The sequence below is a fragment of the Globicephala melas genome, chromosome 4 (genome assembly GCF_963455315.2).
Source record: "Globicephala melas chromosome 4, mGloMel1.2, whole genome shotgun sequence".
NCBI classification, from domain to species: Eukaryota; Metazoa; Chordata; class Mammalia; order Artiodactyla; family Delphinidae; genus Globicephala; species Globicephala melas.
Window position 1 is genome coordinate 85796482 of NC_083317.1, and position 144179 is coordinate 85940660.

General features: G+C 36.6%; 2 protein-coding genes and 1 long non-coding RNA gene across 9 annotated transcripts; 1 reads left to right on the plus strand and 2 right to left on the minus strand.

Moving 5' to 3' along the window:
* Positions 1-7338: 7338 nt before the first annotated feature.
* LOC132597200 (uncharacterized) lies at positions 7339-14804 on the minus strand. Its single transcript, XR_009563613.2, has 3 exons — positions 14697-14804; positions 9731-9987; positions 7339-7676 (listed from the first exon to the last, which is right to left on the minus strand). It is a non-coding gene; the product is annotated as an uncharacterized lncRNA (long non-coding RNA).
* A 29-nt stretch (positions 14805-14833) lies between these two features.
* Positions 14834-25713, plus strand: DNAJC19 (DnaJ heat shock protein family (Hsp40) member C19). 3 transcript variants are annotated; one of them, XM_030862836.2, is made up of 6 exons: positions 14834-14985; positions 15756-15807; positions 15883-15956; positions 17190-17269; positions 17981-18051; positions 19329-25713. In XM_030862836.2, the coding sequence occupies exons 1-6, from the start codon at positions 14884-14886 to the stop codon at positions 19397-19399; spliced, it is 450 nt and encodes a 149-aa protein (XP_030718696.2). In that variant the 5' UTR covers positions 14834-14883; the 3' UTR covers positions 19400-25713. The 3 variants fall into 3 exon arrangements, with proteins under 3 accessions (XP_030718696.2, XP_060154365.1, XP_030718705.1); XM_030862845.2 differs by lacking the exon at positions 14834-14985 and adding an exon at positions 14992-15190; XM_060298382.1 differs by lacking the exon at positions 15756-15807 and having other exon boundaries at positions 14862-14985.
* A 178-nt stretch (positions 25714-25891) lies between these two features.
* FXR1 (FMR1 autosomal homolog 1) lies at positions 25892-84509 on the minus strand. 5 transcript variants are annotated; one of them, XM_030862853.2, is made up of 18 exons: positions 84448-84509; positions 67375-67427; positions 65846-65939; positions 55880-55951; positions 55314-55462; positions 54991-55084; positions 54428-54544; positions 52944-53114; positions 51280-51358; positions 47537-47646; positions 42649-42735; positions 41410-41467; positions 41260-41322; positions 35143-35346; positions 33530-33730; positions 32758-32838; positions 29014-29105; positions 25892-28266 (listed from the first exon to the last, which is right to left on the minus strand). In XM_030862853.2, exons 1-18 carry the CDS (start codon positions 84496-84498, stop codon positions 28096-28098), a joined length of 1947 nt encoding a protein of 648 aa, XP_030718713.1. In that variant the 5' UTR covers positions 84499-84509; the 3' UTR covers positions 25892-28095. The 5 variants fall into 5 exon arrangements, with proteins under 5 accessions (XP_030718713.1, XP_030718716.1, XP_030718706.1 ...); XM_030862856.2 differs by lacking the exon at positions 32758-32838; XM_030862846.2 differs by having other exon boundaries at positions 41260-41467.
* Between the last annotated feature and the right edge of the window lie 59670 nt (positions 84510-144179).

The window sequence follows — 144179 nt, forward strand, 5'->3', positions numbered from 1 at the left end:
TGAAAAATTAGACTGAGATCTTACTTCTCACCAGAATACAATGGGAGCCAGAGACAATGAAATGATCTATCTAATGTGGTGAAAGAAATTAGCTATTAATCTACAATTGTATATATAGTGAATATATCCTTTAATAAACAAAATAAAATAAAGATATTTCCAAGCAAACAAAAACTGCAGGTCACTAATAGACCCGCAATTAAGGAAATACTAAAAATATTTCTTCAGGTGGAAGGAATATGATCACAGACAGAGGCATGGTAATGAAGAAAAGAAAGAAGAAGAATAAATAGCAATAGGAAGGTAAATATCTGAGTAAATCTCAACGAATATTGACTGTATAAAATAAAAATAAAGTTTCTGGTATTTAAAATACATGTATAATTGAAATGCATAACAACAAAAACACAAAAGCAGAAAAGGGAAAAGTCTTTTAGGAAATAGCAAAAGTATTAATTTGTATTAGATTTTAATAAGTCGAAGATTCATGCTGTACTATCAGAGTTGACACTAGAAGAATTGTAAAAGAGTGTGTAACCAACAAGTAATGGAGGAGCAGAAATGGAATTTTAAAAACAAAACACTTGACTAATATAAAAGAAGACAAGAAAAAAGGACGATAATATAGAATAGGAGCGTCAAGTAGAAAACAAATGATATACCATTAATTATATTAAATATAAGTAGGCTAAATAGAAAAAGACTAAAATTATCAGATTGGAATTTTTTAAATCTTCAATTATATGCTGCTTACAAGACTACATTAAAGAAATAGGAATGACAGAAATAGGCGAGGGAGATTAAGAGGTATAAACTTCCAGTTAATGAGTTATGAGTATGAAATGTACAGTGTGGGGAATTTAGTCAATAATAATATAATATCTTTGTATGGTGACATGGTAAGTAGACCTATTGTGGTGATCATTTTGTAAGGTACAGACATATCAAATCACTATGTTGTGCACCAGGAGCTAACATAGTGTTGCATATCAATTATACTTCAAAAACAAACAAACAAACAAATTCATAGAAAAAGAGATCAGATTTGAGATTCCTGAGGTGGAGTTGGGGAGATGGGGAATTGGATGAAGGCAGTCAAAAAGGTACAAACTTCCAGTTATAAGATAAATAAGTACTAGGGATATGTTATACAACATGATAAATATAATGAACACTGCTGTACATTATATATGAAAGCTGTTAAGAGAGTAAATCCTAAGAGTTCTCATCACAATGAAAAAAAATTTGCCTTTCTTTTATTTTTTATCTATATGAGATGATGGATGCTCACTAAACTTATTGTGGTAATCATTTCATGATGTACGTAAATCAAATCATTACACTGTATACCTTAAACTTATACAGTGCTGTATGTAAATTATAGCTCAATAAAACTGGAAGAAAGAAAAAATAGGGTTGCAAGTGAAATTATATGAAAAGATACAGCATGCAAAGGGTAACCAAAAGAAAATTGGTATAGCCACACTAAAATTAGAAAATAAAACTTTAAAGCAAGAAATATTACTGGAGATAAAAAATATATTTCATAAGGATAAAAGTTCAATCCAACAGGAAGATATAATAATTCCGAATTTCTATGCATGCTAACATAGCCTCCAAACACATAAAGCAGAAATCAAAAAAACTAAAAGCTGAAATGGAAAAATCTCCAACTACAGTAGAATATTTTAATCTACCTCTTTTAGAATGTGCTAGAACAAACAGACAATAAATAAGATATAGAAGATTTGAACATTATTAGCTAACAAGTTAATGATATATGTTGAACAATGGCAGAATACATATCTTTTTCAAATACACATGAAATATTTATTAAAAGTGACCATATTCTGGTCCATAAAGCAAGTCTCAGGAAATTTCAAACAAATCAACAATATAGAATATTTTCTGACCCACTGCAATTAAGCAAGAAGTCAAATTTTAAAGTAACTTTAAGACCCCGTAAGTTTGAAAATGAATAAATCCACTCTATACAACCAATGTATCAAAGAAGACAAAATCTCAATATAAATTAGGAAAATTGGAATTGAATGAAAATAAAAATACTACATATCAAAATTTGTGGAATATAGCTAAAGCGCTGCTTAGAGGGGAATTTATAGTCTTAAATGCATGCATTAGAAAAGAGGAAAGGCTTAAAAGTAATAACTTAAGCAAACATCACAAGAAGTTAGAATATGAAGAGCAAAATAAACTCAAATAAAAGAAAGGAAATACCAAAAATATGAGTAGAAATTAATAAAATCAAAACCAAAAATATAATAATGAAGATAAAGCTAAATTTGGATTCTCTACAAAACTATTTAAATTGATAAATGTCTAACAAGACTGATCAAGAAATAAGAAAGACAGCATAGCCATCCCAAGAAGACATCATTATGGATAATTCAGATAAGAGAATATTTTAAATAACTTTATGCCATAAAATTCGGAAATTTAGATTAAAGGGGAAAATTCCTAAAAAATACATAACTTACCAAGGAGAAACAGAAAATGTCAACATTTCTATAACTATAAAAGGAATTAAATCTATAATTAAAACCTTCCCAAAAAGAAAACCTCAATTCAGAAGTATTTACTGGTGACTTCTACCAAACATTTTAGGAAGAAATTATATCAATTTTTCACATTCTTCTAGAGAATTTTAAAATATAATAAATAAAGAACACTGCATATATTCGTTTCCTATGGCTGCTGTAACAGATTACCACAAACTGGCCTGAAACAACAGAAATTTATTCTCTCACAGTTCTGGAGGCCAGAATTTTAACATCAGTTTCACTGGATCAAGGTGTCAGCAGGGCCACACTCCCTCTGGAGCTTCTAGGAGAGAATTCCTTCTTTGCCTATTCCAGCTTCTGGAGGCTGTTGATATTCCTTGGCTTGTCCAATCTCTGTCTCCCTCTTACACTGCCTTCTCCTCCTCTGTGTGTAATCTCCCTCTGCCTCTCTCTTGTGGGGATAATCTCTTCACAAGATCCTTAACTTTATCATATCTGCAAAGACTCTTTTTCCAAATAAGGTATTAATGGATTCCAGGGACTAGGTCATGAATGTCATTTGGGGAGCCATTCTTCTAGCCTACCACCCACCCCAATTCATTTTATGAGGCCAGCTGAACTTTGACATCAATACCTGAAATGACAGTACAAGAAAGGCAAATTATAGGCCAATATCTTCAGTAAACGTATGTGCAAACCTTAAATAAAATATTAGCAAACCCCATCCAGCAATACATAAAAAGAATAAATATACCATGATCCAGCTGAGGAATGCAAAACTGTCCTAACTTTAAGAAATCAGTTTAATTCTCCACATGAACACTGACCAAAGAAAAAGGGAGAAAAAAATAGGGAGAAACACAGCTCTTTACATCCTCAACCAGAAAGAGGAGTTGTTAGATGTCATTTTAATCTACAATATTTTCCCTGAACAAACTAAATGAAAGGAGCCATAATGCCTTCACCACTTCCACCAGCACCTCTCTCAAATAGGACACCTTTTGGTCTGTGGATGCTTGCAGGTATCCCCCCTACCAGCTACCTGTAATTACCCAGAGAGCCATAACAACTTTCCTGGAAGCCCAGAACTGATTTGATGATTGAAGAATACCTTCTTTAGGTAGGGAGCAGGAGAAAGGCAGATTATATCTAGGTAACGTCTAGCACTTTGTTTTATCATGAAGACGGGGCATGTGAAAATTTTCTCACTGGTCTCTGACTTTGATAACTTCAAATTGTCGGCTCATTGAAATCAAATAAAGTCAATGTATGATCTAGTCCAGAGATGGGTAGTAGACCCAGTTTTAGCAGTCCCTAAAATATTATAGTGCAGTAGTTCTCAACCCAAAGCATATCCCAGCCACCAGGGGACTTTGACAAACTACACAAGCCTTAGCTCCACCCTTGGAGATTTACAGGTATAGGGAGCCACTATTGTGATGGAAATGTATCACATTCTTCAGGTGTATTGTTTACGTATTATAGTGGGGAAAACAGAGTAGAACCATTGGAATAACGATGTAACAAACACAAAAATAGAAATGTATGAAACATAAATACACTCCTTTCCCCCTGATATTTTTGGACTTTATCACACAAACCAAATTAATGTACATGTATTCATTTTCTATTGTTGTATAGTAAATTACCACAAATGTATCGGCTTACAATGACATTTATTTTCTCACTAGGTCAGAAGTCTAGGCACACTGTATCTAAATTCTCTGCTCAGGGTCTTACAAGGCTGAAATCAAGGTGTCAGCTAGGGCTGCCATCTCATCTGAGGGTTGGAGGTGTCTTCCAAGCTCACTGAAATTGTTGGCAGAATTCAGTTCTTGCAGTCATAGCTGTTACTGTTAACAGCTCGTAGAGATTGATCTCAGCTCTTAGAGGCCACCTTCAGGTCCTAGCCATAAGGCCTCTTAAAACATGATAGCTTACTTCCTCAAAGCAAGCAGGAGAATCTCACTCCAGTCTGTTACAACGGTCTTACATAAAGTGAAATTACAGAAGTGAACTATCACATCACCTTTGCCACTTTGATGTAATCAATCAAGGGGGCCATGTTCCCACCATATTCACAGGTCCAGCCCACACCCAAGGGTACAGGATCATACAGGGGGTGTACACCAGTGGCTGGGAATCCTGGCTGCTATCTTAGCTTCTGACCTACCACAGTGTGCACTGCAGAAAGGGAAAGAATATAAAAGAATGGGAAAACCTTGGATGGGCAGAGAGTAACTGGAGAAGAGAATCAGAGTGATTGAGGAGTGGTGGCAAGAGGAGAAAGAGCTGGGCAGACAGGCTTGGGGGAGAATCGGGAGAGTTAAGAGTTTTGTCTGGCAATGGACTTTACGTGAGGCAGACAGAAAGATACAATAAGGAAGGAGGACTTCAAGGAAATTCTTCTGACTACTAAGAACTTACTCCCTTTTTTGATATTTTCTTTAGAGACTGCCATAAAATATCTTAATTTCTTTCAGCTAATTGTATGTGTAGTTGTTTTTCTTTCTTCTTTTTATTTTTTGCTTCACTGTCATTCACTTCAGTGCAAATCTGTGCTCAGAATGAAACTCAATGTGATCCAACAATATTTTGATTACATTGTAAAGATGAGGCTTAGGATTCAAACAGACCTGAAATCAAATCTCCACGCCTTCATTTACTAAGTCCGTTATTTTTATAAACCTCCACCAATTATTAAGCACAATATGCCTGTTCTAAATGATGTTGCTTAATTTAGTTTGTGATCAAGATATTGCCTCCAGTTGACTGATTTATCTCCTGTTATCTGGTTAAGTGACAGCTGTGATCACCAGTTTATCCAGATTGACAACAAAATAAATAAATGCAGTGAATTACTTCATTAAATTCCTTAAGTGGTGGTACATATTAAATAAGAATATCTATAACTATCTAAGGTGTACAATAAATATCAGCTTCTACTATTATAGTTTTGTTTTGTTTTGTTTTCGGTATGCGGGCCTCTCACTGTTGCGGCCTCTCCCGTTGCGGAGCACAGGCTCCGGACGCGCAGGCCCAGCGGCCATGGCTCACGGGCCCAGCCGCTCCGCGGCATGTGGGATCTTCCTGGACCGGGGCACAAATCCGTGTCCCCTGCATCGTCAGGAGGACTCTCAACCACTGCGTCACCAGGAGAGCCCTACTATTATAGTTTTAAAATTTCCTACACCCTGGCAAACCAACTGGCAAAATGTATTATTATTATGTAAATGACATGTAAAACTAGGAGAGTGAAATTGAGACATATCAGGAGGAGAGCTGATATTAAGCTCATGCTTCTCAGCCTAGACTGTAAAGCACCACAGCAGCTGAAGTTTCTGTCTAGCCACTGACGTTTTCTCAGAGATTTGCATGTAATAAGTGTTGAATGAATACAACATTTAATAAATGAAAACAATATTCTGTGTCTAATTACCAGTTCCATTTATGGTGCTCATAGCCTTATTAAGGGGTCCAGGATCAGGATAAAGGTGGAAGACCTACCTATCAGAAAATTAAGGGCTTGGAAGAGTTGGGAAATAAATTATGTTCTTGCTGGAAGATATTATAAGTAATTTATGCATTCATTTAAAAATATCCTTTGAGCACTTTCTGTGTTCAGATACCATAATAGATGTTGTAGGGGTTAAATAAAGTATACAAGATTTAATTTCTACTCTCAAGGATCTTCAGTCCAATAGAGAAAATACTTGTATACCAATAATTTATATACAAGGCTAGATGTGATAAGTGGCACGTATAACACAAAACAAAATTGTATAGGACTTCAGAGAAAGAAGAGATCACCTTAGACCATGGATTGGCTAACTGTGGTCCATGAGCCAGATTCATTGTGGCCTGTTTTTGAATGGACCATGAGCTAAGGATAGTCTTTACATTTTGATAAAACAAAGAAGAATGTAGAGGCTGCATGTGGCAAAGCCTAAAATTTTACTGTTACTTTACATAAAAAGTTTGTGGACACCTGTTCCAGACAAATGAACAAAGAAGGCTTCATAGAAGTCACATTTGATCTAGACCTTCAACTGATGGACAGAGCTGGGGTTGGGGAAGGGCACTTGGAATGAAGGGAATTACTTTTACTCAAGCCCAGGGGCAGTGGACTTCAGGACACATCTGAGAATAATGGTGACAGATCATATTTGGCATGACTAGGAGTTTTATGAAGGGAGAAGTGGAGGAGTCTGGAAGGGTTGTCTGTGGTAGGTGGGCTAAGGAAATGGACTATGCAGTAACTGAGGACATCACAGTTGCCAGAAAGAATTTCATGCAGTTTTTGCAGTGGCCTCTCTTCAAGGATTCTAATGATGAGAATGAAGATGATTTTTCATAGTGGAGCACTATAGTAGTGTAATTTTTATGACAATTAGCCAGAGATGAATCCCATGCTTCACTCCAGCCACCAAAAAACTCATGACAGCAATGCAGATTCTCTTAACTTCAGCCTAGGTCAGACTGAAACTCCCAACCAGCTGCTTAAAGACAACTTGCTTTATTATTTCCCATCTCCTCCACCAGCTAGCTCCCTGAAAATGTGATTTAAAATGGGATTTCAGACAGACTTTCTAGTGTAGCTTTGTTTCACATGACACTATGTTATTAATTCATGACACTATATTATTAATAATATTCACCAACAAGTCTCAGACCCACTATTTCACCCTCATTTAGTGGCAATCTCCAGCAATCAAATAATTGCACTTGTCTGTCTAGCCCAGGCACAAGACACACTTACACAGACTGTTCTGTTGGTCAGTTCCATTTGCTGACAGCTCAGCAGGGAGGGATCGATTTATTCAATGCATAAAGCTGCTGCATACAAGTGGAACTCGGGCTAGGGGAGGGGGGAAATGACTGAGAAAGCAATGGAAAAAGACGTGCAATGTGGAATGAAATGGCAGTTGGTTGGGAAATCTCCATTTGGGAAAAGACACATCTAGTCCACCCCAATTTCCAACTTTCCGCTGAAATCCTGAATGCCTGTTTTCCTCCCTCACAGGTTGAGAAGATAGCAGAGCCTTTATCCAGAAATACACGCCTTCTGGGTGCTGTCACTCTGGTCAGACACATTGCAATTCTCTGATTGGCCCTCCACTCACATGCTCTGGACTTTTATAAGGACAACAGTTCCTGTAATTAGAAAGGAAAGTAGGAAGTCAGACTAAAACAGACGCAGCAAGGAAAAAATAAAACAAGTTGAAGAAAAAGGAAAGAAAATCACAGGAGAAATAGTTATAAATTATTTTACAATAGCCACAAGGCAGGGTGGGATCACCTGACTTGGATGCAGATAAGGCCGACAGGAGGACAGGGTGGCTGAACCTCAGGCTTCCCTTCTGACTTTCCAGCATCCCCTCCACTTCCCCACTGCCCTAGGCCCTCATATTCCTACCCAGGCCTGTCCTCCATCCCACTTGCTCTAAATATCTCCTTTCTTCCTTCCATTCTGCACCAAAATTAGAGCATTCCTTTTATTAGCTATAATAGCAAAAGGATCTCTTAAAACACTTCATTGAAACAGTCTGTTGATCATAGCTCAGTATGATAATTTACTAAGAATATTCACTTCCAAACAGGGAAAAATAGGATGAATTCCCATTGGTAGATTGTCAGGTCATGGTAGGATCACTGAAGGTAAGGAGGAAAAGAAGAAGATAAAAAGGGGTGGAATGAAGGAGAAGGGAAGGGAACTAAATATGTACTGAGTGACATTTAGTTTTACATATAGCATTGTGTGAGCAGATGCCTACAAGAGATTCTATGGCCTAAGTGGCTGCTAGTCAGGAACGTAGACTCCATTGACCCAGATGTGAGCAAATTCCTTAAGGGTGGTAAGGAAATATAGAGAAAGGCAATTCTATGACCCTCTCATGACCCAAACATTATATACATCTGGAAAGTGGACAATAAAGGTGAGCAATTACTAGACTCTGTCAGGGCTTTAGAAAAGCCAGTCAACCATTTTGAGGCTCAGTTTCCTCACTTATAAAACAAAGCTATTGAGGGTGAAAGGGTCTCTACATTTCCTTCTCATTCTTAAATTATATAATTCAATGAATTTTGTCTAATTTTTCCCTCTGTAAGTTCATTCCTATAGCAGATAAACATGCTTTTATTTCTTCCATCTTAAAAAAAAAGCAAAAAAACTCTCCTTATACTGCTTCTCTGTCTGATTTCTCTAATTTCTTATTTCTCTAATTCCCTTTTCAGCAAAATTCCTTGAAAGAGATGTCTTATAATCCATATCTCCACTCTTTCTCTTCCCATCCTCTCATGAATCCACTCCAATCAGACTTTTGTCCCAATTGTGTTGCAGAAACTTTTCTCATAAGTATCACCAAAGATCTCTAGTAGCCAATGCTCAGTTGTTCTTTTATTTTACTATTAGCAGTATTTTATACAATTCCTCCATTGAACATTTTCTTCATTTGGCTTCCAGGACACCACAGTCACCTAGTTTCTGGCAACGCTTTTTCAATCTAAGTTTCTGGCTTTTCATCATCTCCCCAAATTCCAAATATGAACGGTACAAAAGCACAGCCCTTATTCCTCTTCTTCTCTCTCCACTCATACAATGGATGATTTCATCTGTTCCATGGCCTTGAAGACTATCTATGGGCTGATGACTCTCAGACCTCTGTCCTGACACCAGACTTGAATATCCAAATGCCTATTTGAAACTCCTTAGACATCTAGTTGCTATTTCAAACTCAACACAACAAAAGCTCCCACCACCAGCTTGTTCTTTCTGAAGTCTCTCCAGTCCTATTAAGTGGCAACTCCAGACTTCAGCTACTCAAGCCTACTGCTTGGGAGTCACTCTTGAATCCTTTCTCTCTCACACACATACTATATCTCATCCATCAACAAATTCTCTCAGCTCTTCCTTCAAAATATAAGCAGGAGTCCAGACACTTCTTTCCACTTCCACAGCTACCATCATCTCCTACTTGATTGCAGTAGCCTCTTATAACAGTCACCATCCACGTTGGAAACAGATGGCATCCCCCAATAGAGTAACTGAAGAAATTTTAATTAAGGACCCTTTATGAAGGTGTGGACAGGACTAAGGGAAATTAGCAAATGATGGTCAAGTGTCCAGTGTCTAGCATGGCTTTGGAGGCCAATGGAGTCATTACTATCCTTAGACATACATGAAAAAAAAAAAGAGTGGGAGTAATTACCTGAAGATACACAACAGGAACTGCATTCTTCAGTGGAAAAACTCAGCCAGCCTTTGGCAACCATCAGAAAGGAAAATGGAGAAATGAAGACCATGAACTCACTGTCCTCCTGCCTTCCAATCTTCTGATCACAGGCATAACTGAACCCCAAGCCAGAAGACAAGGGGGCCCATTGATGCAGTCCATTAAGGTCATCCTCCTAGCCTCCTGTGCTCCTCTGGGACACAGAGCAGAATGGAAAACAGTAGAGAAGGGATCTGGAGGGGAAAACAAATGTATTTGGCAAAATATCCTCATCTGCAAAACAAATAAATATTACTGTCGTGGAGTGAAGTGAAATAATCAACATAAAGCATTTAGCACAATGCCTGGCACATAGTTTTTAGGGGGAAAAAAACCTTTTATATGCCTGGCATCATATTTCCAAAGGTGGATTTTTATGGAGTGATGTTTTCCAAACTTCAGATCATGACCAATTAGTGGGCTGTGAACTTAATGGTTTCCCACCATTTTTTTTAAGAATTAGAAAAGACCAGCATGCATCTCATGAAGCAAGTGCAAGTATTGTCTCAAAAACATTAATTTCCTTTAAATTCACATTAAATTCAATGCATGTGTGTGTGTGTGTGTGTGCGTGTGTACGTGCGCACACGCATTTAACTGTGTATTTGTTTCCTAGGGTCAGAAGGTAAAATATATTGGGTTGGCCAAAAAGTTCCTTCAGTTTTTAAGTAAAAATAAAAGACACATTTTTCATTTTCACCAAGAACTTTATTGAACAACGTATTCACCCTTTTGTTCCACTACTTCTGCCATTTTTCAGGCAACTTCATAATTTCATCTTCCCAAAACTTTTTATCTTTTTGAGCAAAGGAATGTTCCAGGTGCCTTTTACCGTCTTTCAGGGAATTGAAATCTTTTCCATTAGGAGAATTTTGTAAAGACTAAAATAAATGGAAATCCGAAGGTGCAATGTCTGGCGAATACGGTGGATGCATCAGAACTTCCCAGCCGAACTGTAACAGTTTTTGCCTGGTCATCAAAGAAACATGTGGTTTTGAGTTATCCTGATGGAAGATTATGCATTTTCTGTTGACTAATTCTGGACGCTTTTCATCGAGTGTTGCTTTCCGTTGGTCTAATTGGAGCAGTACTTGTTGGAATTAATCATTTGGTTTTCCAGAAGGAGCTCATAATAGAGGACTCCCTTCCAATCCCACCATATACACAACATCACCTTTTTTGGTTGAAGACTGGCCTTTGGTGTGGTTGGTGGTGGTTCATTTCACTTGCCCCACAATCTCTTCTGTTCCACACTATTGTACAGTATCCACTTTTCATCACCCATCACAATTTGTTTTAAAAACGGAACATTTTCTTTATGTTTAAGTAGAGAATCGCATGTGGAAATACAGTCAAGAAGGTCTCGCCCCTCCACCCCGGCTTAACTTATGTGGAACCCAAACATCAAAGCAATGAACATAACCAAGCTGGTGTAAATGATTTTCAACTCTTGATTTGGATATTTTGAGTATGTTGGCTATCTCCCCCATGGTATAACATTGATTGCTCTCAATTAATGTTTCGATTTGATCGCTATCAACTTCAGCTGGTCTACCCGAATGTGGAGCATTGTCCAGCGAGAAATCTCCAGCACAAAATGTCACAAACCACTTTTGACACATTCGATCAGTCATAGCACCTTCTCCATACACTGCACAAATCCTTCTTTGTGTTTCAGTTGTTTTTACCTTTCTTGAAATAATAAAGCATAATATGCCAAAAGTGTTGCTTTATTCTTCCATCTTCAATATTGAAATGGCTACAGAAAAATTCACCGATTTTGGGCTTCCCTGGTGGCGCAGTGGTTGAGAGTCTGCCTGCCGATGCAGGGGACACGGGTTCGTGCCCCAGTCCGGGAGGATCCCACATGCCGCGGAGCGGCTGGGCCCATGGGCCATGGGCACTGAGCCTGCGGGTCCGGAGCCTGTGCTCGGCAACAGGAGAGGCCACAACAGTGAGAGGCCCGCATACCGCAAAAAAAAAAAAAAAAAAAAAATTCACCAATTTTGATAAGTTTTTTTTTACAATGCATACTGATATGACAGCTGTCACAATACAATCTAAAAAAAATTGTTTCAAATGAAGCTAAAGACAACTAAGCAGGGCCTCCCTGGTGGAGCAGTGGTTAAGAATCCGTCTGCCAAAGCAGGGGACACAGGTTCGAGCCCTGGTCCAGGAAGATCCCACATGCCACGGAGCAACTAAGCCTGTGCACTACAACTATTGAGCCTGTGCTCTAGAGCCTGCGAGCCACAACTGCTAAGCCTGCATGCCACAACTACTGAAGCCTGAGCACCTAGAGCCCGTGCTCCACAACAAGAGAAGCCACGGCAAGGAGAAGCCCACACACCACAATGAGGAGTAGCCCCACTCGCCACAACTAGTGAAAGCCCAAGCGCAGCAACAAAACCCAATGCAGCCAAAAATAAATATATAAATAAATAAAATTTTTTAAAAAAGAAAGACAACGAAGCACTACTAGAGCCATTTTACAGGAAAAAAATGAACGAACCTTTTGGCCAACCCAATATTTCTTACTAAGAATTATGTTCAGAAAATGTTTGAAAGCCACAATCCAAGAGTACTTCTAGCTACTTCCTCTCATCTCTCACTTATTCCTCCCCAAGAAGTGATTTGCCTGGTTGACAAATGTGGGAGGAGAAATTGAGCATACGTGCTTGAGTCTTTTCTCATTCTCTTGTCCCTGCTAGTCTCCTCTTCTGCCTTCTCTTATTCTCTATGGTAGATGAAATAATAGCCCCCAAAGATACCGAGTCCTAAAACCTGGAACCCATGAATATTACCTTATATGACAAAGTCTTTGCAGCTATGATTAAGTTAAGGATCTTGAAATGGGGATATTATCCTGGATTATAAGGGTGGGCCCTAAATGCAATTATATGTATCCTTTAAGAGGGAGGCAGTGGAGATTCTACACACAGAGGAGAAAGGCAACGTGAAAACAGAGTAGAAAGGGATTTCAAGACACTGGCCCTCCTTGACTATTGAAGTTATGCTGTCACAAGTCAAGGTATGCTAGCAGACACCATAAGCTAGAAGAAATAAGGAGTGATTACTTATCCATTCATCAGTCAGTAGACATTTTTTTTTAAGATTTTAATTTTTTTACTTATTTTTGGCTGCATTGGGTCTTCGTTGCTGCGCGCGGGCTTTTTTTAGTTGTGGCAAGTGGGGGCTACACTTCGTTGGGGTGCACGGGCTTTTTCTTGCAGTGGCTTCTCCTTGCAGTGGTTTCTCTTGTGGAGCACAGGCTCTAGGTGTGCGGGCTTCAGTAGTTGTGATGCACGGGCTTAGTTGCTCTGAGGCATGTGGGACCTTCCCGGACCAGGGATCAAACCCGTGTCCCCTGCATTGGCAGGTGGATTCTTATCCACTGTGCCACCAGGGAAGTCCCAGTTAATAGATATTTTTAAAAATTGCTTTTAAGTGTTCTTTCCATGCCCTTAGTTGGTAGGGAAGGGATTACTAGGCTTGCCACCATGAGTGAAGTGTCATGAGAATTGGGAAGGCCTTTGCACACCAATATGCACTCTGACTTCCCTCATAATAATAACAGCTACACTGAGTGATAATTATGTATAGAACACACAATGTACATCTCTATCCTTACAAAAATTTAGCAAGGTAGCCAGCATTACCCTTCTTTTACAAATGAGAAAACTCAGAGTCAGGAATAGTTATTCCTTTTGGACAAGTTTGTCCAAACTCACACAACTAGTAAGTGACAGAGACAGGTTGTGCATTTAGCTTGATTTGCTTCCAAAAACAGAGCCATCTCCACTTCAAGTGTCTCCCTGTGTTGTCCACCACTGGTTTCCTGAGGCTAGGTTTGTGTTCCTCAAGCAAGCTGCATATCATAGTTTGTATATATCAAAACTATACATACGGGAAGTTTTGAATGTAGCAGTCTAGTTTTTTCTGGCCATTTTGGTCCCAAGGTCTTATGTCCCACTTGATTATTTCTTTTGTAGTTGTTGGGCTAAAAACTAGATAAAAGGGGGCAAAAGAGGAAGATGTACACTTAACACTAGGGTCTTAGTGCTGGATCGTTTGTTGACAATAAATTTCATTACAAAAATCTCATGGCTATCTTGGAGATCCAAACGCAGAATCTTTTTTTACATGAGGAAAAGAAAGCCAACAAATTCACATATTTGTCTAATAACCAACGACCTCATCAAAGCAGAATATCATTGCAATGTAAACAGACTCCTAATACTTTGTAAGTTCGAAGTGGGAATTAACTCCAAATTTATTTTGATCATCCAAACATCACATTGTAAAATTTCCATTACTTGTCTCCATTATTTTTCTCTTCTCCTTTTATGTAGGGATATATGAAACTGATACTCTGTAAAGGCAAAACCAAACCCTACTTTTTACTTTGAGAAGGGGAGAAATTTTAAATAGCATTTTTCAGTTGTGGTGATTTTGAGATCCCATGATCAGAGTATTAACTGTCCTTTAAGTAGTAATTCCATTCCACAAAACCAAACCCCAAACATTCACACAAGTTCCTGTCAAGTCACATATTTAAACAAATTATTCTAAATAAATGAATGCTACAGAACCCCCGAAACAATGTGGTTTGCTCCTTTGATTTTCTGGAACATCTTTTTGCTATACTGTGCCGCTACATACTTATTTGGCTTCATGGTGGACTTGTTACGGCATGTTTAAGAATATTCATTACTCTTGGCAGTTATAAACAAAATAAATGCCAAATGGAGATGCTAAGATGCAGACAAAAAAAAAAAAAAAAAAAACGTTCAGAGTGTAGCTACACAGTATTTGCTCATGCCCTTCGATATCAATACCGTTCTCCGAAAGAATTTCCAAATACTCTAGGCCCAGGCGCAAAGGATAAAACAAGAAGCCCCACCTTTGAGCCCAGTACGGAGGTGATCCGCCCACCCACCAACCAATCCGAAGTCGTGTTCTCCACCTGCCCACGGCTTGAGCGACCTTTTCATTCCCGTCCGCTGTCCCCTTTTACGACAGTTTTCCGGCCTAGTTTACGGCCGCCACTGCCGTATTTCCTGGGGCGCCAGTGTCTGGGCGGTTTGCACATGCTGGTGGTGACCGCGTCGCTTTGTGGTAGAGGCGTAGAGCTGGTGGGGTGGGATGTACCGCGCTCCCGGTGGAAGCAGAGGAGCCGAGCGGGAACCATGGTGAGTTCCGCCTTCCGGCCTCTTGGGCGATCTCAGGCCCAGGCCTTAATCTCTGCTCAAGGTCTGGGAGGAGAGGAGCCGCAGATGTCTCCCTAATGCGACTCAGAGCTGGGGGTGTAGCGCCCCGGCGAGTCACCCTCTGGGACACAGAGCTGTTGCCTCACCCCTCTCGGGCCTTTGTGCCTGCCGTCCATGGGGCTCGGAGGTTAGTGGAAACGCATTTGATTATACCTGCTGGTCCCCTAACACATCCTCGCAGCCCTTTCTCTACATCGCTCTGTCTTTCCCCTTTTCTCTTGCTGACACACCTCTTCTCGATTCCTGAACATATTTGGCCGAAGGTGCTATGAGAAGCTAGTCTCTTAGTTAAGCCTACGTTTAACGGTGAATCAGAATTTACAGGAATCCTCTGTAAACAGTTCTCCCTTCTCTGGCAGAAACTTTATTTCCGTTGCTCTTGATTGAATTTTAATGTGACTTCACTTGCCCGGAGGTGAAAGAAGTTTTCAAGGGGAGGGGAATTATCTTTTTCACTGTTGTATAAGTAAATAAGCAAATCGACTTGCTTTTTTTTTCCTTAGTGAAAAATCCCATACCTTTTAAATGCATTGGATATAAAATTTGCAGGATCATTGGGCAGAAAATTTTCATCTTAAAAGTTATTTCTCCCGTTGAAATAAAACTTGTAATAAGTTGGAATGGGAGAATGGGCATGATAGGGAAGGGTGAGAATGGGAGAAATGAATATTTACTCTGCTTCCCTTTACCAGGCCAGTACAGTGGTAGCAGTTGGACTGACCATTGCTGCTGCAGGATTTGCAGGTTTGTTTATGGTTTGGGGGTAGAACTGAAGTAGAGGAGGTTGCGGACTTTTTATTTTATTGCTTTTGTTTTTAGGCCGTTACGCTTTGCAAGCCATGAAGCATATGGAGCCTCAAGTAAAACAAGTTTTTCAAAGTCTACCAAAATCTGTAAGGCTTCTTATTCACCATTTTTGCTAATTCTTTACTGTCTGTGTATGAAGCCTAGAGCCAGACATCCATGAAGTTCTAAGTGATTGCTTTGGACCCCTTCTTTTGCTTCCCGCAAAGAAGGTTTAGAAGTGCTGAGCTTTGTAATGGTGCTACCCTAAAGAATCAAATGTTACGTGTGACAGATTTGGGGAAGAGGTGTTAACAGTTTTAGTATCATGAAAGTTAATATCACTTTAGTGTTCATACACCATTACCTTCAGCATCATTTGCTCTGCATCACAAACACAGAGGGATCTAGGGGTCTGAAGTGATCCATTTTTACTGTGTGGCTCTGGCACTCCCTAACAGAGATTACTTGGGTAACACTTCAGTTAATTGGGCTCTAGAGTATGACTGAATGTGATCATACATTCTGTGGTCAAAATTCAGAATGAATATGATTTTGACAACCTGTAGAGTATTGCTTTTTATTGTTACGATTGAATGTGACAGAGTAGTAGAGTAATGGTAGGTTTTACCAGTATAATTTCTGACATACCAAGGTCAGTGGATCTAATAGCCTGATTTTCTCAATATATATCTTAAAGTCTTGTTTTAGTAGTTGCCTTGAACCTCAAAATGTCCTTGAACCACTTGTCTCAAAAGATCTCTGAATCCTCTAAAGCACTTGTTCTAAAACATGTAGTCATATTCTGAGATCAAATTTTTATCTAGAACATGGCTAGCTTGGAATACTCTTCCCTTCACTCCCAGAAGAACTGGCTTTAAGGCACTGTTATTTTGTCTTGTATCTGCAAGACAGTTTAGATGGTCCGGGGGTTGGGGGGGGGAATGGATGTTTAATGATCAATAAAATATTTGTTGCTATTTATAGTTAAAATACCATAGGGGGCTTCCCTGGTGGCGCAGTGGTTGAGAGTCCGCCTGCCGATGCAGGGGACGCGGGTTCGTGCCCTGGTCCGGGAAGATCCCACATGCCGCGGAGCGGCTGGGCCCGTGAGCCATGGCCACTGAGCCTGCGCGTCCGGAGCCTGTGCTCCACAACGGGAGAGGCCACAGCAGTGAGAGGCCCACGTACAGGGAAAAAAAAAAAAAATACCATAGGAATTGCACTTCGTTTTCTGTAGTGTCTTAGTTTTTCCGCTGGTTCTATGAACATTTATAGACATTTTTTAGCAGCTTTCAGTTTATTTTGATAATCTTTTCTTACAAATGTATTTCCACTTTCAGGCCTTCAGTGGTGGCTATTACAGAGGTGGGTTTGAACCCAAAATGACAAAACGGGAAGCAGCATTAATACTAGGTGTAAGGTAAAATAATTTCTCACATTTTTAGTATTTTTCTTCCAAATTTAGAGCTATAAGCAAGTGTAAGAAAGACCTTCTCTCTTTTATTAGGAGAGTTATTCTACTGTGTACATTTTTTTTTAATTTTTATTATTTTTTTGGCTGCACTGTGTGGCATGCGGGATATTAGGTCCCTGACCAGGGATCTAATCCACACCCCCTGCAGTAGAAGCATGGAGTTTTAACCACTGGACTGCCAGGGACGTTCCATCTATTACATTTTTAAGATCTAAACATTCCCTACAAAAGTCCAATGAGAAGGTCTAATGACACATGAGTACTTTTTAACTCATTGAAGGTAGATTTTTCAACAGATAATCACAGTGCTCAATATTGTTCTCTATAACGGAGTAACAGATTTTTCTGTGATGAAATTCTGCCTTCATTTCCAAATACTTAAACATACTTTTCGATAAAAGGATTGTTATAATGGTTAAAAGTTCAACTAAATTTTTAAGAATGCCTTATTTTTCTAAGGAGCTCTGTTTAGTTCTGTGATTCAGAATATTAATCTTCCTAGTGTGTTAGAGGTTCCCAAATAGCTTTTCATACTGTTGTGTTGACTTACTCCAGTTTCAGTTTTTTTTCAGTTTCACAATTTTTAATCGACCTTTATATAGTTTTTTAATGTGACCCAGATCTACTCTGAAGTATACCTTTTCCTTTTTAAATTAGCCCTACTGCCAATAAGGGAAAAATAAGAGATGCTCATCGACGAATTATGCTTTTAAATCACCCAGACAAGGGTAAGTATCATTAAACTATTGTTAACACATTTTGTTGGAGTAACTGTTATTAGTGGGATAATTCTGTATCTAATTCTTGGCTATTATAAGGGAAATGCCTAGATCTGTTTGTGAGCACTGTCTCCCAGGCTGGATCCATTTGTTTAGGTATCTTAAAAGAGTAAGTTCTGAGTGAAAAATTTATAGACTAATGAGCAGATCTAGTAACTACTATAATTTGGAAGTAGTGATAAGCATTAACTGTGTTTTGAGATCTGCAGTTGTGATGTGACTTACAGTAGTGAGTCTCAAATACTGCTACTACTACTGTTTGGGGTGGGGGGTGTCTACATTCTTACCTAAGGAAAATGTTGAATTTCAGTTAATGAAACTAATAAAACTTTTAACTTTTTTCCTATACATTTAGACCTTTTAACTAGTGGTTACCTAGTTAGAAACCTATAGGATGTATTAGTTTCTGATACACTTCTAAGCAGCCTAGGCTGAGTTGAAAGATCAAATGGAATACCAAAATGTAGACCACAAAATCCACATTCCAGTGTTTAAGTCCTTTTACTTTACAGGAGAAGCCTCTCTTTAAGAAAGAGTGTTTTGAGTTTAAACAGGGTTGTAATTGTTTGGTATCTGACTGCATAACCTTTTACAAAACTTAGCTTATACTAACTGGAAGGCTCTTGATTCTGTAGGTCTAGGGTGGAGCCCATAAATTTGCATCCTAACTAAGCTTTTTACTGATTGCTGGTGCTTGCTGGTCTGAGGGCCACACTTTTTTGAGAATCACTCAAATCACTGCTGCAGTTCAGTAGGAAAGGAGATGTAGGTGACATCGTGAAGGGACTGTTGGTAACAGGAAAAGGATATAAAGCAAAGTGGGGTCTTCCCAACTAAGCTCAGCACCTCTGAAAATTTCATGGTTTTAAAATAACACAGTACAATAAATTGGTGTTTATGACTTGTGATCGTCATGAAAAGGTAACTTACACTATTTCAAAGTCACATAAGTATGAGAATTTTTTAAAATTTTATTTCTATCAGTTTAAGCTTTTTCAGAAGGTGCCATTTTTTGTGGAAATCTCCCTCCCATTGGTCAAATATATTAACCATGTTTTTGGTCATCCAGTTCCAGCGTCATAGTTATTTTAAAAAGTCAAAATTTCATTTCTGCTCATTTCACCTCTTAGATAAGCATAGGAATTCTTGAAGCAAGAGAATAGCTTTTCACCAAGCAGAAATTGGAGAGTCCATATTATAACTATTCCTTTTTTTTCTTCCTGTAGGAGGATCTCCTTATATAGCAGCCAAAATCAATGAAGCTAAAGATTTACTAGAAGGTCAAGCTAAAAAATGAAGTAAATGTATGATGAATTTTAAGTTCCTATTCATTTATGTATATGAGTACCAGCTTTTTATAATAAAATGCCTCAAAGCTACACATTTTAAAAATTAACATAAGCTAAATGAAAGCCTTGGTATAAATTTGAGGATTTAAAATCGGATTATAGAATATTTGTAGGTTAATACTCCATGATTATGGATAAGTGCATGCCATTTGAAGTGTTACTCATTTGTCAAGTAATTTGGTACCTATGTCAAGACAAAGTGAACAAGATAGTCTCTCTCTGAAGGAATCCCCAATCTGATGGGAGATTGATAAACTGATAATTAAAATACAATGTGAAAATAATTAAAATACAATGTGATAAATATGATGGAATTAGCACAGGTTGTTGTAGTAGGGGCTCATCTCATTAAGACAGGTGGCTGTTCAAGGTACAGAGGACTCCCCCAGCCACTTAGAACCTTGAACTTAAAAGTGAATTTAGGGCTTCCCTGGTGGCGCAGTGGTCGAGAGTCCATCTGCCGATGCAGGGAACACGGGTCCGTGCCCCGGTCCAGGAAGATCCCACATGCCGCGGAGTGGCTGGGCCCGTGAGCCATGGCCGCTGAGCCTGCGCATCCGGAGCCTGTGCTTCGCAACGGGAGAGGCCAGAACAGTGAGAGGCCCGAGTACCGCAAAAAAAAAAAAAAAAAAAAAAAAGTGAATTTAGCCACAACTTAACCTGAGAAATTGATCTAGGTATGTATTTATCACTTTGTCAGTGATAAATCTGAATTGTTTCCGATTTCATACAGTAAAAACTGTTAACAGTATGATAAAGATTTGAGAATACAAGTCCTGTTTTTAATCAAGAAAGTATGTATATTTTATTTAGCTAACCCCTTAAAGAGACTGACCATTTATAAACTACTTTAATTGGTTATTTTTTTACATAATCAAGTTTCACATCTGTTAAAACACAATTAGTGAAACGGAAAAGCTCTCAGTTATCAAAATATAACGGAGGACTCGATAATTCATACACTGATATATTTAAATGACATTTCAGGGTAAATAGCTATTGGTCTAACAAAAAATATCTAAGGATAACCAGAGGACCTACCTAAAACATGTGAGGTTAAGATAGCTATTTCGTGGTCAGCCAGAATACTTAATTTTCAGTTCTAAGATGATAAATACTACTACCTACAATCTAAACTTTCTTAAATCTTCCTAAAGTTAATTGTTAATGGGGAACACAAAGACTTTCAAGGTCAAAATAATGGAGGTGGTCATATTTAGCACTGGAATGTGTTTAGGGACATTTCAAAATGGAGGTGTATCTGCTTTTATTTTCCATCCCATTTCCTCATTCAAAATCTGATCAAGTTCATTTGCCATGATTTAGAGTATGACGAAGCACTTGGCTATTTCCAGGGACAAGGGGGTATGAAGGTACGGCTGATCCATGTTATTCAAAGTAGTTGTGTTGTATAAAGACACTGAGAATACTCAATTAGTGAATCCTGAACCACTGTTCATAGGGGTTTCCTGCGAGCCTCTGGTCACAATATTTTTGTTAACCAGTGAATATATAACCTTGTTTACAAGTGTTTCTGTTTAAGACATCTTATTTAATATATATTGTTGATTTATTAACATTAAATTCACAGCCAATAACATCATAACTCATGCCAATCCATCACAGCCTTCTTGCATTTAGGAACCTTAGGCAGCAGCACTTCACTACACTTGGGGGCCATCTTAAACAGTGAAATCACCAATAAAAAGGACAAAAATGCAAAAAACTTGGCATTAAATGGACCATGAAAAGGATGCTTATTTACAGTAGGAAAACTGAAACAAGGCAGAGCATAACTTTGTAGGTACCGGGTGACTCATTTTCACACTTTGCATGTCCACAACCAACCAGGAAATCGCCGTGATTGTTGACTTTGGAGGTATGAACTTGAAAATAAGGAATCCGCTAATAATGAGGATCAATTGTATTTTGGCTTACTAGCCTTTTATTTCAGTCCTTTGGACTAGTCAAAAAAAAATGTTTATGAACAAGAGCTTTAATTAAGGAAAAGAGATATTATCAACTAAAAAGCAAATTTTTCAGACGAATAGAAGATATGCCCAAAGGCAATCAAGCATTAACTTTAAAAAGGAAAACTTCATGTTGAAGGTACACTTTTGAGTGTTTAATGCAAACACAGCATACCTGTTTCTAAGATACCACTTTACAATAATACTAAGGAGCACAGCAGACCACATTTTTCTTTCATAGTAATGTTTTATTTTCTCTAGGCTTACCTTTTTCAAGTAGAAGAATCCATATTTCACTGAAAGCCGTTAGGCAAACCTACCATTTTTCTTGGGTAAAAAAGTCATCTTTTTTATGAGGGCTCTAGATCATGGTAATTGATGCAAGTATGATGATCTGTAAGAGAGCCTTCATCTTTTAATGGTATTTTCTTACAAAATGCTTGTGTATTATTAACATTTATTGACTGTTTACAATGTGCTAGCGTTGAGCTTAGCATTTCCCCCTTACCCAGTAGTAGTTACTATTAAAGTACATTTTACAAGTAATGAAATTGAAGTTCAGTGAGGTTAAGATACTTGCCCAAAGCAACATGCTGGCTGAGAAAACTGATCTTTCTCAAACCCTAAGTTCTACGCTGTTAACCTCCACACTGTGGTACCTTTCACAAATCTGATAACCCAGGGATGTTTTCCTTGGTGGTACTGAAATGTGTGTCTCGTACTTGTCATTACACTTCTACCTTGGGCCCTTTTTATCCACGGGTCCTTTCAGATATAGACTTCTTTAAAAGGGAGGAAGATAATGGTTGAATATAGGACTAGGAATAGGAGGTACAGGTTTCAAGTGAAACTTCTGCTATAATAGCCAGGCAACTTTGAGCAAGGTATCTATGCACTTAGGGCTCTGCTTCCTCATCTGTTAAGAGGGGGAAAAAAAAATAACAGCCAACTTAAATTGTTAAGATTTCTCCACTTTATGGATAGGAAATTGAAAAACTAGAGCAAATGCTTTCTGAAGTTGCACAGCTACTGAAACTATAAGCCCTGAATATCTTCTCCAATTTACTAGCTTCATTTATAATTTGGTTCTCTATATATTAGTCCTTAATACATGCCTATTCACAGCCTTAATGTTTAGAACTGGCATACCAGAGCTTTAGTTTCCTTACTTAGCCTCTTTCCTTTTGCCTTCACTGGGCCTCTAGGTTGACAACAGATGAGTCCTATGCTACTTAATAAACTTTATAAACCTGCTTTGCTGGTGATGAAAGTAGGCTGTAATGGGTGGTCCTGAAGTCGAATCTTTTCCCACCCTTATTTTTAAGCAAATTCTCTTGCCTTCAGCTGTTTTACAAATGATGGGAATATCTATAGAAGCATTTAACAAGTCATACAGACCCAAACCATTCAAGAAATAATTGAGAACATGTATGAAAATGGAACACAAGCCCATTTTCTGATTCTAGAAGCTTGGTTATATAGTTTTCTCTGCTATCCTTAATTTCCTGTGCTCTAAATCACAACAAACAGAAGCAAGAAGGGTAAAAGGCAGCTAGATGTAAAATGAGAAGTGGAAGAAACTGGATAACTAGTATCTTAACGCAGGATAAAAACCTAAACATGTTGGACCATGCCACACTAAAAAGCTATGTAGTATTCGGCACACTGAAAATTTATTTTCTACCTTAAAAGAAAACCTTGTATCAGAAGTAATTTAAATTAATCCAGGCAGAATGCTTCATTTAAGAGTTAACCAAGCTTAAGTTTAAACACTTCAGGCTAAAATAATGAGTTCTACTGTTTCAGTGAGAATTTATAAGGCACCTTTCTGTTGTTAACAACCTATAAAAGTTGTTTTGCATTTCAGAAGTGTGTGATGGGGTCATTATTTTGTTCAGCATAAATGATCCCCCAAACGTTAATTACAATGAAAATTTAGAAGTTGGCTCTAAAACTTAAAAGGCCAGAATATGGTAGAAAGAAATCTATAAATCTGAGGTAAAGTAAAAAGCACTTACTTAGAATGCTAGAATAGGTTTTTGGTTAAAGAACCCTGGACTGAGAGTAACCCTGAGTACCAGGAAACTTAAATGACTTAAGCTCTGCTTTTTGTTGCTGGCACTGCTGTTCAGTGTTGTGTATCTGCTTAGAGCCAACTGTTGCTTTAGCAACAGGATATAGAAAGAGCTATCCAGTGTTAACCTGTTATTCCTGACCCAATGACAAGGTCGTAGTCCAGTGTTAGGGTATAATCTGGAACAAGTTAACACTTGCTGTGACCTTAGTGCTGTTTCAGTTAATGGAATTTCAAGTAAAGTATTTACGTATTTTTCTTTACAACCTGAAAACAGCAAGGTGAAAAATGAAGTTCAAAGAGGTTGAGGTATGAGCTCCAGGGAACAATTAAGCATAGATTAGTTCATCTAGAAAAACTATGGGAAAATTTCTGTAATGAAAATAGTCTCTAACCTAGAAAATGAGTAGCTACATTTGACAATCCATCAAGTAAAAAGGGTACGAAACATTCAGAAAATATCCCTGTGGTTTCACCCTAATTTGAGAAACTGCTAACTAGTATACTTAATAGTGGGACTTTGAAATTGAGAATGTTAGTGAAAAATAATTCTGCCCTTCTTTTTTCTTTAGATTGCATACAATATAGCTGGAAATGTCTGGGACAGATATAAATAGAAAACAAACACCATTTTAATTCAGCATACTCCTTAAGAGTACATGGTTAAGTATCACACAGGGTCTAACATATGATTACACTCTAGTTATATTATATTGGAAAGGCCTTTATGGGATCACCTAGTCTAGGCCTCTCTAGTTGGATGAAACGGAATATAGAAAAAGTTTGTACAACTAAGATAGTAACTCCCAATTCTGTGCTTCAGTACCCTGAAACAGTAATATAGAAGATACAGATGAATCTGAATCTAAAGTGACCCACTGATAAACCATTTTAAAAAACAAAATTAGTATTTTCATTATATACACCTCCCTCATCCAATAATTAGGGCTTTTCTGGACGATTAGACCCTTGCTTGGATTTCTGGAGTAAATGATTATACCTTAAAACGTATTATTAGGTTGTCTCTTCTGTGGGTCAAAACTGGTCAGCTCCCAGCAATTTCCTGTGGTTCAACATAACTGACGTTTTCAACCAGCAGTTGAGTGCAGTTTCAAATTACCACCACTTGCCAAAAGTTTTACTATAGCAGATTGCAATTATTGCTTTATTGCAACAGTTCCCTGAAATAAAACCCAAATGCTGTCATAGGTTAATCATGGGTTATAAGTGAATATTATCCATTCAAGCATCCTAGTAAAAAACTAAAATTTTAAAATAAGGGACCTGCAAATTCACCATATCAGATATCCTTATAAAGGGTACAGGGGATCCAAGTTGTAAATAGCAAAGATAGGGAGACTGAGGCTTTACAATGAACACCCTACTTGTTGCCTTTTGGAATTTTGCCAAACCCATAGATCCAATTCAAGTTCCTTGAAGCCTTAGAAAATCTAAATATAAAAGTAATTTTCCTTTATTCATTTCCAGTAACCGCCAATCATCTGCTTACGGCATAAGCTCATTGTAGGCACAGCCTATAAGAATATTAACTAGTTGGTTTCAACCTGAAAAGAGTCGATCTGTTTGCAGAGGACACAAATGGTAGGTACTATTTCCCAATCTACCAGCAACATTCAGTTAACATACCAACTTTGCAGAGACCCTTCTGAGGTTAAACACTAGACTCATAGCAAACAGTAGCTACAAAAATACTTCCAAAGGTGATGGATCCCAGCCACAGAAGAACGGCTGACATGAATGGAGATCCAGGACAAATAGTAAAACACCAGCTTAGTGTTTTCCTGTTCTTTGGTTATTTTGCTTGTCTGTATATACCTGGACTTGCTTTTTAAAGAATATTTACTTAAGCTACTACCTCCCTCAGCCTTGTCCTAAGCAACGTCTCAGTTTTCATGAACTCACTGGTTTGATACGCTGTTACCTCCACATTAAAATAGTTACTTAAAATTAATACTTTAATGTATCCCTATTATAATTTTAACAGTGGTGACTGACCTGTCAACAGAAACCCATACCATTTTGTGAAAGTTTTAGGCCTGTGGAAGGCTTAAGAGTGATGCCAAACCCAAGAATCCTAGGCTTCCCAAGTCTTCAGGAAAAGACCATTTTTACCCCCATGTAATCTCAGTTCTTAATTCATGATTTAGTTCAGATATCATACACGATTTCATATATGTATGCTGAAACAATACTTAAGCTGCACAAAACCTTTGGGGGGGCGGGGCTGGGGGGCTGGCAAGTTTTCCCATAGCAACATTCCATGTAACTTGTAGCCAAAAAAGATGCACTCCTCTCAAACTAAGTTTGGAAGGCTACCTCTATCAGGAATAGTTACCTTTGGGAGTGGGCTTTTCAGTTCTGAATCTGAGCATGTGCTATTAAAAAAAAAAAAGATAAAAGGCCTATCATGATTCTGCAGCACATATTTCTAAAGGACATTGGGATTAGTCATTTGTAAATCATGAAATCTTAATACTTATTTCCTAGAATCAGGTTATTAGTTCTAAAAAAACTCCCTGGGCTAAACCCACTTAAGATGATTTTGTGTTTCTTCCGTTCCCACTGAAACAGTCTTTACAGGAGGATTTTACTGAATATTCTACCTGGAAGAAAATGAAAAATCGTATTTTCTTTATATCATATTTACCGATTTGGGGATTAATGAAAATTCTTCTCATACCTTATAATTAATTTGTAACTCTACTACTGAAGAGAAGAATAAAAAGGCCAACAATTTTACATGTTTCTGACTTTGGTGGATTAAAAAAAAGACATTTGTGGGTAATTTTATTAAGATATGAAATTACTTGATATTATTTATTCAATGTTCAAGGACTGCACTATTCACACTACACCTTAAAATTTTCAGTTATCAGGGTTTTAGGAAAAAGCATGTAATATCATCACAACTTTAACCTCAACAGTAATAAATTTCAGGGCTAGGGTTTTACATACACTGACCTGGCAAATATTTTTAACTATAACCTGAATTGTCCTTCAGCCATAAATTCACATCACTTAGCTTTTTTATGCACGTAAATTAACATAAATTATGCACATAAAATACTTTTCAGATGCCAAGTGAAAGAGCTTTCTTCTTGCTCAGTAGTCTTTATATAATATTGTAGAGCAACTCCCATAAACCCACAACTACTTGATATCACCTTGCAACACACTTCGTTTAAGTTTGTATCTTCCTAAAATTAAGACATCTGGCTAAAATATTTACCAAAAATCCATTCATTAGTATAAGAACCTTTAAAATTATTTCCTTAAGAACCAAAAATCAAATTCGTGACATTCCTTATTTAAAAACTGCTCATTATACTTCTTTATAAAAATAACTTTAATAAAGAATCAAAGGCAAAAGTAAAATTCTGGATTTTACCCCAATGCCTTCCAAAAGTTGCCTATGATTAGAATTTTGTTACAAAGACTTTCCTAATATCAAATCTCTGATCAATTCCCTAAACCATTCTATTCTAACACACTAAATTTTTTTAAGTACTAAGATTTCAGAGGATTCATTACAAAATGATAAATTGACCAGCTAATATTTTACTACTTATGAGCAAGTATAAATGCATCTTAAAAAGCAATCAGAATACTACTCTAGGCCTTTAAGTAGGTCCAACTACTTTTCAACAGTTGGTATAAAAAGTAGAAAGTTAAAAATCAGCAAATGGAAGATCAAAGTTTATTTACTACCTGCATACAAAAACATATTGCACATCAAACAACCAAAATCAAAAAAAAAAAAAAAAGGAAAAAAAAAGAAAAAGGGGGAAAAAAGAAAAGGAAAAGATACTCTACTGAAGACTAACATGTAGTTTATACAGAATAAACCTTCTGGAAATTGATCTTTTCAGTAGTTCAGGTTATGTCTGAATGGACATGACTAATTCAGCTTAGTGTTTTAACTAAAGCTATGTTTGATTTTTTAAATACTGTACACTTTAATAAATAAACCAAACAAAGCCTCAATGTAGAACAGTCACTGCCAATATCACCCAGTGTCCCTGCAGATGAGAATTTAACAAATGTATTCCAGTGGCCTGCAGATTTTCCTCTACATACAGCATTTTAAAAACACATTAAAACAGACCAGTTTCCAGACTAAACTAATGACGAAATTACAATTCAGTGCAAAATATCTTAGACTGCATTTCACTCTAGTTTTCCTCAGGTGAAGAAGTGGTTGCATATTATTAAAAATGTAACAAAAGCAGCTAATGCTTTCATAAAGAATATTCCCTTAGGGATCCCACCCCCCACCCACCTCCCCCCATCTCTGCCATATTTTGAAAACAAAATAACATTTCCTATAGCCAGCAACTTTTTTTAATGTTACATATACTATTCTCAAGGCACATCTGATGATATATTTTATAACACAGTAGGTGTCAAAGTATGTTTAACATATGATTTCTTCAGGATCCCTCCCCTTTCTGAATTCCAAATGGAGGAACTGAAAGTGCGATGTAAAGACTGGCGATCCATATTCTATCTTTGGCAAGCTTGTACAAGCACTATTGTAAAATGTAATGTAAAAGAACTGTAAACTAGGAACTTCTTCAGTTTATGAAACACCATTCAGGACTGCTGCTTCTTGAGTATTTTCTTCTTTTAAGGTATTAATCTTTTCTTCTCCTGGAGTACGCTGTAGCTTAGAAATTTCATCGCCAGAAGCACTAGTTGGGCCATTTATTGCCTTTTCTGAAGGACCATGCTCTTCAATCACATCTTTTGCCTGCCAAAGGGAGACAACTTTTTCAACTTCTTTATAAATGAAATCTATAGCTGAGGAGGACAATAGCTACATAAACATTAATTAGCTAATAAATAATTTTAGTTTTCACATACCACAATGGATCAAAGAATTAAAACATTCTTAAAATTCAAAACAAATACCAATGTACTCCACCTCTCTGGGCTTTTCAACTCTTTATCTCTAGTATCTAGCGGTGCATAAACCACAGGAAGAATCTGTACCTGTTTACTGAAAACTTGCACCTAATTTCATTTTAACCACTGGAAAGCTCACCATATAAAAGATATAAACATTAATACCCTAAGTAACGCAAATAACCACCTACTTACTCACCTTTTTTTTGGAACTCACATTTACATATCAAATCCCTTAAAATATTTAAAAGAATTGAAACTTAAAGGTCTTTATCCACCACTGAGAAGAGGTATATTCAGCCTATTGTTCCCCAAATTAAGGCAACAGTCTCTATGCCCAGTATCTTTGGGCAGACTGAATTTTACGAATGCTATTTAGAGTTCTAAATGAAAAGTATTTCAGGCTCAAGCATGCATATCTTCAGTTACCTGGGGCCAAAAACAAAATCAAGAGTAGTCTTTAACTAAAATATTACTGGTCTAATTGGGGAAACAAGTGATCATACAAGTAAGTTAAGAAGTGAAAATAAAACTAAACCATACCGAAAACAAAAACAAAAACACCAAAACCTACAGGTTAAATTCTCCTTACCATTTCTTTCTTGTTTTTAGCCAAAGTTTCCCTTGGGAGGTTTCTTTGTCTGCTCTGAGACTCAGCTCTAGAAATATAATCTGCAACTGTGACTGTTGAAGATGAGAAAAAAATTACAGGTGTTGAAAAAGTACTTCTAAAGTTTATTTATGGATAAAGAGTAATTTTACTTTTAAAATAAATTAATGGTGGGTTACCCAATTCAAAATTTTCTTAAGCTGGGTACCACCTCCAACCAAAAACTAACCCTGAAAAATGTGCCTGTGGTTTAGTGCTGACTACAGAAGATTTCAAGCTGGAGAGGCAAGGAAGCCTAGATTAAAGTCCTCTTCAACAAGAGTCCAGCCATTTGCTTCTGGTTAGTCTACAGTTGTGGGGTAAGTCTGACATAGAAATCCACAACCAAGAACAGAGAATGCAGCATTGTAAGCCCAGTGTTTGCACTTATCAGTGGGGGAAAAAATGGGGCAAACTGGGTCAAATCGTGGTGTAGCATGCTTCAATTTGAAATTTTCATCAAAGATGTAAAAGATTTACTCAGAAATTAGTTGTTCTGTTTTTTTTTTTTTTTAACATTTTCTTTAAAAGCACAGTAAGATATCCAAGTGTATTTTATGGTTCCTTTTTCACATTTCACACTAGAAACCATTCTGAGTAATCTAAAAAAACTGCAAGCAAACTAAAGATGACAGAACACCAACCTAAAAATGTGGCCATTGATCATGGTGGGAAAAGGTCCACCATTAATTCAGTAACCACTCCCTTTCCCCATCTTGCCAATCTTTCAAGCGACTGACTGAAAGGTGTTTGTGTTTACAATGGCAGTAGGGATACAGGGAAAAGACTAACGCAAAGGCGAAAAGACTAACCCACACTAACACCCTACTGCCAACCCAACTGCAACAAACTACCTCTGGTCTGCTAGTACACTGGACTGGCCTCACACTGCAGAACTTTCTCTTCAAGGACCTGCAACTTAGAATTCACTGATTTGAAGAAATATCAAAATAATCACCCTCTTCCTTTCAAAGTATTTACTTTCCCTCAGAAACTGATGAAGGAAAATCCCTGATTATGTGGAATACGGTGTACTTTAAATTATGGAAGCAGGTAAATTACGAAAGAATTAAAACTCGGGTAAATTTAAAATTTAAAGTCACTATGTACAGGAAGAGCTAGTCCATCAGGTTCAAATTATATGAAAATAAATCATTTTAATATAATAAAAAGCTGGATTGTATTTACAATTCATTTTTCTTAATCATGAATTAACATGCTAACACCTTTCTTTATAAGATCCAAGAACTTTCTAGAACTTTCAAGAACTTTCTAAAATTATACTGTTTACCAAGAAAGAATTCTGACATAGATAGAACTATTAAAATGAATCTTTTTAAATCCCAAGGAAACAACTTAATTCAGAACTAATACACATCTTTAGAAACACCGCTAAATAAAGATGTTTCATGTCTAAAACTGTCTCTTTCCCTCCAAATTATAAGAAACTCAATGTACTCATTTTGGAGCTTTATAAATGGTCATTTAAATTCACTGTAAATAAATTTATAAATACATTTAATAATAGTTTCCAAAATTGGGGAGAGGGATACTATCAAATCCACTTCATCATTATATCTACATACACAGAAGCAAAAGCATCCTATTCTAATTTGGAGAGCACCTTAATGAATTCATTCTGTTTCCATGGTTGAGCCCTCAGTGACACCTGGAAGAACTCAGCTACCTGGAAACCCTGATGCATAGACATGCATACTGCTAAATTTGAACACGTGACAATTCTTAGAACTCTTCATCCACTATGTACAGAGAATAGTATACTTTGATACAGTTTATCAATTAATAGGCACTTAGCTGGAAAGGTAAAAATTTATCAGTGCCCCTCCCCTACCAAAGGGAGGTAAAACTAAAAATAACCTGTTAATTCAAAGAAAAACCTGTTTATAGCCAGTCTTTAAAATAAAAGCCACTTAAAAGTTCAAAACAGATTAATAAGTATTTACAATATCTAGAAAAAAACTGAGGCAATTTGTGCAGCATAAATTGGGACTCTAGAATTTAAGGGCTCCAAAGTTAATCCACTGGACACCAGTATACTGTCATTCTTTTCTTAGTAAAGAACACTCACTGCTTAATTTATACTAAGGGCAACAAGAAATTCTGAGCAAATATTTATTTCAGAGAATGTTGACATTAACTTTGGATAGAAGCTGCCTTCGTAGAACTCCTTCCAGGGGCAAAGGAGAAAATGATGTGCTTTTTCCACCTATTGTGTGTGTGTGTGTGTGTGTGTGCGCGTGTGTGTGTTGGTTTGGGGGGCAGGGGGCACGCTGAGAAAGGCAATGAGTTCTAAAGAGGAAATTAGTACTTCCAAAGAACAGAGTAAAATAGGAATAAATGCAGTAAAGAACACAAATCATTGCTTAATTATTTAAAACTCTAAATTACTCAAGTTTCAATTAATACCATGCAGAAATCTCTTCCTCTTCTTTATCAAAGGTTTTACGTTATTCCCTTTATGTCCTTTGACTTAGTAATGAACCACCATCCACCTAGTTAATAAATTATGTTGTAATTTATTCTATCTCAAGCCCAACCTACTAACAGCTTAAATTTCCTTATTTGTAAAGTACAGCCAAAAAGTGTACACACTGCTATGCCAGCTTCAAAAAACAAAATAAATACAATCTCTTCATCTAAAAGTATTTCTAACACTAAAGAGAGAGAAAAGAAGAGAAAACAGTAACATTTCCTGGAACCTATTTTGACAATATTTAATTCCTTTTAAATTTACAACTATCTTTAAAACATCAACTTTTTTTCCCCCAAGAATGGAAACTAATACCCTTAACCAGTTTTCTCAAATGTCTCCACAACCACTAAACTTAAAATTCTAAATAAAGATACTGGAATTTACATTCTTTATTTGGGGAAAACACAAGAATTTGCTTTGGAAAGAATGCAAAATTGATTAGTTTAAAAGGGGTTTATTTCTGGTGCACACAGTTTCTTCATTGTAAATATACATGTGATTCTCCATACAAAGGAAATGGAATTATGTTCAAGATAGTATAGACACAGCAAACAAGTTTCTTTGAAGTTACTAAAAATTATATCTACTTAAATTAACATTCTAAAACTAAGTAAGTACTATTAATTTGAATAGTTAGTAGGTGTAAGGGAAAAGGCATCACACTACAATAAACAAAAACATAACATGCATTCCTCTTACTAGGAAAAAGACACTTTCAAGTATTTTTTTCATTTATACTTTTTTTTTAAACTGTGGGTATGAGAAACCCCACAAAAATGAGGTGCTGAACCCAGTTATAGCAAGCAGGCACCATGCAAAAGCTGCCCAGTTTTGCCAATCAACCTCAATCACAATCTACAACATAGTTCCTGGGATGGCAGGCCCCAACTCAAGAATGCAGAATCTGCCAAGTGGACAAAATAACGGTATTCTCAACAGTATTTCCATGTAAAAAAATTGAGACACAACATTAGTTCAATTAGACGGGTTTACTACACATTTACGGTGTGAAGGAAGAATGCATTTTCTTAAGAGTAGTAGTCGTATTAGTTGAGTAAACAATTTATGCAATGCACATCTTGAATGTATATGCACAGGTGTACATGTAAGTATAATATATTTAGAAAGCAGACACATGACATTTTTTTTTCATGCTTGTAACCTGGTGTTGGCAACAGGTCCACGCAAGTTACCTGGCTGTCTATCTTCTGCCTGACCCCTGAAACGACGCCTGCGGCTACGATTGCGTCGCTGGGGTTTTTTTTCACTATCATCTGTAATTGCAAAGTTCACCATGAACTATTCTGACAAAAACAAAGCAAAAAACAAAGCAAAAAAAATAAAAAAACAAAAAACTTCTTTCCTTCAAAGATTTAAAGAAGGGAAAAGAACCTTTTAATTAAACAGGAAAAATAAAACAATACACATTACTCACAGGAAAAATACTTTTGTAGTTTAAAACATTCCTACTACATTAAATATGAAATTATCATCCAGAAATTAAGAGGGTTTTAACTCTTGATTAAACAAACTCTAAGACTTAATTACCATCATTCAGGAATAAAGTTTTCCTTTTTTTTACCAAAGTTAATGACATTTTAGCCCTCTGGAAATCAATTCCTACTCAGTATACACACCTTCATTAGTGTCATTTATAACATTTAAAGAGGCAAACTGAAAGCCCAATTTTGGTTTAGAACAGTAAGAGTATTAAGTGCCTTGCAGTTTGAATATTTGTATTGAAGGGCACTTTAATAAACCCTCCCAGTTTCAAATTATTTGGCTATACAAATCTGAGAACTAGACATTTAAGACAGACACAAAGCCATCTACCTCGTCTGAAGTAAACACTAGGAAAAATTCAACTTGTGAATTGCATATGTTTGGGATTTTTTTTTTAAAAAAGCTTCATACATTAACAATATTATACAATAATATATATCTTTTCCCTAAGTGCTTACATACCTAGCCCATTTTCATTAACTGAAGCTGTATCAGATTCAGTCATCCCATCCATCAGAACAGCATCTTCATCAGTCCTTCGTCTACGAGACCGCCTACGACGGTTAGTACTGTGATGAGATTCGCTGGCATCAGTGTCTGCAGTCTGATCTGATTCTGTATTATCAAGTAAGCTGTATGGATTGCTGTCTGGATCTTTGAGCACTATATGCATGTCAGAGGCAAGAAATATTTGTTTAAGAGAGCTGCAGTTATTAGGAATACTCCGACCTATATTGAACTATATCAATTAATGATAAGAAACTTCAATTTTCCCCAGGTAAAAATATACCCTCTCTGTCTTCAGATAAAATGTTTTCTGTATCACTATTTTACCTGAAAAACAACAAATATAAAAACCTTTAAATGGCAATGAAATATTAAAACAGAAGAAGGGCAGACAACTTGGCTTTCTACCATTTCTCTTTGACTTGTTTTGATAACGTATTAGGAACTAGTATATTATTACATGCTACTTTTTACATTCACATTCCTAGCTAATCCTGCCCAGAGGCTAGAGAAATAAAAATGAAAACAAATATTCAGCTAAAATGAATCACTTCCACGAAACAGCTTTTTGTCTCCATAACTGAGTTCAATGTGGTTGCTGCTTCTTTGTGCCAATGTTAATGAACTATTTCCAAATAATACTCAACACCTGCACTCCATGACATAATAGAAATCTCTTACTATGAACTGAAGCAAGCAAAACAAGTCTACACAAAAAAGCATACTAAAAAATTTGAAATTCTAACTGGTTATAGGAAAATGTGGAAATGAATGTTGAGTAGTACTCCCATCTCCAGAAAGAAAGAGTGAAGGTGGAGTAAGGTGGGGTGAGGGTGGGAAAGGAAAGGTTTTAAGATATAATTTATAAGAAAAAAAAATACCCATCTTACCTATGTGCATTTATTGCTTCCACCAATCAAATTATAGAAGAAATTCACCTAATCACGATTTTTCCTTTCTAAGTTTCCTTTGGTAACAGCTAGCAAGCTAGCATCTTTGCAAAAGACACTAAGTTTATCCATTAATCATAAACACTAGGTAAAGTACATTTACTTTGTAATTCAGCATACTATAATTTTATAAACCTTGATAAGAGTGAACAATATACTAAAATATAAAAAACTATTTCCCTGGAAGTCTGTAAACTGAACTTTAGGACTTGAAGAATATCACTAGAACTAGAGAGTACTTTAAAGTCCCGTAAAAGGTGTGATTTGATCCAGCCTTTTTTAAAAATTTATTAAGAGTGGTTTTATTAAAAGTTGCCATACAATAATATGCTATGGATCTAGTCCATGGATCCCTGACAATTCTCAATTCTCCCCCCAGCCCATTATACTAAGCAAGAACATTCTGAATATTCTAGCTAAACTTTCACTGAGAAACACTCTATAGTGCTTTTCCTTATGTTGCTATGTGTATGTGTGTATATATATATATTCTACTATTTTCCTTAGACAGTTAAAAGAGAAACTTCCAGAAATGAGTGGCCCTGGTAAATGAATTAACGTATATGAAATTATACTGTTTACCAAGAAAGGATTCTGACATAGTATATAAAAGACTACCAGAACTGATGGAAGATTTGCCACCACGTGGTCCACCACGACCTCGACCCCCTGAAACACTTCTGCCTCTTCCTCCTGGGCGTCTCCTGCTGTCACGCTGATGCCGGCTCTCTCGGTCATCTTCTCCCGCCAATGACCAATCACTTAGCTCGTCTTTACGCTCAGATTCAGTTTCAGATGGGTTAGACAGCTCAGAGTTTGTACCTTGGGAAAGAAGAAAACATAAGCCAACTATATTTCTATTAAAGAAAAAAGTGAAATTTTTCAACATTATTTCCTGCTAATCACTGTTTAACCCTACTGATTGGCTGCTCCAAAGAAAGAGAAATAAAAATGTTAATGAATTTGAAATTTATTAACTAAGAAATAATTGAATGTTAATATTGTATACTAGTAATAAAGTATTTACCTAGTCAGATAGATTAAAAATTTAACTGTCTGGATGCGCAGAAACATGGCCAATAGAATTTTGCAAAGAACATACAAAACGTTACACATATACAATATGAAAATGCACTTAATATAGGGAAATATTTTTTAAATTTTGCCCATTTTTAGGTTTTTAACAAATTGTTAGTATTGGGTTGGCCAAACAGTTCATTTGGTTTTAAGTAAAAATAAAAGACACATTTTTCATTTTCACCAAGAATTTTATTGCACAATGCATTCACTAAGCAAACGAACTGTTTGGCAACCCAATATAATAAGAAATAACCACTATCCAATATTTAAAAGCAAATTTAATCATATTTAGAAGAATGAGTACTTTATCTGCATACTGTATTCTACCATTATTTCACTGATTCTAGGCAGCACCTTTTTTTCACATTTAACATCTCTGAAATAAGAATATTTCTTATAATTGATGGTCTCATGAACTGGGAGTGTATTTTTAGTAGCTCTACATAAAATTATGTTTTTCGCACAATAATGTCTTAAGTTTGAAGAATACAGCGTTTGAAATCACTGAACAAATTTTAGGTTACTCTAAGAAAAGACAGCTTCAACCTGACAATCAATGGAGTTGAAGCCATTATCAGTGAAACAAAACTTCAGCATGACTTTAAAAGTTTATGGACTTTTTCTAACATCCCAATGGCCAAATTCAATAGTGACCTTTTAAAAATGTAAACACTGCAAAGATTCTATGAAAGCTTACATCATTATTATTATAACACAATTAATGTGTCAGATTTATATGACCCAATCACTATCATACTCATTCCCACTTCTATTCTTTGTTAGTTCTGGGATGGCATTTTTTCATCCTTTCCTCTTAGCATAGAGGTATCCTATGCTTTTCAAAAGTTCATTTTACACCTTTTTTTTTTCCCCTGGCTGCATTGGGTCTTTGTTGCTGTGCACGGGCTTTCTCTGGTTGCAGCGAGCAGGGGCTACTCTTCATTGCAGTGCGTGGACTTCTCATTACAGTGGCTTCTCCTGTTGTGGAGCACGGGCTCTAGGCACGCGGGCTTCAGCAGTTGTGGCACGTGAGCTCTAGAGCGCAGGCTCAGTAGTTGTGGCGCACGGGCTTCTTTGCTCCGCGGCATGTGGGATGTCTCTGGACCAGGGCTCAAACCCATGTCCCCTGCATTGGCAGGCGGATTCTTAACCACTGCGCCACCAGGGAAGCCCATTTTACACCGTTTTGCTTTTACAAAAGACCTCCACAAATACCTGTTTTCGCTAACCAAAAGAAATCAAAGAGGATTTCTGCTTTAGGAAAAAAAGGCACGAAGAGAAAATAGCCTTCGGCATTTGCTTTGCAGCAAGCCATTATAGAGGCAGCAAGCACCCCAAACAGTGACAGCAGCACACCCCAGCTCCTTCCTCAGGAACTAAACTCAGCATCAAGCCAACATAGTTTTGAACTGTGTCGGTGAGCATCTGTGCTTTATCTCACGTTATTTTGTGCATCTATTAGCAAGATGTGTCCTAAGGTAATTGCTTCTTCACTTTATGCCATTTCAGCTTACAAAAGGTTTCACAGGAAAACTCTACTTTCTGATAGTGTGGGAAACCTATACATGCAAATCTATCTCCTTAAGGGCCCAGTTCAATGTCTGTAGCTTCCAACCAATATAACTAAAAACAGACCTCTCCCCTTATTTCCTTAATGTGTATCTATCATGAAGTATTGTCATGTGTTGTTTTCTATTTTCTCCAGTGTGGATTTACTTCCCACTTGGTCTACAATATAATAAAGGGGAGAGCTCTGTCTTATATCTCTAAATGCCCCCAGAAGCCTAGCAACATGCATATCAATTTTCTCTTGAGATGTGAATTTGCTGCATGATTTTGAAGTTCCTATGCTGAACTCCCAAATAAGAAAGATAAACTAGAAATACACTATATTAACTCCATAGTCATTTAATGATAAAAGCAAAACACAAGAGCTCTTCAGATACACAAAATGCTACATACTAAAGTACAGGGATTAAAACGTAAAGTTTAAAAACAAGCCTACCAACTTGCTTTCTCCTTTAAAGATAAGTCTTCTATCATCTTTTTTTCTCCATATGCCATTAAATATAGATATAGCTAGTCATTATATAAGAATGGATACGTCAGACATACATTTTAAGAAAAATATAGCACGCTTCTAGTAGTGACGTTCGAATCTTTGTTAAGAAATGAGTCTCATAGTAGAGAATGAATTAAAACACTTATTTTTCCAAATGACAAAAAAGAACTTTGTTAACTGATGTCATGGTCTGGTGGAATAAGGGTAGTTTATCATTTCATGAGTAGCTAAAAAAACAAAACAAAACAATCAAAAAAAAACCTTGGAATGTATCAGAACTTTGGGATTTATTTACAAAGCTATATATCCTGCCTGAAAACATTACCAAAATTTGAAGTTAGATGAGTATCTCATTTTTTAACAGAAGTTCCTTTCAAATTACCTTTAGAAATACAGTGTAGTATTTAACTCAGTATCATAAGCAAAAAAATTTTCTTAGGTTTAACCTAAATCTAATACTCAAGATACTCAAAGAGGGTGTCTAAATCATAAATAGATTTCAGTAAAGACAGCTATTAAGGTCAAGAACAAAAAAAGCTAATGAACTGGCTAGTGTTCCACTTCCTTCATATTAAACATTTCTGAGATGGCATAAGGAACTCTGCAGATGTAATTAAGGTTAAGGATATTGAGGTGGGAGGATTATCCTAGATCATCCAGGTAAGGCCAAATTAATCACATGGATCTTTAAAAAGTAGAGAACCATTCTCAACTACAGAGAACCACAGATGGCAGCATAAGGACTCTCTGTAATTACTGGCTTTATCAGATGGAGGAAGCGGTCAATAAGCCAAGGAACAGAGATTGTCTCTATAAGCTGGAAGTGTCAAAGGAACAAATTTTTCCCTAGAGCCTCCAAAAGGAAATACAGACATGCCAACACTTAGATTTTAGCCCAATGACACTCATGTCAGATTTCTGACCTACAGAACTATGAGATAATAGTATTGTAAAAGCCTCTGAAATTATGATTTGTTGCATAATCAACAGAAAAATACTCTGTTAAAATCATTGCAATCATTCCAATCTCAATTCTGTAAAATATAATTTCATGAATCCAAAAAGTCAGGGTGGGGGGAGGCTTTATAAATGATCCATGAAACCAGTTCAATTTGTAATGGCTCCAACAAATAAAAAGACCTGTTTTTAACAGAATTTTAACTCATATTTTCCCCTAAAACTTCTAAAATCACCTTATGAAGATGGTTCACATCCTTTTAAACTATAGATTTTTTTTTTTTTGTGGTAAGCGGGCCTCTCACTGTTGTGGCCTCTCCCGTTGTGGAGCACAGGCTCCGGACGCACAGGCTCAGCGGTCATGGCTCATGGGCCTAGCCGCTCCGTGGCATGTGGGATCTTCCCGGACCGGGGCACGAACCCATGTCCCCTGCATCTGCAGGCGGACTCTTAACCACTGCGCCACCAGGGAAGCCCCTGTTCACATCCTTTTAAATGAACACATATGCTGAACTTAATATTAACAGCTAAAGCCCCACATTTTATCAAATCCAACATTAAGTCATATTTTGTGTGCCATTTAAAGAAAATGCTGCCAATTAAAGTTGTAAGACATCATCCATTGTAACATATATAACTTCAGAAATGTTAAATTCTTATACAGCTTATATATATATATATATATATTCACCACCTAAAAAACCTTCTGCTATTAACTGAACAAGAACATCTACAACCAAATTCAAATAATTTTTATTTCTCTGGAGCCTACTTTAAGTTCAACAGCTATTTCAAGAAATACAATGTTACTAGTTGGCAAAGATTCAGAGGTAAGAGTGCCATCTACTGAACAATCTGCATAGCTTTCTTCAATCCAAATGATATTCCTCCACCATTCTCATTTATTTCTGTCAACAAAAGCATTTTGTCAAAGAGTGACCTCTCATCAATAAGTGGACTTCCCAGAGGCTTATAAAATTGTTCAATGAATTCATCAACCAAAAAACCAAATCTGATTATTTGTACTAGTAATTTGTACCTCTAAAATCATTCAATATGTACTTAATTTCTATTTAACTACTGATTGTCTTTTGTATTAAATGTGCTTTCAGGATTTTAATAGTTCTCAATTCTCAGTCCTTCACATACTGAACACAGTAACTGGAATTCTTCTTTTCAGGCTTCAATACAGGGTTAACCTTAAAATAATGAAAAAAGGGGAAGGGAAACTTGACCATCCAACTCTACAGCAAATGAAAAACAGTACAAATCTAATATAACTCTGGCATCATCAGATGATCCTTTGGTTAAACATGAAATGTGGAAGTGGAATCTGCACACTGTAAAGCTTTCATGTATTTGTTTTCCCTAAATGCCTTCTATTCTGGAAAAGGTTTATGAAACTTTTTCCCAAAGCAGTTAGGATGAGCATAGGGGAGTAGAGAAGAGAGAAGAGAAGAGAGAAGGAAAGAGAGAAGGGAAGAAAAAAATCAGGTCACTGCTAAGATCCAAGTCCAAATGCAGAAAAATGGAACAACTCCAAAGCTGAAGACAAACTGAGAAATTTAGGATTAGAGAATTGCTGACAATCACCATCCACTGGTTCCTTCCTATATAGGTTAAGCCCCATCCTCTCAGTGAAACACATTTTAAAAAATGTTCATTTATAAAATGTTAACTAGGTTCTAACTTTTAAAGCTCTCATATTATTGAAATGCTGTATTTCACAAAATAATTCCAGATGTGAGATATTAATATTCAAAACTGCCAAATGAACCAATATAGTATATTTTAAAAACCAGTACAGATTTGCTATATGTAATCATGGCACAGTGATTAGCATATTTTTTCATTTTTACTTTTCCTAGAGGGTAGGCAAAAGATAAATCCTAGTAATATCACCACCATCACTAGGTTTTTATTGGAAAATGTATATAATTGTACAGGGAAAATACCTGAGAAAACAAGTTACATATATATTTATTCTAAATATTTAGAACAAACATGATCATGAGCTATAAACTTAACAAAAACATGTTTCATTTCATTACACACAAACTTTTTACTTGAACACTATAAACCTTTTACTGTCATTAATATAAAGCATGCTGTCACTATCAAAACATGTACCTCGGAACTATCTCCTGCCCTCAAAGCCAAGATAAAGTGATGAACTAAACAATAATAAGCAGGACTTCCCCGGTGGCACAGTGGTTAAGAATCCGCCTGTCAATGCAGGGACACGGGTACGAACCCTGGTCTGGGAAGACCCCACATGCCACGGAGCAACTAATCCCACGCACCAAAACTACTGAGCCTGCTGCGCTCTAGAGCCCACAAGCCACAAGTACTGAGCCCGTGCGCCACAACTACTGAAGCCCACACGCCTAGAGCCCATGCTCCGCAACAAGAGAAGCCACCACAATGAGAAGCCTGCGCACCACAATGAAAAGCAGCCCCCGCTCGCTGCAACTAGAAAAAAGCCCACGCACAGCAATGAAGACCCAACGCAGCCATATAAATAAATAAATAAAATGAAATAAAAAATAAATCCTAAAAACAACCCAAAAACAATAATAAGCAAAATGTATTGGACCACCGAAACCACTACCAAAAAAAAAAAATTTTTTTTTTACCATAACCGGAGGTGTAATTAGGGCCCCGACGACCTCTGCCTCTTCCACTATAAGACCTAGAACCTTGTACAGAAGAGACGGTACTTTCATCAGTGGCATATCCTTTCTCTTTTTCAGGCCCTCTGGTGGAAGAAGGTCTGAAACCCATACCAATCTGTCGTAGCTGTTCATCAATCTGCAGGCGTTCCATTCTTAGCTGTTCTACTTCCTATAACCAAAACAAAAAAGGATAAATCTTACATGTGTTTTTTTGTCTTCTTAAAGCCCAGAGCTTGAGCTATATTCCAGTCCTACAAATGAAAGAAGGTTGTGATCTTGGGCAGTTATTCAGCAAAGTATAACTGTATTCCTAGTGAACACAATTTACAAGGTCATTTGCTAATTCAATTCACCAAGCATTTACAAATGCCTTAGCATCATGTGCCAACCATGCTAAGTGCTACAGGTATGCAAAATAAAAAGACAATGACTCTTCTCCTTCAAGGGAATGTTTACACACAAGCATTAGAATAACCTAGGGGATGTTCAACAGACAAGTGCTGAAATAACCTAGTTAAACAGCTAATAATTACATAAAATTACCAGATCTAGCCTTCCAGGAGTAAAAACTCTGCTAAATGAGGTAAGGTACCATTTATGACAGGTACTATTAATAACCTACTTTCCTATCAAAATAATGACACTTGAGTTGTGACCTAGATGAACTGGCAGACTTGGTCATTCAGAGAATGAGGTCATTACAGGATGTGAACGTAAAGTGTCTAGAGAAAGCTCTTGGCTAAAAGGCAGAGTATTGGAAAGATGAGTTTTAAAAAAAGGAATGACATTATCAGGGGTGCTTTCAAAATATTAACACAGCAGCCAACGATATGAGTGACTAAAAGGAAAACATAACTAGAGACAGAGCAGTTGAGATACTATAAACAAGAAAAAAACAGCAGGAATAAGAAGAGTAGAAAATGACAATTCCAACTTATAGGGAATTTCTTTTCTAAAACCTTTTCTCTTTATTCATCAACCCAGACAGACTATATTAAAAACAATGGTTAAGGATTATCAACTGATATCTATGGGGGTAGTACACATGATTCAGAGAATATCAGTTACCAAGAAAGCCCACCTTCATTCCTGGTTCTGTGTCCTATCTGCATCAAACACAAGAGTGACCATGTCTTAAACAGTACGGAAAGAAATGTAAAAGTACAGAGGGAAAGAGAAAAAATGTACACGAGGCCAATCATTTTACTACAGCAAAGGACTTTTAATATTCTCACGCAGAAAGAAAGGGCAAATATGAAGCTGAATTAACAAAAATATTTAAAGACTTAAAATTTATTACAAATATAAAGTTAAACGTGTGGAGCAACATGATATGAACACTATACAAACCTTTAGATAAGCAATATGATACTCTAAAAGAACTTGCACATTTCCAATGCTTTCTTTAGTGCCAACAAATACAAATGGAACCATCCCCTGTAAGAAAACACAACATCCTCAGTATTTAATATTTATGTTTTCTAATTTCTAATTCAATCTAATCTTTTAAGTATATAAACCAACTTTTAAAGAAATTTACCATCAAACTGGCATGAATTTTCAGACTAGATATATCACTTTAGTAGTGCTTTCCTTAAAAACGTAATAAAACCCATTAGCCAGGTTATCCCTATATTATGTGCTCAGATAGCAAAACTTTCAACATGTGTGTAATGGAAGGAGTACTTCGTGATCATTAATAGAAGCATCATCTACAGACTCTCAATATTTACACAATGTAAAGAAATTACTGATATGGGCAAGTAGTCACCAGTTATTAAAACAAATGAAAGGATTAACCCAGACCTGGTTTACTTAGCTGAATTTCAAAAGAGGAAGGTTTAAAAAAGTGAGGAGGAGAGTAAGATAATTTTTTTTTCCTTTATAGAAGTAAACTTCCAGCTTCCTACTGGCTAAGGGCAATGAACAGATCCTAAGTAAACACCCAATCACAGTGTCTTTCCTCATTTTCTTAATTTTACAGAATAGTTCCTAACAGTTATCTAAACAAACTGGCTTAACTTTGGATTCTAAATATGGAATTAAGTGTGGCTTAACTTTTTATTCTATGTAAGAAACTACTATGTGACTTATTTTCAAAATATTTTTTTTTTTTTTTTTTTTTTGTGGTACGCGGGCCCCTCACTGTTGTGGCCTCTCCCGTTGCGGAGCACAGGCTCCGGACGCGCAGGCTCAGCTGCCATGGCTCACGGGGCCCAGCCGCTCCGCAGTGTGTGGGATCTTCCCGGACCGGGGCACGAACCCGTGTTCCCTGCATCGGCAGGCGGACTCCCAACCACTGCGCCACCAGGGAAGCCCCAAAATAATTTTTTTAAAATTTAATTGAATTTTAGTATGGGAGATCAAAAAGAAGAAATGGACCAGGGCAGGTGCTAAGGCTACAGTACAGAGCACAGCTATCATGGAGCTTAAAGCGAGTGACTATAAGGAAGTAATTACAACTAGGAAGGCATGAAACAAGGGACTCTAACTTAAGCTTATTAGGAAGTGAGAAAGTCTTGACAGTGTCCTCAAAAATTCACATGCAGAAAACAGAGGATATAAAGTGAATAAAAGACACAGGGGAGGGGAAAAAAAGAGATCTTAAAAGTTTTAATCACATACTGTATTTCTGGGACTATATTATTTACGTTCATTATTTAATGTTCGTTAAAAATTCACTTTAAGAAATATCCCAATTCTACAGCTGAGAAAACTATTTGCTCCCAGCCAATTTCATATCCAGTTACTTAATTCTAAACAACATCCACGTGTTAACTGCCAGAACCTATGCTAAGGAATAGGATAAATAAAGTCCCTGTTCTAAAGGTAATCACAATCTCAGAAAAGATAATAAACCTTCCTGTAATAATCTCATTGTACAGCATTAATGATATGAACTTTAAAAGCACAGGAATATTAGGTAGAATGTGAATTATGCCATCCCAGATGTGGAAATTTAGGGGAATTCATAAGAGTATTATTGTCATTTAAAGCCAATATTAAAAATAAATAGAATTTTACAAGTAGATAAAAACGGTAAAGTCTTTCCGAACAGCTGATCTGCAAGGATTAAGAGAAATAGAATGCCTTGACCCCCAACTGGAGATAGTAACCAATAGTTACCTCCAAAGAAAAGGAGCAGTAAAAAGGCATCCTTAACTGCACGTATTTTACCGACTATTTTAATAGGTATTATAACCCATTAAAACAAAAAAACTGGAGTAAAGAGTAAATGATTATTACTGAATATATGAGTTTACATCTAAGTTATTTCAGTGAAATTTCTAGATTTAAAAATAGTTTTTAAACTGATTATTTATAGTTAACAGGTGACACTGAGATAAACTAGCACTCAGAAAAAAATAACGCTGATCCTGCTCCTGATAACATTACACCAAAAAAAAAAAAAAAAACTGGAGGGAAAAAACTAGAAATGCACTTCTGAACAATCTATGACCTGCCAAACATGACACAAAACTGCAGAAGTCAGAAGGCAAAAATATTTGCCACATACATAAAGAGACTAACTTACTCAAAATGCAAAAGCTTACACACTTCAGTAATAAAAAATGACAAAAAATATGCAAAGGACAATCTGTTTATAGAAAATGTCTTTCAAGCAAATGGAAAGGTAATATGTACATCTTCTGGAATGGCACTAATTAAACTGTGATAAAACTCAGTATTGGCAAATATGTGGAATACAGACATTTTCTATACTGGTGGAGGAATGTGTGGGAAAACTAACAAGATCTAAAAATTTAAATGCCATATAGCCTTTGATCTAACAAATGCACTTCCAGGAATTTACTCTTCAGTCACAAGGGATCTTTGCTGCAACATTATTTTTAAGAGCAGAAGACACAAAAAGGCAACCTGACAAGTCTAAAATCTATTAGACATGATGGAAAGAGAAAGACATGGACAGGACATAAATATAATTTATTTTTTACACCATACCTTTCTGTGCTATTCTAACCTTTACATAAACCGTGTTTCTTTTACAATTAAAAACTCAAATCTAATCTTAAAAAACCTTAATTAACTGACTTTAAATATTTACCAGGTGCCTACTCTATACAGTTCATTATGCTAGGGAAGAAGGGAGAATATGAGAATTCAGATTTGATTTCTTGACTTCAAGGAGCTCCATAACCTGGCTTAGAGACATAAGATAAACCAGAAAACAAAATAAAAGACTTAAAGAAAATCATTAAATACACAATTATATAGACAATAAAAGCTATGGTATACAGGTGGAAAGGTCATATTGGGCTAGAGGTGAGTCACCGAAGACTTCAGAGTAAACAAGTTATAAACTGAGTCTCCAGGGGATTTAGACAGCTTTCTTTTCTTTCTTTCTTTTTGGCCACGACACACAGCTTGCGAGATCTTAGTTCCCCAATGAGGGATAGAACCCAGGCCCACAGCAGTGAAAGTGCAGAGTCCTAAACACTGGACCGCCAGGGAATGCCCCTAGACAGCTTAAATTGTGAAATGGTGGCCCCAAATAAGCCAATATCAACCTTCAGATTTGTTTTCACATGCAATGTTTGGAAAATTGAAAAATTTTGTGTACTGTTTAGGTTTCCAGCTTTTCTTTAAAATATTGGAAGAAACAGCAACACATAATACATGCATTCCTACACAGCAACCAGATTAAACGTGAGCAGCATGTTTCTTTTATAGAAAGGCACAGTGTGCCCTCCCTTTCCTATCTTGTACATCCCAACTTGCTTCATAATTTACATAATGTGCTTGGTATCTTTTAGCATTTAAATTTCTTAACTCTGGCACAGAAATGGAGGTAACAATGACCAAAACTACAAACAAAGGAAAGTACAATAACTTCTTAATTTATGAAGGAGGGCCTAGAAGAATTAGCTTGCAACAAGATAGTAAATACTAGAAAGCAACTGGGAATAAGTCAAGCTAAGGGAAGACTAGATATTAGTATCAAGCTAAGAAATTAATAATTGAGTCATTAATGACCCTGCCCAGTAAACACCTTGATCTTCAGATCAATTTTAGGCAGTGGTTGTATGCCAAATGGATCACCATTATTTTATATAGTAAGTATAAATGGGGACAGTGCCTTATAACAGTATGACACCCTCAATTTTAATCCTCATCTTAAATTCAATAAAAAATGGGGTTTCCCCCCCATTTGGTGCATGGTGTTTGCTTAAGAATAAGTTAAAATTACTTGAGGTTCACAGCAGTTTTTGAAGCAGTGTAGGATGAAATCAATCCACAAGTACTCATTTGTATAATAGTAAGACATTTCTTTTCTCTCATTTGTTTTTAAGTGTGTATTTTACCTCCACATTCTAACTAATTAAAAGGAATAAAGAAAATGGTATCTTTCATAGGCATCTTTACAACATCAAATACCAGCTGTGAGGCTATTTATCTGAGCCAAAATCTACAACTTTCTCTGTGTGTGTGTGTGTCTCTCTATTTATTTATTTATTTAAAAAAAAACTTACTCTGCCCGATAGGCAAACAAACTCTCTAGTTATCGTGCAAAACTGAGGAAGGTGTGAATGTACTGCTTTCTGGGAGATAATATGGGGGAAAATCCTTGCCTTATGTTCAGACATGCAACTTATACAGAGTTGACCACTGGAGCCACAAAGGTGAGAGATGCTTACAGTGGTGGATGAGAAGGAAAAATACAGCACTGTGGACAAGACATCAACATGTAAGAAAAAGACTGAAAAAGAAATTTCAGAAAGTTGGTATCAGAATTACTAGCAACATAAAGCTTAAAGATTTCAATTAAAAAATGGTTAGGGCTTACAAATTCTAAAAAAAAAGTCAAGGAAGTGTTACATATCAAGAATTCCTTCACAGCCGACTGTTTTGTTTAGAATATCAAATTCTTTACACTCTAAGTACAAAAAAAAAGAACTGTTAGGATTATCAGTCTTTTTTATTTCTCCCCCCAAAACTGGCTTTTTTACTGACATACTGAGAAACCAACCAAGAGCCCAAGGCCAACAACTGAAAGATGACTTGTTTTCTAAGTGTGTTAAGCAACATTGCAAGGAACAGAACTTTTTAAAAAAGAAAAATCTGCTGCAGAGCATAAGCAGTTCACCGGATATAACTTTCCTAAAACAATTTTCAAAATATAAAAAATAGTACTGTAAGTCAACCAGAAAAAGAATGGGGGGCGGGGGGGGGAGGAGGGAGACACACGACACAAGCAAATTATGTTTTAAATACTTACATCTTCTCTAGGTAGTTTATTTTCATTGTCTCCTTCAATTCTCACCCGAACCACACCAGATTTGTCTACTATTTCTTGAATAACTTTGCCATTCTTCCCAATTACTTTTCCTTTAATAAGAGAAAACATATATAATGGTAAGTTAAAAACCAACACTGCTTATCATTTCAACACCAGCCCAAATAATTTGACTTACTATCAAATTATAAAAACCAAGCAAAACTTCATCTTCTTACTCTCAATTAACTCACCCTAAAGACCACTGAGGAACTTTATCCTTGGTATGAAAACTTCACTTCAGTACTCCCAAGGCAACTACTGTTAACTGAGATTGACAGTGCCACTCACAATGTAAGCCATTTTCAATGTCTAAGTATTTTTTAATATGTTCTATATTATTTTTAAAATATCAAGTCATATCCATTTATTTCAAAAACTTGGATATATAAATGAAGGCAAAAAGAAAACTTTTATTTTGGCATTAATCACATCAATTTGTTTACATTTATGACATATTACATATATTATTATTCAAACAACTAACAAAGTCATCAATCTGGCTTTTAAGTTCCTACTTGTTCAAAAGACACCTGTGACTTCAAGATTCTTTTAAAATGAATATTCTCTTCACCAAAATAAAATGTTGACATTTAACAAGTATTACATTTTACACCTGTAAGTTTTTAAAGTACTGCAGAAGTGTACAACTACATACAACATGTATATGGTTTGCTGTCTTCCTAGATACAAAATCCTGTAAAATGACATAAATTCAAATTATTTACCTTCTCCACACTTAACTTGTAAGTCTGTCACATAGCAGTTATTGAGTATCCAATAATTAGAGGAGAAACTAAAAGGAGGACACGAAGATGCTCTTCCCCTTAGGAACTCACTTGTTATAAAGCTAACATACACCCATAAAGTAACAAAGCAATACTGGGTAGTGTTACCTGGTAACAGAAGTAAATGTTCAAGTAACTACCAGTGTATGGAATAGATGTATCCTAAGTTAACAGCAACATCTTATTTGTTAAGTCCAAATCCTCAATTAATTAAAATTTTATACTATATCAGCAATCTATTTCCACAATAAATTCATTTTGGTTGAAAGAGGTTAAAATGTAAGTTTCTCCTATTGCATGCTTGAGAGAACAGTTCTCAATAAAGAATAAATAAGGGGGGAAGGAGATAAATAAGGAAACAATGGCAACAATAAGCCGGTCAATACAGCAGACACTATTATAGGATTTTCAAACCTCCTTGCCCAATAACCCTAAATTTAAAAGCACCAGCAATTAACAGGTAAAAAGAAAAAACAAAGGAGTAGGACAGGGAAGTCACATGATGTATGTCTTCTCTGAGCAGCCCTAGCAGCAGCATATAAAAGCAACCTTCATGTTAACACAGTGAAGCTCAAGCAGCAACTCCATCCTTGACCCTGCTAAAAATAAGCAAATATCTTTTCGAAAAAACAAAAATCAGATTGATATATCATACCCCCTCCCCCAAATCTTTACCCCTTCCTTCTTGTGAACTATACCAGTGGTGAGTGAATATCCATCACCCTTCTGGGGTCTGTGGCAAGGACCTACCTGCAAGTTTTATTTAGTCCCACCAGAGACCTTCAGTATTTTAACTGATCATTTCCACAGTTTAAATTCCAAAGCATATTGACAAACTGAAGCAGACCTGTAGTATAATTTGAGCACTGAGCATAAATGCTGAAGGGACAGAGTAGAGAAGTGATTAAGGAAGGCTTCCAGGAGGTGAAAAGTTTCAATTAATTTTCAAATCAATGTTCATGTAATACTTTCGATTTGGGAAGGGTGGGAATGGTCAACAAGTCTAGAACCCTTGGAACCTGAATATGTGCAGAAATCCTCTCTGAAACTTACCTACCAAGTAGTCCTCATTCCCATTTATGTCTCAGTCCTCTTTTTTTTCTCTTTCACTTGGACTAAGAAGGTACTATTTTTCGAAACACTGCTTCAACCAGAAAACATTTTGGAGGAAGATGTAGTACTACTATTATACACACCAACCAACTGAAGTCCTTACTTCTGAGTATTTCACCAACGCATAATAGTTGCTAATATTTATTTTCTAAACAGTAAACAAACAACCCAAATCACCAAAGCCAACCAAGCCAGGGTGGAGGAAAAAAAGAGACATGACAGGTACTCACATCACTGCACAGATAAATGAATAAAGAGAAAAATCTGAGAGCTACAAATACACCCAATTTCCTTATTTCTGAAGTATCAGGAATTTTTACTTAAAATTAACACTACCACAAATTCTACAAGACCAAGGCTATCTTCTATAGAATTGTTGGGCTGGAAAGAACCCTGACTCCCTTGGACACACTCACCTCCAAATCATTTTTACAAGTGAAGAAATCTTAAGTTAAATTATGTTCTGTAAAAGCAGCAACCAAAATGTTAGTACTGATAGCTGTCAATAATAGAGTATTATATAAACAACAAAGGGGATCATTTTCAAAAGCAGCTTTCTTGTCAAAGGCAATTTCATTAGGCAACAATAAACATTTGGTAACTTTTTGTTATCTTAACATTTATTAAAATTATGTACAATTCCTGAGACTTACATTTAATTGTAACCTCTCAACTCATAATCTCCAGCAATTCAGTGTACAGTGAACAGTGGTTTCTAAGAACAGATTAAGTGGAGCTTTCTTAACTGGTAGTATATATCATACCCATCCAAACGTTTGGGCAGAAGTGAAAAGATTTTTATATAGTTGAACACCATGAAACTGTCCAAATTCTTGTGTTGTACACTATTATCCCAAGTGCACTACTTTTTACTGGCCAAAACAAACATCTTTTTTAATAGTGGAAGTATTTTTTTTTTTAATTTTCACCTACTAATGTTTTACGGAATTTGACAAGTAAAACATGTATAGAATCTTCCTATAGGCGTAACTATATATAAATGGAGCCCAAGGGGCTCTAACTATTTAAGGTCAAAAAACTAGTGAGATTCAATAGATGACCAAAAAAATAAAAAACCATTCCCCTAGTAAATTTTGCTACATCATGTTGATGCTTTATTTATGTCAAACTTTTAGGATAATCACTAAGTATTTAACATGTGACCAAAGCTTCTCCCATATGTCTCAAACAGCATTTTAAAAGACAGCACAGATGTAGAGGATAATAACAAAGCTGTTAAACAACTAATCCCAAGCTATAATTCTCATTTAACTGCACCTTCAAATTCAAAAATCGCCACTTAACTTAATAACCCATGGGCGCAGCAGTTTTCACTAAGTGTCAAAAACTTAATAGTGAAACCTCCCCTCATATCATCATCACCATCCTTCTCTCCTGCCTATGACTTCTTAAACTTTATTCTATGCCTTTGCAACAACTATTACTTACTCGAGGCCTACTGTGTAGAAGTTTATTACCCTATTGTTAGTCCATTCTTACTTTTTCTTCTACATTAAACAGAAGAAAAAAATTACCACAAATACCTTCTCAAAAAGTACTATGACAATTTTGATGGATATATGAATGATAAAGACATCAAGCAAATGAAAATATTAAGAAAGAGGCCAAAGGATGAAAAGGCTTAAGAAAAACTATAATGACAAACTGTTATAAAAATAATACTCTACATAACTTTAAGATATCAGAAAACTCTAATTTTCAATTAAGTCACTGTACGTAATTAAGTAACATTTAACTTATTTAACGTTTAGCAGAAGTACTTACCAACAAGATTCCTAGGAACCTGAATAAAATCCTCCACAAATTCCAAAAAACCTCTAGCCTTTTTTACAGCATCAGCACTCTGGTGGGGAGAGAGGGGAAACAAACATGAAATTCAACCTTGAAGAAACCCACAATCCACAACAAAAATAAAATAAGAAAAACTGAATTATTACGCTCTAGTACAAGATTCTGCTCAGACCACCAGAGTGACATTTCAAGTCAAATAATTCATGAAGTATTTTTCCAAAAAAAGTCACAGTAATCACTGAACAGCTAGGAAAGAGTCTTTTACAACCAAAATATGTTAGACATCTCTAAGGTCCCTTTTAAGCTCCTGAGAAAATTAAGAGAGTTTAACTTACTTACAGTAGCCAAATTTAACCCAATCCTAAATACATCTGGCCCACACTCCTATGCTGAATTCTCCAGGTGAATGTTAAAAAAAAAATTGTTCAGGGCTTCCCTGGTGGCGCAGTGGTTGAGAGTCCGCCTGCTGATGTAGGGGGCGCGGGTTCGTGCCCCAGTCCGGGAGGATCCCACGTGCCGCGGAGCAGCTGGACCTGTGAGCCATGGCCACTGGGCCTGTGCGTCCGGAGCCTGTGCTCCGCAACGGGAGAGGCCACAACAGTGAGAGGCCCACACACCGCAAAAAAAAAAAAAAAAAAAATTGTTCATGTTGTCTGTACTATCTGCATTGTTTTTTCATTCTCAACGTAAGAAATGATTTAAAAGCTTGTTTCTGCAGATGCATTTAAAAAAAAATTACCTACTGATAACATCATTAAAATTCCTAATCGCTAATGGTTATGATTTTAAAAGACCAGAAGATGGGGGCGGGGGTGTCTTCACCAAAAGGAATTTATAGTCTAGTAACAGTTAACTTCCACTTCTAATGTCTGTCCTTTAATAACCACAGGTCAAGTATGTTGTGTGCTCCCTGTATTATACACAGCAAAAAATTTTAAACCATATTTAATCCTCATAAACTGTAAGGTAAGCACTATTAATATTCTCATTTTACAATTCAGAAAATTACGCAGGGAAGCTGAGTAACTTTCTCCAAGCCCCCTCAAAGTGGTAGAGACAAAATTCCAATTCAGGCAGTATGGCTCCAAAGCCTTTCATCTCAATTACTTTGTTATACTGCCCACTTCTAACAGTTTCGGAAGTAAAAATCAGGCCTCTAGTAAGATTTACTATATGACTCAAATGAAAAGTCAAGACTTGAAATTATCACCCCCAAAAAACTCATTTTCTCTAATGTGAAGGATGGTCTCAATGAAGAAAAGTCTGATTTATTTTTCCAATTATTTTCCTGTCCACACAGATGTCACAATTAACCAGTGACAAAATATTCAAATTCAAGTTCTACAAAAGCTATTCTATTATATGCTATTTATAACTGCCAGTGCCCGACAGTAAGCACTCAAAAAATATTTGAATAAATTATCTGTAATGCACATAAAACAGTAAAATTCAGAAGCAGTTGATTAAGTAACTTTTGAGAAGAGTACACATTAAACACAACCTTTAATCCACCTACATACATGCAACGATTGCCAGGCTGATTAATTTAAAGCGTTTCACCCTTCGGAAACTGAAATTCCAGACAATAGGTAATATGTTATAGGAAAGTTACCCAAGGTGGGGGGCAAACAGCTTACCTCGCCGTAGATTCTAAATGTTCCAGTATCTTCATCTAGCTCAATAGCTGTAACTCCAGGAACCTTTCTAGCTTGTTGTATGTTACTACCATGTGTTCCTATTGCCAGGCCCATCAAATCTTCTCTCACAACAAATTCCTCATGAAAAGCTGCTGCAAGTTGCTTTGTGCACTAGTAAAAGAGGCAAATTATACTTTATTATAAAAGATCAAAAAAAATTTTTGTACACCCATGTTCATAGTATTATTCACAACAGTCAAGAGGAAAAAGCAACCCACCTGTCCACTGAATGATGAATGATAAACAAAATGTGATTATGTGAGTAAAACCAGAATTATTCAGCCTTAAAAAGGAAATTCTGATACATGCTATGACATGGACAAACATTGAGGACATTATGCTTAGTGAAATAAGCCAGTCACAAAAAGACAAATACTACATGATTCCACTTACGAAAGGTATTTAGAGTACTCAAATTTATAGAAACAAAGTAGAACGGTGGTGAGCTGGGGCTGGGAGGAAGGGGAAATGGGAAGTTGTTTAATGGACACAGAGTTTCACTTTTGCAAGATGAAAAGGTTCTGAAGATCGGTTGATCAACAATGTGAATACACTTCTCAACACTATCAACTGCACACTTAAAAATGGTTAGGATGGTAAATCTTATGTTTATTTCACTATAATTTTTTTTAAAAAAGAAAAAGAACTAAGAAAAAAAGGAATAAAGGAAATTCATTTGGGGTCATATAATGGAAGGGGAAAAAAGGTCGACCCATCTATTTAATCATGGTCACAGAAAACAGTAATTCTAAAACAATTTTCCAGAATTACTGATACAGGAAGCTCTCCAATTCAGATGATTTATGTTTCAAAACTCATTCACATATCCCTTGTTTGGAACTTTTAAAGTAATAAGGGCATTCGTGTACTTATCCTAAAGATAAACGTACCCCAATTTCTCTAAGACAGCGTGTGTGCACAAGTGCGTGTGGGAGGGGGTGGGGGGAACACATCTCCTAATAGTATGGCAGCGAAGAAGAGGAGAAAACAGGAATACCTTAGGATGGAGAGAAGCAATGACAGGCTCTTTTTTAAAACTATAAGCCACGTATCCTCCTCTCTTCTTACCCAGTTGTTGTTATAGTGAACCAGTTACTAAGGAAATGCATTGTGACTGATACAGGACAGTAAAAACCAGCAATAAAGTTCTACTGGAAATCCCTAGTGAGTTTTTAAGCTCTTTGGCACCTGTCATCCAAGTTCTAACAAATAACAGGAATTTAGCAGACAAAAGGCTATGTTTGACAAAGGTAATAGAAAAAAGTAATTCTTCTAAGGACACAATGACTCCAGTTATTAGCCATAAAACAGGTCCCAAGTTGCCTTACCTAACAGTCAAGTAGTTTCAGCCATGGAACTTGAATAATATACTCATGAAACTAAATGGGACACGCAAAAAACCTTTTACAAGTAAACCCACTTACTTCTAAATGCTTAGTGGCCTCTTCATTTCTGGACATAAGCATCAACTTCGTACGAATACTTCGCAAATGCATGTCACTCAAAATATTTACTCTCTTAACAGTTGCTTCACTGGCAGACTATAAACACACAAGTTAATCACTCAAAAACTTAAATCCTTTTTCAAGGTAATACAAACACAACCTTCCACATAAGGCCTTTCTTGATTTTCGTCTACTATACTTCTCTCCTCACCTAACATGCACCGCCCCTCGCCACAAGTTAATCTTACTTTGCTTTCTTAATTTCCATATTACTTAGATCTGCTCTTCAAATTATGATTGGGGGGCGCAGGTAGAATCCAGGATCCCATATATTAAGGATTTTATGATGTAAAGAATATTATATTGATTTTTCCTCCTTACTCCAGGAGAAATTTACAAATTAACTTTATAACTGCAAAAAAATTTCTCCCACACTGTATTTTAATAAGGTCACTATAAAACAAGTTAGCTTTTATCTTTTGAAATATTTATAAAATCTGTACAATATTCATTATCTACCTTAAAATATGGAGTTACCTTACCAGTATCATTAGCTGTGTGGTTTCTGGATGGTAAAAAATTCTGCATGCTCCTACTGCTTTCTTAAAATCTTTATGTGCATTTTCATTAGCACACCTAGGGAGAAAGTAATTCATGGGTAAGACCTAAATAATAGGTTAAATTTAGAAGGCAATTATAATGAAAACTCAGTACTTCATTTTAACACCACCCATTAAAACTTTTGTTTGTTAAAAAGATTTTCTATCACAGTTTTTGACTGGGCGTCTGGGGAAAAAAGTTCTTTGTAGCACTGAAAAATCCTCTTGATTCACAAATCAATTCAACAGTAAACAAAATTACTCACGCCTCTCTCAAATCCTCAGGAACATCCACTGTGCATTTAAAGAAGGTATTTTTTTTGACAGTTTTATTTTGATTGACAGGCCGAAGTCGTTCAAATGTGACTATTTCATTGTAAGTGGCATCACAAGCAGCATATTCAATGACATAAAACTAAAAGACATCAAAATATTTTAAAAATCCCATCTGAACAAAAATAATGAGCTTTAAATGAAGTTCTAATTACCTTGCTCAGCTTAACCAGTAGACCCTCCCCCTTGTGGCACAAATACTAAAGCACAGCTTAGTTACATCAATCTGATTTGCCTAAACTAGATTATACATTCTTACAAGCATGAACTATGGTGGTCCTCACACAGCTGCGTTATTTATACCTCTGGAGAGCAGCTTTGGTGTTTGCAAATCCAGAACACAAATATAAATTACTGGTCTCATGACTTTTTGAAAGGCATGATTAACTATTTCTGAAGTAGGCTCTTAACAACTAAGAGTTACAGTAACATTTACAGAACCAAGAGTGGAGGTATTTCCTTGAAAATCAGTCACAAAGCAAGTTTCAACATCACTTACTTCTCCTTTCATCATTCGAACTTTAGCCAACCACCATCCACATGGTTCTTGATCATTTGCTCTTGAATACACCTGACAAGAAAAAAAATGCCCTTATTCCTTCATCCAAAAAGATTTCAACACTATAGACAATGAAGTGCAAACTTCCATTAAAATCAAGAATCAAAAATTTTATTGTGAAGAATAATACAAAGAATAGCCCCTGCTCACCGCAACTAGAGAAAGCCCGCGCACAGCAACAAAGACCCAACACAGCCCAAAATAAATTAATCAAAAAAAAAATATTGTGAACAAAATGAAACTGATGTACTAAACATGATTTAATAAAAGTTATATACGCTTAAATTTTACTACTGAAAAATAAAACTGAACCCTCTTTGGGCAATTTGGCTCCTTGGAAATCGAATTCCAAATTCAAGAGGGTTTACTAAACATAAATATTATTATTTTTTAAAGAGATTTATTTGTTTATTTATTTATTTATTTTGGCTGCATTGGGTCTTCGTTGCTGCACAGGCTTTCTGTAGTTGTGGCAAGCAGGAGCTACTCTTCATTGCGGTACGCAGGCTTCTCATTGCAATGGCTTCTCTTGCTGCGGAGCACGGGCTCTAGGCGCGGAGGCTTGGTAGCTGTGGAGGCTTGGTAGCTGTGGCTCGCGGGCTCTAGAGCGCAGGCTCAGTAGTTGTGGCGCACGGGCTTAGTTGCTCCGTAGCATGTGGGATCTTCCTGGACCAGGGATGGAACCCGTGTCCCCTGCATTGGCAGGCGGATTCTTAACCACTGTGCCACCAGGGAAGTCCCAATAAGTATTATTTTAAAGAAATGCTTCTTACAAGACAGTTTTATATAGTGTAAAACATAGGTCTTTCAGTTTCTGTCAGCACTGTTTCATCTTCGAGCATGGCATTCTGATGATTCAAGTATCAGAAGTAAGGATAAGCTAGAACCTTAATAAGATGTATTTTAAATCTGTTATCAGTATTTATAAAATGCTGAAATTAAGAACTGTTTTTAGAAAGTTTTTAAGATTTCTTCCTATTTTAAAATTCCTTCAAGGTATGACATTTAAATCCCTTGCTGAGGAACTTAAATGTACTAAAAGTCTAACAAAAAAATTATACACACATTTAGTCCATCTAGCAGAGTACATACCTTACAAAACCTCCTATGCAAAACAAACCCTGTATCTTACGTATTCTATAATTATCAAGTATTTTGAAATATAATACATTAGAAAAGTTTCCGTTGAGAATTAGAGTTATTTCTTACGACACAGCAGTTTGTTTGATATATTTTCAATACATGAGAAAGTGGGGGGTGGGCGGCTGGGAAGAGATGACTAAGAAACACTCACAAAAATCTTGATTAAACTAAGGTTGCCCCTACACAGGTGGACAGAGAAATCTACCAATCAATACATGTTAACAGCCATTTGAGAAATAATGTAAACAACTACTGATAGGCAAACAGTTTTGGAAAGCCTGAAGTTTCTATCAAGATGATAATGAGTAATCTTCGAAGTGGTGGAATACTGGAACTAAAAATAAATAAGCCAAAACTTCATGATCAACTTTACTGCATACCATGATTAGAGAAAAGCTGAGGGGAAAAAAGCGCCTATATACCAATGAAGCTCCAGTGAACTCAATTTTAGCTTCTGCATTTCTTATATGAGTAAATCTAACTATTTCTTGACTCTATCCTTTCTTCAAATCTTCCAAAATAAAAGAAATTTTTACCTTTTTTTTTTAGAATAGAATAAAACTCATTCTGTCTTGCAATTGTTATTAAGCATCCAATGAACCCTTACATAAATCTAAGACAGAATCCAGGAACCTTATTTTTCCTACATCCTAAAATACTCTGCCATCTTCTGTGACTAGAAAGAAACAGATGACGAAGAAATGCACATTAGTCAATCCAACTGGTTAAATATGAGAGTGGTGTAATTATAGGGCAAAGATGCTAACATTCTATTCGATAAAATTAGAAGCCATCAGAAGTTCCAAAATACAATCGACCCTTGAACAACAAAGGGGTTAAGGGTATCAACCCTCCATGCAGTTGAAAGCTGAGTGTAACACAGACGGTCTTCTGTATATGCAGTTCCACATCTGCAAACTCAACCAACCACTGATCATGCAGTACTGTAGCACTTTCCATTGAAAATAATCTGAGTGCGAATTCCCTGGTGGCCCAGTGGTCAAGACTCTACACTTTCACTGCTGAGGGCCCAGGTTCAATCTCTGGTCAGGGAACTAAGACTTCCACAAGCCGCACGGGGGGGGATCCGAGTATACATGGACCCATGCAGTTCAAACCCATGTTGTTCAAGTCAACTGTATTCTTAAACCACTGCATTCTGATAATTCAAGTGTGTAAGATGAAACAGAAGAAATGATAAACTAGAACATACCAGAGATGGACTTTAAATCTGATATCAGCATTTACAAGACGGGTATGTTCTGGGTTTATGCATGATAGCTGATGAGCAATAAGTTAATATTCAGAAAACTTTGCTCATTTTAGGTACATGTATCGTCAAAAACCAGGAAAACATGAAATAAAAACTTGGATTTCTTTGTTTAAATGCTTCTAAAATATCTAATAATGTTTATCTTCACCATCCTTTTATTCTTACTTCTGTAAACTTATATGTAAAATGACTTAAAAATATAAAAAAACAATAAAAATGGCCCATTAGACTCAAATGGTAAGTGCTATTTTCCCTAGTATACTGAGAATTAAAAAAACAAAAAGAAAACCCTGAGAACAAGAAGGAAAGTGCCCTTTCCAAGCACTATCTTAGAAAGGCAGTTCAGCTAAACAGACTGGTATATCTCTTGTTGATCTACAGTGGATGGGTGCCTCAAGCTTGAATGCTGAAAAATGCGTCTTAAAATAAACTACCTGTTCTGTTTCACCAAAGAATACCCGTCTAGGAATCTGGCTTTCTATGTAAGTTTACCTACAAAAAAGAATAAAACATTGTGGACTGTCTTGCAGCTTTAGTTCTCACTGAACATTAAAATGCTGGATTCCATTTTATACTTACATCCATCTCTGTAAACTTCATTAATAACTGATCCCTGAAAGACAAAGCCTCTCTCATAAAGCCAAATTAATCTAAGCTCCTGGCTCAAATCAAAATGCTATGAATTTGCCTCCACTTTTGTGTTGTGGGTCAAATAACATCCTTTACAAAGTGAACAGTGTACTCAACACAATAAAAAGTCGTTTTAATAACCAAGTGTTAAAACCGCGCCCTAGCATACTACGTCCAAGATGTAGATTACTGAATTTATTTATGACTACATCATTGGAGTAAAAGCACCTCACAGAAATTCCTTTACTTCAGATTTCAACTCACTTAAATCCCCAAACTATTCCAAGAAAGCAATTCACACTCTAAGGCAATGGCCCTCATTTCTCTAACATTCTAAGTTTCTTCAAATCCAAGAAAGAGCTTTAAAAAAAGACTAAGGAGTGCCCATGAGAGACCTAAAAACACAACAGTACCCAGATTGAAGAAGGCTACAGTTTCATGGAAGAATTAAATTCCAAAAGCCTATTTCAGTATTCTTTCTACCAAATGAATCCAAGTCAAACCTTACTGGCCTCCAAATTCCAGCACACAACCAAATTATGACTTAAATGGAATTCCAGTCTGGATCCTAATGTTATCAGCTTTTCATTCAAGTTAATAATGTTCAACGATGCCTTTCAAAGTTATAACCAAATAGAAATAATGTGAACACCACCAGTAGACAATTTCTACCAGTTTTTACCTAATTCTAAATAATGTTAAGCATTAAACTGAATGCTTAATCATAATGACCTGTTTTACAACTACATGAAAGACATTTATTGAGTACTATTCATATCTATTTTATCTCATTACAATCTATGAAGAAATAGAAAATGTACATTAGGAAAGCAAGCTTAACATCTAGAAAACACTAATGTGATTTATCTACTTACACAACAGTTATTATCTCATTAGTATTTGTGGCTGATACTTTAACAAATGGGTTTCATAAGTCTTGGAAACTGCCCATTCCCCAAAAGAAAAAGATACAAGTAATAAAGAATATGTTCACCTATTCTTTAACGTATGAGCATTCCCAAGCACTAAGACTAACAATGCTGACTTCGTATTATGAGAAAGACTAACTACAGACAGCTAAAATTTTCAGACTGGTTGCAAGAATCAAACTGATACATTTTTAAAGGTAAGATGTAAATTATACATGCATATTGTATTTGTCTTATAAGTAAAATACTAAATTAAAAAACTGTACGGTAAGGGGGCTTCCCTGGCAGTCCAGTGGTTTAAGACCCTGTGCTTCCACTGCAGGGGGACTCGGGTTTGATCCCTGGTCAGGGAACTAAGATCCTGCATGCCATGCGGCATGGCCAAATTAAAAAAAGAAATTGTCAGGTAAGGGAGTGTTCTACAACAAATTATTCTTAATCCCTTTATTAAATTTCTCTCAAAGGACCTATCCCAAGATTATAACTAAATTATAAAGATGTAGAACCATAATGTCTATCTGCCATAAAAGATGGAAGAAAAGGCGTATGTCACAAGAACAAAAACTTGCCTATCCGTATTTCAACCAGAAGACTTCACGATTCAAAAAAAGTTTTTATATATCAAATATGTTAAGCCCAAGAGGAAAAACGTAAAAAGTCTTATAAAATTATCTATTAGCTTGAGATATCAGGCTTCCTATGTAACACGTTTGTGTGTGTTACTAACTTGCTGAATAAGGTAGGCATCTTATAATAAAAAATAAGGCACCTCACATGTGAAATCACTGGGTAAAAACTCTTTCTACTGCCCTTCCAATATCCCAGAACATTATACTATATATCCAGCTTAAGAGAATCTAAAGAACTCTTCATTTTCCCATCATCTCCAACTTTACAAGCTGAGAATTATTTTCTTAGCAATCTTTCTTTTTTGGTCATGCCACGCAGCTAGCCTGTGGGATCTTATTTCCCTGACCAGAGATCGAACCCAGGCCCTCAGCAGTGAAAGCACAGAGTCTTAACCACTGGACCACCAGGGAATTACCAATTTTCTTAGCAATCTTTAGTTAACAAAATCAACTATTAAGCAGACACTTATCAAAAAAAATTAATTATATTAAATACTTTAAAGATTTGAAAATATATGCCAGTTTTTATCAACACAAAGCCACCAATTAGGTTTAAAAATAAACCTTTGAGTCTTAGACTTTTCAAAACCAACTTTCTATTATAAGCCATATAACGTCTTCTTGAGGTCACTACCAGACACTAATTTATGTTTTATAATTTCATCTAAGTCTCATAAATTGGCTGGAAAGGGCAAGCCTGAAGTAGCCAAACATGTTTGTAAAGTAATAAAATTTTAGAGTAAGCCATGTGAAATCGCCAATATTTAACCATACCTGACCTACAAGAATGGGAAGTTCATATGGCTGAATTTTTTAGTTATTATTTTTTAATAGAAGCATAGCTGACTTACAATATTGTGTTAGTTTCAGGTATACAGCAAAGTGATTCAGTTTTGTATATATATATGTGTATATCTCTGTGTGTGTATATATACATATATATATGTGTATATGTTCTTTTTCAGATTCTTTTCCATTATAGGCTATTACAAAATATTGAATATAGTTCTGTGCTATACAGTAAGTCCTTGTTGTTTATTTTATATATAGTAGTGTGTATCTGTTAATCCCAAATTCCTAATTTATCCCCCACCCCTTCCCCTTTGGTAACCCAACTTTGTTTTGTATGTCTATGAGTCTGTTTAGTAAATAAGTTCACTTATGTCATATTTTAGATTCCACATATAAGTGAGATCATATGGACTTCCTGGTGGTCCAGTGGTTAAGACTCCACATTTCCAATTCAGAGGGCATGGGTTCAATCCCTGGTCAGGGAACTAAGATCCCACATGCTGCCTGGCACAGCCGAAATATTAAAAAAGTAAGTCATATCATAAAACATTTGTCTTTGGCTTACTTCACTCAGTATGATTATCTCTAGCTCCATCCATGTTGCTGCAAATAGCATTCTTTCATTCTTTTTTATGGCTTAGTAATATCCCATTGTGTGTGTGTGTGTGTGTGTGTGTGTGTGTGTGTGTGTGTGTGTGTGTGTGTGTGTGTGTGTGTGTGTGTACACACCATATCTTCTTTATCTACTCATCTGCCAATGGACATTTAGGTTGCTTCCACGTCTTGGCTATTGTAAATAGTGCTGCTGTGAACACTGGGGTGCCTATATCTTTTCAAATCAGTTTTCTCCAGATATATGCCCAGGAATGGGATTGTTGGATCATATGGTAATTCTATTTTTAGTTTTTAAAGGAGCCTCTATACTGTTTTCCATAGTGGCTGCACCAATTTACATTCCCACCAACAGTGTAGGAGGGTTCCTTTTCTCCACACCCTCTCTAGCATTTATTATTTGTAGACTTTTTGATAATGGCCATTCTGACTGGTGTGAGGTGGTATCTCATTGTAGTTTTGATTTGCATTTCTCTAATAATTAGACATGTTGAACATCTGTACGTTGGCCATCTGTATGTCTTCTGGAAAAATGTCTATTTAGGTCTTCTGTTGTATGGCTGAGCTTTAGATAAATGCCTGGACAGCTTAATGAAAAGCTCCCTTCTGGATCATTTCTGTTCTAAATCAATTACTAATGGCCAAATCATAGTCACCTTTCCATTCTTCAAAGAGGAAGGGTTCCTAGAAGCTGCAAAAGAACAAGAGTTGGGAATGTGGCACAAAATTGACAACACCCTGTAATACAGCATGACATATTAGAAAGAATAACATTCAGGACAAAAACTTACACTGGTTATTCAACTTCCTAACCTTCAGGCTACATGAACCTTGGAAAGGTTAATTAAAGTAGTCATAGAGTTTAGAAGAGGCCCTCAAGAGACTATTATGTCAAACTGATAGAATGTGTTTAAAAAGCCAGTTAGTTATATATATATTATATGGGTTAGTGTCAGCTGTTATCACTGCTATTATAGTATTTACGACTAGCACAAAAACAACAGTAGCCAATGACTTAATTAAAAAAAAAATCAATATACTATGCAATAAATTACCCTAAAAAGAATCAAGTTATATTAAAAACCTAAATACTCTTTAAAAAAGGGGGGGGCATCTCTGTAGAAGTACTAAAATGGGTTATCTTGGAGGCCACACTGGGAAAACTGGCAGATCTGAATCTGGGAAAATTGGCAGATCTGAATAAGTAAAAATATAAATTCTTAATGGCAAAAGCCACTAAAGCACAGCTTTTTAAAGAATGCCTGGGAGAAAACACAATATATAACAGGAACTTACCCATAAAATGTACACATTTCCAACATCGAAAACTACATGGGCAAAAAATAAAATAGATAATAAACAGAACAAGGGGCTAACAGCCAATAAACTAATTTAAAAGACACTCCATATCACTAGTAATCAAGGTTCAGAAAACAGAGAAGACAACAGCTTCCTTCTATCATGTTTATGAAAACTTACAGATGAGATTAATAATAATCCAGCCAGTCAATCTATGAGGAAACAAACACCTTAATGTATTAGCAAAACTATGAAGTGGTCATTCAAAAAGCATTTTTGGAGGACAAAATGGTATATTTTGCTATTATCAAAATTTTCAATATACATGCCTTTGATTCAGCAATTGAACCACCAAGATTTATACTAACAGAAAATGATTTACATAAGGACATTAACTCTTGCTTTTTTTGGGGGGGGGTGGTAAAAGCAAAAAACAACTTTCAATAATTTCAACAACTTCTAATTATGATACACCTATACGGAGAGGTATCATGGGGTGGTGAGAAAAAATGAGGTTAAATCTGTATGTGCAGACTTGAAAATGTCTATGGTATCTTAATTAACTGACTACAAAAATCACAAATAAAATGTATTCCCAATTTTTGTAACTTAAAAAAGCACACATATTCTTTATAAGTTCAAAGGAAAAAAATCTAAAGAGACATCTCTTAAATGAGACTTAAGCTGGGGTGGGCAGATAAGCACACCTAGATACCTACACTAAGAGGAAAGGTTCACTTTTTACTTTATGTAACTCTGTATCATTTCACTTTTTATATTAAGCTTTGTTACTTTGAATTTGGGGGGTGGGGAGCTTACATAAAGTTATTTGGCTCAAAATATAAAGCACTAACAACCATAATTCCTAAGCATTCATTCCATGGCATAAGAATAAATTCCTAACGCTGGCAAAAAAGCAAAACAAAAAAAGAAATCCACAGGTGGCAAGATTAATTTTAAACTTCTTCCCTATATAAATTTTCAAAAATTTCAAAAGCACAAAAAAATTACAAAGTAACAGTAATATCTTAATTCCAGACCATGATTCTCATTAATTTTAAGGAACAAATTTCACCAAGACTGAACCATAAAGCAGAAAGTGAAATAAAACACTCTGTAATCATCAATTTCCAAATCATTCAATAAAGTTTTGTATACAACTGGGGAGGCGAGCCATAAAGATGGTCCAGGAACTGGACAGGATCTTCCCAGATTGAGACTGAGGAAAAGCACACTGTAACAACACCCTCAGCGCTCCAAGTTTTTCCTTTAAACTGAGCCTTTACATTAACAATAACTGTCTGAACAACAATTTTTAAAATATGAAAAGCACTACTCACAGAAATGACCGCCACACATGTGGCACCCTGACACAATTAAGTTTATAACATGCTTTGATTTAGCAAAAGCAGAAGGATGCTTGCTCTAATTACCTAGAGCAAGAATTAAAATCTAGGCAAAATTTTAGAAAGTGAGTTCAAGTTGTTAGGAGTTAAAGTCCTACAATTTGACTTTCTAGCCTAACATCTACAATTAACTCAAAAGAAAATTTACCATTAAAAAAATTATGAAGAATAAAAATGGCAAGTAACTAAATGAGTTCATGTGCAAAGCACTCAGAACAGTGTATGGCACAAAGTACATACTGTTAAGTGTTTTTAGATAGCTGTTTCATCATTAAAGATTGACCCATGTTCCCAGTTCTCCTACCCCAGCCTACATAAATTAGGTACAAATGAGATTTGAAAATCTCTTTCAACACTATCAAGACAACTCCTTGTGAGAAATACATTTTAGCATATTTGAGCTCCTTGGAGGTATCAGCTTCTTAAAAATCGAAAATCAAATTTTCTATCTCCAACAAACTCATTATGCTTCTATTTGACAATTATTTCCAAGTTTCTTTTTACATAACAGCAGGCATGTTAATCAAAAACAAATATAAAAGACAGACATTCAAGACCTACTAAGTGTGAAAAAAGCAAGATACAAAGAAGCAGTGAAATTTTTATTTTTTTAAAAGAGAAAAAAGGAAGAGCCTGAGAATATGTAAACCATGAAATGTGGTTTTTATCTCTGGACAGTGATTTTGGTTTTTCCCTTTTAAATTTTTCTGAATATTTCTAGAATATTCAAAAAGGCAGTATGCTAATATTTCATATTGTTACACAGGAACTATATTAATGATCACTACAATAAAGGATAGCTACTAATACTGTACAAAGATACTGAGGAAAAAGCACAAGGCAAAACAGCAAAAAAGGAAAATAATGACCAACGTCATATAGTTGTCTCCGCCAGAATCTGTGCAAAACTCAAATGCACTATCGTCTTTAGTTCTCACATTATTTTCACTTTAGTCATTAAAAACAAAAAAACTTGACCAAGGCTACAAACCTAAAAATGGTAGCATTGAGACATTAATCCCAGTTCTGGCTCCAAAACTCAAGCATTGCTACATTACACAGCCATTACCAATAGAAAGAATGGAGAAAAGGAATTAGATTTATTCTCTAACAGCTAAACAGATTTTCCAACAAGAATATTTATTTGAAACAAAAAAGTATGCACACAAGAAAATAAACTTGTAAATACATACCTCTACTTCATCTCCTTCACTAATTTCTTTTTTTATATCAGGTGGTGGTGGTAATCTAACTTCATTAAATGGAACCTGGCGTTCCGGTTGCCAACTGAAGGATTAGAAAAGGAATTAACAATTTTAAAATACATTATTCTAATACCCCTAATACAGAAGCTATGTAGTCTATGCTTAGTACTGTATATTTTTCAAATCAATCATTTAGCTGTCCCCAAAGAAAAACAACCTCTGTATTAAATCTTTTTCCAAGTAGTTTGCTGAGGTAGAACAGATTTTGCATGGCTCTTGGTGAAGTTTATAAATAGTTAACATCATTGACAATTATACATTGCTTCCAAATTACTCATCCTAAGGTAACAGTACATACATTATTCTGCAAATGAAGTAGGGTAAGTTCAGAGTAACGAACTGCTATAGTGGGATCAACTTATTACAAACACTTTTACCACTCAATGATTTATTAAGGAACACAATTTCAGAGATTATAAAATATAAGCTGCATAATTTCTTAGTGTACATGTTCACAGAAATATAGAAAACTACTCAATTATTCTGAATAGCTAAATTATGAAAGGATTTAATTTTCTTACACAGATAGAATTTCTTTTCTACAATGAACACATACATTGTAATTAAAACCTAGAGAAAACTTACTTTTAATCTTTGTAGCAAATACGAATGTGTTAAAACTACTACTTGAGCTGTTGCTTAATTTTTTGTGGGTTGTATTTTATAATTAAGTTGATAAAGCTAAAATGCTTTCCTACTTTAAGTTCTAATAGGTCATTCACATGCCTGGGAGGTAGAGCAGCACGTAAAATACTCCTATGGCTCCCCTGTGCCAACGCTGGGCAAAAAAGGAGACAAGTAAGACATTTGAGTGCTTTCTTTCATCTTTACTGTCTAAATGGCAGCTGCTAAAAGACAGAAATCATCTCAACACTTGTTTCTACAAGAAACAGCTGTTGGGCCGATATCTATTCAGGCAGTTACAGAAGCAGCATAAAAGTGAAAGTTAACCAGTTTTCTTTTCTGACCTTCAATTATATAGTGCTCCTTTATAACCCTTCCTAACCAAGCCCAGAACACAGTCTTTAACGTTTTTAGCACAACTTACCTAACCTTTACAATATCTATACAACTTTTTATTATTCCTTATGAATAATCAAGCAATTAAAGACAGCCTAATACTTATCTACAGCATAATTTCAAAATTCTGCGTTTTTAAGAAGCATATTATAATCCCATTCGTGCCATCTATTTTTGCAAAAACTACTTACTGATTCACGTCCACATGTGATTTGACAAAGAAAGGGGTCATGGAAGAAGTGCCAAGTGAATTGTGAGCAGAAAACCAGGTGAAGTCACCAAGAACTAAAATTATTTGAACTCAAAGATAATCAAACCAAAGACCCCCACCCAAAAGCACACTCATTTTCCACTGGCAATAGAAACAGCCAAAAGCAAACAGTTTGGCACTACCAATCTTCAAAATTAGGATCTCTATCAATAAAAAAATAACTTACTTGTTCTCAAAAACAACTGTGAGAGAGTCTTCATGAACATCTTTGATAAATCCCTATAAAGAAATTAAAAGGAAATAAATATTCAATTAAATGTTACATTAACTCTAAACCACTATATTAGAGCTACAAAAATGACATGGAGTACTAATAATAACCCAGAGCTTGGAATAGGCTAATCTGGGTTTGATTTCCATCTCCATCATTCATGAGCTGTTTGACCTTGGCAATTACTTAACCTCTCTCTTTCATGATTACAAATGACATTAAATGACACTGTACTACTGTCAATCAGAAGAGCAATGTTCTCAACCTTAGCCAAATGCTTACACACTCTGAACCACTTGGTACTCAGCAAAAACTTTTCTGAAACGTCTTTATCATACTACACTCCATAATGTACACTATAAACTAATTAAATACACATACTTGCAGTACTTGGTTAAAACATGGCAAAAATGAGTACATCTGTTTACCTCATCTACCTCCCCAAATATTTAAACACTATGTGTCAGATATTATTTTAAGCAAATTAACAAACCAAAGACTAAGAAACAAACTGACGGTGGAAAAACCAAAAAGCAAACAGATCAGCACTGCCACCCCAGAAAATCTTTGGAACTGAATATAGAAAGTCTTATAGAGGAAAAGGTAACCAATGAAGCTGAAAATAAAATCATTTTATTTTCAATCACCAATCACAGAATGTATATAAGTCATGTATCCAGTCTCTCAGTACCCTCCTCCCACATTTGCTACTAAATTTTATGATTCTGTAATTTGGCCTTGATCTCTCTCCAACTAGAAATACCTGTGATCAACTTGTGTATTATGGGAAATTTCAATGCATATATCTTCATGTGAGGTCTAAAACTCAAGATACTTTCAAGAATGCTATAGTTGGGGTTTCCCTGGTGGCGCAGCGGTTAAGAATCCACCTGCCTGCCAATTCAGGGGATGTGGGTTCGTTCCCTGGTCTGGCAAGATCCCACATGCCAGAACAGCTAAGCCTGTGCACCACAACTACTGAGCCCGTGTGCCTAGAGTCTGTGCTCCACAACAAGAGAAGCCACCGCAATGAGAAGCCTGTGCACCGCAAGGAAGAGCAGCCCCCGCTCACCGCAACTAGAGGAAAGCCCGTGTGCAGCAACGAAGACCCGAAGCAGCCGAAAATAAACTTATGAAAGAAATATAGTGGCTGCCAGAAAATTTAAAGTAGCTCTTGCCTTGCAATTCTGAAGACATTTTTTGTTCTTCTTTCTCCTCCCAAAGCTAAAAACTAAGAGCTGCCAACTAGTTCAAGTTGTGATTATCTGATCATGCTACAACAATGACTTCCTGGCCAGTTTCTCTATTTCTACTAGTTCATCCGCACATCTACTTTCAGCAATCATTTTGGTCAGCACTTTCATAGTTATGCTACCAGCAAATCCATCTCTATTATACCCTTGCCATTTGTAAGGACTATTTTCATAACCTGAGAATTACCAAATTCATGAATATCAGAGTAAAACATCTTTCCATCACAGATTAGTCATTATTTATACTTTCACTAACATTTTCTAGTCCTTCACAAACAATTTTCATAGTTTGAAATGTTTCATTAATCTTTATCATTTCTGTATAATTTATACAGCGTAAGTGCAAATGAGAGCTCCAAATCACTGGGAAATTCTACTCCTCGTTATAATAAAAAGGTTTTTTCCTATCTAAAAATCAGTGCTTATACTGCTCCCCACCCCCACTTTACATCCACCACAAACATCAGCATCATCTTTGTCTGGGTGCACACACTGTTCACACACTTTAAGAAAAAATACAGCTCTGGAACCTACTCTTATTGCTAATATCTTCAGGCATCAGATTAAACAAGCTAAAAACTTGACACCCAAATAAAGTATTTGGACTGTAGTGAATAATCAGAAAACATGTTCTAATCCCCAAACCCTAGATTCTAGGGATAAGAGGTTTCTAATGGCCAGATTGCTATAAAATTGATGCATTTGATACAGGACACAGTCAACAATTTTCAATTCACCAGAATAATGGCAGGTCCCTATATACTCAAGAGATGGCAAACGGCAGGGTTATGTCTTTGCCAAAATGTTTGAGTCAGGAGACACCAAATAACAATGGCAGCATTTTCCTGCACATGGTGTGGGTGGAGGGCGGGAGGGGGGGTGGCTTTATGACTAAGTCTCCATAACTTCTGTCTTTCTTCTTAGTCCAACCTTCGGGGAGTTGGTCTCTTTTCCTATTCATACTCATCTGGTCCAGAACCCGTATTTCTTAGAATACTCTGACATTTCTTTTTCTTCTCCCCATACACCTACAAACATGGAAGCCCAAGCCATCATAAAATGGTCCCTTAATTTGTTCATTCACAAAGCCTGGTACATGTTTACACTTGAAACTTAACTATAATTTAAAATTATAGATAAGTAACAAGGCACTTTAACATATTTAAAGTGTAATCAAAATATCTTAGAATGCTATCCCTGACAAAATAACAAACAGCATCATACAATAAAAACCCAGGAATGCCAAAAATGATGTGTAAACTAGGAGTAAGGGAAGAACAGAGGGAATAGCAGGAATCTCTGAGCCCTGGAAGCACTAACTGAAGAATTTTTTTTTTTCAAAACCAATCTAGCCTAAAATAAAACTTTAAAAAGAAAACTCAAAGATTCAGTAAGGTGGCAAGTTAACCAAATTAGCTTTTCTAGCTAAAAATAAGCACTGGAAAATAAAACAGACAAAAAAATATTCTACTAACAGCAAGGTCCTAGAAATGCCCTCAACAACAAAAAAATGTACACGACCTACGTGCAGACATCTGAAACTTGACTAATGAATAGAAATAGACTATTTAGGGAAATGTAAAGCACTCTTGATATTTTAAAATTTTCAACATGCCCCTAAATGGGATCCTACTAAAACACAAAGGAATGTGTAATTCTGTTGAGGGAATAGGAGTTAACCTTAATAAAATTACATCAAAGCCTATCTTAAAAACAAATAAGGCGGCATTCAGTAAGGCAACTTTTAAATGGGGGTAGAGAATAATGAGAAAACATTATCCGTACCAAACACTGAAAGTTATTTTAAAGCTACAATAATCAGGACAAAAAAGACAAGGTGCTTGGCAATTTTGAGGTGGGAGCTTCAATGGCCTGTGGAAAGAACAAGGTGCATTCCAGATATCTGCCTAACTTAAACACACATTTTTGAAGTTACAGAACACTACAGCTGAAAAGAATGTTTTTCAACTCGATGAGGGTAGTCACAAGGAGAAAAAATCCTATTGATAAGCAATAATACACATGGTATGAATGAACTTCAAGAATTGAAAGAATGAGATTATAAATACAGTCAAAAGTCAGAACAGATGGCTGTGGGAAAACCACTCCGAAGAGAAACATTATTTCTTCTACAGACCTTCCAGATCCCTCATTTTAGAGAAAGAGAAGCTGAAACTATATACATCTATTATAGCCCCAAAGTTTTACTCCCTAGGAGGTTGTAAACACTGAATTTAAAACCTCATCTTCTGGGAGTTTCCTGGTAGTCCAGTGGTTAAGAATCGGTCTTGCAATGCAGGGGATGATGGTTCAATCCCTGGTCTGGGAACTAAAATCCCACATGCCTCGGGGCAACTAAGCCCACACCAGGCAACTACTGAGCACCGCAACTAGAGAGAAGCCCAGGGACCACAACGAAGACCCGACACAGCCAAAAAATGAATGAATGTATGTTTTAAAAAAATAAATAAAACCTCATCTTCTGTCTGGAACTCTTTTCAATTAAATCATTATCAATTAAATGACAAAATGCTTTTGCTAATTCACAGTTTTAAACTCTAAAAGGTTACGTCTGGCAGCAACACTATTATGAAGAAATAAGGCACCATTCCTAAAAAGCCTATTTAAGGCAAAGTCCCAGAACAAAATATCAAAATCTAATTTACAACTGGAAAGGCAGCTACCTTGTTTAATATACTAATCAATTTATCAGAGGCTTTGCTTAAGTGATGGCTGAGCAATCTACAGAGATCCATGAATCCCTTTGAGAACATTCCCACTAAACTCATTAGGAACATATCATCCTAGTCTAAAAAAATTCCTTTGAAAAGTATCATTTCAAATTCATCTGCTACTTCAGATTTTTCAAAAATCCACTAATGACCTCCCATTATTACAATTCATTACAACACTAAATTCACATATCTTACAAAGGGGGAAGTAGAAACTTAAAAAAACTTAATACTGGGACTTCCCTGGTGGCGCAGTGGTTAAGAATCCGCCTGCCAATGCAGGGGACGTGGGTTCGAGCCCTGGTCCGGGAAGATCCCACATGCCGCGGAGCAACTAAGCCCGTGAGCCGCAACTATTGAGCCCGCACGCCGCAACTAATGAAGTCCATGTGCCTAGAGCCTTGCTCCGCAAAAAGAGAAGCCACCGCAATGAGAGGCCCACACACCTCAACGAAGAGTAGCCTCTGCTCGCCGCAACTAGAGAAAGCCTGTGCAAGCAACCAAGACGCAACACAGCCAAAAATAAATTTATATAAAAAAAAACCTTAATACTCAGCAAACTACTACCAGAAGTCAGACAGCCTGAATCCTCAAAATGAGGTTTAAAGTGGAAGCCCATACCCAAAAACCCAACACTTACACCCTAAAGCTGTAACTCTTAAACCTCAAAATTCTTGTTAGAAGAGTTTACTGATTGCCAATAGACTGAGCAAAAAAGGCCAGCAAGACACAGAACAAGCTTCCTAAATGGAGGCTATGTTTTCAATGACTCTTATCTCAAGTGGTAAAAGCAAGGATTCATCAGGAATCAAACCTCTAGTTCACATTTATTCTCCTAAGCAAGCAAAAAGTTCTCACAGTCACATTACTGCCTCCTTCAAACCTGATCAAGTATTCTTATACAATTTAAGATCTACTCCAGTTTTTCTCTTTAAAGTCTTTCTCAGGATCACTGGTATGACATTTAAAAATTTTATATTTATTTGGCACAACAGTCAAATAACTATATTTTAGTTCCCTTTTCCAATGTATTAAGACATTACAGTTGATGGATCAATTATTGAAGCAAATTTGTGATAAAATGCTGTATTTCTAAAAATAAACTGACTGACATAGAGAACAGACTTGTGGTTGCCAAGGGGGAGGGGGGGTGGGGGAGGGATGGATTGGGAGTTTGACATTAGCAGATGCAAACTATTTTATACAGAATGGATAAACAACAAGGTCCTACTGTATAGCACAGGGAACTATATCCAATGTCCTGTGATAAACCATAATGGAAAAGAATATGAAAAATATATATACGCATAACCAAATCACTCTGCTGTAGAGCAGAAACGCATTGTAAATCAACTCTACTTCAATAAAATAAAAATTTTAAAAAATAAATAAAAATAAACTGTTTAAAATAAATTCTCAGAACATTAAGAGGCACTGGAATCAGTTTGTCAGATCCTGTAGGGCCTTTCCTCTGACTGGGTAAACTCTCCATTTTCCCAAACTCCACAGTTAAAATTTGCTGCTGTGGATAAATGTAATTACAAAACTATAACCCATGAGAAAAGAAAAGTTAATAGCATAATTTATGCAAAATTCGCCTCAGGTTTTTGTTTTTCAAGAACTGACAAAATGGATGATGACTTGTTATTCTTTGATCAATTATCAGTTTGTTTAGTGTTTCATTCTCTGGCCCCAGTCTACTTTCCCAGCCCATCAATTCTAACAATTTTGCATCCCTGCAATCAGGATGCTTCCTACAATTGATGGCATCTTAGAATAGCCAATAGCTGAATGGCTGCCAGGATATAAATGTCACTGTTAAGCATGCTCAAACTTGGTTTGCTTGCAATTTTCTGTGGCACTTGATTGCAACCCCTCAATAGTTCATTCAGCAAACCAATGAAGTAACATTTTAGGAAGGATTTAGGTTTCTTACCAGAAGGTTGTTCTGTTGACACCTTCTGATAAAATCAAGAAAGCACCAGCATCAAAACTTGCAGAGTGGGTGAAAATTCTTGGAAGAAAATCCTGGAGATAATAGAGGAGAGCTCTTTTAAAGTATGCTTGCAACATCAATGCTCTCCATGGCACTGAGGAAGATATTGTGAGAAGAAACACAATCATCTGAACCTGAAAATGTTTTAGCCAATTTATTTTGCTTCTATTTTCCTTATGTATGCAAATGTTTAAAAATAATCTTTCAGGTGATATAGAAAAGAATTTTAAAAGATAAAACTACCACTCATAAATCAATTGGCAACATTTCTTCTTTTTTAGTGCCTCTTACAACTGATGCCATTTCATTTTTTTATTTTTTTTTGGATGCCATTTTAAATACAATGAAATTGTATGGCTCTTCCACTGATTTCCCAAATCTACATATGGAAAAATAACCTGTTCCCTGGACTCTAAAACCCAACTTCCAATTACACATCTCTACCCATGGCTTACTTTTATACCTAAAATCAATCAACATGTCAACAGTCAGTATCATCTGCTGTCCTGCTTTTGCACTCTACACATGTATGATCCATTTTACAGGATTAAAAAAAAAAAGTGAATACAGCAAACTATTTCTTAATCAGGGTTCTATGAGAATACAGCCCAATCACTAAGTCATTCATTGTGTGTAATGAACTTCTCCCCCATGCATCTAGAATAGTACTAGCCATGCACAATCCTTGGAAGAATTGAGAAAACGGTGTTCCTCAGCTTTATAGTTCAGATGAGAAACTATAAGGTTGAGAAAACTGACTTAGGGACTCCCAGACCTAAGCAATTTTACACGAGTCTCAGTCTGCAAACTGAAGGAGTTGAAGCTTCTTAAACTAAGGTAATTCCTAGGCACTCAAAGGTGTGCCAAGAATACTTAAAGCCACTCCTCCCCCCAAAATACTACGGTTAATCTTCCTGGAACTTTTATGTCAAGTAATTTAAAGAATTTAATAAACACTTTATGTTTCTGGACTGTGTATACATTTAACAGATACAGAAAGAACTCCTTATTAGGGAAAGAGAAAAAAACACTTACTGAGCAATACAATATACTGGTTTTACTGTTAAGACTGGTCTCAGATCCACTACTTACTATGCAGTAGGTAAAAGAAGAGAGGGCCCAGAGCAGTAAGGTAAGGAAAATAAGACTCTTTTAACTGGCTTTACTTGCCCAAAAGCAAGTCACAATATCCTCCTTTAGGAACTCTTTATGGTCTTCCCAGAGCACCCCAGAGAGCAATTGGAGCAATTCTCAGAAGGTTCTATCAATCCTGAATGGGACCCAGCTCTCCTAGATGGTGGACTTCCTCCCATCCCAATCTTAGAAGTGAGGAAGATCTGGCTGATGAGTACAGTACCTAATTTCCCCACGTGCAAACAAAAACGAAACAAAAAAAAACTTTAAAACAGAGAATTATTATTTAATACATGGTGCTAGCACAACTGCCTATGATATTCAAAATAAGACTTGATGTAGTAAATATGAAATAAACAAATAAAACACTTTAAGAAAACCTAAGGAACTGTATGTATAATCTGGACACAGGCTGTCTTAACCAGGCTGGAAACCCTGAACCCTTAACAGGGAAAAAGTACTTCAGTATGTAAAAAACAGAACTTCTCTATGGCCCGGATATCAGAGAGTTCAATTATAGATGGGGAGGGGGTATTCATATAATGAGTCCTAAGAAATCTCAAAAAGCAAAAAAGGACATCCCAGAAGGAAAATGGGGATAAACAAGTAATTTATGGAAAAGCAAATCCAAATGGCCAACAAACATTAAAATTCCCATGTGGGGATTTGCAAATCAAAGTTGCAACCTTTACATCCAAGAGATTCACAAAAATCAAAGATTATAATGCCTATTTCTGGCAAGGATGTAATAAAAAAAAAAAAGCTGACATTCATCAATTGAGAAAATACAAAGTGTTAAGCCTTTCAGAATGCAATCTGTTAACATTTATTAGAGTTAACAGGTAAAAGTTCCCTTGCACCAAGCTATCTCGCTCTTTGAAACCTATCCAATGGAAACACACATGGAGCAGAAAAAAAACTGAAAACAAAATGTCTATTAACTAGGGAATGGCTGGATTTCACAGTAATTCTTATGGTGAAATATGTAACCATTAAAAAATAAATTACACTCCAATAGAAAATGGCCAAGATGTAGATTATCTTATTTCTATAGAGCAATACTGAAAAACACCTACGTTTGTATCTGAATGTGCATCTATGTACATTCCATGAGTATGAAGAAAAATCTGGCACAATGTATACTTGGCTATAAACAGGCTACCTAAATGGATTGTGAATGAGAGATCATGTGGAAAAGGGAAACCAAGGGAAAAAGAAAAAAATTTACAATAAAGCAAGTCTGTATATGCTTATACATATGTATAAAATTATACACTTGCATATGCATGTATAAATATTTTTAAAGAGCTGAGATTATCCTTAATACTCTGTCAATCTGCACTATTTCCATACAGCACATATATACAGACATTACCACTCCCCACATCTTTTTAATTTTTCCATCTCTAGTGACCTCAAATCCACATTCTAAGTAATAAACTCGTTTGTTTGATGTTTACATACAACATCTAAAAGATCTGGGTTGTTATTTGATTCCAGTAACGAGCACATTCAAGACTGCTGCAATCGGGCTTCCTTGGTGGCGCAGTGGTTGAGAGTCCGCCTGCCGATGCAGCGGACATGGGTTCGTGCCCCGCTCCGGGAAGATCCCACATGCCGCAGAGCGACTGGGCCCGTGAGCCATGGCCGCTGAGCCTGCGCGTCCGGAGCCTGTGCTCCGCAACAGGAGAGGCCACAGCAGGGAGAGGCCTGCGTACCCCAAAAAAGACTGCTGCAATCAAAAATTTTCTTAACTTCAAACAATACACACTTTTGTTTTAAAGGACCTACATCTATGTCCGGAAATTATTTCCAATCAATGGACACATGTTCTACAAATAAAATCCACATATTTACTAATTACATTATGTATTACAGAAATTATTGCATCATTACGGAGTATGTTCTTTTAAGGAAAAAAGTTACTCAAGGCAAGCCTTCAGCATCCCTTAGTACTGAACATTTAACTGTTCTGAATAAAAAATGACAATGAAAATGTGAGGATTTCATAAGAATACATAAATATCTACTAATGCTTACATACTAGTAATGTTCTTGGCTTATTAATTTCACAAGTTTATAATATCCAACAGTTCCTGAAATAGAAAGACTCAGAGGTTTCAAATGGCCACACAAAACTATAATGACTTTCCTGTTGCCAAGAGCTGAGTTGAAGTTCTCTATAATTCTATATATGCATTAAGTTCTGGGACATATCTGAGCTTGACCAGGATCAATGTATAACCCCTCAAAAAAAAATTTAAGTTCAGCTTGAATCAAAATCACAAATAATTTAGTTTTGTATATATGCATTTATACAAATATTAACAAGTCAAAAGAGTGTCTAGAAACCAAGAATGACTGATCCATTTGTTCATTCAACAAATATGTACTGAAGGTCTACTAATGAACTATACATATCAAGTCACTGGAAAACTTAAGACTTGAAAATAACCTGGAAAACTATTAAAGCAAAAAGCTATGAAGCAAGAAAAGTTCTACTTTTTTTTTTTTTTTTTGGCCACGCTGTGCAGCATCAGGATCTTAGTTCCCCGACCACGGACTGAACCCCTGCCCCCTGCATTGGGACCACAGAGTCTTAACCGCTGGACCGCCAAGAAGTCCCAAGAAGTTTTACTATTATTAATTAGCCAGAATAAGAAAGGCACGGAGATAGGAACCCGAAAAATGAGATTCCTGATTCTGAAGAAATACTAACAGGGAAATGCCATGTTGCTTTGCCAACAACAACTATAAATTTCATAGTTATTACTGGGGAGACCTCTACTCATGCTCCCAAAAAAGCTAAGCAAAAAATGCTGAGGCTAGAGTATGGAAGACAAGTTATAACAACTAACATTTAACTTAGATTTAACTTTGGTTCAACTTTGCCATGGCTATCAGCCTCTTTAATGTAAGGAAAAATAAACTGAAGAGATTGTTGTCCGTGTAAATAGATATTACACGTACAGATTAAATAACAAAAGTAATGCTTTGCATTACTTAATTGTTTTGCTCAAGCTATTCTACATTTGGTCCTAGAAAATTTAGATTTGGTCCTAGAAAATTTTACACCAGCGTCACAATAGAATTTACTACTATTAGCTAAACATCTGCCAAAGAATATTCTCAAGCCTTTTGATAACTACTGTGTCACACCTTAAAATTTGAACAGGACGTTTCATACATATACACATATAAAAAAGCATTTCAAACATTTCCCAAAATACCTTACATATAACAAACACTATAAAGCTAGCAATTAAGGATGGTATAAATCACAACTATCCAGCACAAATTATAATTTGAGCCATATGTCTAGTTTTAAAATTTCTAAGTATATTAAAATAAGTAAAAAGAAACAGGTGAAGTTAATTTTAATAATTTTAACCCTATATATCCAAAATATTATTTCAACATGTAATCAAAAATGTAAAACTGCAGTCTTACATTCCTTTTTTCATACTAAGTCTTTGAAATCTAGTATAACTTTTACAATTAAAGCACATCTCAATTCAGGCTAGTATATTTCAGCCCCATGATGAGTGGCTACCATCGGAAAGGGCAGATTTCTGTAATGTGAAGCAAAGCTCAAATCGTTTCTCCAGGAATCCTCCCAATTCAGTCCTCTTGACTCCCACTGTATTGATCAGAATTTATAATTAATAATTTGATAAGCCATATATTCGTACTTGGAAAAAAAAATCACATAATGGTTAGAGATCAGGCTCTCTGAAGTCCAAAACATCATTATGAATCTTGAATCAGCCTATTAATTTTATGGATAGATTCGCTTAGCCTCACTTTCCTCAACTGGGGTAATATTATCTCTTTCACTGTGACTGAGAGGACTAAGTAAGATAAATTCATGTAAAGTACCTACACAGTCTGATAGTCTGAGTGCTCAGTAGATAATAGCTGTTATTGTTGTTAGAGCTAGATAGGACCTTAGTGAACTAACAACCTAGCAGATTCCACCACTTGATAAACTGTCAAAAGAAATCCAAGTGCCTCATACTGCGGATGAAAAACCTAAGCCCTAACAAACTAGCTAGTACGAGAATTAGGGGTCAATCATAGAATGCATACTGCTCTTCAACTACAAAAAAGCAAGTCTGCTACATCCTTAACACTGTGGTAGAGAATTCAGTTCTTGAGTTGTTATTATCCTGTCAAGTGTCTGCCGTGTCTTCCTAGCTAAAACATAAGCTTACTGCCGTGAGACTTCCTTTGGCGAACCTCTCATGCTATGCTGAACTAGGCAACTGGAAGTGAGAAGGCCTGGCGTTAAATCTCATTTCAGCTACAGTGTAATTGGGACGTTATTTAATCATTATTGTCAGTTTCCTAATATGTAAAATGAGGATAAAAACACATACCTCATGCAGTCCCTGAGAGAACAAAATCAGGAAATACATGTACAAGCCTCAAAGAATACACAGTAAACAGATAATAGTAAACTATTATTTTACTCGCAGAATACACACAAATATCTGAAGATTAAAAAATATAAAGGTGCATAGAAAGAAAAATATGGAAAAAGTATGTTTTCTGTAAGTAAAGCCAAGGCCTTGACAACAAATTCTCTAGATAGGTAAGATTACGGTTTGTTTTGTTTTTTTAAATAAATTTATTTATTTTGGGTTGTGTTGGGTCTTCGTTGCTGCACGCGGGCTTTCTCTAGTTGCAGCGCACAGGCTTCTCATTGCAGTGGCTTCTCTTGTTGCGGAGCACAGGCGTGGGCTTCAGTAGTTGTGGCACATGGGCTCAGTAGTTATGGCTCACGGGCTCTAGAGTGCAGGCTCAATAGTTGTGTCGCGCCATGTGGGATCTTCCTGGACCAGGGCTCAAACTCGTGTCCCCTGCATTGGCAGGTGGATTCTTAACCACTGCGCCACCAGGAAAGTGCCGAGATTACAGTTTTCTTTCTTTGCTTTTGTGTTTTCAGATTTTTCATTAATTACACATTGTTCTTGTAATACAAAAACAAAACTTCACAGGAAAAGTATTTAAATTTAATTTTTAAAAATTAGGGCTTCCCTGGTGGCGCAGTGGTTGAGAGTCCGCCTGCTGATGCAGGGGACACGGGATCGTGCCCCGGTCTGGGAAGATCCCACATGCCGTGGAGCGGCTGGGCCCATGAGCCATGGCCGCTGAGCCTGCGCGTCTGGAGCCTGTGCTCCGCAACGGGAGAGGCCACAGCAGTGAGAGGCCCGCGTACCGCAATAAAAAAAAAAAAAAAATTAAGTGGCCTTTTCACTTAGTTAAATCCTAGTTCTTTTACATATTTAAAAAACTGCATTTTAAAACATGTACAAAAACAGCTTCGTAACATCTGGAACTGTATGTTCTTAACTTCATAGTGTCCCCAGTAAGAGAGCAACCATCTTTTCCTCAATTACTAATCTCCACGAAGAAATCAACAATATTCTACACTAACCTGAAGTCAGTACATTTTCAAAACACAACTCCTTTACTGTAACTCTACAGACCATCATCATTAGCAATAATAAACCTATTACATAATTTACTCTCAAATTTCATTTAAATATTAAACTTAAGCAAAAAGGAAATTTTGCAAATATTATAGCACTTTAAAATGTTCTATAGTTGATCAATTACACAGTCAAAACCAGAAATCACGGAGCTCTAAAAGTAATTCTATCTTCTACAGAGAAGGCCTGAAAATTCATTCAGCCATCTTAGAGATCACACATTTCCCTGGAACACCATGGAAACTTTCCTCTCCAAGAGCCAGAAATTGAGTGACTTACTTTCAACTTCTATTTAAAATTATATTCTGCTCATGGCTATGCAAGCTGCAATGCTATTACAAAGCTTAAAATCATATACATCAGTTAAAAAGCACTTTAATGACCCCAAATGGGCACAAGGCGTTTTTGGGGTTAACGAAAATGTTCTAAAATAAGATTGTGGTAATGGTTACACAACTCTGTAAATACACTACCAGAGAATGTAAATTCCATCTGAAAGCTTTAAAAAGGAAACAAAAAGAAAAAAGGCATCTTAAATGACCAGTAGTATAAACGCTATGATGCCTCACTCCAGATAAAAAAGGCTATAAAAGCGAATTTTTATATAAAATTACATCCCCCATCAAGTGCTTAATTACCATATTTCCCATTCTTCCCAACCCCTATAGAGTTATCTGGCTTCAAACAAGAGTATATCAAGTTTTTATGTCTTTAACTACCATAGATCCACTGTTAAGTAAAAGTGCAGGATGCAGAACAAAGTATTTAGTATGCAATCATTTGTGTAAATATTTGGGGGGAAAAAAGAAACTATCCTATTTTGGGGTTGAATCTTCTTCACCGGTTCCAATTATTTTGTGCAATTAAGTTTCAGTTCCACTAAAAATCTTTAATCAATATCTACAGCGCACTGCCTCAAGCATGATGATACTGGCTACTAATCCCATGACTTTGAAATTCTTCAATGGCAATTCGCATTTACAGCCAAGTGTGTTGGGGGTAGGCAGGGCAGAGAAAAGGGGAGAAAATGAGGAGGAAAATCACAATCACCTGTATATTGAAAACCACCACTGAAAGAAAAGAATACACCAAAATGTTACCTGCTGTTTACACCAAAATGTTACCTGCTGTTATCTCAAGGCAACTTCTGGTTTTTTCTGATAGTTTCTAAAATCCCTCACTGACCATGTTATTATTTTTTAAATTAAAAAAAAATTACTTAAAATAAAATTACTTCCACACTAAACAAAAGCCAAACTGAAAACTCTACACAGTATCTGTATGATTATGTTTAGGACATTCTGGAAAAGGCAAAACTATGGGGACAGAAACCACCCCAGGTTCTGAGGGTGTGGAGAGAGGATGACTGCAAAGGGGCAGGATAGAAATTAAGGGGATGGTGGAACTATTCTATCCTTCCATGCTAGTGGTAGTGGTTACACAACTGTTAGCATTTATCAAAGCTCACATAACTGTATGACAAAAAAGATGCACTTTACCATATGCAAATTAATCTCAAAAAATTCATGTAATTAAATTAATAAAACTGCTTCTGCGGTGACCCAATATTTTTTCCAAGCGGACAGTTTCATGGGATAAAAAATACTGTAGGGCTTCTCTGGTGGCGCATTGGTTGAGAGTCCGCCTGCCGATGCAGGGGACGCGGGTTCGTGCCCCGGTCCGGGAGGATCCCACATGCCTCGGAGCGGCTGGGCCCATGAGCCATGGCCGCTGAGTCTGCGCGTCCGGAGCCTGTGCTCCGTAACGGGAGAGGCCACAACAGTGAGAGGCCCGCGTAACGCAAAAAAAAAAAAAAAAAAAAATACTGTAGACTACTGAACTACTTCAAAAGCCTCATTTTATACAAAAGACTATAGCCCAAGGATATTTGGTCAAGGGTGCATTGCTAGACAATGTTAAGTAAGCTTAAGTATGTACAGACCTAGAATTCCCATGTGTTTAACTTCAAATGCACGGCTCCTTCCACTTCATCATGCTCACTATTTCAGAGTTCGAAGACCGTAGTTTACACATAGTGCATGTACAAATGGAATATGGCAGGACATAAAATTCCAAACGTTCAAGTGCTATCTCAGTAGAGACAACGTGACTAGGGTCCTTCCCAACCTCTGCCAAAAAACCACCTTTCTTTACTTTGTTAGACAAAAATGGGTAATGGAATCAAAGTCTAAGAATCAAGCAGATTTTGTAGAGTATGGATAGGTATCAACAACAAAATACTTTGGAGTTCCAAAATGGCGGCATTTGATTCGTGAATTGCCAAAAGCAAAATAAAACAACAAAAAAACTTTGGGAAACCGAAGTAAGATGGTAAACAATCTTTACTAAAACATTCAAACTGACGATCTTATTCAACATTATGAATTAAAAAAAATAATGAATGTATAGCAGGTGAACAACATAAATAAAATATACTTGGATAAAAAGAAATGGTGTTGTATCTACCATCAACATGCTGAAAATAATTTGTTAAGGCAAAATAATCTTTTCTGTATTTCGATATGCCAGGAAAAAATGCATACCTCCATTACACAAGAACTGAATAGCCAAATAGTAAAAATGATACAAATATGATGAACCTTATCTACCCTTGACAAGAAAAAGTATAAGCCCATTCTTTGTGCATTGTGCCACAATTGTATCTGCTGTCGTTCAGAGAAGGCAGCCATTAGGTTTAAGAACAGAAGGGGACTTCCGTGGAAGTGCAGTGGTTAAGACTTCGCCTTCCATGCAGGCGGTATGGGCCGGATCCCTGGTAGGGGAACTAAGATCCCACATGCCTCTCAGCCAAAAAAACCAAAGCATAAAACAGAAGCAAGAGTTGTAACAAATTCAATAAAGACTTTTAAAATATGGTCCACATCAAAGAAAATCTTAAATAAAGAACAGAAGTTAATTAAGTATCTACTCAAATTTTACTCAAGTCTTTTCTCTGACACCTAGTTGTAAACCTAGACTGATAATGTAACCAGTCACACATTAAAGGATTAAAGGACTCCTTTCCACCAAGCAGTCCCAGTTTTTACTTCATGCTAACCACCTTAAGATTTAAACTTGTAAATACTTACGGAGATCCTTCAGAGCCAACTGTGATTCCCCACCATGCTATTACCAAGTGATAACTAAACCAATTCCACATAGCTAATTAGCAAACTAGGAAAGGAAAAGCAACGCTGAAACTAGGAATTATGACCACGTAGTAAAAAAAATTCTGTGCGGGATAAAAGGCACGCTGAAACGAAACCCAGTGAGAATACATTCTGCGTACTCACAATACTACTCCTGTATTAGGAGAAGGCCCTTCATAAAAATAGCCAGGACTCTCAAACATTTGAGATGCTGGCTTAGTGACACTGACTGACAGACAACAGCTGGGGAGATTTTGTATTGATCTTGTAACCTCGTGGCATACTTTGGGAGAAAGGGAGAATCGGGAGAAAGGACCGTTATAATGGCAAAACTAAACTGTAAGGATTTCATTTTCATCTATGTCACCCCTACACTGGAAGCCCCTACTAAATTCCTCTACTCTCGAATTCCTCTTCCGTTTTCCAGATCCGATCCCACAGTAATGCACCTCCTTCCACCCGATGGAAACAAAAAACCTCGAGGGGGGGGGGTCAACACCTTCCCCAAACACTGGGTACTAACTGATAAAGAAACTAGTCACCTCCCCACCTGTGTCTCCTTAATCCATTTCACATTTTAAATCTTAAAGCCTAGAACTCTCGCCTTTTCTTCCGTAATAGAGGAGCTAAGGCGCCGCCCAATTTCCCAGGCCGCAAAAAATATTTCTACCCGCCACATTTCAAGATTTTCTAGTTTTCTCTTCGATCCTAACCCTCAATCCGGCACCCGCTCCCCCTTCAGACATAGAAGTTTATTAGCCCGAAACCCTAGTACAAAGGTGAATTCCTAAGATTCCGCGAGGCGCCCCCCCCCAAGGGGGTGGGGAGGGGTCGGAGCAGCGGGCCGAGGCGCTCCCGCTCGGCCCAGCCCGAGGGGCGGGGGAACGGCTGTGACCACACAATCCCACCACCTCCTTTCACGACTGCCCCCAACCTCCCGGAGCTCGGGCCTGCTCCCAGGGAGCTCCCTGCCGCCATTCGGCTTCTCCTCACCGGCCCGCCAAGGGCCACACGAGCATCCAAGAAGAAGATTAATAAATAGGAATACGCAAAAGATATCCGACGTGTTGTTTCAAAACATAACGGAGCCCGGGCCCCCGAGACCGTTAAACCGCGGGTGGAGGGGGGAGAAGCGATGAACCTAGCGGCCTCGGGCTTTGGCCTAGCCGCCATTTTCGACCCCAAACCTCACTCTCCAGGACCACCAACCCTCCCTCAAACTGGCCCCAGGCCCCAGAAGACCCGACAAAGCGGCAAAAGGGTCGGTACCTTGTAGAAAGCCCCGTTGGAGCCGCGAACCTCCACCGTCAGCTCCGCCATGTTGGAACCGCAAAGACCGCTGGGAAGAGATTCTAGAAACTTTCCAACCAGAGAGGAGGAGGGGGAGGGGCGTGAAGGAGGCAGGGGGAGGGACGGGGAAAACGGGGCGGGGACTGGGATCCCCCGCTCCACACCCTTGGGGTCTCACCGCGCAGTCCTGATTCTCCCAGTGGGATCCCCCCGCTCCTTACATCGCTAGCCCCCGGCTCCGCCCGCCGCCGCAACGTTCTGTTCGCCTCCCGACACAATTGCCCGACCTTGTTGACCCGCTCCTACGTTCCCGCCCCCCAGTGCCCGCAGCTTACCAGCCCCAGCCTGTGCGGGCCTCCAGCCAGCCGGGACTAAACTGGCCCGGCGGGCGCCGCGTGTCCCACGCTTCTGCGTTCTGCCGGTTTCGGGCATCCTGCCCTGAAACTTCCTTGAGGTTCTGGTAACCCTGAAGTAGCTTCCCCACCCAGAGAAGCCCCCACTCTGGGGGCTTCAGACGCCCTCTGGCACAAACTTTGGGGGAAAGAGGGAGCCTAAAAATGGATGTACAGTGGGCTCTAAATTGTCTCGCCTCGGTCTTAAAAAAAAATCGGTGGCCTCCACCTGACTCCACACTGTTCGGCCCAGCTCTCTCCTCACCTGTTACCACTTTAGCTGTTTAAAAAGTCAAACTAATTACGTCCAGTTCAACTTAGCTGTGTTTCCAAGCCGCAGCAAAATGTAGGGGGTAATATCATTGTTAGAAGGTAATCAGGGAAACGAGAGAGAGGGAGAGCAAGTTTTCCCCTGCTGCAGTGCACGCGAACTTCCAGAAACAGGATAAGAGCAGAACCAATTTGGCTTTTCTACCAGAACCTGCAGCAATACCGTAAGCGTTATGATTGAGATACTTTGAATATTTGTTTTAACAATAAAAGTTTTTCCCAAAGCAAGCCATTTGGAAATAATAGTGGAAGTATTCTTTTCTGCGTGTTGTCTTACCGTTTTGACAGAAAAACTCTGGAAAAGGATGCTTTGCTGGCACTCTACCGCCTCAAGGAAATGCCCACTGGCCTAGCCCTAGCCTTTCTGGGGAAAGGGGGCGCGGGGGGGGAGTGTCCTTTAAAAATGTACATAACGTTCCATCAGCACTTCTACATCTTCAAAGGTTAGGAAAGGAAATGGAGGCTTCAAAAGTGCACCATATTGCTATGTACAGAATGTTCTTTATAAAATGTTCATCACTGTGAGGAAAACGCAAACACACTAACTCATCAATGAGTAATAGCCACCATTTACTAAGGGCTTCACGTGTCCAACACTTTATATACCATCTTATTATGATCCTTCAGAACTACAATGCCCTAGTTTGCTTTTTTCCAACAGCTTTATTGAGATATAATTCACGCACCATACAATTCATCCATTTAAGGCATACAGTTCAATGGTTTTTAGTATATTCACACAGTTGTGCAATCATCTCCACAATCAATTTGAGAACATTTTCACCACTCCCGCAAAAAACCCTTTCACCTGTTGATAGTCACTCCCCATTTCAGCCCAACTCCCAAAGCCCTAGGCAACCGCTAGTCTGCTTTTTGTCTCTATAGATTTGCCTAGTCTAGACATTTCATACAAATGGAATCATATAATATGTGGTCTTTTATGACTAGCTTCTTTCAGTTAACATAGTATTTTCAAGAGTCAGCCATGTTGTAGCATATACCACTATTCATTCCTTTTTATTATCAAAAATACCATTGTATGATATACCACATCATTTTACTTATTCATTCATCTGTTGATGGCCAGTTGGTTCGTTTCCACTTTTTTAGCTGTTAGGAATAATGCCGATATGAAGATTCCAACACAAGTTATTGTATAGACAGATCTTTTAACTGCTCTTGGGTATACACTTGGAATTGGAATTGCTGACTCATGGCAACTCCATGTTTAAGCTTTTGAAGAATTGCCAGACTCTTTTCCAAAGCAGCCACACCATTTGCATTCCCACCAGCAATGTATGAGTGTCCTACTTTGTTTTACAGATCTTCCTTCCTTCTTCCCTTCTCTTCCTTCCTTTCTTCTTCCTTCCTTGGCCTTCGCATTTGTTTCTCAATGTGAGTGACTTTGGGTAGGGCTGTGATAGTTCCGTTTGGAACAAGACCAAATTATCTTAACTTTGAAGAATAAAGATTGGTCCTCTTCAGGTCTTGCATGCTAAAAACATTTTGAGTTTGGACAACCCCACCAAACCCCTTCCCACCAACACTTTACTACTCCTGCTAGGTAGACCTTATGATTTCCATTAAGCAATTGAGATTTGCAGCAACTGTTACCGACCAGGGTTCTTGGCCTCCTTAATCAACAGAAATTGATGAGGTCAGAAAAGAAACCCAGGCAAGGCTTTATTGGGGCCCCTGCTGCAGCAAGGGGGATCGAGAACAAACAACACGTTCCCTTTTTTGCTCATTCCCTGAGGGGAGGGGGAGGCAAGCTTGTTCTTTATATGGGGTGAGGGTAGGGGTGTGTCCAGGGCTCAGGCCAGAGGGGTGCCTTAGTTGGTTTGCCCACCCCTTAGGTGGTGCATGGGGCATGCTCAGTACCCTGCTTTTGCTCCAAGCTCTTCAAAAGTGTTAGTTGGGATGTTGGTCTCTGTATCTTTTGTCCAGGATTTGCCCTAACTGTGCATGCCTGCAGTTATTTTTAGTCCCATAGACTTTCTTTGTATTTTGTTGCTCGAGGAGCAGTGTGTCCAGGTGCAAGCACTGCAGCAAAGGGGCCCAGGTCCCAGCAAAGGGGCCCAGGACCCAGCCTGTCTCACAACCAGTCATTTACCTAAGACCTCATAAGTTTTAAGTTAGCAGAACTAGATTTATGTCCCCCACATTTCCATTTTCAAAGCCTACCTCCCGACCCTGTTTGCTGCCCCCATGTTATACTCATAATAGAATATTACACAAATTTTAAAATTTTGTTATAGATCTATATTCATCATCTTGAAAAGACATTCATTATTAAAAGGAAAAGAATGTCAATTATATCTCAATAAAACTGGGAAATAAGTAAAACTTTTAAAGAAAGGAAAAGTCACAAAACAGCAAACGTAATCACCTTTAAAATAATGTGTCTGCAGGACTTCCCTGGCGGTTCAGTGGTTAGGACTCTGCGCTTCCACTGCGGGAAGGCACAGATTCAATACATATACATATGGCTTGGAAATTCATATTAATAGTTGTATATTTCTAGAAGGTGGACTTATGGTTGACATGAATTTTATTTTTTTTTTGCACTGTCTAAATTTTTTGGAATGAACATATCACTTGATTCTCAGGAAAAAAAAGTATTTTCATTTTTTAAAAACTATACCATGGATATTCCACAGCTGTTAGAGATAAAGTTTTAGAGGAATATTATATGAGTAAATGTCTATAATGTAACTATAAAAGGAAGACTGTCAAATACTGTATATGGAATCAATTTTGTACAGAAAATATATACATATATTGCATGAAAATATAAAGATGTTTACCAAAATGTTAACAGTGGTTATCTTCAGGCAGTTGCATTATGAATGATTATTTTTCTTCATGTTTTCTATGTTTTACAAATTTTCTACATTGAAAAGTATTTCTTATTTTTAAAATTATAAATTAAATAGGAAAATGTTCCTTAAAAATATAATTAAATACACACATAATGAAACTTTGTACACACAGCTACTGGAACACTAAGAACTTAAGATTTCGATCAATTTTGTGGCACTATATTTAGTTTGAGTTGTCTTCATGAAATGTGATATGGAAACATGCTATCATCATTTTACATCTTCTCGAAGTTGTTCACTTGAAAATAATTTTAACTTGACTAAATAGAGACTATAGGAGTTTTTCTTCCTCAAGAAACAGAGATTTAGAAAGTCTAAAATAACTTTTAATTTTTATTTATTTATTTATTTATTTATTTTGCGGTACACGGGCCTCTCACTGTTGTGGCCTCTCCCATTGCGGAGCACAGGCTCCGGACGCGCAGGCTCAGCGGCCATGGCTCACGGGCCCAGCCGCTCCGCGGCATGTGGGATCTTCGCGGATCAGTGCACAAACCCATGTCCCCTGCATCGGCAGGCGGACTCTCAACCACTGCGCCACCAAGGAAGCCCATAAAAATAACTCTTAATATTTTAACCAACAGTTTCCAAAACAAATTGTGCCCTGTTTTATAAATAGCTGATAAAAGACTCTGGAGTCATAATTTAAAATATTTCAACTTTTGTTCTATAGGTATCTTTGATTTTTTTAATCACAATATATTATCAGACTTTGAGTATAAGAATTAATATAAAAGAAAATTACATTAAACCAAACTGTTGAGTTTAGTTGTCTTGATATTGTAGAGTCCCTATGAGATAGGCAACCCAGGATGAAGGAAGAAGGAAACCATACCAGGGACTTCTCTGGTGACGCAGTGATGAAGACTCTGTGCTCCCAATGCAGGGGGCCCGGGTTCAATCCCTGGTCAGGGAACTAGATCCCACGTGCATGCTGCAAGTAAAAGTTCCCATGCCACAACTAAAGAGCCAGCAAGCCACAACTAAGGAGCCCACCTGCCACAACAAAGACCCGGCACAACCAAATAAATAAATAAATATTTAAGAAAAGAAAGAAAAAGAGAAAAAGAAAGGAAGGGACCATTCTGGTTTTATTTTGCTCAGAAACTGAACCTCGTTCCACCCTAGGCCCTAACTAATGTGAAATTGAACTTAGAGCAAAAAAGACTAGATTACATACCCACTTGAAAAATAATTAATAAGAGATAAGAGCATGGATTGCCCATTTGAAGTTCAAATGAAGTCTGTCATTTTCTGGTTTGGACTCTGTGTGAGCAAGAAAGAAATTTTTATTAATGTTATGCCACAAAGATTTTAAGGTTATTTAATATAGCAGGTAGCATTAATTAATCTGACAAATGCAGTTCCCTACTTTACTACTTACATCAAAATTAATTCCAGTTGAAACAAAGAATTAAGTGCAAAATAGTCATGAAAATAGTACAAGTAAATATAGATAAATTTTAAACTATTGTTTAATTGCTTCTGCCATTACAAAATGCCCAGAAGCCAATGGGGAAAAACTGTAAATTTGAGTACATAAACACTTAAAACTTCTCAAAGGAAAAAAAAGTTACCGAAAACAGAGTCAAAGTTAGCCAGGAGTAAAAATGACTAAGTTCTTTATTAAAGATTTTTTTTTCTTTTTTGGCCACGCCGCTTGCGGGATCTTAGTTCCCCCACCAGGGATTGAACCCAGGCCCTCGGTGGTGAAAGCGCGGAGTCCTGACCACTTGACTGCCAGCGAATTCCCAAGATCTCTTATAAGTCATAGGAAACATAAATAATCCCACAGAAAAATGGACAAAGAACATGAGCAGTTGACATAAAACTAAATATAAATAAAAACATAGTAAAAATGCTCACAACTAAAACTCCCAACAGAGAAATACATATTGAAACATCATTTGGGAATTCCCTGGCGGTCCAGTGGTTAGGGCTCTGTGCTTTCACTGCTGAGGGCCCAGGTTCAATCCCTGGTTGGGGAACTAAGATCCCACAAGCCTGCAGCATGGGCAAAGGAAAAAAAAGTCATTTAGATACCACTTTTTCCCTCTTTGAATGATAAAGGTTTAAAAGATTCATGAAACAAGTGTTAGAAAAAATTTGGAAAATGCCATGTCGATACACAAATATGTAAATTGGTTAAACCTCTTCAGAAACATATTTTTAATGGTATTAATATTTAAATTAATCATAACATTTAAGCCAGCAATTCAATTTATAGGAATTTATTCTACAGATGTACTCAATAAGGTTGCAGGATTGTTCATAAAGGAATTTTCATAGATGGAAGGAACTCACAAAAATAATTAAGAAAAAAATAAATGAAAGAGGAAAAGAAATAAAAGCCAGCAAAACCTTAGTTAACCCTTAATAGAACAGTAATTAAAACAACTTAATCCATAAAATTGATTAACATGCACCCATTAAAAGGAATGGGATACAGCCAGAGTTCCCAAATTGAGCAACAAAAGGCACCAGGACATGGCAGTGAATTCACAGGAGTGCCTGAAGATATTTTATATTTTTTAGGTAAACACAGTGATGCTTGACACCTGTTGGACATTGTGCACACTGCTATTTCAAGGTACTTCAGTTTCAACATTAAGTCATGCTACATTCCATTTGGTGATTTCGCATCTTTGCAAGCATGGGCTTTTAGCAATTAATGTAACAATAAAGCAAAAATCAATATGAAACAGGAAATGAGGGTGGTAATGTTCTCTGTGATTCCAAGAGAGGTGTGTAGTGACCAATGGATAGGCACATCCCATTAGCTAGAAATTGGATTATTTAAGAATGAGATTAAAGTATTCTTTCTACTAGCTTATACTTATTTATTTTTCACATATATGTTGAGTTGTTATGACATAAATGCTTCTTAAGTTTTTAGATCTAACTACTTAATAAACAGAATCATTAGGTATTTATTTGGGCAGTGTAGTGACTACTGAGTTACTGAGAGTGCAATGAACCAAGAATGTTTGGGAACCTTTGAAATAAGTAGTACATCTATATGTGCAAAGATGGAAAACTTCCACATATATCATTAAGAGAAATAAGCTGCAGAACTGTTTATTTGTGAGAGGAGGGGGAATTGGTTTCTTTTATATATATTTTTTCAAGTGCCTGTATTACCTTTTATAATTTTTTAAAAACTGTAATTTTTGAAATGAAATGACATGTCCCTCCAAAAAAAAAAAACCACAATAATCAAAATATCAATCACCAGGATCCTTACTTGGGCATGGTAAGTTATTTAAAATTTGTATTATTTTTCTCTTGCTTCATAAAAAACAAATTACCACAGATTTAGAGGCTTAAAACAGCATAATTTCTTTCACAATATGTATTATACCACACCCTCCCCCCTGCGGGTGGATCTCCTCCAATCAGTTGAGGCCTTAAAAGACTGAGGTTTCCCCAAAAGGAAGGCATTCTGTCTCCAGGCTGCCCTCAGACTCAAGACTGCCACATCAACTTGAGTGGTTTGAATGTCTTTGGTTATTCATTAAGGAGATGTAACACCAGCGTATTTGCTAATGAGTTGACTTAGGGTGGGGCTCCTAGATAGCCTCAGGATGGGCCTGGTTGCCAGAAAGACGAAGGGATCTGAACAGAGAGTTGGAATTTTCAGCCCCACCCCTGACCTCTGGGAAGGAGAAAGGAGGAACAGGGAGGCTGGAAATTAAAACTGTAAAAATTCTTGAACAGAGACATTTGATGGTTATCCTGGTTGGTGAACACATCTGCCTGCTGGTGAGGCAGGAGATAGATGGGCTGCAGGTTAAGCATTTACACCTGGCCTCCTGTTTACATTTCATAGGGCAGGAAAAAGGGGGCTTCAGGCCAGACACTTAAAAACTAGTCTCCTATTTACATTTCCTGAGACAGAAGTTAGATGGGCTCCAGGTTAAGACATTTAAAATCAGCCTCCTGTTTACTCTGTGAAATTGAAGCTACCACAGGGACAGGGGTAAATAGCCAAACTTCATCTATTGTGGATGCCTTAAGGTAACAGTCATGGCAAGAACAAAGAGGGGAAAAACCTTGTTTGAGTAAAGGATCAAGGGATCTCCGCTTCTCCCCTCCTTGGGGCAAGGGAAACACTACACGTGCACAGAAAGGCTCCTTGGGGCTCAAAAGTCAGGGAACAACACCAGGCCATGAGTCTTGACTCCCCCAGACTCCTTTGCATCGAGATCCATCTTGGCTGAGAGGTGTGTGTGCACCTAAGGGGAGGGTCCTGAGACAAATTAGCCAGGGGGGACAAAGCAAGATGATTGCCCAGAAGGAAGACAAAGACCTGGAAAACTGCCCCCTTATGAAGGATTGAAACTTTCCAAAGGCGAGACTCTCTCTCTGAGTTCGCCTGTACCTCTTTCTGCATGTACTCTGCTTTTCCAATAAACTTTTTACTTTTCTCTTTAGCTTCTGCCTCCTCACCTGAATTCTTTCCCGACAAGGCAGGCAAGAACTGGGGGTTTAGGTCCTAGCCGCTGACCTCTGTGGTCTAGCAGTTAGGACTCCCAGACTGGGAACTAAGATCTTGCTTCCAGCTACTGCTCACGGCTGCTTGCTGCAAGCTGCCACTTACTGTTGCGTGTGTCTGAAATCACTGGGAGTGTGGAGAATCCTAGTTCCCTAAGGACAGAAGCTCCTGCAATTGGGACCTTCCCAGACCTTACGCTTTGTACCTCTTCACGTGACTATTCATCTGTACCCTTTTTAATATCCTTTATAATAAACTAGTAAACATAAGTAAATGTTTCTGTGAGCTGCTCTAGTGAATTAATCAAACTTGAGGAGGGGGTTGTGGGACTCTCCAATTTATAGGTTGGTCAGAAGCACAGGTGACAACCTGGACTTTGAGATTGGCATCTGAAGTGAGGGCAGACTTGTGGGACTGAACCTTTAACCTATGGGATCCGATGCTACCTCCAGGTAGTGTCAGAACTGAGTTAAATTCGTAGGACACCCAGTCACTGTCCACTGAGAATTGGAGAATTGTTCGTGTTGGAAAAAACACATCTCAGAGAGTAATCTGCTTTACTCAAAATCTACTAACATTTAAATGTTAATCACATCTTTAAAAAACGTTCACAGCCACATCTAGACTGGTGTTTGACTGAACAACTGGGCACCATAGGTTAGCCAAGTTGACACATAAAATTAACCCTCATAGTCTCAGACTCTCTTTTAAAGGGCTCACCTGATTAGGTTAGGCCCACCCAGGATAATATCTCTTGATTAATTGAAGTCAATTTATACAAAACCTTAATTGCATCTGCAAATCTATACCTTTGCCATATTCTATTGGTTAGCAGCAAGTTACAGGTTCAAGCTACACAGAACATGAATAACCAGGGAGCAAGAATCATGAAGGCCATCTTGGAATTCTGCCTACTACAATGCAAAGAGAGCAGAACCTAGTGGTGACTCTGAGAATCGGTGAAGCACGGCTTTAACCAGTCAGCCTCTCTCCAGACTATTTCTCTCATTTACTCATTCATTCATCTATCCATTTATCCATGTTAAAAGAAAACCAGGCACGTAGTAAACAGTATTGACTGCTGTCATTTTTTTTTATGGTTTAAACAATTATTGATAGTATATACCCAGTGCTAGATGTAATAAAAAGGAATACAAAGAAAAATAAGACTGATCTTTGTTTAGAGTCTGGGGTTGAGGTGGGGGACAGCCCCATAAATAAGCAATGAGAATTCAACAGACTATCTAGTATTACTCTGTACCATGTAAGATGGACGAAGGAGGAATGCCAATTCTGTGCTGAGAATCCAGTATGTTCCAATAGGGCAGAGACAATTTAGTGGCATCTTTTTTCTTTTTTTTTTTTTGGCCACACCTCACGGCATGCGGAACTTCCCCCACCAGGGATTGAAACCGTGCCCCCTGCATTGGAAGCACGGAGTCCCAACCACTGGGCCACCAGGGAAGCCCAATTTAGTGGCATCTTGAAGAAACTATAGTTTGTCATATAGTCAAGGAAGGACTCATTCCAAACCCACAGACTCATTCCAAACCCCAAAACCAAGAATAATGACCAAAGTATGAAGAAGGAAAATTCAGCCCAGTTGAAGCTTTTCACTCTGTTCACATAGAATTAAGACTATTTCTATTTCATTGAGTTATACTACTTAATTGCAAAATTTTCCCTTTAATATTTTTCTCATATTATTTTCCACCAACACATAAACTCTTTGAAGGAAGTTTTTTTTTAAAATTTCCAATTACATTTGGTACTTAATAAATATTAATGAATGGATGGATGGGTTTTGGATCCAACTGGGAAGAATAATGTAAGCCACATTAAGAGGTTTGGGATTATTGTATTTCTGAAAGGCAGCTGTAATGTAATATTAAGAGCAATGACTCCAGATTCAAACTGCTGGCTTTGCCACTTACTGCTGTAAACTTGGGAAAATTATTTAAATTCTCTGTGCCCTGGTCTTCTCATTCATAAAACTGGGATGAAAATAGTGACCACTCCAAAAAGGCTGATGTGAGGATTAAATGAAATAATATATATAAAGTACTTAGAAGAAGGCCTAGGATATATATACCAGGTACTCAACAAATTATGGTGATGGTGTCAGATAATGAACAAACCATTGCAAGTTTAGAAGTAGGGAGATCACTTGACCACATTTGGGGTTTAGAAAGAGAATTTTTATCAGTAAAGAGGAAGAAAGATTTAAAAACCGCAGCAGAGAAAGCAGAAACCATTTAAAAGTCTATTGTAAGCATAGAGGAGAGATAAGTAGAACATGAACTAAAGTGATGAGAGTGGAGAAAAAGAGATAAAATTGAGATGTTTAAAATGTTGAAGAAATGGGAGCTAGTAGCTAGATATATGATGAGAAATGAGGAGAGACTCAAGGATAAATTTAAGTTTTTACTTGGACAATTGGGTACCTAATGATACCATTAATTTAGAACATAATGGAAGATTTGTGGAGGGAGATAAGGAGTTCTGTTGGAGAAATAATTGCATTTGAGGTGTCTTCAAAACATTCAGTGAAGATTTTAGTAGAAGTATAGAGTAGAGATTAAGTTTGGGGAGACTCCGGTGAATATTTAGCATTTAAGGTCAGGAAAGCAGATGAGATTTCCTAGGGAAAGTTTATGAGGAGAAATTAGAGTAACAGTCAGTGCAATTTATCAATGGGACTATTTGGGAAAAGAGGCTACTTAGCCTAATTCACAAAGCACGGGAGAATATATTATCTTATTAATATAGACTAATAATAATAATATTAATAAAAGATAGAAAGCAAAATGTCTGACTAATGTAAACTAGACATAAACTCCCCTAGAGCAATGATTTACTTCTGCTTCTGCACATTAGCATGCCTAGTACTCAAAATATTGTGGGTTCTAATGATGAATGAATGCAGGAGATAAGAATAATAAAAATAAATACCTAACCTATGAAACATCATGGAAAATGCTTAAAATATGTGAATAAAAACTAAAGCAGAATATAAAAGTTGATCTGCACAATTATGACAACTATGTAAAATGTACATGCACAAATAGATAAGAATAAGACGAGCTTAAACAAATGAAAAAAGTTTAATTTGTTAGGGTTATTGGAATGTTGCTTTTTTTCCCTGCATTTATTTGGAGTTAAATTCATAAAGTAATTTAATATGAAAGAAAACTGTGAAAGCATATTGGACCAGAAGGCAAGCGAACTCTCTATGGCAGGCCCAATTCTATTGTGGTTACCCTATATAGTCAATTCACCTCTCTGAAGGAGCACCACTGTGCTGAAATCTGAAAAAGTTTTTTCCAGATTTAACTAGGTAGAAGGGGGACAGTAGTAAAGGGGACAGTATACTAGTCAGAGAAAAAAAGATTGTGTGAAGGCTTCTAAAGGGGAGAATGACTGGAGCACAGAGCACAGGGGAGATGTGGCAAAAGATGAACTTGGCTAGAGATCCCTGGCAAACAACCAAGGGATTTAAATTTTTTTTTTAACATCTTTATTGGGGTATAATTGCTTTACAATGGTGTGTTAGTTTCTGCTTTATAACAAAGTGAATCAGTTATACATATACATATGTTCCCATATCTCTTCCCTCCTGCGTTTCCCTTCCTCCCACCCTCCCTATCCCACCCCTCCAGGCGGTCACAGAGCACCGAGCTGTAAATTTTATATTAAGGACAATGGGAATCCATTAAAGGTAGAATAAACAAAGATGTGGCTCTCGTAAGACCAGAAACTCAGGCTGGAGAGCACATAGTTTTATCAAAATATATTACTATAAGATGTTTCACACTTATTTTATATTTTCTGTATCCCAGCCTAAGGATAATATTTTTCCAATATTTTTTTGATTCATAATCTGTCCTAGATTTAACCAATGGGAACCTCTTCAAACTGGCTTGTGAGTTCTTTTAATGTGGCTCATCAATATTTGAGCAATCTGTATTTTCTTGCACAAATTTTTCTAGGTTCTTCTTATACTTTCCATTCCCCCAGATGGTTGTGGAAAACCAGCTGTTTCTCCAAGGAAACCTGGTTTCTTTCACTAGGGAATTGTATTTAAAAACCAAGGTCTGGGTAATAAAAATATATCTGATTCTTTCATTTATTATTTTTTTAATTTTTAATTTTTAGCCAGACTGCAGGGCTTGTGGGATCTTAGTTCCCCGATCAGGGATCAAACCCAGGTCCCAGGCAGTGGAAGCACGGAGTCCTAACAACTGGACAGCCAGGGAATTCCCTGATTCTTTTAAAATATAAAAATATTGTTAAAGACATTTTTATAAACTAAACTTGTTTTTAATACTTCAGAATTTTATTCCTAGGTATAAAAGATGAGCTAGGATGCAATGAACTCCAAAAAGTTCCTTTTTGGACTTTGGTAGTCCTGAAAAGTAGGAGTTAACCTATTGTAAACATGGACTTGACCCTAGACTTTCATTATAATTTATTATTGTAGCAAAGAATTTGAGAAACATATACAATTATTTATATCATCTTAATTTTTCCATAACTGTTCTTTTACTTAAAAGGAGAGAAACACTACGAAACTTCAAATAGCATGCTTCCCTCCCATCAACATTTAGGCCAATCTTTCTCAAACATTTAAATAAATCCTTCTTAGTACAAAGTACCTTGGTCTATTCCTTATTACTCTGTTTTATAGTTTTTAAAATGTTAATAATGATCCACTGAATTGATTCCATGATCCAACAATGAATCGTGATGAGTAGTTTAAAAGGAAGCACAAAATGCCCATAATGATTTCAAATAATTGTCTCATACTTAAATTAAAATATTGATTCTAACAGTAATACTCTTCTAGAGTTTATTGATAGTAACTGAGCACTCATTACATGCCAGTATACTCAGCACCTTTACATATATTGCTTCATTTAATCCTCTCATTAGCCCTTAGAGGTGGCCATTATTATTCATTTCACAAAAGAGAAAACTAAAGCTCAGAGGTGTTAATTAACTCACCAAAGACCATATAACAAATAAAGGATCAAGTTAGAATTTAAAGTCAGTTTTTCTGATTCTAAAGTTTATGCCCTTAACTGCTATATTACATCTTAATACCATTAGCAACCTAATTAAGGTGGAATGGGCATAAGAATTAGATGATGAGTTGCCTAAAGAAGATGGTGAAGGAAGTCAGCTTAAGAGCGAAAAAATGATTTGATAACTTGAGGTTAAAATAGGAATCTAAACTTGAGAACGATATATTGTATATTGACCTTCTGAACATCCTTCCACTTCTCTCAGTCACCTCTGGTGCTACCAGACCTCAGACTTTCAGTCCTGGATTCTCTGTAGAGCACACAGGATACACTTTCTTTCTTTTTAAAAATTATATATCTCCTCTTGAGCTTTTCTTTTTGCCAAAATTATACGTAATTTAAAGAATCAATTAGTTCTCAAGGAATTTTAGAAACTGTTGTGCCCCACTCCCATCTATAATTATTTCCCCTTTCCCAGAGACAACACTTTTAATTTTTTAGCTTATTATTTTGCTATCTTTTATATTTCTAAATCATATGTGGACATTATCTATTGACTTCTTGCTATGGAAGAGGAGACCTTAGGTCTCTTCTTTCTCCTGCCTCCCCTACAACATGTACACTTTCTATTGTTTTCCTCCAATTTAGTCTTATAGAAATTTAGGTTATATCAATTATATATATTCATATATTCATATCTGAGCCATAAGATAAATGAGGATTACTTTTCAGGGATGACTTTATATTTTCCTAGAGTTTAAATTTTTTTTTAACTTAATGTTCTAACTACTTATCAACAATTCAATTCCAAAGTCTCTCCCAGAGATGTTTTTACCTTCTCTAAATTGGACTTGCTATACTCTTCACCAGATACACAGATATCATCTTGAGATCTCGCTTCACCAACATCCTGGGGATTCATTTCACCTCTCTTCTGTGTTAGTGGCCCTTGTTTACTTCAGTTGCTTCCTCAGAAAGAATGTGGGGAAGAAAATTTTTGCATTTTTCTGTGTCTTAAAGTATTTTTATTCTACTTCATAGCCGATGATAGTTTGGCTGGCTCTGAAATTCTAAATTGGAAATCATATTCCTTCAGACATTTGAAGTGCATTGCTCAAGTGTCTTTTTGTTTCCAATGTTGCTACTGAAAAATCTGAAGAAACCTTAATCCCCTATCTTTTTGTATGATCATTCTTTTATTTATGGAAGTTTATAATATCTTATTTTTGTCTCAAGTATTCTGGAATTTCATGATAATGTGCCTTGGCGTGACTGTATTTATATATATATATGTGTTGGACACAAGATACCTCATGTCTTTCTTTTTGTGTCACGTTCCTGAATTATTTCATTTATACTTTCTCTTTCTCCTTTTTCTCTGTTTTTGCTTTTTAGAATGCCTACTATTTGGATGCAGTATTTCCTAAACTGATATTCTACTTTTTTAATCTTTTCTCTCCTAGGGTTCATTTCTTAATGTTTTTGCTCTATTTTCCGGAAGATTTCCTTAACTCCTCTATCGAGTTTTTCATTTTTGCTATCATATTTTTAAATTCCAGAGGCTCTTTCTAATTTTCTAAAACAAATAAATATATATTTGTCTTAGTCCATTTGAGCTGCTATAACAAAATACCACAGGCTGTGTGGTTTATAAGCAACAGAAATTTATTTCTCACTGTTCTGGAGGCTAGGATGTCCAAAATCATGGTGCAGGTGAATTCGGTGTCTGGTGAGAGCCCACCTCCTCATAGAGAACTGTTTTTCACTATAACCTCACGTGGTGGGAGGGGCATGGAATCTCTCTGGGGCCTCTGTTACAAGGGCACTAGTCTCATTCATAAGGGTTTAATTCTCAGGACCTAATCACTTCCCATTGCATGTATGCAATGATGCAATATAGTGTGTATATATTTTTATATACTTCAGAGAAATATACATATATATATATTTAAACATATAAATATTCCTGTTATGTTTTGGCTATATTGATGATATTATTAAGTAATGATCTTTTGTAAGTTTGTCTGCCTTGCATTGTCTGTATCTTCCAAGTTGACCTACATTACTGTCCTGACAGATGTTTCGCCTATTCACTTATGGCCTTGGTCACCGACTTCTTAAAAAAGGGCTCATTTACACTCTCAGGGAAGCTGAAGCAAGATTATAACATACAAATGCAGTTCAGTTGCTATTCTCCTTGGAAGGTATATGTAACAGTGGCAATATAGCCCTTTTTGTATACATCTAGGTTCAGGTTTGTTACTCAGGTTTTCAAAACTAAACAAGAAGCATGAAATTGCTCAGGGATGGGTGATACAAACTATAAAGAAAAGTTAGAGAATATTTAGCTGAGAGGTCAGGATAGTAGTTACCTCTTCGGATGGGTGAAAGAAAGATTTTCAATCTGGGAGGGACATGAAAAGACCTTCTAAAATACTAGCAATGTTTTATATTTTAGGCTAATGGCTTTATCAACATTCATTCTATTGTTATTTTTATTCTCTGGACTGATTTTACATGCTTTTATGATGTATGATACATATAAAATTTTTAAAGATGATTTGCAAACTTAAAACATGATAGGCATTTTCAGTTTTGCTATAAAATTCCTTGTATTTTGAACTTAACCACTTTTGCTAATTTTGACTATAACTTTTCTAATGAGGTATTTTGAAAGATAACTGCAGATGATATATATGATTTGCATTACTTTAAAAAGATTTTGGATAAGTAAAACTACATTCAAACACATGTGAAATTTAATAATATTTTCTCCAATTTCCAATATGAAGGATATTTCAAAGCCCAAAAGATGGAAATACATATCTTTTAAAAATTTTTACTGTCCAGTCTCTCAAGAGTTAATAAGACAGGAGAGGGTATTGGTTTTATAAAACATATTTTTAAATAGGCCATATTATTTCATAATGATATGAAATGTGCATCAGAGAAAATTATTCTAAAATTCTATAAAGCACGGCAGTACCACAGTTCTGGTCAATTATGATAAGAGGAATTGACTGGAGCCCATATAATCTGCACGTGAATTTGATTAAAATTGTTTTGCTTTAAATCTATCCTTGGTAATGTTAAGAGGAAGATACTCCTAAATAAACATTAAATCAGGTAGATGCAGTGGGCAAAAATGGGAAAGAAGATATCTGCTTTAGTTGAGGATAGGTAGAAAAATTTTTGGTTTTCTTAGGTTTGATGAATCTTTTAACCTGGTTTAACTGTTTCGTTTTTTTTTTTTCTTCTGTGAGTTTTTCATTGTGTTCCCTGTGAATAAGTTAATGATTTTTAAAAAGGAGTTGCAGTAATACTAATGACACACTGCTATTAAGAAGTCTTAAGAACAGGGGATGGGGCTTCCCTGGTGGCACAGTGTTTAAGAATCCACCTGCTAATGCAGGGGACACAGGTTCGAGCCCTGGTCCGGGAAGATCCTACATGCTGCAGAGCAACTAGGCCCGTGTGCCACAACTGCTGAGCGTGCGCTCTAGAGCCCACGAGCCACAACTACTGAAGCCCGTGTGCCTAGAGCCCATGCTCTGCAACAGGAGAGGCCACCGCAATGAGAAACCCGTGCACCACAAGGAAGAGGGGCCCCTGCTCGTCACAACTAAAGAAAGCCCACGTGCAGCAACGAAGACCCAAAGCAGCCAAACATAAAATAAATAAATTAAAAAAAAAAAAAAGGAACAGCAGATGTAGAGGGTGTATTGGATTCAGTCCACTGAATAAAGCTAGTTTTTATCCATAAATAAGGTTTTTTTTTTCCTCTGCCAGGCATTATTAGATATATTGGTTAACATAATCAATGTAACCAAATATACATTTGCATGGAGTCTAAGACAGGATTTTTGAAAATTCTAGTGTAATATTAAGAATAACTGAGTCTTATAAAAACAATTTTTCATTCATTTATCAATTAAACATTTCTGGAATATATACAACATGACAAGCATTTACTAAGTGCTAAGTATGTAAAGAGCAAGAAAAGACATGGTCAGTTTCCTTGAATCTCATATTATTTTTTTTTTTTTTTTTGCGGTACACGGGCCTCTCACTGTTGTGGCCTCTCCCGTTACGGAGCACAGGCTCCGGACACGCAGGCTCAGCGGCCATGGCTCACGGGCCCAGCCACTCCGCGGCATGTGGGATCCTCCCGGACCGGGGCACGAACCCTCGTCGCCTGCATCGGCAGGCGGACTCTCAACCACTGCGCCACCGGGGGAGCCCCAGTGCCCTTATTCTTAAGCTTTGTGTGGTACAGGCTGCCTGAGGCTAGTATGGTCTCGGGGCCATAGCTACTCTAAACATTGTGTTTTGTAGTACCAGGGCCTAGCCATCTGACCTAAGAGGCCCCAGGCTGCCCATTTCTGATTCAGTAGTAGCATACATAACATATACACACTGCAAAAACTTAGAAATAATGATACGCATGAAAGAAATGAAAAATTAATCAGGAACACATTAAAATATTTAAAGTCATTGCAATTTGTACAAAGAAATTACATGAATACTGATGGGATTAATCAGGGAAAGCTATTTCTGATATTAGCAAAAATGAAAGCTTTTGGAAAACAAGGAAATACCCCTTAGCTTGAGTAGCTGCACTGCTTCTTCTCATCACAATTTGGACCTTGTGCTGGATGCCTTCTGTTTGCCTCTCTAGGCTCTCTCTCCACTCTTCTTCAGCCAGCTCTATGCCTTAGGAGTCTGACCTGCACTGACTGCATCACAGGCTTCTTTCCCTGTCAGCTTTGGGTGGAGGCTACCAAGAGAGCCCTAGTAGGAAATGGTAAGAAGGTAGAGAGCTATGGGAACTGGTTCCACCATCCTGCATCTATTTGCATGCATTGACTGAAGATCAGAGTACCTGTCAGACGGCCCTCTTCACAAAGCTTTCTGAGTCCCTAGGTTCAGGAAGCCACAAACCCAGCCTCACCCCCATAGCCTTCCACCCCTTGCAGGCCTAGCACTGGCAAGGGAGCCCAACTCTTACTGCACTATCTCATGTAGTTTCCCTATATCCTGATGATACTTTTAAAATAGTCTCTTTTGAAAAAAATCTCCTCAAATTATCCAATTTGAGTATGCCATCTATTTCCTGCAAGTACCTAAATGATAAAACCTTTTAGGATTACTGTTTTAGGATTCCTCCCTTACCGTAAGGAATTTGAAAATAAATAAGGCAAAATATCTAGGATATCCTTGATGTATTTTTCCCAATGCAGTGAAGGAATATTTGTTGTTTACTTGCCTTTCTCCATTCGTATTGGAAAAGGAAAGAAAGAAGGGAAATGGGGGGAAAAGAAAAAGAAACATGAAAATAGGAAATTAACAGTAATCAAGGAGACAAAAGGAAGTTAAGACCAATCAAATGGGCAGCAGAGTACAGTCATTAAGAACTGAGTTCTGAAGTCACGAATCCTGGCTGAACCACACAGCCACTTACTAATCGTGTGACATTGAAAAAGTTACTTTCCCTCACCTCTAAATGGTTAAATAACATTTCCTTTGTCATAATACTGCTGTAAGAATTAAGGAAAAACATTTGTATCAATTCTTGGAAAATTTAGGTCTTCAGTAATTGTTACTTATTTCTCTTTTCCTTTCCCGTGGTAGCCTTTATTGAAGGCTACTAAACAACAGGCAACTATTTTGTGTGTCTTTTCATTGACATGGAATTAATTTAGTATTGAAAGAGAATCAACACCTACTCTTTCTGATTCCTAACACCTCAGCAAAATTAATCATTCCAACTTGTCCAATTAATTTGAGTTTCATAAATTCAGAGTTTTAGGAATGAGTTCAGGATTTTCAATATCAATTTAGTTCATATTCCATAAAATAGAGCTTCTGCTTTGAGGAGGTAAAAACAAAAATATAACTTAACAATAAAAGATCGTAGAGAATTTTTTTAAAAAAGTCTACCGATTCTTGGATGACTATTTGATTTCACCAAGAAACTTTTAGAAGAATCATGTATAAAAGAATCAAGAGTATTTTGATTCATTTTATAATACAAAATTCACCTCATTCCCAGGAAAATGTGATTTGAAAAATGTGGAAAGCTTAACTGGTAAGTATTAACATTTGAAAAATAGCAATAATAAATACACTAAGCATATTATTAAGAAATCCTTCTCCACTGGTGTTATTTTGGTTGTTTCTTATTCACTAGTTAAATAAATGAAGAAAAAGCATATACATACAATATATAAAGAACATATGTGATATCTAGTATATGTAATATATTATATATGAATATAATATATATATGTATATATTTCAGAATCTAAGATTAACAGAATGAAAGTTGAATGACTATATGATACAGAATTTACCTTCATAAGTACAGTAGCTCTTTATAGCATAATTTATTGTATTCAATAGGAATGTAGCTATAATTGTTTTGGGTGAGTACTTGGAAACTAGTGTTCTCTTCAGTATGACTGAACAAGTACAATGTATACATAGCATTTTGAAAACTTTGTTGCAGCATCCAAAATCAAATTCAGAAAAAATGTATCATGTAGCAAAGAAAATCTTCAAGTATAAACTTACAAACATCTAAAAATTAAACCTGATTGAAACCACACCATGAATAGTGTAGTGTTCATGTATATACCTGGAAACATTTGAAACATTTATATGTATTCATTAATAAAAAAGTCAGAAATATGAGTCAGCCTTGTAAGAAGCAAATCAATTTTTAATTAAAGGGAGATTTTGAAGCAATCACTTGGCCACCTGGTTTATTCAGTTGCAGTGCAGTAAATGCCCCTGCTCTGGAATATGTACAATACTTTGTTCAACATTAGCTGAACCATTTGGCCTAAGATTCAAAGCCCCGATTCAGATTGTATTTTGTTATACTCTCATTTCCTTCATAGGTTTCTTCCTCCTTCTGTCATCTGACACTCAAGTTATAAAAATAAAAAGTCTCTCAAATGTGCTACAGAAACCATGTTCTAGTACAAATAAAAACACTAACCCGGGCTTCCCTGGTGGCGCAATGGTTGAGAGTCCGCCTGCCACTGCAGGGGACGCGGGTTTGTGCCCCGGTCCGCGAGGATCCCGCATGCCGCAGAGCAGCTGGGCCCGTGAGCCATGGCCGCTGAGCCTGCGTGTCCGGAGCCTGTGCTTCGCAATGGGAGAGACCACAACAGTGAGAGGCCCACGTACCACACACACACAAAAAAAACACTAACCCCTATTCTTGCTTTACTTTTAAGTTTTGTGATTCATGCTTTAGATATTTTCTTGAAATCATAAAACATGGCTATATTGGAAATAAATATAGTTTACATATTGCAATATTATCTATCTCCAAAGTCTGTTTTAATTTTTTTGTTTTATTCCTTTTTCCACCTTCACATGGGTCTTTTGTCCTCATAGTCTTTAAAAACAAACAAACAAATCCGGCTCAGTGTAACTTATGCTGCTTGAGAAAGCAGTTCCCTCTGTTTTTTTCTGCTGCAGTTATTTGAATTAAATTTAAATGAAAGATGCCTCAGCTGTTTTTTGAACTACAGTGTAACAGAAGCTGAATATAAGCTTCATGGAGACAGGAAATTTTATTTTGTTCACTGATATATTCCAAATACAGTGCTATAGAAGTTCAATAAATATTTGTTGACTATCATATATTTTGGTTGTAACAAATATAAACAATACAAAAATGTTTAAATTAAAAAATAAAAGTCTTTCCTTCCACAATCCTGATTCCCAAAGGTAACTACTATTAAGTGGTGTGTGTTCTGGCAGACTTTTTTCCATGTATATCTACTTGTTTTTAGTTCTTAGTAATGGTACCTATTTTTATATGTTAATTGGCTATTTATATTTCTTATTCTGTTTATATGCATTGTTCTTTTTTTTCCCTCTTAGGAAAAATGATAAAAATGACAAGCTTCTACACTACTGCTCTATGGCATCAGCTACAATGCATTCCTATTTTCAGTCACTACATTGGTATTTTAAGATCATTTGGTAGGTTAAGTCACATCTTGAAATTTCCAGAAAGCTAATTCTGATTTGTCACTAAAATGCTGTGTGAGCTTGGGAAAGTTATTCAACATCTCTATGCCTTTTGCTTTTTTTCTATAAAATGGCAGTGGCCAAGGGGTTCGTGGTGAAATTTGGCAAACCTTGGTCATGGAAAATGAATAATGAATGGAACTTCCACTTCTCACAGTCCAATCCCATGCCACCACTGACCAGGAATCAAATAAATTGGATATGCTGCAAAATTAAGAGCCAATGGTAGTCACTTATTCTTTTCCTATGTGATTAATAAAACCATGTTAAATTCACACTTCAAAAATTTGAATAATATTGGAACACTGTCATCATACAATCAAAATTTGAGAAAGCATTTATGATTTATAAATCACAAATGATATGAAATACTTGTGACAATTACCTAAGATTATTGAGAGTAGAATCAGAATTAGAATGAAAATCTCCTCTGGTGTTTTTTTAATCAACTTTGCAGATAGAAATGCAAACTTGATTCTAACTCATTACATTTCAAAACAATCTTTGGTCAGAGTTTGAAGAGACTGCTCTGGATGTTAGCACAAAAATGCTGAGAGAGTATAATTAAGATTTTTAAAAAGACTCAACTGAGAGACTTAAGCCAGATTTATAGCCTTCTAAGAAAGCTATTTACAAAGTCTCTGAACGTTTTCTTTCTCTAGTATGGTTAAATTTAATTCAACCTGACTGGAAGTTTTGTTTAACAAAAGTTCCTTACGTGTACAAGGAATGTTACCTACATCTGCCCTAGGCTGATATCTAACCTGGCCTTTGTGCTAACTGGAATAACTTGTTCATTCCATTATGGGCTCTTGTACTGTCAAATCACAGAAGCCTTTTACAACCTGCTGCCTGGGAAGACCTAGGACACAACAGTAAACAAGTTGAAGAACTGCTGAAAACAATATTGGGATTAAAATGAAAATGTATCCTTTGTTACTGTTTAGGACAAGGAATTTTTCATTATGCATTTTGCCTTAAGGGCTTTATGAAGTTGGGAAAACTAGTTATTGAATTTTAATACATGAAATCCACACCTGAAAAGAGCAGATCATGACCCCACAGAAGTCTAAAAATACCCTCTGATGCCTTCTGACCTTGATTCTGTTACAATATTCTTCTTAGGTTTCCAAACTAAGAATTACTGCTAATGCAGACTGTAATATGTGAGGTGTCATCGTTCGGTTTGTTGACCCATGAACCACAGGAATATCTGATACCTTATGTAGAACTTATCAAATTTCTGCTTCCTTTCTGCTGAATGAGAAAATCTATTTATAGACTACATGATAACATGAAAAGCATGGCCAAGGTTTGTTTCAGGCAATAAAAATATAATGCAAGTCTTCCCTTATAATGAAAAACAAACAGCTTGACAAGTGTTAATTCTGTAACTGCTTAAAAGAGGACCACTTTTCAAAAGATCTTTTAGTCTTCTAACTGATTGTGAAAATTAGAAACACCTCTTAGTAGCTGTCCATATGTCATAATTATTACACAAATGAACCTCAGTTGGTAATGGAAGTACCAAGACTTGAAAGGTGTATTCGAATATATTTAATAAATTGTTGGTGATATCTATAAGTGTGAGAAGAAGGAAGGGAGGGAAGAAAAGGAGAAAAAGGAAATTTGGTTTAATAGGCCATGACTAAAGTCAGCTTGCATTCCCAATTAGATTAGTCAAGTTCATTAGTCATGAACTTGTCTGTTGCAGTTCCATTTTGAGACATGAGACATTTTTTAGGTATACTACTTTAGGTAATGTCCATGCAGGCAGTAATCTATTTGTTCCAATGATATATTATTATAACCTGCTTTAGATAATTCTCTACATATAGTTGAAGCAAGAACTTTAAGCAAGCATCTGGGAGTGATTTAAAGGATATTTTATTGTTCCAGGTATATATTGTCTCAATTTTTTAAAATACTACAGAAAAATATGAATAAAGAAATGTCTGTAGTTTATTGCAACATTGTAATAACTGAAAATTGGAAGGAACCTAAGTATCAGTTACTAGATATGGTTAAATAAATTATATGCACTCCATTATTGAATATTATGTTGTTGTTAAAATGAGCTCTGTATACTGACTTGGAAAATTTTTCAAAATAAATTATTAAGTAAAAATGCAAACCACAGAACAGTATATTTATGATGACTACATTTATATAAAATATTTAAAGTTATATGCGTGTATGTATGCAAATACTTATAAAAAGGAAAGGAACTTGGAGATTGAATCTTTCATAATAGAATATATTCATGTGTTACTTATGAAATTAAACAAACATCTGAAAATAGCAGTTATATTTGTGTTCAAATTGGTTCATTGTGTGTTTAGCATGCAGCTGGGTACAAAATTAGTGCTCTTTGTTCTAGTTCTTTTGGTTTCTTGTCAGTTTTTAAGGCAAATATACTACAGTTACTGCTTAAAACACATGGGCATTGCATCTAATTTTCAAAATACAGTGAAAATAAAATCTGTCAATCTCAGAAAAAATTCACTTAGGGAGGTTTAAGAAGAAAAATCTGGGAACCCTGCCCTTAGTTTATTTGGGGATAAGATTCTAAAGACTTCTTAAAATAATTCATTATTATAATTTTTATTCATAATCATAATCAATTTATTAGCTTTCTCAATATTCTCTGAGGCCTTGAAGGCCATAAGTTTCAAGCTTCCAAAACAGGACCACTGAAATTTCCTAAAGAGAAATCAAACACACAATCAGCAACTCCCTTCCCATAAAATAAACAATACCAGGAAGAGAAAAATAAAAGTTAATGTAACACTATTATCAGTAAAAGTGCCTTTGGTTGCAGATAACCTAAAACTATGACTCAATTAACTTAAAGAATAAGGAAAATTTATAATTTCACAAAGCAAGAAATTTATCCCAGAAGATTGCCTGGGAAGGTGATTGGTCTTCAGCAGAGAATCTGATAAATGGGCTGTTATTTCTAGTAGCACCTAAGGGTGGATCAGTGAGAGGACTCGGCTTTAAATATCTGCCGAGCCAGAGAATGCAGATTGTTTTTTTTTGACCGGGGATCTTAGTTCCCTGACCAGGGACTGAACCCGCACCCTCAGTAGTGAAAGCGGGGAGTCAGAACCACTGGACCACCAGGGAAGTCCCGACATCTTAAAATAGTACCAATCCTGGAAGAAATTTTCCGCCTCCCTTTCCTCTCCTTCCCCCTAGTACTCCCACTTAGAGGGGTCAGCAATAGCAGCCAAGAATGTGGGAGGAGGTGAACAAACAAGAGAAAGAAGCCCTACCACGTTCCCTTTTGCCAAGGCCACCTGCGGCTTGCCTGCAATTTTGCTCTTTCTGGGTAAAAGGGTGAGTGGAGAGAATCCTATCATTAATGAAGATTGAAGTGCTGATTAATATAATCCTGGGTACTGGAATTTCAGGTTCCAATGACTCTATAGACTGTACAACGTGATTTAAAGTGGTGATTCAACATTGTATTACTTTAGCAAGAAGAAGAAGTTAATTTCCCTAGAGCAAAATATGTTTGAAATGTTCATATATATATGTATGTAAAGGTGGTAAAGGCATGAACAATATTTGTATATTTAATCTCTCTGTAATACCTGTAAAATATAGAATCAATCTATGAGAAAAAAAAGAAAGTTAAGGAAGAGCCTGGGTCATCTTCCAAGGATTAAGGAAGGAATTTTTTTATTGAATACACTTTCTAAGGGAGAGTTGGGAATCATTACTCTTTAGATTCATTGATTAGCTTCCACTTCTTTTGTATCTTTAAATGCTCACTATTTGTTACTATGCACAAGCACTTAAATGTACTTGTCACTTCTGTTCTAATAAGCTTCCTCATCTCCACATTCCACTTTAGCTATACTGACCTCTCTACTTCCTTTCAAGTTCAAACTGTCAGAAAAAAAATTTGTGTTTGGTATAGTTGACATCTGTTATTTGTATCTGCCTAGCATTGGGGGTGTGTGTGTGTATGGGAATTGCTCTTCACCCACACTATGTCAGAGGTGTCAGTCCCAGGGCCCCTGAATTCCTGACCTCAACAGTGGGCACTTGATTCTGACCCCCCAAAATCATAGTGGTCCATCTCTATGAAAACAGTGATTTATCTAAGAATAGACTATTGTTTCATTCATTGAATGATCTTGGCAACCTAGTAAAAAATCAACTGTACATGTAATGGTTTATTTCTGTACTCTCAATTATATTCCATTAATCTATATGTCTATCCTTGTTCCAGTATCACACTATTTTTATTACTGTAGCTTTGTAGTAAATTACAAAATCAGAAAGAGTGAGTCCTTCAACTTTGTTCTTTTTTTCCAAGGTTGTTTTGGTTATACTGGGTCACTTGAATTTCCACATTAATTTTAAGATCAGCTTGTCAATTTCTATAGAAACTCCAGTTGGTATTTTGATATGGATCGTGTTGAATCTATAGATCAATTTGGGGAATATTGCCATCTTAATTATATTAAGTTTTCTAATCCATGAACATGGGATGTGTCTCCATTAATTTATATCTTCTTTAATCTCTTTCAATAATGTTTTGCAATTTTCAGCGTACAAATCTTTGACTTTTTGGGGGGTTAAATTTATTATTCATATTTATTATTATTTTAATTTTTAATTTTTTGGGGGAGGCTGCACCATGGCATGTGGGATCTTAGTTTCCCAACCAGGGATTGAACCTGTGGCCCCTGCAGTGGAAGCATAGAGTCCTACCACTGGACTGCCTGGGAATTCCCAGTATTTTATTATTTTTGATGCTACTATAAATGGAATTGTTTTATTAATTTTGCTTTGGATTGTTCATTGCTAGTGCATGTAATTGAGTTTTGTATATTGATCTTGATCCTTGCAAACTTGCAGAACTTTATTAATTCTTGTAGTTTTTTGGTATATTTCTTAAAATTTTTCACATACAAGAGTATATCATTTTCAAATAGAGAGAGTTTTGCTCTTCCTTTCTAATCTGTACATCTTTTATTCTTTTTCTTGCCTAATTGCCATGCTTAGAACTCCAGTACGTACGATGTTGAATAGAAGTGTGAGAGCAGATATATTGCTTATTCCTGATCTTAGGGAAAAGCATCCAGCCTTTCACAATCAAGCTGATATTAGCTGCAGGTGTTTTTGTAGAGGTCCTTTATCTGGTTGAGGAAGTTCCCTTCTGTTTCTAGTTTGTTGAGTATTTTTGACACAAAAGCGTGTTTGATTTTGTCAAATGCTTTTTTCTGCATCATTGAGGTACATCCTTTCTTCATCATATGTGCATTTTAGACTTTGATAGATAATGCTAAACTGCTCTTCTCAAGCTATAGCAATTTATGTTCCCAAAAGAAATTATGAAACTTCCCATTTCTTCATTGTCAGCAATGATTATTATTGTGGTCTTCTATTTTTTGTCAATCTAGTGGGTGAAAAATTCTATCTCATCATTTTAATTTACGTGTTTCTGATAACTCGTAAAGTTGAAGATGCTTTAATATTGTTTTTAACATCTTTATTGGAGTATAATTGCTTTACAATGGTGTGTTAATTTCTGCTTTATAACAAAGTGAATCAGCTATACATATACACATATCTCCATATCTCCTCCCTCTTGCGTCTCCCTCCCACCCTCCCTAATATTTTTAAATTTATGGGTGTTTGTAATTTTTTCTTGTGAATTGTCACAGTATCAATATCCTTTGATCATTTTTATATAGCCTCATTTATTTTTCTTGTTAATTTGTGGAAGCCCCTTATATGTTATAGATACTCATTTCATGTCATTTATGAATATTATAGATATTTTATCCAAGTTCATAAAAAGATAATTCTGGTGAATACAAGAATCATTAATTTTGCCTTAATCACTGCATTAACATTACTTTTTGCATAAGATCTTATTTTAAAAGTATGTAAAACAGTGACTCCTTTTTTTTCGGCCTTAAGAAAGACAAATGCTTTCCATGATATCTTTGACACATTTAAAATTATATTCTCAGATTCTACTGATGTCTTTTTGCTAAAGAACTTATCATAAAGGAACTAAAAATTTCTGGGTGTTAAAAACTATCATTATAACTATGCCCTGTAATTTTCCATGCTTGCTTCTGTTCTCTTTCAATTATATACTAACCTGCTTTTGCCTAACTGAGCAGAGTTGGAATTTCCAAAGGAAATTGGTAGTTTGTGTCTTTCAAGGAGTTTAATATTCATCTAAATTGTTGAATTTAATGGCATAAAGTTGTTCATAATACTTCATTATTATACTTTTAGTATCTCCTTTTAGTGGAATCTGAAGTTAATTCGCATCTCTCATTCTTGATCTTTCATTTGTGTCTTTCTCATTTTTCCTGATCAGTCTTACTATAGGTTTGTCAATTTTATTGATTTTTCTCACATAACCAGCTTTTTTTTATTGCTTGTTCTCTAATGTTTTTCTGTTTCCTATTTTATTGATTTCTGCTATGGTCTTATTATTTCCTTTATTCTGCTTACTTTGGATTTCATTTGATCTTGTTTTCCTAGTTCCTAATGATTGAAGCTAAGATCATTTATTTGAAACCTCTCTTCTACAGTAGGTGTTTAATGCTATAAATTCCCCTCTAAATACTGCTTAAGGTGTATTTCATAAATTTCACAATACTATACTCATATTATGTCAGTTGCAAAGACTTGCAAATAGTTGCAAATAGTTTCCCTATTGATTTCCTTGACCCATTAGTTACTTAGAAGTGTGTTTTTTAGTTTCCAAATTTTACATCGTTTTCCAGATATCTTTCTGTTATTATATGAATATTCAGATAACATACTTTAAATGATTTTAATTAATTCAACATTTAAAGTTTTGTTTTATGACCCAGGATATACGGTCTAGCTTTGTTAATGTTCCAGATTCGTTAAAGAGAATGTGTATTCTGCTGTCGTTATGTGGTTTGATCTATAAATGTCAAATAGGTCAAGTTGGTTAATAGTGTTGTTCAACTCTTCTATACGCTTACTGATTTCTTGTCTACGTGTCAATTTTTGAGAGAGGGAAATTGAAATCTCTGACTCTAATGGTAAGTTTTTTCACCTTGAAGTTCATCAATTTTTGCTTCATGTATTTTAAAGCTCTGGTACTAGGTACATAAATATTTAGAATTACTATGTCATCTTGATTAATTGATCCTTTTATCATTACAAAATGACCCTCTTTATCCCTGGAAACATTCTTTGCTCTGAAATTTACTTTGTCTGATATTAATATTTTATTTTATTTTCATTAGTGTTAACATTGTGTATCTTTCCTGTTCTTTAATATTGAACCTATTTAACTTTCTTTTTAAGTAGGTTTAGAATATTGGTGAGTCTTGTTATTTTATCCAATCTGACAATCTCTGTCTTTTAGTTGGAGTGTTTAAACCATCTACATTAAATGTGAGTATTGAAATGTTTGTGTTTAAATCTGTCACCTTGCTATTTGTTTTCTATTAGTGCCGACTGTTCTTTGTTTACTTTATTCTGCCTTATTTTAGATTAATTGAACATTTTTATAATTCCATTTTATTTCTTTTGTTGGTTTATTAGCTGTAAGTCTTTGATGGTTATATAGTGTTTGCTTTACAGTTTACAGTATACATCTTTAAGTCAACGTAATCTGTCTTCAAGTGATATTAAATCACTTCTTATATAGTATAACAACTTTATAACAGTACACTTACATTTGTTTCCCCCCAGTGTTTGTACTATGATTGTAATACATTTTACTTCTGCATAGTTTATAAGCCCTGAAACATATTATTATTTTGCTTTAAACAGTCAATTATCTTTCAAAGAGATTTAAATAATAAGAGAAAATATCTTTATTTTTATATTTTTATATTTTTTTTAAATTTTATTTATTTATTTTTGGCTGCGTTGGGTCTTAGTTGCTGCGCACGGGCTTTCTCTAATTGCAGTGAGTGAGCAGGGGCTACTATTCGTTGCAGCGCACGGGCTTCTCATTGTGGTGGCTTCTCTTGTTGTGGAGCACGGGCTCTAGGCGCACGGGCTTCAGTAGTTGTGGCAATGCGGGCTCAGTAGTTGTGGCACATGGGCTCAGTAGTTGTGGCACGCAGGTGGCTTAGTTGCCCCGCGGCATGTGGGATCTTCCCGGACCAGGGCTTGAACTCGTGTCCCCTGCATTGGCAGGCAGATTCCAAACCACTGTGCCACCAGGGAAGCCCCGAGAAAATATCTTTATAATTACCTACATAGTCACCATTTCTGGTGTCCTTCGTTCCTTTGTGTAGTTCTACATTTTGGTCTGTTATCATTTTCCTTTTGATTGAAGGACTTCGTTAAACATTTTTTATAGTGCAGTTCTGCTTGCTGGTGATGAATTCTTTCAGCTTTTGTGTATCTGAAATAGTTTTTATTTTACCTTCGTTTTTGGCAGATATTTTTGCTGAGTATAGAAATCTAGGTAAACAGTTTATTCCTTTCAGTATTTTAAAAGTGTTACAGTTTCCATTGTTTCCAGTGAGAAATCTGTAGTCTTTGTTCCCCTGTACATAATGTGTCTTTTTTCCTCTGGCTGCTTTTAAGATTTTCTCTTTACCAATAATTTTAAGCAATTTGTTTATGGTGTGCCTCACTCTAGTTTTCTTGTGTGTCTTGTTCTTGTGGTTTACTGAGAATCTTGGATTCATGGGTTTACAGTATTTATCAAATTTGGGAAATTTTTCACCATATTTCTTCTAATTTTTTTCTGTCCTCCAATCTAGCCTTTCCTTTGGGGACCTCAGTTATACTTATATTAGGCTGCTTGAAATTCTTCTGCGGCTTATAGATGTTCTTCTACTTTTTTCAGTCTCCCCCCTTCCCCTTGGCATTTTTCATTTGGATAGTTTCTATTTCCACATTATTTCATTCACTAACTTTTTTTTCTGCAATGTATTCCTCTAGTTAATTCCATCCAGTGTATTTTTCATCTCAGATATTGTAGTTTTCATCTATAGAAATTCAAGTTGTGTCTTTCAAAAAATATCTTTCAGGGCTTCCCTGGTGGCGCAGTGGTTGAGAGTCCGCCTGCTGATGTAGGGAACATGGGTTCATGCCCCGGTCCGGGAGGATCCCGCATGCTGCGGAGTGGCTAGGCCCGTGAGCCATGGCCGCTGAGCCTGCGCGTCCGGAGCCTGTGCTCTGCAACGTGAGAGGCCACAACAGTGAGAGGCCTGTGTACCGCAAAAAAAAAAAAAAAATATATATATATATATATATATCTTTCATATCTCTACATGTTCAACCTTTCCTCTAATTTGTTGAATATATGGAATGTTGAACATTACAATGTGTGTAATACATATTTTAATGTCCTTATCTACTAATTCTATCATCTATGTCATTTCTAGATCAGTTTATATTAATTGTTTTTTCTCTCCAGCCTTGTGTGAGGTCTGAGGATTATACCTCTAATCTTTTGAATGTTTTTCCCTGGTCTCCAGTAGTTTCCTTAATGTATGTACTGATCAGTACTCAGCTAAATACTCTAGGGGGAATCTGTGCAGACCTCTGAAATTCTCGCTCAATGCAGATTTCTCCTCTCTAGGACTCTACTTTGTGAATTCTAGCTCTTTGGGTCCCTCAAAAGCCCAGTTTTAATTCTCCAAGTCAGGAAGGACCACTTGGGTATTTCTCCCTGTGTCACAGCCTGGAAACTTTCTCAAGGCAGTAAGCTGCACAATTGTAAAACTCATTTTATTGTTTTCTGACTCAGAGGTCACTATCCTTTCCTGTCTAAGGGTCAATGTCTTTAAAACTATCATTTGATATATTTTGTCAGGCTTTTAGTTATTTCAGGAGGGTATATCTGGTCCTAGTTATTCCGCCTTGACCAGAAGCAGACATCCTTCACACTGTTTAACTGTCCATTTGCCCAACCAAGTTAAAGCCTCAGCCATCCTCTCCTTTGTAATTCAGACTACTCAAAATAGTCTCAGTTCTAGGAATTCCTGTTATCTTCCTTCCCACCACATTAAACCTTCATTGTGCTTTATATTAGTTAACCCATTAACGGACCATGCTAATGAGCTAATGTAGCTCCTATTCTAAGCAATTTAATTTTTCAAAAATTAAAAAAATAACTCCTTTTCTGCTTATAATAATAAAAATGCTCAATCTAAGGAGAATGTGTCAAGAAGAACTTGAAGGGACTTCCCTGGCAGTCCAGTGGTAAGACTCCGCTTCCACTGCAGGGGGAACGGGTTTGATCCCTGGTCAGGGAACTACGATCCCGCGTGACATGCGGCACACACACACACAAAAATCACCTGTGATTGCTCTTCAGAGAGAAATGCCATGAATAGTTTGCTGTCATTTATCCCAGGATTTTTTCAATATATTTTTTAATGGAATCATATAAATATGCAATTCTGCATCCTGCTTTTTCCACTCAACATTTTAGTAAGCTTTTTGCTCTATTTTATCAAAGCTTCTCTGAGAAGCAATTTACATGATGCAGAGTGTTCCATTAAACTATAATCAGATGTTTAGATAGTTTACAATGTTCACTATTATATAAACACTATATAAATATTTTTCTGTATCTTTGATTATTTCTAGAATAAGGTCTCAAAATGGAATTACTAAACCAAAAGATATAAGCCTCTTTAAGACTTTTACTATTTTTTCCTCCAGAAATATTACACCATTTATACTCCCACCAGTGGTGTGTGAAATTATCTGTCTCATCATCTTCTGATTTTCATTGCATATCAAAATAGCAGGGGCTTCCTAAAGAGAGGAGAAAACTTATTCACAAGGAATTATTTAAGTGATAGAACTTTCATGTGCTGTAGTTGATAGTACCACCCAAATCCTCTAAGTACAGCTGTGCAGTTTGTACACTGTACAGAAGCACCTGGCTGGGGCGGCCAGGGGAGGCTAAAATCCATTTTATGCTCTGCTTTCCAAAATGAGTCTCCACAGGGCTTTTTCTAATTCAAAAGACCTGTAAAGTCTGTTGGTGGCCCTGATAGCTTATCCCTGTAATTACTATGTGTCTGACACTGTGCTAAGGGTTTTTAATTTATTATCACATTTAGTCCTCATAACAACCTTGTATTGAAAGTGTTGTCATTTTCATTTTAGAAATGAAAAAACTGAGGAGTAGAGAATTTATATACGTGATCTAAGTTGCAGAATTTATATGTATTGTAGTTTGAATTCAAATTAGATTTGTCTGGTTCCAAACCTACTATGTTATATTGTCAATGATTGATTTTTAGTTAAGTGGACCATCAAACGTTCCTCAAAGGTTTCTGGTAGGTCTTTTAGGCAGGTAAAATTATCACAGTTTACCAGTAACTAAAAAAAATAATACAACAATAACATGATTGTTTGAAAACCTTTGTACTCTGGGGATGAAAATTCTCTATTTTGATTACCCAATATGCATACAGATAAAGTGTTGGGGTAATAATAGGTGATATACATTTATGAAAGATAATCTAGGAAAAGCTTATTTCTATTACAGATTTCTATCTACTGTTGTGTTTTATGGTGAGACCACTTATAGAATAGTGCTTGTTCACATCTCTCACAGAATATTATGGCCACAGCAATTTTAGTAGAGGGCTGTGAGAGAAAGCTTTATGAACAATATAATGACTCGGTAGGAAAATGATTCATTTAATGTCCTGCTAACCATTTTTTCAGTGATAGTCACATTGGATTATTACTGTAATCATTAGTGAAACCAGTGACAGCCAGAGTTATTCATTATAAGGAGAGAATTTGGCAGGGTCTAATATGTCTATCTTGTAATCTCCTTTAAATCTTGTTCTGACTCTCACTCAATACAAGATATTACCCAGGGGGAAGCAAGGCCCAGAGTAGAATTTCATACTCTTTTGTATGTCATTTATCCTTTATCAGTTCCATTCTACCCAATGGAGTGTGACTCAAGAGGTCATGTTGCTGCTACCTAAATACTATATTCATTGATATTTGACACTTGGCAAAGAGGTAGGTTTTCCATAGATACTCTTCTCTAATGAGCTCTTGTTGTAAATATCTCCTTGGCAATAATAATGCCCACCTGTTGGGGGCTCCAACTGATTCTGAAGTAATCATCTTGTGAAAGGTAGAAATCATCGAAATTTTACCTGTTTGTAGAAAGGTAAATGTAAAGAAGATACTAGTCATGGTTATGGAAGAAAAAAAGACACAGTTATTCTGTTTGCTTTAATTAGTTTAAGAAAAGATTCTTGCAAATGAGTTGATTTCTGTGCTTGGACTTCTCGTGAATGTTATGTTTTAGATAAATATGTTAATCAAAAATCCAGTCAACATTATGTGTTGATCCCTGGGGGAGACAAGAACTTGGATGTATTATAAACTCAGCATCTTTTTAGTATGTGTTATATAGCTTGATAAAAAGATTGATGTTCATAAGAAGTTGGGGCTTCCAGTTTCGACTAAATGAAAGTTGGCTTGAAGCACAACACTTTTTTTTTTTTTTGCGGTACGTGGGCCCCTCACTGTCGTGGCCTCTACCGCTGCGGAGCACAGGCTCTGGACACGCAGGCTTTGCGGCCATGGCTCACAGGCCCAGCCGCTCTGCGGCATGTGGGATCTTCCCACACCGGGGCACGAACCCACGTCCCCTGCATCAGCAGGTGGACTCTCAACCACTGCGCCACCAGGGAAGCCCAAAGCACAATACTTTTAAAGGACATTCACCCTCTGGTCATCATCTAGCTAGGGCTTATGTTTCCACTGATTTGTATTATAGACCATTTATTTATAAAATTGGGCAAACTTTGGGAAGCTGAGTAAGGGATTATTCTTATCAGGTAGCTGTATCTTAATGAGAATTCTGACATTTCAAGATTGCCCATTGATAGTATTATATCTTGTGGTGTTTTCTTTTAATACTTAGTTTAAAGAGTAAGATAAAGAGCCTGTAATGAAGCTCAGGTATGGCTTCTGCCTAAAAGACAAATACAGTGATTGCTCTTTACATACAACCTGCAATCAGGAACTATAGGAGCATCTAAGGATACAAAAATTTAAATCATAAGTGCAGAGGGTTGCATACTGGTGTACCTGAAACATGTTCCATACTACCTTGGTTTTAAATCTCTCTAATTTTTCTATTAGATTAGAGATTATTCATTTTGGAAGCAATAAAGAAATTCCCACTTGAACTGCCGTGTATCTTTTAATTGGAATTTTCCCAAAGCACAAAAGTAAAAATGTAAAAGTTGCTGTGTTTCATTAGTTTCATTCTTTTGAATGTTGCTATGCTGAAAGCTCTGTGTGAAATTATTAGAGGACAAGTTTTCAAATGGTTGTAAAAGAAGATGCATATATGGTGACTCACTCAAAGGACATTATTTAAAAAAGAAAATTTTCAGCCACCTAGATCTCAGGGTATCTATGCCCATTCAAGGATAGAGAATCCACCATCTGTATGATTATTTTTACATCTGAACTTTTTTTATACACCAGAGAAACTCAAAACTTTCAGGGTCATTTGCCCAGCATGTAGTGGAAAGTCCTGTGCAATAGATTCCAATTAATATGACCGTGTTCAATGGCCCTATACCACCAATAATGTTTAACTGCTTTGCACTTGGCTTTATATGGCACTTCTTTGTTGCAGCTGCAACCAGGTCTATCGCCCCTTTGATAAGAATTTCAGTTACCCCAGGGAGAAGCTTTCAACTTTATTAAGCATTGAAGTCTGCACATTTATTCTTCTATGGAAGAGCAGATCAAAAGCACACTTTCTAAGGAAGTAATCTGAAAAATTAGGATAGCACTTGTGGACTGTGGCAATAATGTTTTCCTGTAATTGAAACCTAAGAACCTGTGACAAATGACTAGACTATTATGAACTTTGTAGCATTTAACAAATCTTTTTTTTTTTTTAAGTAAATAGCATGCCTTGATTCTACTTAAATAATTCTTTAGCACGCTGTGTCCCTTTTCTTGTGGTTAGGAAACCCTCAGTCTAGGTTTAGAGATAGGGAACTGACAATCAAGGAAAAAAAGCAATTAGATGATTAAGTTGTGGTATAGAAAAAAGCCTGTGATTTTCAGTCCTGTCTCTGGCCTTAACTCCCTGTAAAAACTTGAGCAAGACACTTAGATTTTCTGGGCCACAGTTTCCTCATCTTTCAAAACAGGATTGGCAAGATGATGTGTAAGATTTCTGCTGAATCTGAAATTCTCTGAATCTAAATGTTGGGCAGGATGTGACCAGACACTGACAACTCATATTTGTGCACAGCCATTTGTATTCTGCATCTCTGTTTGTTTCGATTTCAGGTTTGGTTTGGCAATGGAATAATGCAGTACATTTTTATCTTTCAAGTTGAAATGGGATGTATCTGGAACACAGGTTAAAGCCGGAGTCATACTGTCTTCACAAAGGAGATTAGATTGAGTCCCATTTCTCCCACCAATCCCAAGCAGCTATAACTTTGGAAAGTCATCACACAGACTCCTCTTGGGAAAATTGCTCCTTCTACACACACATACAGGAAGGACAGCGGCTAGACAGCCAGGTGGCGTGAGGTTGCAGCAGGTGCACAGTGCGGGGCGGGAGAGGGCTGCCCAGCAACCTGTGTCCGACCGTGGGGAACCCTGTGCCTTCCCGGGGACGGTCCGAAGTTTGCACTATGGAAGAGGAGAAATACTTGCCTGAGCTGATGGCAGAGAAAGATAGCCTGCACCCATCTTTTGTGCATGCATCATGCATTTTGGCCAAAGTTTTGAGACAGATGGCAGAGTAGAAGGACCTCCAGCTCACCTCCTCTCACGAAAATGCCCAAATCACAACTAACTGCTGAACAGCCATCCATAAAAAAGACTGGAACCTACCAAAAAAGATATTCTACATCCAAAGACATAAAGAAGAAGCCCAAAGAGATGGTAGGAGGGGCGCACTCGCGATATAATCGAATCTCATACCTGCTGGGTGGGCGACCCACAAACGAAAATACTTATATCGCAGAGGTTCTTCCACAGGAGTGAGAGTTCTGAGCCCCACATCAGGCTCCTCAGCTTGGGATCTGGCATCGGGAGGAGGAGCCCCCAGAGCGTTTGGCTTTGAAGGCCAGTGGGGTTTGAATGCAGGAGCTCCACAGGAATGAGGGAAACAGAGACTCCACTCTTGGAGGGTGCACACAAGGTCTCCTGCACACCAGGATCCAGGGCAAAAGTAGTGACTTCATAGGAGCCTGAGCCAGACCTACCTGCTGGTCTTAGAGGGTCTAGGGTCTCCTGAAAAGGCACGGGGCTGCTGTGGCTCTCTCTGGGGTCATAAAAGATGGTGGTGGAAATATCGGGGAGTGTTCATCGACCTGAACTCCTGCTGGAGGCAGACATCTTGCTTGGATAATTAGCTCCAAGACCTAGCCCCACCCAACAGCTTGTAGGCTCCAGTGCTGGGAAACCTCAGGCCAAACAACCAACAGGTGTGAACACAACACCACCCTCAGCAGACAAGCTGTCTGAAGACTTCCTAAGCCCACAGCCACCTCTAGACACGCCCCTTGACTTGGCCCTGCCCACTCACCAGTGAGCAGGCACTGGCCCCTCCCACCGGGAAGCCTGCGTAAACCTCTGCACCAACCTCACCCACCAGGGAGGCAGACACCAGAAGCAAAAAAACTATGATCTGGTCGCCTGGGTAACCAAGTCTGCAAATACAGGTCAGAACCTACCCTTGGAACCAGCTGGTCCCTGGTCCTTGGGTGACGAGAGGGGGGTGTACTGTTGGGACACACAGGACATCCGCTACAGAGGGCCACTTCTCCAAGGTCAAGGAACATAACTAACCTTCCACATACATAAAAATACAGGCAGAAACTTAGATAAAATGAGATGACAGAGGAATATATTCCAGACAAAGGAACAAAATAAAACTCCAGAAGAACAACTAAGTGACGTGGATATAGGCAATCTACCCAAGAAAGAGTTCAGAGTAATGACTGTAAAGATGATCCAAGAACTCAGAAAAAGAATGGATGCATAGAGCAAGAAGTTACAAGAAGTTTTAAACAAGGAGTTAGAAAATATAAAGTACACACACATACACACATAATTCAGATTTCTCCACAGCTGACGGGACAAATTATTGCCTGCTGTGTTAGTCTTTATCTGAGGGCTACCCCTGTTATTAGCTCTTTCAAAGGTTTAGATAAAGATCTTTGAGTTCCAATTTGTGGGATTTAGATCATTGAAAGCGGTTTTCTTGAATCAAAATGTATACCGCACATTGCCTATAGGCTGAATATAATTCTTTATAGTATTTTGTCAATGGATGCTCAAAACACAAGAACTAAATGTAGAAGTCCTCAACGTATTTTAGCATTAAAAAGTTGGAAATTATTTTGTAGGACAATTCTTTCTAAATTTTTATGTTCTGATTAAAGATCAAGTTGGAACCATGTCTTTCTTCAGGATCTTAATAACTACCACTGAGGATCTAACTACCACTAAGACAAGGATAATATTATTAGAAACCTTTACTTGGGAGGTATGGATTTAAGAGCCAAGTTTCTAATCTCAGGTCTTCAGCAATTTATTTCTGATATTGGGCAATTTACTTGTTCTATCTGTCCCTGTTTTATCTTTTATACTATACCAAACCCTTATGAGTAGTAGTTTCTTAAAGGTTAATAGCAATGTGGAATCTGAAACCATATAAATTAACTTTGTGTACTTGGTTGTGTTAAAATCTACAGATCTATCTCAAACTTGGAATGGATCTTTTACTAATGCATGATTTTGTAACATTATTCATTGGTCATTGGGAAAATATTTGTTCCCTGACTTATTCAGATCTTATGAACGTTGACCCATTTCATTATACAATACCAAAAAAATTTTCTGGTAATACCATCATGAATCTCATTAGAAAAGATTTTAACTGTTGAGAAATTGTAAAGTTCACCATGGTGGACTCAAGTTTTCCAAATTTTAATTTTCTCTCAAATTTTATGAGGCAAAAATACCATCTGTTGTTTTCCTTTAAGTGACAGGCTTACCTGTTAATTAAAAAAATTGAAAAGTGTACCAAATACCCAATCTGATAATCCATCATTTGTTTGCCAGTCTTTTTTTCAAGTAAAAATGATGTTCCATGAAAACATAAGCTGGTTCTATTTGTTACTCAATTGCATGAATTTCTTTTCCTAGAGACAACTTCTTATTTCAGAATGCGGCTGAAGGGCTTTATGTGTACTTCCCATTTCATTATACAGAACATTAATAAGATGTATAGATTTAATAAAGTAATCATTTTATTGATTTATAAAGGACATTCTTTTCAGGTTTCAAACAATTTTTTGTTCTGTTTTGGTTTTGGCCATGGAACTTAGCTTGTGGAATCTTAGTTCCCCGACCAGGGATTGAACCTGGGCCGTGAAAGTGCAGAGTCCTAACCACTGGGCCACCAGGGAATTCTCTGTAAAGGACATTCTTTTTTATTTTTTGCGGTATGCGGGCCTCTCACTGTTGTGGCCTCTCCCGTTGCAGAGCAAAAGCTCTGGACGCGCAGGCTCAGCGGCCATGGCTCACAGGCCCAGCCGCTCCGTGGCATGTGGGATCTTCCCGGACCGGGGCACGAACCCGTGTACCCTGCATCGACAGGTGGACTCTCAACCACTGCGCCACCAGGGAAGCCCTGTAAAGGACATTCTTAAGTGAACCTGGCATTTTATTTTTATTGAGAGTGCATGATGATGAAGGATGTAACTACCAGTGTAGTTTTGTGTCATTGCTTTGATTCTTCCTAAGAGACCAACGGTTTTACCCACCATTGCTTTTGCACCACTAGTAAATATTAACCTAATGAAGAAGAAAAATAACATCTTAGTTTTTTTTATTTATTTAGCCACACCACTTGAGAGATCTTAGTTCCCCGACCAGGGATTGAACCTGGGCCCCAAGTAGTGAAAACCCAGAATCCTAACCACTGGACCACCAGGGAATTCCTAATAACATCTTAGTTTTATTATTAAAGTATTTTAGGCCTTGCAGACTTCCTGTAAGTGTCTTGGAGACCCCAGGAGTATGCAGATTGCACTTAGAAAGCCATGAGACTAGATTTTAGTACTAATATGATCTTGACTTTTCCCCTTCTGTTGTCAGAAGATTGGGATAGCTTGTCACTGCTCCTTTTCTCAAAGTTGCTTCATCAGAAGTAAGGAATCATTGACAACAAGGCTCACTCATTAGAAGCAGGGACCCCCTCCTGAATGACCAGATTGCCCTGTTTTGCTGACTGAGACAGAGTTTAGTAAAAGTAGGAACTTGAACCAACATCATCAGTAGCTGGTAAGCGGTACGCAACTATTTTCTTCTCACTATACTTGCCTCTTTTTCCAAGGTGGGATAATAATAAACAGAACTTTAAGAAATTCTTGATACTGGGGCAAGGCCATGGTTTGGATCCAGCCTGAGGCCAAAACCCATGTATTTGGCTACTATCTTATACTGATCTCTGTGCTGCTACTCAGCTCTGAAAGTCAGTGATTCTGGAAGACAACTGTATTACAGGAGTGGCGATAAGGCTGCTGGTAGCAGAGACAGGCCCCACAGACCCCCTTGAAAGAGTTTAGTACTAAGACATACCCTGAGGGTTTGGATGAACTGGAAGGATTTTAGCAGATGCAATAAATAGAGAGTTTTTAACCATACCAAATGTAGGCTATATGGCCTGATGGCTAGATGAGCAGGCTTTGAATACAAGCTTTTCAAAGCCCAGAGCAACCATTGACCAGCTCTTTGATTTGGGGCAAATAACTTAACCTCTCTGTGCTTCAGAGTACTCATTTGTAACATGAAATGGTGAGAGATGATGATGATAATAATGCTACCAACTGAGGCTTCAATTAGTAATAATCTGGTAAGCAGTAGAGCACATGGTAGGCAGTAATGAATCTTGGCTATTAAAATTATTCACAGTGTGGGGCACTTGAAAACCATACAGTACAAACTGACTATCATTATTTAACACACTGCCTCCTGCTTCTCATTATGGGTGTAAACACAGGTTCTTTGTTATTTATTTATTCATTTGTTTGCTCTACGCTGTGTACTGAACACCCACTATCTGTCACTGTGCTAGATGATGAGCCTGCTCTGCTCCTGCAGTTGGCAACTCCAATACATCTACTATTTCCTTTTCTCTTACCGTAGATACAAAGGAAGAGAAGTAGTACATTTACTTTTCATAGGCTTCCTCAGATAATGCAGTTCATGTCAAGCACCACATCAATTTCTTCTAATTTTTTTTTCAGATTAGAGCCAGCTGGTTAATAATTGCTTCTTTATCTTTAGGCCAACATTTAAACATAGATGGGAAAGTAATCATCTCCCATTTTCTAGAATTGTTATTAAGGTTTTAAAAATTCAAGCCAAAAAATACTCTGTGGTACATGTTTCTTTCATCAAAGTGAAAACATAAGCTAATATTACACTGATGATTACAAATAGATTATTTGAAAGGAAGATCTTTAACTCATTTTCCACCATGTACAGTGTAACTGGTGCTTGAAAATTCCTCAAGAACTGTGTATATGCAGATGAAAATGGAGCTCACAGTTATCCATATGACAAATAAATTTCCTGAGAATGTGAAGATTCTCCCTAAGAACCCAAGAACATAAATGCTAACAATTTATTCACTGAAACTGAAAATAAGATTTGAAAATTTAAAGAAGATAATCTTTCAGCGGTGGGAAAAGCTAATCATTTTTACTTAACAGATTTTAAGCTTCATTCTTCTTGAAAGTTTAAATTCTTCCTAATCTAGCAAGCACTAAAATACATAAAAATCATAGTGCAGGTTGCACATCAGATACGTCTTTAAAAATTTCATGTCCGACTGATTTGAAAATTGAATCATTTTAAACGTCTTAGGAAAAATCCCCATATAAAAGAATCATAAGATGAATAATTTCAGTAAGCAATTCTATTGTTAACCACAGAAAAATTCTCTCTAAATTATATTTTGAGTGTTTGGATTTATGTATTTCACATATTTTAAGGCAAAATATGCTATAGTAGAAGTTATTATATATGTAACAGTAGAAGTTATAACTTCTTTATTATTTATCAAGTTAGAATCACACCATAAGTCATACTATTGAAAAGTATCTTGATGGAAATAAACTAATGTGAGACAGAGCTGAGCTGGCCATCAGTGATAGAATTAATTTCAGCACACATCTTCCTTGACCCCTCAGCACCATTCAAGACCATTGGCCACTCCCTTTCTTGAATATGCTCTCTTTTTTTGGTTTATATTGACACTGCTTTCAACTATTTCGTGATTATCTCCTTGGCGGCTTTTCTCAGAGTACTTTTCTGGCTTATTCTCTACCAGATATCAGAGCTCTTCAGGTCATAGTCCTGGGATATTCTGTTTTTACACAGAATCAGTCTTCAAGGATCCAAATCCTGGTTACAGTGCTTAAACTCGCTGTAGACAAGACTTACACCCTATATGCCTCAGTTTCCTAATATATAAAAATGAGATAATAGTAATATCTACTTCTTGGGGTTATTGTGAGGATTAAGTGAATACAGTTAAGGAATTCAGAATAGTGCCTGGTACATAATAGACATTCAGTAGGTTTTATTTTTTTTATTCTGCAATACATTCTCTCCCTAAGTAATTGTATCAATTCCCACCCCTGTGCTGATAAATCTTAAATATAGATCTCTAGTCCAGATGTCTCTTCTGAGGTTCAAACCTTATACCTGTTTGACTATTCAGTATTTTCTTTCGCATGTCGCTCAGAACTTCAAGCCATGTTCAGAACTGAAAGTTAAATTATTAATCTCTCTCTTTCTATATCTCTTCCCCACTCCCAATTTGGTCCTCCTTATAATATTACAATGTCAGGAAATGGCATCTTCATCTCCCTCATTTAAACAAAAATTTTAACTTTTTAATATGGAATATTTATAACATGTACAAAAATAGAATACCTGGCTTCAACAATTAGCATGGTCAATCTCGTTTCATTTATATTCCTACCCATTCCACCACACCCCAAACTAGATCATTATGGAAGGAATCTCAAATACCATACTATTTTAAGCACAAATATTTTTGTATGCATCTCTAAAAAGTAAGGACTCTTTTTAAAAACTTTATCAAAATATCGGTAATTGGCTCATAATTATTTTTCTTTTTTTACTCTTGATTTACATCAGAATCCAGATAAAGTCCACATATAGCAACTGTTGATATGTCTCTTAAGTTTCTTTTAATCCTTCTGTTCCTTCCTTGCCCTCTCTTTTCCCAGAAATATATTTGTTGAAGAAACAGTCATTGACCTAATAATTACTCTTTGTCTCCTGTACTTTTTATAAATTTATAGTTAGATTTCAAGGCTTGGCTTGCTTATGTTCAGGTTTGCTTTTTTATAAGACTACTTCATGAGAAGTATTGGCACTTCCACCAGGAAGCACATAAAGTCTGATTGTCTTCTCTTTTTTGTGATGTTGATAGCTGGTGATGGTCATTGTTTAGAATAGATCCATTATACCATTAGTGGTTATAAAGTGTTAATATTCTACCATTGCTTCTTCATTTATTGGCTGAGATGCTTCTCTAAAGAGAAACTTCCTCGCACAATCTTTAGTTACCCAGCAGTAAGTTTCATGTGAGAAAGACAAAATACTCTATTCTTCATCAGTTTTCAGCATTATGAGCTGATTCTGTATCATATTCCATGGGTGATCACTGAACTTTTTAAAATGTTTTTATATGTTTCAATCCATTGCAGTAATTATCTTTACTCAAAATTATGCCACTTTTTGACTAGTAGGAACTTCATCAATTTGGCTCCTGAATCCTTTTGACAAACTTCAGCAGTCTTTGGTAGTCTCATTGTTTTCTTGTATAAGATATTTCAAGATCATCTTAGACATCTTTTGCTCCAGAACTCAAATTATCCATTTCTCCAAGGAGCCCAGTATTGGGAAATAATACTTAGAGATCACAATCTGGATTTTAGGAATGTTTACTGATGCTGCATTGGTCATTGTTCAGTGTACAGAGCTGGGAAATACATAAATATTGTTTAAAAGAAAATACAAGTTCACAATATTTTAAATTTAAGATTACAATATTTATACTTAACTTCTTTGATTTTATATTGATGCCATTTTCTACTACTGTAAAAAATATTGTTTCCCTTTTTTTTTCTTTTCTTTTTTTTTTAGGCCTCGCCATGGGGCATGTGAGATCTTAGTTACCCCACCAGGGATTGAACCTCTGCCCCCTGCATCAGGAGTGCAGAGTCTTAACCACAGAACCACCAGGGAAGTCCCAAAATATTGTTTCTTAATGGCATAAACATGATTAGTTTTGTCTATCCTAGATTGTGTATAATAGTTTCAGAATAGCATAATCAGTGTTATTATATGATTACTGAAAATCGTTCAAGATATTTTTTTACATTTCATTTATTTATTCTGGTCCTCAGAGTATATCTGACTAGGCAAATGAAATTATTGTGTTTTTAATTCATTTGAAATAATTTCTATGTAATTATGTCATCAACTCATTGCCTGGATCAATTCATTTTGTTTCAGATTTTTTTTAATAAAATTTTAATTTTTTCTCTTCCAGTTTTATTGAGATATAATTGACATATAGCACTGTATAAGTTTAAGGTGTACAGCATAATGATTTTACTTAAATACATTATGAAATGATAATCACAATAAGTTTAGTGAACATCCATCCTCTCATATATTTACAAAATTAAAGAAATAGAAAAAAATTTTTTGCGTGCGATGAGAATTCTTAGGATTTACTCACTTAACAGCTTTCATACATAATATACTTCAGTGTTCATTATATTTATCATGTTGTACATTACATCCCTAGTACTTACTTATCTTATAACTGGAAGTTTGTAATACCATTTGACTGCCAATCTACATTAGTGTGCAAGCCCCCAGTGACTACTGAAGTTTTGGTTGGGTTCAAGGTACCCCCCCAAATAGTTTTAACAGAGTTTTGGGAAGGAAGTTGCTATTTTAATTAACAAATTAAACATTCCCCCTAAAATGAAAATAAGTAATTCTGCTAACAATGTGGTCTTGTTATATTCATTGTATTCCTACAGATGTTTTAAACTGTGGAATTCTGTGTCTTCTGTTTCTTAAGAGGCACTGTGGTATAGTGGATATGGTATCAGAGAGCCTGACTGTATTGGCACTCACTAGATATTGATGAAAGAATAAAATCCACAAGTCTTGGAGTCAAACTAGATTTTACCTCCAGCTCTACCACCTTCTAGCTAATAGACCCAGAATCAGCCAATGAACCTCTCTGACTCTCAATTGTCTTTTTTCGTAAAACAAAGGGAGAAACCCCCAACTTTTTCTTTCTTCTGTTATCTTTCACATTATTTGCAAGAATGGCTTCCTTTGGAAACCAGATAAAACTCCATGTGATTTGTTTTAAAAAAGTAATAATTCCTGCCTTGTTTACTTCATAGAATTACTTCACAGAATGTGAAGATTAATACAATGGTAAATATAAAAGTTCTTGACAAAATATAAAGTAATATATGGATGTAATAGATTATTATGTGCTCATAGCATCAACATTCTCAAAACAGATATCTGATTCAATATTGTGAATGCATATATATGCTCTATTTAAGGCTTTAGATAAGAAAGTTATTTTAATATATGTTGGCAATTTGTACACATATATATGCACATGTATATTCTTAAGCCTAGGATTGTAATTTGCTTAATTTAAAAATATAACTTCTATTCAATATAGACAAATAAAGCTCCTTTCTATCATAGTATTGATATTACAGGTCTGTAAACTGGTATATGTAATTCCTAAACTCAAAAATATTTTAAAAAAACAAAAGTTTTTTGTAACTAATCTGTAATAAAATTTGACTTGAACTGACTATTTATAGTCTATTTATTCTGCTTAATGTGAATATTCGTATGTTTCACTGCAGAAGAAATAATCTGACTCGTTCTCTCATGAAAAGCTTAAGGAGCCCAGACCAACAAAGATGGGGAAATTAAAGAACAGTATAAATGAGATATTTAAGCTGCATATATTCAAGACCTGAAGCATGTGGTACAAATAATAAGTTCTGTGTGTTATCAGAAAGGGCATAAAATAACTGTACACTATAGTTCTACTACCTTCCAGAAAGGTGAAAACAGTTTTATTGATTCATAGTATATTCAAATTCAACACAGTCCCTTTAACAGAGAAAGTACAGTTCCTAAAATGAACTCTAATTTTTTCTGAACAAAGGAAAGTAGTCCCGATTCTTCAGAACTTTTCTTTCATCACAGGTGAACCATCTTATAATGAACTCTTGTATCCCTGGTGCTTATGACACCTTATTATTCTATGAATTGGCCTCAAGAAGTGTAAAATCATTGTCAGTCTTAAGTAATAGAGAACTTGATTTCCAAATGTTGGATTGAATTTGGAATAACACTTACATAGGGTTCTTGACCTCAATATTTGCTTACCTCTCTTTCAAGGCTCTGGCTTGTTCCATTCCATTTTTACAAGATACAGCTTTGCAGCCCTTGGTTTGTGCCCTGTCCAATGTTTCAGAGCAAGGTCAGAGTGCCCTGCATTAATGTTGGAAATGCGGTCCTTAGGACTCTCAGTGGAATGCTGCCAATCTCCAGAATGTTTTGCTATTTTCTCTTTGAAAAAAGCCGTATTTGTGCCTCAGACTAAAGATGTAAGCTCTTGGGCCCTTATTTAAAAGACTAAAATACCTTGAATTTTCAATCCAACTGTCCTCCTTCAAAAGGCCTTTCTACAATGTGCAATTTATAAAAGAAAGAAATATTTTTCTTTAGTAAATATTACATTGCTATTAAAAGACTTGATCAAAAGTATTTTCACTGAGCAAATAATCATTGTAGGATACTGATTAGGAGCAGGAAGTTTAGACTATGAGAGACTGGATTCAAATCCCAGCCCAGCTGCACTTACTCTGTGAATTTGGGCAAGTAAAGCAACATTTTAGCCTCAGTTTTCCCCTCTGTAAAATGGAGACAATAATAATACCTATAGTAATAGATTATTCTGAGTAATAAATGTTAAACTACTTAGCAGAGTTCCTGATATTGTGTATAAGAATAGAAGAAATATTGGTAGAACAGAAGAATAATTGGTAGACCAGGTAAGAGCAAATTAGCAAAAACATAGAACTAAAAAACACCATCAACCAACTGGATTTAATTAACATTCACAGTGAACTCCACCCAACAACAGCAGAGTATACATTTTCTTCAAGTGCACCAGGAACATTGACTAAGGTAAACGATATCCTGGCTTATAAAACAAAACTTAGAAAGTTATAATTAATTGAAATCATATAAGGTATATTCTCTGAAAACAATGGAATTAAACTAAAATAAACCTGGTAATCCTAAATTTTAACCAGTAGTGATAGAGTTTAGTAGGTAAGAACTTGGATTCTGGTTTCATATAGAAGCAGATCTGAATTCTGGCTCCATCACTTACGTGTTTTTAAACCTTAGATAATTTATTTTTACGTTATTGCTTTATTTTCTAATTTATAGAATGTGCTTAATAATTATCTCTACCTTACAACATTATCAAGATTAAAGTAATAATTCATTAGTATGAAGTGCATAAGACAGTTTCATCACCTGTCTGCATTCAATAAGCCTTAGCTATTATGCGGAGGAAGGAGCAATTGCTAGAGGCAAGATTACTGATAATAAAAGGTGGCAGCAGCTGTTTGAATTTAAAATAACAAAACGTGCGACAGAATTCCTTGCCATTGATCCAGCATAACTTATTTTAACATTTTACTTCACTAGCACCCATTTGACATTGTGGAAACATCTTTATTGTGGGTGATACTGGGGATTGAGTCACATCCCAGAGACTGAACTGTGCCTAGCACTGGTGGACTGTATTTTCTTAACACTGGTGGACTGTATTTTCTTGGATTGACTCACATATCCCTCCTCTTGCTGACCTCCCTCTTGAGTAGTTAATTTTGTTGTTGAAAATGGGAGTCAGGATTGGGAGAGATTATTCATTCATCTAATAAATTATTATTCATCACCTACTTTGTAATAAGCACTATGTTAAATAGTGGGTAGGCATCACCAGAACTTATGGTCTAAAGGGAAAGCAAATACAACAAAATAAAATTAAGTAAGCAATTATAATACCAATTATAATACATTGGATACTATGGCTATTGAAAGTTTTTTTTTTTAGATTCAGCCTTTATTCTTTTCTTTAAATTGAAGTATAATTGATGTATCATATGTTGAAATACAGTTTAATAGACAAAGAACAATTTGAGTTCAGCTTCCCTTTGCATTGCTTTTCCATTATCCACCCTGGTAAGTGTTAAGGGTAGAAAATATTACATCAAAACAGTTGTCTGGGCTGGTGGAGGACTGGCAGGGTAGGGAAGGGAAACACCCTTCAGATGTGTCCTAGTACATTCATAATCATGTCATAGACCCAAAGAAGATTAGAACACACTGTTATAAGTTCACCACCGAGATCATCTTTCAAATTCAGAGATGCCAAAAGATTTCAAGATTCCAAAATTAGGATCTCCTTGGTTTCTCTTGGCAAGGCTTACCAGCATTGCCAATATGATTTTATGAGTATTTGTCAAAAGCTGATCAGAGGAAAGGACTCTGCTTGTGAAAACTAAAAAAAAATATATATATATATATATATATATATATTTTTTTTTTTTAAAGAAAAAGCGTTTCTATAGCTAAAGAATCTAATGTTGCATTGCATTGTGGCTTCCAATAATGTACAGGGGACAGGTGTCTAATGAAGCCATACGAGACAGAGATAGAACTCAACAGATGAAATGTGGGTTAAATCAGATGTCATGGTCAGCATGTTTAAAATTGGTTCCTCAGATTAGGGAGGGCAATAAGGAGCTAGAATGGAAAAGGAATTCCAGTGACTGAAATATCTGGCTTTTTGACTATACCAGGGAGAAGAGTAACTCTTTACTTTGGATCCTTGGACAAATGATTAAAAAAGACCAGGGAGTTAAAATTAGCATGAGCATTATTATTGGCTATTTTGTTCGGCTTAGCATGCTGCTGTAGAAGGACAATTCAGTGTATTAAGAAGCCTGAATCAGTTTCACAAAAGCTTTCAACTAGCAAGATAAATTTATGATAGAGCTCCAAGGCTGTAAGAATAACGCCCAAACCTATTAATGAGAACACCATAGTTTTCCTGGGTGGGCAATGCCTCATGGATTGCATATGATTCAGCAACAAAGGGAATACTGCACATAACTTTATGATCTATAAAGATGTTGGTCTTTTGAACATTCTTAACAATTAGAAGATTCCCAAAAGGAGAACTTAAGGACCTAATATCTGATCTTATTAAAATTCCCCTGAATATTAGTATAAAGCTTTATAAAGTATGCACAGGTACATTCATTCATTCCTTACAAGGACTAGTAACAGAGGTTATCATTTCTTTTTATAATAAATAATCGATCTGAAGCTCAGAGATGGTAAGTGACATACTAAATCTTAAATTATTGGCAGAACAGGAACGTCTCTTTTTTGGATTTTTCAGCTTCACTGAAATAAGAGATAATTTGGATATGTACATAATCTCCATGAAAATATTGTTCAAAAATGCAAAAATTTACCACAACTTTCAGAGAGACCACTGCTATATAAATACTAAGTAATTTTATGTTGAGTGTGGGTCACACCTTGAGATCTTATTCTAAGCTTGGTAAATTTAAATGTGATTAAATTATTAATTGTCATCAAATGACATTTTAAGCTCTTATTTTTTGCTTACAAAAATAATATGAGCTTTTTATAGAGCAATTCAAAAAGAGAGATAAACTAAAAGAAAGATTTTCCAATCCTCAAATTCTCAGCCAGAGAAATCACTGATAAATTTTAGTGTATCTTTCTAGTGTTTCATATAAGTGTGTGTATATAAATATTATATATTCATATAATATTTATATCTTATATTTAGCATATATACTAAAATATATAAAACACGTTTATAGACATATATATTCACATTTAAAATATATGCATATTTTAAATTTATATACCCATATAAATATATTTGTATATATGTACATATGAAATAAAATGACTGAGACTATTCTGTTTATTCTGCTTTTATATTGATTTTTGAAAACTTGTCACGGACATCTTTCGATTCAATAGATATACTTCTACAACATCATTTTTTACCATCTTTTTTTTTGGCCTTGCCACGTGGCATGTGGGATCTTATTTCCTGGACCAGGGATCCAACCAGTGCCCCCTGCAGAGGAAGCACAGAGTCTTAACCACAGGACCGCCAGTGAAGTCCATACAACATCATTTTTTATGACAACATTGTTCAACATTTTATTTTATTATTATTTTTTTTGCGGTACGTGGACCTATCACTGTTGTGGCCTCTCCCGTTGCGGAGCACAGGCTCTGGACGTGCAGGCTCAGCGGCCATGGCTCACGGGCCCAGCCGCTCTGCGGCATGTGGGATCTTCCCTGACCGGGGCACGAACCCGCGTCCCCTGCATCGGCAGGCGGACTCTCAACCACTGCGCCACCAGGGAAGCCCTGTTCAACATTTTAGATTGTTGTTATGAACAATACTGTGATGAACATTTTTGTAGTTTTAACTTTGTCTAAATTCTCAATTATTTCCTTAAAGTAAATTTCTAGGAGTGAGCTTTGATGCACGTTGACAAATTGTCCTTCAGGAAGTTGCACTTCCACCAGCAGTGTATAAAAATGTTTGTTTCCTAATACACATGCTAACATGGGATATTTTTAGTTTATTGGCATTTATTAAAGTTCCTCTGTGCCCATAGTTCTGTCCTCCTGGGAAACTTGTGTTCTAAGCAACCGTTCCTGAGATACATTTGCATAGTGGAGTGACAGACAGACCAGATGGGCTGCAAAGTTTAACAAGATAATCCACGTATGGCATGTGGTAGGGTATCTACATGCAGTAAATGCTAAGTATATGGTAGCTATTTATTATTGTTGTTATTTTAGCTGGGAATCTTCCCCTTCATCTCCATCAGGAAAAGTCTTATTCTTTCAGCACCCAAATGGAGTATAATCTCTTTGATGCCTTTCTTGATTACCCCAAGGATGATTTAGACCCTTCTCTCTGCATTCAACCTGCTTTGTATATACTTCTGTTGTAGGCCATATCACATTGTAACATAAGTATTCTTTTATCTCTTTGACTCTCTCAGTACATTGTGAATGCCTGTGAATAAGGATGGTGTCTTATCACTTCCTACAGCACTGAGCACAGGCCCTGACATATAGTAGCAATGCAATAAATGTTTATTACATGAATGAATGGATGAAAAAGCAAAAGAATAAAGATTTTGCTCTTCAAATGGGTGATGCATGACTTCCTCATGGCTCTTTAGGATTTAAGGTGTGGAAGAAAGCAGGTAAGGACTATGTTCCAAGTTCCCTGGAAGTTGGCAACAGAATTAAGAAAATATGAAACACGTATGGGGAAATCTATGGTTGTGGGTGTCATTGGAAGTTTCATCACAATACCTGTGGTGTGTGGATTTGAGTTACTAAGAGCTCCTTCTTTACTGCCTGTTTAGTCAGAGTATGTCATCGAAGAGGAAAAACTTGCCAAGTTCTCTGAAGGAAGGAAAGCTAGCAGATTCTAGTGGAGTTGTCTACCCAGACTACATTCCTCTTCCCTAATCCACATGGATGAGCCATTTTCAGCCCTTTCTGGCCATAACTGATTGAGCCAAAGTGGACACCTGACTCAGGAGAAACCAATTCATTCATTCATAGAAATCAGTCAGAGTCTGTCCCTTGGGAACTTGGAATTTGGACTCAGGGGCACTAGCACTGATTAATTGCTGCTAGATTTGAGAGGACACATAGGGACACAGGGTGGCTGTCTTTGGCTTTGTGTATGGAGTAGCAGAATAAACCCTTCTACAGGGTGAGAAAAATGATATAGATGTGCACAAAGAAGCAGAAATATGCAATTGAATAGCGTGAAAGAGGGAGAGAAAAAAAAGGAAAGAGAAAGAGTGAGCTGCCTGCACTTTCCAGTTCTGGCTCTGGTCCTGCGTGGGGCTCAGCTGGGCGCTGTACTCTATGTCCCAGGAGTTACCCTTAGATTAATTTAGAACATTTTCCATTTTTACTTGTTATTGGAGTGTGTTTGTTACTTCTAATCGAAGGAATTTTCAACAAGGCAGTATAGTTGTTAATTTTACATGTGTAGTAGTGATTTGAAAAATACTATCTATCTTAGTAGTGCCACGATTCTGTCCCAAAAGATATGTCAAAAAGTGTCATGATGGTAGGGTGTCATGTCGCTATCCCATGGAGGGTTCCTGGTAATCAATGCATAAGTCAGCCTTAAGGGCACCTCAGCCATCAGGTCAAGCTGGGTCTCAAAAAGACTTTCTGTCTGGACTGTGATTCACATGGGTTTTGGAGTATACCCTGGTCCCACACTAACCCTAATGCAGCCTGAGGAATCTCAGAATTTTGGGGCCAGCGTTGCATCTGAGCACATTGGTAAAGACAAGGGTTAGGATCTTTTGGATTGCAAGCAGCCTGCTGACAAAAGGGGAGAAGCTGCAAGGTAATCTAAAACCTTCCTGGGAAAAATTTTAAAATATACCTGTAGGGTGACTTATTCAAGCTTTTGAGAGTGAAAGGGGCACTATTAATAGTTATATTAAAACAACAATCATAAAGTGGAACTGTCTTCAGCAAATACAGCAGTATTGTCACCATATTTCTGAGTAATTTGTAGTTATTTACATATATATTTCATTAACAAAAGTCGTAAGAATAGGTATTTATTTTTATTTGGGAGGACTAATTTATTCTTGTTTTTTAAAAACAAATCTTTATCGTAGACAAAAATTCTAAAATGTACACATGCAGAAAGAAGGCAATGGAAAAAAACTCACTTCTTAAGGATGATGACTATTAATATTTTAGCATATCTTTCTAGATTTTTCTATATATGCATACGATATATTTACATAAAAATTAGACCATATTGTATACATTATTGTATAAATTGCTTTTTTTTTTTTTTTTTGCGGTACGCGGACCTCTCACTGTTGTGGCCTCTCCTGTTGCAGAGCCCAGGCTCCGGACGCGCAGGCTCAGCGGCCATGGCTGACGGGCCTAGCCGCTCCGCAGCATGTGGGATCTTCCCGGACGGGGGCACGAACCCGTGTCCCCTGCATCGACAGGCAGACTCGCAACCACTGCGCCACCAGGGAAGCCCCTAAATTGCTTTTTTTTTAATTGCTTTTTTAAGGTCCTTCCATGTCAACATCATTTTTAGTGGTTACTTTCTAATTTGTTTACGATTACCATAATTCATTTAAGAACCGTTATTCTTGGCCATTTAGGCTGTTTCCAGTTTTACAAATTGTTCTTTAAAAGGCTTCTTATTCTCCTGTAATATTTTTTCTTATGAAATAAATGTGGGGAAGTAGAGGTGGTTTGTATAGAGGTTCATGCCCTCAAAGGTCTCTCAGGTTAGAAAAGAATTGTGGGCTGTATAAATAAGTGTATTAAAACATTTTAACTGGTCACCAAATCAAATGTCTGGGGTTTTTTTTTTTGTTTTTTTCTTCTCCTTCCTGGAAGACAAAGGGAAGCATTTGGAAACAGGATCTATGCACCCCCTTGTGTCACCTGGGTGAAATATGCTGCCAACATTCCTTCTCCGACCTTCCCAAGGCTGAAAAGGAAGCAGGCTCTGCAAAGACTGCAATAGAAAGCAAAACACACACACAAAACAGTGTAATTTGTCTTTAAATACTTGGGGATTTTCCTTACCATGAAGTGATCCTGGCTTTTGAGTATATCATTAGGTATGATTCTCTTTTTATGGTAGCCTGTCTTTGGTACAATGCCATTTTGTATAATTAAAAAAAATTTTAATAGTAACCTACCAGTAGAAAATACAGAAAATATTGAAAAATTATTGTATTACCATCACTTGGAGATAATAATTATTAACATTTGATGTACTTTCTCCTAATATTTTTCTGTACATATTAGGTATATAAATTATATAGTAGATAGTACAATAAGGGTTTTATAGTGTTGTAAATTATTATAGTATTATAAGGTTTTCTTCTTGCTTTTTAGAAACTTTACATTAAAGTGTTATTATACGAAAGTCATTTTCCAAATCTATCATGTTCAGTGCTGAATCTTCTAACAGAATACATGGCATGTTAGTAAACCCTTGATAAATATGTATTTGATTACCGAATCTTAGTATATCCTATAATTTACTTAACCATTCCTCTGTTGTACAACATTTCCAGTTTGTTCATTATTGTAAATCACATAATAATGAACTTCTTTGTGCATAAGCTTTATCTACCTTACTGATTTTTTCCTCATATAGATTTTTTGGATGCAATGATTAGATGAAAAGAAATTTTAAAAAATAAAGTTGTGATTACATGATGCTAGACTACTTTCCAATTCACCCAAACACAACCAGGACCTATGAGTAAATGACAGAGCTACAAATCCAACTACAATCTCCACTCCAAAGCCTGGGTCCTTGACACAATCAATGCTGCCTCTCCATTGATCTAGCTAAAAGATAATTAAACAATGGTAATCTAAAGAGTCTGATTAATTAATTCTGACTTATCAAGCCAATAATTCTAGAACAAAAAGAAAGTGTTAGTTTCGCAGAGCTTTAATTTAATGAAGCTCTTCTGACTCATGCTAATAGGTCCACTGCTAGTCCAAGTGACACTTTTGTGTAAATTAGAAAAAAATGACCCTTCTCCAAGATACTCTAATACTCTCTGCAGGAAAATTAACCTAACCAATACATAAACCTATAACTATAGAGATGTAAGTTGCATCCTTTAGAGCCATGAGGCACAGAACCTGGACAATTGTACTTTCCAACCCCTTGGGAATCCTCTGCTCAATCCAGCCTCGAATTGTGTGAGAATATAATGTCTTCTTGAAACCCCTTTTTGAAAATTATTACAACTTTCATCTTTCTTTTAATCTCCTGGTTTATTTTCAGGTCTTTTTTTTGAAAAATAGTATTTCTGGTGTTTCTGCATTCTTACCTACAAGCCATGTTCTGGGATCATAATTCCTCTTAGCTTAGAGAGTGATAGTGGAAAATGTCATTATATAATAAAATTATTTCTTTAAAAATATTTATAAACTATCTGTATTTTTAATATATACAAAAGCCAGTTTCATGCATGTATGTTTATTTGAAACAACTTTAAAACCATAAATTTATTAAAGAAATAGTAAAGTTTTATTTCTCTATTCAGCCAGAGAATTTCTGTCTGTTGTCTGATTATCTGGCCCTTTATTGGATGAAGTTCCCTAATTTAAAAAGTGTACTTGATATTCGACCTTGACATCTCAGCTTCCAAATATAAACTTGTGCATATAAGCAGTGAGCCTTCACAGAGGTATTGTTATTATAATAAAACTTCTCTGTAAATATAATCTGATTGGTGGCCTGACAAATTGAATAATTGTGAAGACTTCTGTACCTTGACTTTTAATTATTGAAATATTGTTGATGTATTTCTATACTTGAAAAAAGTTGAAAGGGCATATTTTATTTCAAATAACATTCTGAGACTTTTTACCTAGTAGACACAGAACAAATTTCATTGAAAAATAGTTTTTCTCCTCTACTTTGTTCTGCTGCTGCCATCTAGAGTAAAAGTGAAGCAAAGGAAGAAGATCTCAACCAAGCAGTGCAGAGAATCCAGATTCAATTGGAAACCGTATAGTGAGGGACTTTTTCAGAGCATATCCTAGCACAGGTGGTACTCCCCTTTGTATTTCTGAATTTAGCAACACGTCCATAACCTGTTTCAGGCCCAAATGTGAAGAAGTAGCCTTCGTCTAGAGTATCTTCAGCCTCCCTCCCTCTTTTGTTCCCTTTTCTCTTACTTGTTAGTATGTCCCAGGGTTCCTGAGCCTGAAGACGTTTTCTTTTCCTTCTCATCAAAATATGCCTTTTGGACAGGATCTGATAAACACATTCATACTCGGGTGTAAAGGATAAATAAATTAGATGTGTGACCTGACAACTCTCTGCATCTATGTAGGGACGACTTGGGCTAAATGCATTCAGATCCAAGTGGCAATGAAATGATTAACTCTTCAGGACCTAACCAGTTTAGTTCCTTTGCATCTGGCTTTCAGAAAGACTTTGCTCATAACTCGACTGATGATGACATCATGTGAGATCTCAATATTACTGCACAACGGACCTGCTGCAGGGGCCCTCTCTGATGACTCTGTGATATGCTCCCATTACATCCAGAACTTCCCTAAAAGAGCATCTATCTCACTTTATAATAACTGTTTTATTGTCTCTCTATTCCATTAGGTTATAAGCCTTCTTAGAGCAGGAACAAATGTAGCCCTTATGCTGAGTAGACACTCCATAAATGAGCTCTGGATAAATCCAAGAATGCACAAATGGTATTATCTTTTAAAATTTATATGAGCTTCTCTTATTCTCGAAAGAGTTTAATGTGGAATATTATTGTAATAGCATTAAAATTCAGGCAAATGGAATAGCCTACAGAAAAGAGTAATGTTCAAACTATTACGTAGTTATAGACTTGAATTTGCTACCGCTGTCATCAGTATCACTTAAACCACACCTGTCATTAGATGACATGTTTGAACAAGCTATAATAAATTTCTTTTTTGAAGTTATTTATTTTATTTGTTTATTTTTGGCTGTGTTGGGTCTTTGTTGCTGTGCGTGGGCTTTCTCTAGTTGCCCCGAGCGGGGGCTACTCTTTGTTGCAATACCCGGGCTTCTCATTGTGGTGGCTTCTCTTGTTGCAGACCAAGTGCTCTAGGGAGCGCGGGCTTCAGTAATTGTGGCTTGCCGGCTCTAGAGCGCAGGCTCAGTAGTTGTGGAGCATGGGTTTAGTTGCTCCGTGGCATGTGGGATCTTCCAGGACAAGGGATCGAACCTGTGTCCCCTGCATGGGCAGGTGGACTCTCAACCACTGTGCCACCAGTGAAGTCCCTACAATAAATTACTGAAGTGTAGGCATGCAATCAGCATTGAACCTGTGATATCCTTCTTCTCAACATGGAGTAGTTACATATATGACTAGTTAGATAACTATCAAAATAATCACTCTAAGTGGAGCAAATAGTAGAAAAAAGACAACAAAAACAATGAAAAAAAGGAAGTTACAAAGTCAGGCCAAATCTAAACCTTAAAAAAAACACCATTGGGAATTCCCTGGTGGTCCAGTGGTTAGGACTCCGCACTTTCGCGGCTGGCCGAGTTCAATACCTGGTCAGGAAAATAAGATCCCGCAAGCCATGTGGCGCGGCCAAAAAAAAAACACACACCGTTTACACTTACTGCTGATGAATAACAGTGCCAGATAAGCCACGTTGGCATAGTGAAGGGCCTGTGAATCAGAGGAACAGGAACTACATACCGTGGGATCCTGAGGCATGGCTACAGATCGGCTAAATGACAATGAAGTTTATGTGGAAAGAATTTCTATACTTACTAATCAGAAGTATGCATGGTTCTAATAACTAACATAATCACTAACACAATCTTTGATTATGAGAGAGCATCAAAAAAAAATCTCTAACTGATCTAAGTTCAACAATAGTTAAAAGATCTTAACATTAATCAGCCTTCTTTGAGGGACTTATAAATGGTTCAAATTTAAATAGTATACCATCACAAACTCTCGTCTCCCTCTCTCCCTCCCTCATTTCCTTCTATTCCTTCCTTCCTTCTTTCCTTTTCCTTTTTCTTTTTTTCTTTCTTCCAAGTAGCTATGAGTATGTGTTATTTCTCTATAGGATTATTCCATTCCTATACTGTCATTCATCTTCTAAGAACAAAACTTTCCAGCCACAACCTATACCCCTTGTTTCCACTTCCTCACCTCCCATTCTCTTCTTTTTAAAAAAAATTTTTAATTTTTTAATTTTTAAAATTTTTATTTTATTTTTTTCTTTTCTCCCATTCTCTTCTTAACCTATTCCAATAAATATTTTTGATCTCACTATTCCATTTTGTCCTCCACCATTATTTTGAAAGATGACCAAATATGTATATCTTCCCAATGTCTATCGTCTGTTTTCTGTTCTCATCTTACTTGACCATTCATCAGTAGTTGAAACTGTTGATCACTCTTATCTTTCTGAAAAAAGTTTATTTTCTAGTCTCTTGCTATAGCACACTTATCTTGTTTGCCTGTTCACTCAGTGGACAGTCTTTTTCTACCAGAATTCCAAATGTTTGGGTTGTTTTCAATAATTTGCTATTACAAAAAATGGTGCAATAAACAGCCTTGAATTGATGCCATTTACACATTCAGGAGCAGATCTCTAGGATATAGTCCTGGACTCAAAGTACCTGTTACATACCCCTAGCCATGTCTGAGAGTGACTTTTCCCCATAGCATCTTCAATTAATTTTTTTAAACCATTGACAAACAAATAGATGAAATATTATATCTCAATATAGTTTTAATTTACATTTCTTTAATGAGAGGATGATCATCTTTTTATATATTTAAGAGCCATTTGTATTTATTTTTCTGTAAACCATTGATATCTTTTGCCCATTTTTTCTATTGTGTTTTTGTCCCCTTTCTTACTGACTTATAGAACTTAAATATATGTTTTGGAATATATCCCTTCCCCTTGATATGAGTTAAGAATAATTTTTCCAGTTTGTCATTTCATGTTTAACTTTTCTTGTGCTTTTTTTCCCTCCATGAATAAATTTTTAAATTTTAACAGAGTCAAGAATTAATTTTTCTTTGCTGGCGTCTGGGTTTTGTAAAGTATAAAAGGCCTTCCTGTGACTTCCCTGGCGGTCCAGTGGTTATGACTCTGTGCTTCAAATGCAGAGATGCAGGGGGCATGGTTTCAATCTCTGGTCAGGGAACTAAGATTCCACATGACATGTGGCACAGCCAAAAAAAAAAAAAGTTGGCTGTTTCCTCATGATTCGATTCAGGTTATGTATCACTGGCCAGAATACTATATACGTGATATTGTGTCCCTCTTAGTATATCACAGCTGGAGGCACTCAATGTTATCTTCCTTGCATTGATGATGTTAATTTTGGTTGTGCAGTCAAGGTGTTTCTAGTTTAGCCACATACAATTACTGCTTTCCTCTTTGCAACTAATCAACAGTTTGGGGGGAGACTCTTTGAGATCATGCAAATATCCCGCTCCTCATCAAACTTTCCCCCTTGGATGTGGAAAATATAAACTATTTTGAGGCAAGCTTGTGGTGTATTATACATCCAGTCAGAATTCCTGAAGGAGAATAGGGAAAAGGATGGAAAGGCAATATGAGAAGAGGTAATGGCTGAGAATAGTTCAGAACTGATGAAAGACACCTGCCTCAGATATAGGAAGTCTAAGAACCTTAAGCAAAATAAAATGATGTGCACAGAAAGATCTATCATAGTCTATTACAAACCTCAAACAAAAGAGCAGATCTTTTTTTTTAAATTAATTTTTAAATTTTATTTATTTATTTTTGACTGCTTTTGGTTCTTCGTTGCTGTGTGCGGCTTTCTCTAGTTGCGGCAAGTGGGGGCTACTCTTGGTTGCGGTGTCCGGGCCTCTCATTGCAGTGGCTTCTCTTGTTGTGGAGCATAGGCTCTAGGCACGCGGGCTCAGTAGTTGTGGTGCATGGGCTTAGTTGCTCCGCAGCATGTGGCATCTTCCTGGACCAGGGCACGAACCCGTGTCCTCTGCACTGGCAGGAGGATTCTTAACCACTGCACCACCAGGGAAGTCCTAAGAGCAGATCTTTTTTAAAAAATATTTATTTAGGTCATGGTTCAAGACGGCAGAGTAGATAGATATGTGCTCACTCCCTCTTGGGAGAGCACCGGAATCACAACTAACTGCAGAACAATCATTGACAAGAAGACACTGGAACTCACCAAAAAAAATACCCCATATCCAAAGACAAAGGAGAAGCCACAATGAGATGGTAGAAGGGGCGCAATCACAATAAAATCAAATCCCATAACTGCTGGGTGGGTGATTCACAAACTGGAGAACACTTATATCACAGAAGTTCACCCACTGGAGTGAAGGTTCTGAGCCCCATGTCAGGCTTCCCAATCTGGGGGCCTGGCAATGGGAGGAGGAATTCCTAGAGAATCAGACTTTGAAGGCTAGCGGAATTTGACTGCAGGACTTTGACAAGACTGGGGGAAACAGAGACTCCACTCTTGGAAGGCACACACAAAGTAATGTGTGCATCAAGACCCAGGGGAAGGAGCAGTGACCCCATAGGAGACTGAACCAGGCATACATGTTAGTGTTGGAGGGTCTCCTGCAGAGGTGGGGGGTGGCTGTGGCTCACCATGGGAATAAGGACACTGGCAGCAGAAGTTCTGGGAAGTATTCCTTGTTGTGAGCCCTCCCAGAGTCTGCCATTAACCCCACCAATG

What these genes read in the sequence shown, in the direction of transcription:
- DNAJC19 (XM_030862836.2), top strand. Translation starts at nt 14,884, where the DNA reads ATGCTGGTGGTGACCGCGTCGCTTTGTGGTAGAGGCGTAGAGCTGGTG. An exon ending in GGAGCCGAGCGGGAACCATG is followed by an intron (nt 14,986 to 15,755) that starts GTGAGTTCCGCC and finishes TCCCTTTACCAG; the next exon opens with GCCAGTACAGTGGTAGCAGT. An exon ending in GCATTAATACTAGGTGTAAG is followed by an intron (nt 17,270 to 17,980) that starts GTAAAATAATTT and finishes TTTTTAAATTAG; the next exon opens with CCCTACTGCCAATAAGGGAA.
- FXR1 (XM_030862846.2), bottom strand. Translation starts at nt 84,498, where the DNA reads ATGGCGGAGCTGACGGTGGAGGTTCGCGGCTCCAACGGGGCTTTCTAC. An exon ending in CCAACGGGGCTTTCTACAAG is followed by an intron (nt 67,428 to 84,447) that starts GTACCGACCCTT and finishes ATTTCTTTATAG; the next exon opens with GGATTTATCAAAGATGTTCA. An exon ending in CCTGAGGATTTGAGAGAGGC is followed by an intron (nt 55,085 to 55,313) that starts GTGAGTAATTTT and finishes CTTTCTCCCTAG; the next exon opens with GTGTGCTAATGAAAATGCAC.